We start from the raw sequence: 121896 nt of genomic DNA, 5'->3' as shown, positions 1-121896 counted from the left end.
GGGGGGGTGGGGGGGGGGGGGGGTGGGGGGGGGGGGGGGTGGGGGGGGGGGGGGGTGGGGGGGGGGGGGGGTGGGGGGGGGGGGGGGTGGGGGGGGGGGGGGGTGGGGGGGGGGGGGGGTGGGGGGGGGGGGGGGTGGGGGGGGGGGGGGGTGGGGGGGGGGGGGGGTGGGGGGGGGGGGGGGTGGGGGGGGGGGGGGGTGGGGGGGGGGGGGGGTGGGGGGGGGGGGGGGTGGGGGGGGGGGGGGGTGGGGGGGGGGGGGGGTGGGGGGGGGGGGGGGTGGGGGGGGGGGGGGGTGGGGGGGGGGGGGGGTGGGGGGGGGGGGGGGTGGGGGGGGGGGGGGGTGGGGGGGGGGGGGGGTGGGGGGGGGGGGGGGTGGGGGGGGGGGGGGGTGGGGGGGGGGGGGGGTGGGGGGGGGGGGGGGTGGGGGGGGGGGGGGGTGGGGGGGGGGGGGGGTGGGGGGGGGGGGGGGTGGGGGGGGGGGGGGGTGGGGGGGGGGGGGGGTGGGGGGGGGGGGGGGTGGGGGGGGGGGGGGGTGGGGGGGGGGGGGGGTGGGGGGGGGGGGGGGTGGGGGGGGGGGGGGGTGGGGGGGGGGGGGGGTGGGGGGGGGGGGGGGTGGGGGGGGGGGGGGGTGGGGGGGGGGGGGGGTGGGGGGGGGGGGGGGTGGGGGGGGGGGGGGGTGGGGGGGGGGGGGGGTGGGGGGGGGGGGGGGTGGGGGGGGGGGGGGGTGGGGGGGGGGGGGGGTGGGGGGGGGGGGGGGTGGGGGGGGGGGGGGGTGGGGGGGGGGGGGGGTGGGGGGGGGGGGGGGTGGGGGGGGGGGGGGGTGGGGGGGGGGGGGGGTGGGGGGGGGGGGGGGTGGGGGGGGGGGGGGGTGGGGGGGGGGGGGGGTGGGGGGGGGGGGGGGTGGGGGGGGGGGGGGGTGGGGGGGGGGGGGGGTGGGGGGGGGGGGGGGTGGGGGGGGGGGGGGGTGGGGGGGGGGGGGGGTGGGGGGGGGGGGGGGTGGGGGGGGGGGGGGGTGGGGGGGGGGGGGGGTGGGGGGGGGGGGGGGTGGGGGGGGGGGGGGGTGGGGGGGGGGGGGGGTGGGGGGGGGGGGGGGTGGGGGGGGGGGGGGGTGGGGGGGGGGGGGGGTGGGGGGGGGGGGGGGTGGGGGGGGGGGGGGGTGGGGGGGGGGGGGGGTGGGGGGGGGGGGGGGTGGGGGGGGGGGGGGGTGGGGGGGGGGGGGGGTGGGGGGGGGGGGGGGTGGGGGGGGGGGGGGGTGGGGGGGGGGGGGGGTGGGGGGGGGGGGGGGTGGGGGGGGGGGGGGGTGGGGGGGGGGGGGGGTGGGGGGGGGGGGGGGTGGGGGGGGGGGGGGGTGGGGGGGGGGGGGGGTGGGGGGGGGGGGGGGTGGGGGGGGGGGGGGGTGGGGGGGGGGGGGGGTGGGGGGGGGGGGGGGTGGGGGGGGGGGGGGGTGGGGGGGGGGGGGGGTGGGGGGGGGGGGGGGTGGGGGGGGGGGGGGGTGGGGGGGGGGGGGGGTGGGGGGGGGGGGGGGTGGGGGGGGGGGGGGGTGGGGGGGGGGGGGGGTGGGGGGGGGGGGGGGTGGGGGGGGGGGGGGGTGGGGGGGGGGGGGGGTGGGGGGGGGGGGGGGTGGGGGGGGGGGGGGGTGGGGGGGGGGGGGGGTGGGGGGGGGGGGGGGTGGGGGGGGGGGGGGGTGGGGGGGGGGGGGGGTGGGGGGGGGGGGGGGTGGGGGGGGGGGGGGGAGGGGGGGGGTGGGGGGAGGGAGGGGGGGGGGGGAGTGGGGGGGGGGGGGGGGGGGGGGAGGGGGGGGTGGGGGGGGGGGGGGGTGGGGGGGGGGGGGGGAGGGGGGGGGGGGGGGAGGTGAGGGGGGGGGGGGGGGGGGCGGGTGGGTGGGGGGGGGGGGGGGTGGGGGGGGGGGGGGGTGGGGGGGGGGCAAGGCCAGGCGGCTGCCCCGCTCATCAACACCGTTGAATCCTTTACATGCACATTTTTCAAGGTAGAGGCACCAAACTTTCAGGATGGCTCCAGGGTACACTCCTGGCAAGAGCACCCAGGTTTGGTGAACTTTGTTTTGGGGTTTTTTTTCCAATTTTTATGGACCCCCAAAAGGTAGGGCCCATCTCCCCATTGTCCCCTGAAACAAAGTTCCCCAAACCTGGGGACTCTTGCCAAGAGGGTCTCCTGAAGCCACCCCAAAAGTTTGGTGCCTCTACCTTGAAAAATGTGCACCCTACAGACACCGCCAGAAATTTCCCATTGGCTACAATGGAACCACGTCAGATCAGAGAATCAGCCAGGCTCTTCAGCAAGTTCTACGGTGGGAAAAAGTAATTGTTTTTTCCCATCATAGACTTCATTGGGGCTTGCTGTTATGCCCAGCTTGCTCTGTGCTGGAGATTTTATTGGGGGCTCTGGTGAGGGTTTTGTTTTGGGTAAGGGTACTAAATTTCATGCAGGGCTGCTAATGAGTCTCCTCAAAGGAACCAGCCAACTTTGCTGAAGTTTGGGTGGTTGGAGACTCATTCTGTGGGCACCAGGATCACCTTCAATTGGGTGCCCATAGCATTTGCCCTTCCCAAGCAAACTTCACTGAAGTTGGTGGGTTCCTTTCAGGAGACTCACCAGCAGCCCTGTGGGAAATATGGTGCCCCTACCCAGAGAAAGACCCAGAGCTCCTCCCATTAAAATCTATACCACAGAGTCAGCTGGGCATAACAGCAAGCCTCACCCCATCCCACACCTCCCACTGTTTCAAATGGAGGGGAACATTGACATTTTCCCCTCCAGAAGAACAGAAGAGGTATGCTCTCCCCTCCCTAACATCTCCACCTCTTAAAACAAAGCCACTGTACAACAAAATCTAATGAACATGATAGAACTAGGTACACCACAGCAACATTTAACAACCCAGACACTGTCCAGTGGCACAGCCATACCAGATCAATTCAGGGGACACATTTACCATCCCTGACTCATACCAAACCATCCACCGCACAACACCACAGCAACAGAATCACAACCCCCCACAAACCCCCTGTAAACTAAAGTGGGGAAACCCACAGACCCACTCAGCCTACAGCAAGTCCTACCAGGAAAACAAACAGAAACCAGCAACAGAAACCACTTCTAAGGAAAAGCAAAACCTGAACCTCCAAACAGTTTGAAACTAAAAGCTAAGACTAGTCAAACTGAAAAGGAGAAGCAACTTAGCAGCAAACACAGGGAGAAATTCAAATAACCCAAACCTTTACCAACACACACACACGAATTCAAATAAAAGCAAAGCAAAAACAGAAGCTGCAGCACACTGGGGGGGGGGGGGTGGAATCAAACTGGGAGACACGTATACAAAAATTTAACAAAAGCAAACCAATGGTAAAACAAGGGAAAACCAGAAGCTGCAGTCCTTCCTTAAGTGGACTTTAACCCAAGACAGGTCTGTGTGGGCTAGCCTAAGGCCTAACCCCCCTTCCCCCCGCACCTGAAAAATGAAAAACCTGAACTGAAACAAAGAAAATGCTGCTAGCAGCAACTTAACAACAGTAAAACAATTGAACACATCACAAATTAAACTCTGGAACAACCCTGGCCCTTTGGGCCTATGTCCGCAGCCTCCCTCCCAAATAACAAACAACAACAGGAAAGCAATAAACTTTTAAGTGTTAGTTAAACCAATTTTTTAAAAAAGTAAAACTTGGTTAGTTAAATTAAAATCAAATCCTTCAGTGTTTTCTCCTCTCCAGGCAGGTCTCCTCTGCAGGGATGGTGTGTCCCATGAAGGCAGGCTCTGAGCAGTCACCGGGTAGAGGGAGGACAAGTTAAAGGCCTTCATTCATTCATTCATTCATTCATTCATTCATTCATTCATTCATTCATTCATTCATTCATTCATTCATTGGATTTTTATACCGCCCTATCCCCAGGGCAGTCTCTGGCACAGAATGGGCTGGGCAGGAACCAGCACTGCAATTTATACTTTTGGGCCAGCCAGGCAGGCAAACAAAATTCAGGATTCAGAGTTTGAATATCCCAGGGAATAAAAACGTTCCCTGATTGGCCAGGGAGCAGTGTTGAGCAGTTACCCTCTCACTTCATTGGCCAGATTAAAAGTTTCCCCTCCTCCTGTGTCCTGTCCCTCAAGAACATAAGAACATAAGAACATAAGAAATAGCCTGCTGGATCAGACCGGAGTCCATCTGGTCCAGCATTCTGCTACTCGCAATGGCCCACTAGGTGCCTTTGGGAGCTCACATGCAGAATGTGAAAGCATTGGCCTTCTGCTGCTGCTGCTCCTGAGCACCTGGTCTGCTAAGGCATTTGCAATCTGAGATCAAGGTGGATCAAGATTGGTAGCCATAGATTGACTTCTCCTCCATAAATCTGTCCCAGCTCTTTTTAAAGCTATCCAGGTTAGTGGCCATCACCACCTCCTGTGGCAGCATATTCCAAACACCAATCACACGCTGTGTGAAGAAGTGTTACCTTTTATTAGTCCTAATTCTTCCCCCCAGCATTTTCAATGAATGCCCCCTGGTTCTAGTATTGTGAGAAAGAGAGAAAAATTTCTCTCTGTCAACATTTTCTACCCCATGCATAATTTTATAGACTTCAATCATATCCCCCCTCAGACATCTCCTCTCCAAACTAAAGAGTCCCAAACGCTGCAGCCTCTCCTCATAAGGAAGGTGGTCCAATCCTTCAATCATCCTCGTTGCCCTTCTCTGTACTTTTTCTACCTCTTCGATGTCCTTTTTGAGATGTGGCGACCAGAACTGAACACAGTACTCCAAGTGCGGTCGCACCACTGCTTTATATAAGGGTATGACAATCCTTGAAGTTTTATTATCAACTCCTTTCCTAATTATCCCCAGCATAGAGTTTGCCTTTTTGACAGCTGCCATGCATTGAGTTGACATTCCCATGAACTATCAACTAAGATGCCCAAATCCCTTTCCTGGTCTGTGACTGATAGCACTGACCCTTGTAGCGTGTATGTGAAGTTTGGATTTTTTGCCCCTATGTGCATCACTTTACATTTTGCTACATTGAACTGCATTTGCCATTTCTTAGCCCACTCACCTAATTTATCAAGGTCCGCTTGGAGCTCTTCGCAATCCTTTGTGGTTCTCACCACCCTACATAATTTGGTATCATCTGCAAACTTGGCCACCACACTACCCACCCCTACTTCCAGGTCATTTATGAATAGGTTAAAGAGCACTGGTCCCAAAACGGATCCTTGGGGAACACCACTCCCTACATCTCTCCATTGTGAGAACTTCCCATTTACACCCACTCTTTGCTTCCTGTTTCTTAACCAGTTTTTAATCCATAGGAGGACTTTCCCTCTTATTCCTTGATTGCTGAGTTTTCTCAATAGTCTCTGGTTTTGATTTTCTGTAAAGTTTTCGTTCCTGCTGTAAAATACATTACTCTGGCCCTTTCCGCACGAGCATATTAGAGCGCCCCGGGGGCAGCAAAAACGCCGTCCCCGGGGAAGCGTTTGCACAGGAGGCCATAGACGCTGAAGCTCGATTTTCAAATCACGGTATCTATTGACCTTCTCGTGTTCTTTTTCAATGACCCTGCTGTTAACGGGGACTGCTATGTCGATGATGGTCACTTTCTTGTCCTCGATCACGGTGATGTCTGGTGTTTCAACACTTTGTCCGTTTGGATTTGAAAGTCCAACAGGATCTTGACCTTCTCATTTTGCATTACTTTCTCTGGACAATGTTCCCACCAGTTCTTAGCTGTTCTTATGTTGTAACAACAACAACAACAATAATTTAATAGACCGCCCTACCCATGAAGGGCTCAGGGTAGTGTACAATAAAACCCAACAACAAACAGTAATATACATAATATAACTGTATAAATCAGATTAGTATCATGTAACTTAGGCCTAGTTTTCCTGAGTAGAGGATGGAAAACTGAAGATGGGGCGAAAATAAAGCTCGGTTGGCTGGTGCATGGGAGGAGACAAGCAAGGGGGGAGAGGCTATGGGGCTTTTAAGGAAGGGAAAGGAAGAGATAGTGGGGGAGAGGAATTCACCCTGGAGGTCTTGGGGGTTCCCTGCTGTAAATGAATAATTGTTTTCGATCTTGCATCAGATTTCATGACAGGTTTCCATCTTTCAGATTGTTTACTCTTACTGATGTATAAGGACAGGTCTGAACGACTGAGAGGGCTGAAGGAGCGAAGCAGCGTAACTTTGGAAGACATCTGTGGCCTCGACCCTGGGCTGTGTTACGAGGGCCTGAATCACGCTCTTGCCATCATCTGTTTGACTCAAGTAGTTATGCTGGGCTTTGAGAACAAGGAAGCTATGCACGCCTGGGACATCCGGATCCGCTATAGTTTAGGTGAAGGTAATGTTTCATTTCATTGTTGCTAAAGCAAGAACTTGATGCAAATTTTGAAAATAAAAGGTTGAAGAACTTGATGTTGTCCATGGGTTTTAGCTCCTGGCCATGAATGTCTGTGTGTCGGTTGAGATGGAACCATGTTGGATCTGGCTTCATTGTAGAGAGTATTATTAAAGCAGTGCCCATTTTTGTTCTCATGCCCTATGATTTGATCCCTTGTCAAGCCCACCCTGTATGGATTCTTGTCATCAGTCTAGGTCTGTGATGGTGAATCTTTGGCACTCCAGATGTTATGGACTACAATTCCCATCAGTCCCTGCCAGCATGGCCAAGTGGCCATGCTGGCAGGGGCTGATGGGAATTGTAGTCCATAAGATCTGGAGTGCCAAAGGTTCGCCACCTCTGGTCTAGGTTGAAGGTGTGGAGGTTGTGGCTGTCATGCAGTTCTGAGCCACATTCACACACAGATCTTTTTAAAATAATCTTTATTCATTTTATATAAATTGACAACATAAACAATCATTATCGCCTATCTAACCCTAACACCATTCCCACCACAATTTGTGAGACGGTTTCCTCCCCTTTTGTGTTGTATGCCACATTCACACACAGTTGTTATGGTGGGTGTTTGCCACTGAATATGTCTCTATAAGTTATCCTGCATTCCGGGTGAATCGTGCCTCCCTGTATCCTGTTTTAAATGTTGACAGTGATAATATCTTTCATTACGTTTCTCTCTAAGTGGCTCTCCTTTTTTTCTTGCTTGGTCTTTATAATGTCTCTTGACATGACCAGATCGGCCACTGTGAGCATGCATTGTGAGCTTTGGTGCCATGCTGGCATTGGCATTTGGCATGTTTCACACATATGAGTTATGTGGGCATTGGGTGCAGCCATGTTGTTGCCACCTCTGACTTTTCATTGCAAGGCGCAAGTGCATTTGGGAGGAGGTATTTGCAGAGGAGAATGGTCAGTCAGGAGGAGGGTGCTTAGTTCCCCCCCCCCTCGAGCCCACATGCCCATTGATTGTATTGTGCGCTGCCCCACACATTTTGGCAGACTGGATCTGAATCTCAGAGGGAGGGTGGTGGGGTGGGGCTGGGACTGCCTTCTCTCCTACAGATACCCACAAAGATGTCTTCAGGAGTAAGATAATGTCTAGTTCTGTCCTCAAGTATTACAGGACACGTTCTCATTGCAGGTTGGCACAGGCAACTTGCATGCGCTAGGCTCCAAAAAGGCTGCAGCCCCCCCTGCCCCCTTCCTGTCTTCTAAAAATTGTGGACTTTGCTCTTGCCTCAGTCAGCTGAACAGCAAAAAGGGGAGCTCCAGAGTTTTGATCTCATTCTCTGAGTTGTCAGAGCAAGATTTGCTTTTAAATTTTCAGCCCTGTGTTGCTTGATAGTCAAACTAGGCTTTTGAAGGAATGTGGACTAAAACTGTAGAAAAGACTAGCTTTTTCTCTTACTATAATTCAGTATTTTGAGACCCTGCATTTCGTGTTAAGATCATTATGCTGATTTTGCTTATTGTGTGACTGAGCAACAGAAGCCGCTGAAGTCTTTGGAAACTCTTCAGTCACGTGTTTGGCTTTGGGATCAGAAGCAGCTGACATACTTACTTTTCCAACCTGTATTCATGGGCCAGGGGCTTCCTTTAAAAACATACCGACAACCTCTGAGAAACTGGGGGAGCTGAAATCTGCACCCCAGAACACACTGAGAACAAAGGTGGCACTCGGTTGGGTGTAAGGAGAGATGGTTCTGCATATATATGGGTTCCAGGTCATGAAGGGCTTTAAGGGTAAGTGCTGTCTCCTGGAAAAATATTGGGGAACCAGCTGTTTAAATAATGGCACGATCTCAGCACAGTGGCTCGCCTCAGTCAGCTGATGGGCAACATGTTCTGTATCAATTGAATCTTCCAAATTGTCTTCAAAGGCACATATGCCATTCGAGTAGTTTAATCTACAGTATGCTAGCCTTTGACACCATAGAGTTTGGAAGATGCCCATTAATTCATTACAACAATGTTTATTTGATGTATTGTTGAAGGCTTTCACGGCCTGAATCACTGGGGTGTTGTGTGGTTTCCGGGCTGTATGGCCGTGTTCTAGTAGCATTTTCTCCTGACGTTTCGCCTGCATCTGAAGATGCCAGCCAGAGATGCAGGCGAAACGTCAGGAGAAAATGCTACTAGAACACAGCCATATAGCCCAGAAACCACACAACACCCCCCCCCCCAATGTTTATTTGTATGAAAACTTGCATGCTAGCTTTAGCAAAATTTTGTTTTGCACACATTTAGCTACTTAAATATTTTTGGTAAATAATTTAATTCTGTGAGTGTGTTTGTTTGTTTAAATTTTGAAGTACACAGGTTTCATGTTGTGGTAGCCCCAGGAACTAAACTGGAAAGTGGTCCAGCTACTCTCCACTTCTGCAATGATATTCTGGTGCTGGTAAAAGATATCCCACCAACGATTATGGGGCAGTGGAAACTCTCTGATCTGCGGCGCTATGGAGCTGTTCCTAATGGATTTGTCTTTGAAGGAGGAACTCGATGTGGCTTTTGTGAGTGATTGCATTTTGTTTCGTTGTTTGACTACAGGGAGGTAACACCTCTGTGGTACTGGGTTGCAGTTATGCAGAGATGTATATAGTTGTGTAGACTGGCATAGAGAATTGTAAGTAAATAAGTTAGAACATGAAAGAAATAAAGATTTCTGTTAAAACTTCTGATATTCTGGAACAGGGGTCTTCAAACTATGGCCCTCCAGATGTTCATAGACTACAATTCCCATGAGCCCTACCACTTGGCCATGCTGGCAGGGGCTGATGGGAACTGTAGTCCATGAACATCTGGAAGGCCATAGTTTGAAGACCTCTGTTCTGGAATATGATGTTATACTGCAAGATGACTCAGGACCAGTCATTGAGCTAATGTTACAGTGCATGCATTTTGTTTGTTTGTATTTTTTGTATTTGTAATTTATTTCAAATTACATTCTACTCAATTTTATATGCCCACTTAACCACTTCCTCTTCAACCACCTGGACAAAATTGGATCTTTAGAGCTGCTACTAATAACATTCACACTTTTCTTATTTTAACAATTCCTAAACTTCAAAACCACTAATGATCAATTTTTTTTCTGTTTTATCCAAATACCCTTGAATGGACCACAGGAGAACAGAGGGCTTCAGGCCACTCTGTTCCTGCCAGCCAGCCAAGTGCTGAGCTGATCTCAGCAGGCCTGTCACAGCTGTAGGTCACTGGTTTTGAAGTAGATGGATGTCTTTATATCTCTGAGCTTGTGGCGATTGTATGAGCAGACCCTTCCTTTTCTCTAGAAGCTGAAACCAAACAGCATCTCTTTCCCTGCTCCAGAAGAGCCCAAGAGCCCTCCTCACTTTAATGCCTGCAGGAAGCAGCTTCCTGCCACGCTTGGCTTGAGAGCGACTGGCGGCCTCCTTGTGGCAGCTATTCTGTGATAGACGTTGCCCTAAAGCTGCCTTGTTCAGGGATAGACGTCTACTTACATTTCCTGAAATTAAAAACAAACAAACAGCATCTGGCTTAGGAACAAACTGTACCTGGAACAGGGCTCTATTCCCCTCTTGCTAGTCAGCCAGCCTTCTTACTGACTTAGCTGTTATTTTGATTGCTGCTGGCTCATCTGAGAGCTTGCGTTTTCAGGACTTTCTTGTTGATGGCAGCATGGAACAGAGGAAAGTATGATGATGTTATGGCATATGATTTTTTTTCGCCAGCACAGTGTAGTGGTTAGAGTATTGGACTAAGATCTGAGGAATTAAGGTGAGAATCCTCATGCTGACATAAACGCTTGCTGAATGACTGTGGGCCTTCATTATCTCTCAGCCTAACCTATACCACCAGACTGGATGTTGTTGTGAGGATAAAATGAAGGAGGGGAAAACAAAGTTGCAAGCAACCAGAGAGAAACTGGTAAAATATTTAGTTCTCTCTCTCTCTCCCTCTCTGTGTATATTGCAACTATTGCAACTCACTCTATGCAGGCCTCCCTTGAGGTTGATCTGGAGGTTGAAATTGGTCCAGAATGCAGCGATGCGGCTCCTCACAGGTAGTTCCATGTGGGATCACATCTCTCCTGTGCTATGCCGACTGCACTTGTTCCCACTTGAGTACCAGATCATCCTCAAGGTGTTGGTGATGACCTTTAAGGCATTCCGTGGCCTGGGGCCCTCATAACTCAGGGACCATAAGAACATAAGAACAAGCCAGCTGGATCAGACCAGAGTCCATCTAGTCCAGCTCTCTGCTACTCGCAGTGGCCCACCAGGTGCCATTGGGAGCTCACATGCAGGAGGTGAAAGCAATGACCTGCTGCTGCTGCTGCTGCTCCTGAGCACCTCGTCTGTTAAGGCATTTGCAATCTCAGATCAAAGAGGATCAAGATTGGTAGCCATAAATCGACTTCTCCTCCATAAATCTGTCCAAGCCCCTTTTAAAGCTATCCGGGTTAGTGGCCATCACCACCTCCTGTGGCAGCATATTCCAAACACCAATCACACGTTGCATGAAGAAGTGTTTCCTTTTATTAGTCCTAATTCTTCCCCCCAGCATCTTTCCATCTTTCCCCCTATGTCCCCACCAATTTGCTGGTGGTCCCTGCCCCCTCCATGATTCAGTTAACCTCCACCCAGGCCTCAGTGACTTGACCCCAATGTGGTAGAACACTCTTCCACCAACCATTAGGGCCCTGGGGGCCTTGGCCAGTTTCATGGGGCTCTAAAGACTGAGCTGTTCCGCTGAGCATTTGGAGGAGAATAACCATTGATTGCTACCCATATTTTTCCATCATTGGACCACTCCCATGATAAGGAGCTGAATTCGATTGTTTCTGACTTTGACGGGATTTTTATCGCCATCTGTAATCTCGTTCTTTTTTTTAATGTTTAATTACAGTTTTATGGATGGTTATGGTTGTTGTGATTTAAATTTTTGATTATCTGTTCACAGCCCAGAGCTCTTCGTGGGTGGGCAGTATACTAAATGTAAAAATAAATAAATAAAATAATAAATAAATAAATAAATACTTGTTTATATTCTCCACTTTGAATATTTCAGTGCTTCTCTATTGTGATAGTGATGAAGTTTTATCTTTCTTTTGGAGATCAAAACTTCTGATATTTGTAATTGGTTTTACATTTTTATGGCCTTGTACAGCTCTCCAGAATTTCTTGAAACAATAAGCAGTTGTTTGGAAGGAGCATGTGGGTGGGTTTAGGCAGGATGGATAAATGAAAGTGCCTGTCATTACTGTGAATAATTACCTTCCTTCATTGGTCTTCACATTAACCGTCGATTCTGCACGGTCCAAATATCCCAGGTTGAGCAAGGGAAATATCCCGGTTTGGCCAAGAAGTTTGCTCGGTTCCCAGTCCTAAAGGGAGTTTGTCCTGCAATATGTCCCTCATCCCAGGTTTTTTAAAAAATACTAAAACTGTGATCTTTTTCCAAAATCCTGCATTGAACTTGCTTCCATGGGAACACCACGGAAGCAAAATCAATTTATTTTTCCTGCCCCACTGCCCGATCTTCCTGCCCCGCCCGACGTCATGTCAGTTTCATTTCTGCTGAGCCACTGACCGGCATGGCAGCCGCAGCCCAGAAAGCCCAGCCCCACAGCTCCGGGCTCATGTTCCCTTTGTGGCCCTGGGGGAGGGGAAAGCCGGGGAAGCGCCTGCCTGGCAGGATGCTCTCAAGCACTCTGTAACAGCCCCATAGATCAGTCAAATGTTACTTGGTATATCATTGGGCAGGGGGGATGAATGTCTCATGCTGTGGTTTCTTGCACACCTTTAAATGTGGCTGGAACATGGTGCTCTGCCCAGAATTGGTCAAACGTTTTTACTTTGTAAAGCACAACGTGCTTGCCGTATTGCTCACTGCACTGGCTCCTTTCCAAAGCGAAAAAAGGGGTGTGTGTCCTGCTCGGTTTTCCTGCAGTTGTGGATCTGCCAATCAGAAACATTGCTGGGGGTTGGGGGGGGGGGGGAAGAGCCATTCAGAATGCAGCATGGCTGCATCTCCATTGTAAAAACAAAAAAGCAGGGCTCATGCAGAAGAAACTGGAATATTCCTTCCTGGTCTTAACTTGATTCCTTCACAGAAGTGGGCACCCGTGCGAAGGAAGTTACCAGGATAAAATATGCCTGGATTTTAACCTACCGAACGTAACCGAGTCTTATTATGTTGAGCGGGATCAGCCAAAATGAAGGTGACGATGCCTTCAGGCATCTAACTGGCAGGAAATCAATATACAAAGATGAACCCAAAGCTCTTCTTTACATTGTCCCCCCCCCCCCCCCCCCGGCCTTGCAGTAAGTGTTGTAGAAGGACATAACTGAAAAGGTACATGTAGAAAGGACATTTTATTGTGAAGGAATTCAAGTGGTGCTATTCATCTATAATTGGTCTGTTTCAACCTTCATTTTTGTATGAATTATTTTTGTACGTAGCTTTATACATGTTGCTTTGAGTGCTTATCAGATGAGACAGGTACATTTAATAAATAAATAAACCCTAAATTGGAGAAAAGTGAATGACATGAAACATGGAGAACACTGAACAAGCATTTTGTCCTTACAGAACAGCAGATTTCTCCCTGCATCAAAGTGTCAGTGCCGCTGTTGCACCATTAAGTTATACTTGTGACTGATGTCTAACAGCTGACCAATAAATTAAAATCCTGACTATTATTATTATTTCTGCTACCGTAAAACTTAAGCTGTTTTACATACTTTCTGCAGCTCTGGCCCTGGCTATATAGGTGGTAAGGGCCCTGACCCCAGCCACATGAACCTAGGGACTTCCAAAATCTCTGCCTGGCTCTGCCTGGGATTTTACAAACCAGGGTCTGGGCATCCACATACCTCCTGCTAGATTCTAGGACTTGGATGAAAACTGAATGAAATAATTTAAAAAATCTCAAAACCTTTTGGGAGTTAAGTGTGTATATAAGAAGGAAAGATGACAAAAACCTCGAGAGAATTTGTCCACTATTTATTCTATACTAAAAAAAGTTTATTCACAGATTTTTTCATTTAGTCAGATTTTTTATGGTTAGTCAAAACAAAATGGTCTAGCCCAGTAGCTCTCAAGCTTGAAACAACTGAAAAAGCCACATTTGACATAAAAAGTTTCATAACTTGGGCAATGTGCTGTGCGGCCGTTTGGTTCTGAGCTCATAAGACTGGCACATAATGCCCCCTTTCCCTTATTCTGGTAGTGGGAGGGCTCCAGATCTCTCCTAAAGCAGCTGTTATAACTGTCCATGTTGTTACAGTACAAAATGGTCTAGCCCAGTAGCTCTCAAGCTTGAAACAACTGAAAAAGCCACATTTGACTTAAAAAGTTTCATAACTTGGGCAATGGTGGTGAGGATCCAAGAGCTGAAAAGCCAAATCCTTTTTGGCTTTTTCGGCACCAGATTTATTCAGTTCTGCTGAATAAGCCTGCATTCTTTTTGGTAAAGGGGAAATCTGAAAAAGCTGATCTGGTTTTTTAATATGAAGTGTATGGAGTACAGAGTCTCCACTGTTCGTAGAAAATGGACTTAATTTCTGTCCTTATAAAGGACTTGTGGGTCTGCAGGGATCTCTGATCTGGAAATCCCTGGTTCAAACCCCCACATATGCCATGAAAGCTTGAGCCAGTCACACACTAGTATTTGGATGGGAGACCTCCAAGGAATATTGGGGTGATGCGGAGGCAGGCAATGGCAAACCACTTCCAAACATCTTTTGCCTTGAAAAACCTACAGGGTTGCCATAAGTTAGCTCTGACTTGATGGCAAAAAAAGAGAAAAAAAATAAAAAGGTGGGGGGGGGCAGGGCTAGTGGATGCAATTTCAGTCCCCTCTCTGTGTCTTTGCCCCAGACTGAGGTTTTTTGTGGCATCTTCAATATTCTGTATAATGTGTCATCCAAATATGTTTAGATTTTCGTGTGCTTTGTGTGTTTTTCTCCTTGCAGGGGCTGGTGTGTTTTTCCTGTCTTGTGTGGATGGTGAGAAGATCAGCTTTCTGTTTGACTGTATTGTTCATGGCATCTCCCCAATGAGAGGTTCTTTTGGCTTGCGCCCAGTCCTACCAGGTTCGTATAGGAGGTATAGTGCAACCGTGCAAAGAGAGTAATTGCCTTGCTCTGACTGGAATGGACTGGAGAGTCCACATGCTAAGACACAAAAAGCATGATGCATTAATCAAACAGTAAATATACAGCAGTGTTTTGTAGATACGTCTGTTTTCATCTGTTGCTGTCGTTCATATTTTTGCTTGTAGTGATTTCAAGATGGCACCATGGAGAGAGCTCTGAATAGGAGCTCCTGTGTCTTCACAGTATTTACTGACTAGCTATTTAGTATTTACTGTCATTTTGCTGATTTGTGGATTTTTATGACTTCTGGAGGTTTTGTGGTTGGGTTGGTCCCTGCTCCAATTTCTAAGACCTGGCTTGGATCGCCAAATGTTAGAACAAGGACCTAAGGACAGTGAAGCAAACAGCCTGTGTTCCTGCTGACCCCCCCCCCCCCTGCTGTTTTCGAGCCCGCTGGCACTGAGGCATCGCAGAACTAAGATACGGACTGCGGTTGTTTCTGCTGACGTTGGTTTCTCTGCTGGGGAGGGGCTGGGAAGGCTTGAAGATCAACTTGCTTTATGCGACCCAGCAGCTGATTGTGAACTGCCCCTGCCCTTGTCTCGGAATGGCCCAGCTGGTTGTCGGCTCCGAAGCCACCCGCAGTTTCCAGTGTCTTCAAGGGGCCTTAGGCCTCCTCGAGTGTTGTTTGGTGTCCATCGTGCTCTCTGGGTCGGCAGGGGTCTTTTGGCTTGCCTTTGCCAGATTGGTCTTATTGCTGGGCTTGGGGTGCTGCCAGAGGTTGATGTGCCAGAGTTCGGTGGATGTCCAGTGGTGAGTGTGTCGTCTTCTCCCTGGAGACTGGCTGGGCATGTCTCAGAGGACTTTAGGGGGCCATTTTGGAGGGCTGTGAGAACCTGCTGTTCTAACTGATAAGCAGGGGCATACCTAGGCAAACTGGCACCCAGGGACAAAACCTGAGTTTGCCCCCCCCCCCCCGGCGAATGGGTGGCCACCCTCCCCCACCATGAACAAACAATGATTTTTTGCACCTGCTCAAAAAACACCTCCCACTCCCAGCAAAACATATATGGCTCTCTCCCCACCAACTCTTTTCCTAATTTCTTAATCACAACAACCCTATGAGGTAGGTTGTTAGCCTGAGAAACAACTCCAAGCCAGTGCAAGTGGGTATTAAGCATGTAAATCTCTCACAAATCACCACCAGCAAAACATTTACCAAACAAATGTCACCATCATCTCTCACAAAACACCTCCAGTGGAATCCACCCCCAAACAGCATCACTTTCAATGGTGTTTAAACTAGGGAGCTCAGATTCTTCTTTTAAATCCACCTTAAAGGGAGAATCTGGGGTCCCCAGTTAAAACAAAATTGAAAGTGATGCTGTTTGGGGGTGGATTCTCCCCCACCCTGAAACAGCATCACTTTTGAGGGTTGGGGATTCAGATGAAACAAATACCAGATTCAGCCGGAATCTAGGCAAATTTGGGCACATTTGGACAAAAAGTGTCCGATTATGTCCTGCCCAAATATGAACAAATGCGAATGCAAGGTATTTGGGCTTTGGTGGGGGGGGGGCATTTTTGGTGTTTTTCAGCCTGTAGGGAGGGCATTTTTAAAGCTAGTGGCACCATGATTTCAGGGCATCATCAAGAGACTGTCCTGATGATGCTACCCGAGTTTGGTGATGTTTGGTTCAGGGGAAGCAAAGTTATGGGCACCCAAATGGAATGCCCCATCCCCATTGTTTTCAATGGGAGCTAACAGGAGATGGGGGCTGCCCATTTGAGGGACCATAACTTTGGTCCTCCTGAACCTAACTTCACCAAACTTGGGTGGCATCATAAGAATAGTTACCAGATGATACCCTGTAATTTTGGTGTCACTAGCTTTAAAAATACACCCCTTACAGGCACCCCAAGAAATTTGCCCAAGATTCTTTGTTTTGCAGTGACTTTGCTCCATTGAAGCCAATGGGAAATTTCTGAGGCAGGCTGCACATTTTTGAAGATAGAGGCACCAGACTTTCAAGGTGGCTCCAGAAAGCCCTCCTGGTAATAGCATCTAGGCTTAGAGACCCTTGCTTCTGATGGTTTAATTTTATGGGCCCCCAAAAGACTTATTTTGTTTCCACGCTCCTGCCCATGAAGCCTGCTGGCTGAGTTCTCTCAGAACTTCTCAACTCGCGCCCCCACCCACCCCCCAAATCAAAGCTCACCAAGCTTGGATGCTATTACCCAAGGCCTCTTGGAGCCACCTTGAAAGTCTGGCACCTCTATCTTCAAAAATGTGTGGTCAGTGCTTACACACTTAGAAATTCCCCAGAATCTGCCAGGCTCTTCAGCAAGTTCTATGGTGGGAAACATTATTTTTCCCACCATACACTTCAATGGGGCTTTCTGTTATGCCCAGCTGGCTCTGTGGTAGAGGTTTCAACAGGAGGCAATGTGGTAGTGGTCTTGCTCAGGGGGACCAAAGTTATGGTCCCTTAAATGGGTAGCCCCCATCTCCTGTTAGCTCCCATTGAAAACAATGGGGATGGGGCACCCCCTTTGGGGGTCCATAACTTTGCTTCCCCTGAACCAAACATCACCAAACTTGGGTGGTATCATCAGGACAGTTTCTGGATGGTACCCTGAAATCATGGTGCTGCTAGCCTTAAAAAACGCGCCCCCTGCAGGCCAAAACATAAAAAACACTAACCAAATGGGGGCGCCCGGGGACATAGGGGGGCGCCCCTGTCCCTAGGCAGGTATGCCACTGCTGATAAGGCTGACTGAGGTCCAGGGAGTCCTCTGGGATACAAATGTAGCATTTTACTCTGATGTTTCATTAACATCAGAGTGAAATGCTACATTTGTATCCCAGAGCAAATCCCTCTGGGTGCCTTCAAAAGTTGACTTCACAGACTGGGACTTGCTCTTGCAGAGGTGATATTTCTTAGACGCATAGAAACATAGAGCTGGAAGAGACCCCAAGGGCCATCAAGCCCAACCCCTTGTAATGCAGGAATCAAAGCACTCCTGACGGATGGCCATCCAGCCTCTCCAAAAGGAGACTCCACCACGCTTTGAAGTGGTGCATTCCACTGTTGAACAGCCCTCACTGTCAGGAAGTTTTTCCTGATGTTTAGGTGGAATCTCTTTTCCTTTACCTTGAACCCATTACTCCTGGTTCTAGTCTCTGGAACAGCTGAAAAACAAGTTTGCTCCCTCTTCAACATGACATTTGTGAACAACGTTGTGCAACAGAACTTGCCTGCCATCCTTGATATTGGATGGTCTAACCCCCTTGCCATGTGGTCTGGACACATCTTTCCAGTTATGAGTTGGGAGTTTGGGAATAGAGAGGAGGATTGAGAGGAGATTGTGTGCCTGTAGGAGAGTTTTCCTTCATTTGTTTGGTTTGCTTGAGTTGCTGCAAGTGGGGTCAGATTGATCTAGAGGAGTGGAAGCATGATACAGTTTCTGTCATGGATTTTACAGGCTGTTTGGCTGTGGCCTGGTAGTTCTTGCTTCTAACATTTTGCTTGCATCTATGGCTGGCATCAGTAGAGGTGTGTCAGGATAGGTGTTTCTCAAATGCCAACCATAGATGTGGGTGAAATGTTAGGAGCAAAAGCTACCAGACCATGACCGCACAGCCTGGAAAACCCAATCATATAATTTTGTTTTCAATCCTGCACAACACCCAAAGCAGGCTGTCTCCACTTTTAGTTGAAGGAGATAAGTTTTGGAGACAGAGTTTAGTGAGAGAGGAAACTGAGATCTGCAACCTGTGTCTGCTAAGATTATCCAAATAGAGACTCTCCATTAAGAGAGAGTTGTAATAATAAAAATGTTTATTCATAAAGTAATAGAAATCAAATTACAATTAACCAATGTATACATACACACACTAATTGTATACAAGAACTAGCTAGAAGTAGAAGGGAAGGAACTGAATAGATTTCAGGGATGGGTGATATAAACCAGTCCAGTAGAAGAGCAGCAGCTGGAAGGGAAAAGGGGCACAGGTGGGTTTGGGATCCAAGGCTCACACCTTGGCAAAAGACAGCTTCCCACCTCTCCTCCCCCTCCCCCTGACACTCAAAGCACAGAGCCTAAATCTCTGGGAAAATTCCATTTTGTGTGATTTACTTGAAGACAAACGCTCTGTGGGGCTGGGAGACTTCCTGTTCCTTCCTCTCCTCCGACCGTCAACCTTGTGGTGAGTGGTCATCCCTAATCTGGCAAGGATGGGCCCAAATCAAGCTGTATTATTGTAAGGGTCTGTTAGCCCAGTCAACAACAAGTCTCAAGGAAGGTTCAAGAGCTTTATTGGAACTGTGTCAGCCCAACAGCCAGATAGCCGAAACTGGGGTTTGGCTCTCGGGCCCCTGGTTACAGTTGACTCGACCCATAATCCCCCCACCCCCGCATTCCCATAATATCAGCATATGAAAGGACAGTGTGAAAGATACATTGTTTTTGGGAGAGACAGTTTACTTCCTCAGAAAGGCCGATAAGGAGAAACAGTTAGGCACTATTGAGCTAGTTACCGGTACTTGCGAGCAGCAGAAAGAGGCCCCGTGGCCTTGGGCGGTGGAAATGGCTGGGCCATCTGCATCCGTGGACGTGTGAGTTGCCAGGCCAAGTATGGTGCAGGCCTGACAATTATTCTGTTTACTTTTGAAAATCATATGCTTTCATTTTTCATTAAGTAAATTAATATTCCATGTAGTATTGCTTGTAGTCAGAGTCAGCTGCTCCAGAGTTCTGTGTGTCTCCTCTGGAACCCCCCACCCCACCCCCGGAGCTAGGAGGGGAGGGGTGGGGCGGCTACTGTCAAGCTGTAGATGACTCCAGGCAGCTTCAGGTGCTTCTGGGTGAGGCTCATTCCAGTTGAATTTCAGGGATGATTTAATGTGGTGGTGTCATTGTTTCAAAGACCCCAGTTCAACTCACGCCAGCATGGAAGAAAGGGTGGCCCATGAAGCTTCGCAGTTAGAGAAACGCCTCAGCCTTCTGTCTCACACCAGTCATCATGGTGTTGGAGGTAAGAACAAAATACACCATCCATTTCAGTTTCCAATTCTGAGCCATTTGCCAAATTTTGGACTTTTAAATGGAATGTGAATTAAATCTATCAATTTCCCACTGCTTGTGATTTATGGCTGAATTCCACATATAACTCTGCCTTGCACAATCCTCTCCCTTTCCCCTGAATATCTTGGTCCTCTGCTGCTGGCAGGAGGCTGTGGGGGATCAAGGGCAGGCCAGCAAGTTGCCAGTCAAGGCTGTTCCCTGCGAGGTGACACCTGCTGCCTGTATGGGAGCTGCCCCAACCAGAGGGTTTGGCCGGGAGCTGTTCTTGCTCGCAGTGGCCTGGTGACAGGCCAGACAGTCAGAATGGGAGATGCTGTGCCCAGTTGGTGTTGATACCTGGGAGATGTGCCTGTTTTGAGCTAGGAGGAGGGAAAGGGACTCTTAATTGTTAGCTGGATAGGTGAGGGGTCAGAGGATCTTCTGCACAAGCTGAAGGGTGGGTTCAGCCAGCAAGGAGCCATCATGAGCCAACATGGGGAGTCGCCCAAACGTGCTCTACATCAACCTCATGAAAGCCTTTAGGAATGGATTGGCCTGAGGATGTACAGCAGTGTATCTCCTCCCTTCTGCCACAGTCTGAAATACTCTGAGGGATAGTCTGGCTGTGTTCTTTTTCTTGCTTTCCTCTGCAGTCAATTTGATTTGGTTCGTTAATTTCCATTTTTCATCCTAGGTGATGATCGAAGTTTATCCAGTTCGTCTTCAGACACCAGCCACTCTGACGCCAGTAGTGGAAGTAGGTTGACAATCTGGCCTGAACATTCTTCAGCCAGCACTTCCCAAGAGAGTCATGGGCTTCTTGCAGCAAAGGGCATTCACCTTGGGGAAGAGAAAGCCCACGTAGAAGGTCCTCACAGTATCACCAAACCCCCTCCTAAACACCCTCGCTCTAGGCAGTTACAAGAGATAGGCCGCCAAAGTTCTTCTGACAGTGGGATAGCTACTGGGAGTCACTCTTCTTACTCTGGAAGCTTCTCTTCCTATGCTGGGAGCCTGGACATGGGCCATGGTGATGAATTCGGATCACTCTTGAGCCTACCACTAAACCTTCCTGCAGACCAGAATGTATGCACTTGCCCACCGGGTGAGCATCCAAGGAACTCTGGCTTGGAATACCAGGTTCCTAGCTCTCTTAGATATGCCTATGACACTCCCAGAAGTTTGCTACAGGCAGCTGCTAAAGATGTGCAGACCACAAGCTCAGATTCCTTGCTCTCCAAGGACCAGGACCAGGCAGCTCAAGGAGTTAGCGACCTGAAATTGCTGACACCACCTCAAGATGCACAAACCACTTCCAAGACAAGCCAGGGATCCTTTTCTGTGGAAAACACCAAAGACTTGCGTGCTGAGGCAGGCATGGATTTTGTTTCAAGGTGGTCGCATCTACGACAGCTGGGACAGGTGCTGGACTCGAGAAATGCTGAGATGACATCAGCAAGTGGGCTCTCCAGTGGTGTGTGTGAAGTGTGTAGCTCTCCCCCTGGAACAGTGCAGCCTCTCTTGTCATCTTGCCCAGTCTGCGGTGGGCTGAAGGTAAATGCTTGGCTGGGCACATCCTATTTCCAGTCTTCATTTGATCTTGAATTATGTCTTGCTGTGCTTCTTTCCTCATGGCCAGGATAATGGGTTTTCTATAGTTCACACGTGTGGAATCCTAAAGGAATGATGCATTGGTTCCTTCAAGAATAATTGAAAAACAGTTTTACCATTTATTGAAGTAAGGCAATTTGTACTGGGCCTTTCTGAGTTGACTTTCCTTAGGATAAAATTCCTCCCGCCATCTCACTGTTAAACGTAATAATGCTGATACCACCTGGTGTGAATTAATATGGATACCACTATAGATATTTAGAGGTAGAAATAGTAAATTTATTGGTAAATTTATTTACGGTCAAAATCAGTATATGAACCCATCTTACAATAAATCATCAACATCAATACAATATTTATATTAATTAGTACATGAATTAAAAGTTAATCACCATTGAAAGAAGTACATGTAAAACCCTACTTAAAACTCTAACTTCCAACAAATTAATCTGGGCATTAAAACTGTATCATGTTTAAAAGGCAATCTCATCCCTCACCATCCAACTGCCAGATGTCTCTTTCTATATTTACAAATTGGCGGAGAGAAATGTACCATCATACATGTGATTCTGTGGTCACTGTCCGTTAGCATATAGTCCAATATATCGTTTTCATTCAAGCCAGTCAGGCCTGCCAGCATTCCCTTGCAAGACTTTTCATAAACGGGGCGTCTATTTCATCAAGAGGACAGGGGGAAAGTCTCTTTTCATGTGGAATTTTCTTATATTTGTTACACAAAGTTACACAAAGGTGTAGCCCCCATCTCCTATTAGCTCCCATTGGAAACAATGGGGGATGGGGGCCACCACTTTGGAAGTCCATAACTTTGGACTCCCTGAACCAACTCTCACCAAACCTGGGTGGTATCATCAGGAGAGTCTCCCAAAAAACCCTAGCTTAAAAACCGCACCCCCTGCAGGCCACAAACTGAAAAACACACTAAAAAATACAAAAAACACAAACGACCCTGAATTTTTTACACACACCCCATGTGACCAAATGCCTGAGGACATTTGACTCCCTATGCCCCCATGGCAGATATGCACCTGCTTGTGGGTTATGGTGACAATCTAACAATTTTTGATAGTAGACAAATTAGAGCTTCTACCTTTAACATCCCGGTTTTAAGCCTAATACATGAATTAGGAACTGTAACGGTCTGGTACTCTAGTCAGCAAGCAAAGACTCAGGAACGTTTCAAGAGCTTTATTGGAACTGTGTCAGCCCAAGGTCCAGGTAGCCGAAACTGAAGTTTGGCTCTCTGACCCCCAGTATATACCTGTAAGTTACAACATGGCTCATCCCATAGTCCCCTCACCCTCGCATTCCCATAATATCAGCATTAAAAAGAATGGTGTGAACAGAAGCATTGTTTTGGGACTGGTGGTTCCCTCCTTCAGAGGAAGACAGATAAGGGAGAATGGTTAAGCTCTATTGACTAGTTACATTGCAAGCGAGGGAGGCCTCCTTGGTCTTGAGCGATGATAATGGCCTGGCCAGCTGTGGCCTTGATGTGGACGTGCGAAATGCCAAGCCGAAAATGGTGCAGGAACATTGTTAGGGACCCATATAAGAGATCTAAGAAACTTAGATTGTACTCTTTCCAATGGGGCAAATGATGCAGAGGAAGATCCCAAAAAAGAACCATAGACTATTTGTGGGATTTAATGTATTGTCGAAGGCTTTCACGGCCAGAATCACTGGGGTGCTGTGTGGTTTCTGGGCTATATGGCAGTGTTCTAGCAGCATTCTCTCCTGACGTTTCGCCTGCATCTGTGGCTGGCATCTTCAGAGGATCTGATAGTAGGAAAGGAAAGCAAGTGGAGTATATATACCTGTGAGTAAAGGTCAAATAGGTGAGGGCATCTGAATAGGAGTGGCCTGGCAAATAACAATGAAGTGTAGCATATGAGTAACAATGGAGATAGCAAGGTCAATAGGTGAGGCATCTGAATAGAAGTAGTCTGGCCTTTGTTCCCTTTGATTGTTTATTGTCTAGAGTCATCCTGTGTTTGTGTGGAGCTGATTAGTCACTGTCTTGACTCTAGTGTTTTTCAAAACTGGCAACCAAATTCTGTTCATTTTCATGGTTTCTTCCTTTCTGTTGAAATTGTCCATGTGCTTGTGGATTTCAATGGGATTGTTTTTGCTTTGAACCATTTCAGCACTGCCGGGACATATGAACCTCCTCTAGTTTTATAGAACTTTAAAATACTATTGGCAGACCTATCGCCTACATTTGCCATTGAGGTACGGTGAGCAGACTTAATTCCCAAGGTTTGAAGTACCACAACTAAGTACTTAAAGCTACGAACCTGCTCGATCTTATTTCCAATAGCTGCCAGTTTCTAGATTTGGGATGATTTCCAAAGGCAAGAATCTTGGTTTTTCAAAAATTAATTGTTAGGTGTTCTTGCTGGCAATAATATGCAAGTTTCCTTAGAGCTCATCTTAAACCAATGGGTGTCCTTAAAAGAATTACATCGTCATCTGTGTACAATAGTATGAAGATGTGCTGGTTTGCCAGTTTGGGGGAATGGAACACTGGATCATTCAGATGGAAAACTAAGTCATTTAGATAAAAAATAAATAACTTTGGAGCAAGTAGGCCACCCTGTCTCACCCCCTTGTAGGTTTTTAAACGGCCAGTTAGAAAGCCATTTCAGTTATATCTATGATAAGTATTGTTGTGTATGAGTTGGATGAGAGCTAATAATTTCCTATCTATGGTAGTGGCCTGCAATTTATACCAAAGTCTTGGCCTACGAACTGAATCAAAAGCCGCTTTCAGATCTATAAATGCAGTGCATAATGAGATGTCTTTCCCAGATGCATATTTCTCTATCAGGTGCTGAATTACTAGATAGTGGTCTAGCGCAAATCACCCTGTTTGAAAACCCGCGGACTCCAGAACTAGGATTGCGTCCTTATCCACCCATTCTGAGAGTTTTTCTAGTACATGTTTAGCATTTAGCTTACTGATAACATTAAGTAAACTTATTGGCCTATACTGGTTCTGGTGGGTTTTCCGGACTGTGTCGCCGTGGTCTGGTGAATCTTGTTCCAAATATTTCGCCTGCATCTGTGGCTAGCATATTCAGAGTTGTATCACAGAGGGAAGTCTGTTACACAATGTGTCCAGAGAGAAGGAAGTATTTGGGGTATATATTGTCCATGTCCCAGGATGGGGAACCAATCAGTAAGTGTTTGGGTGGAACTTGTTATGCAAAGATGATAGTATTGTATTGCGGTGGGGCTTATCAGTCCAGGGAGTGATTCACATTTTCATGCCCTGCAACAGTAGTAGTATTGGTGAATGCAGATCCTGTGTTTGGGTGGAGTCCATTGTTCATGAATTTAGCATGCCCTTGGGGTTTGCTTTTGGTGTTTTTAAGTACTGGTAGCCAACTTTGCTAATTTTCAAAGTCTCTTCTTTCCTATTGAAATTGTCTGGGAAATGGACAATATATACCCCAAACATTTCCTTCTCTTTGGACACAGTGTGTAACAGACTTTCCTCTGTGATACACCTCTGAAGATGCCAACCATAGATGCAGGCGAAACGTTAGGAACAAGATTTACCAGACCACAGCCACACAGCCCGGAAAACCCACCAGAACCAGTTGTATCTGGCCGTGAAAGCCTTCACTACAAATTATTGGCCTATAATTTGAAGGATCCATCTTGTTCCCCTTTTTATGGTATGGAAGCAGTAAGGCAGCTTAGTTTACGGTTTTATATTTTTAGGAGCTTAAATGTATTTGTAAACACCTCAATGCTTCTTTAAACCGCATGGAGGTTTTTTAAATGTGGGTAATATATGAAATCATATGAATGAGAAGCTTTGAGGAAGGTAATGTTAGGTCTCGGAACTTTAAGCCAATAAACAGACTCCGAGGTATTGATCAGTAGCATTTATTGAGTAGGCATCGAAGCACCACACTTGTAAAGTGAGTTCTGATGAAGTTGGCATTCACAGTCCCCGTTATTCCCCGTAGAGAACCCCCATCCCATTTTTCCAAGAGTTTGTGAAAAACAGCTTTTGGAGCGAAGGTGCCCCAAGGTCAGCGGCCAATAGCAAGAGAAAGCCACCTGGCTTCCTGTCCTACGAGATAACAGCTGTAATACAGTTCCCATGGGACAGGAGTACTAGGGGAAGCCTAGTTGTCTACAAGCGTGTGAAGCCATGAAGTAAAGATCAAGGAAAAACTGCACAGATGGCAGTGGATACATATAGCAGGCTGGTTACATATATCTTTCTAGCAGCAGCAACTTGTTATTTTAAGCAGTTGCACGATTCTGGGAATGTATCTCAATCACCTAGATAGCATCCCCCTGACAGGTAATCATCATACTAAAGAGCTAGAGAACAAGAGCCGTGTTGCTTCTGCCTCTCGCTCCTGGCATTTCCTTTACAGGCTTGTTGTTTCCAGAGACCATTGAAAAAGAGGAAGCCTGAGATAGGGCTGTAATTTTAGCTGTTCTAATAATAGGGCAGTGATGCAAGGTTGTGAAGTGGAATGGCTTGGCTGCTTTCACAGAATTAGCCATGTCCTGAAACGTCCAAGCTCTGTGGAGGTCAGTACTTAATTTGTAAAATAACTTAATACTCATGTCTGGAGGCAATGTGTGCTTGTATACCAGATCCTGAGGGAAGGCAACAGGAGAGAGCTTGTGAGCTTCCAGGACTTACCTGGCTGGTGAAAGTCAAATGCTGAGCTAAATAGACCTTTGTTCTGATCTAACCTTCTCACAGGCAAGGTGAAGACTATCGAGTACTTCAGCCTGCCTCAACTGTATGCCTGACTGAACACCTCCACCTTACAGATCCTGTGGAGCTGCACAGGGCCTGGGTCTCACTATATAGAGTGTTTCACCAGGTTGGGGCCTCTGGCTGTGGTTGAGGTGAGCTGAACATCTTTCAGGCCGGGAGCAACCAGCAGATTATTGTTCGCTGAGCACAGTGATCTTCAAGGGGCATACTGGGAGAGACAGTCCTGTAGGTATGCTGGCCTTAGACCAGGGGTAGGGAACCTGCGGCTCTCCAGATGTTCAGGAACTACAATTCCCATCAGCCCCTACCAGCATGGCCAATTGGCCATGCTGGTAAACTGATAGAGCCAATAATTCCTAATATCTGGCTCCTGAGTTCCACCCCAACAGACTCCATTCAGGGCTTTGAAAGTAAGTACCATAACCTTGAACCTGATCTGGTCCAGAGCCAGTGTAGCTGGTGGAGCACCAGTTGAATATCTGCCACCACCAGATCTTTGTAAGAAGCCTTGCTGCTGCATTCTGCACCAGGTGCAGTTTCCAGTGGAGGCCCAAGGAGAGCCCTGTAAAGAGTGAGTTGCAGTAGTCCAATCTAGAGGTGACAGTTGCATTGATCACTGTGGGTAGGTGAGCCTAGGACAGGTAGGGTGCCAATTCTCTTGCCTGGTGAAGATGGTAAAATGCCAGGTGAGCCATGTGTGTAACCTGAGCCTCCATTGTCAACGAGGCATCAAGGAACACACCCAGACTTTTGACAGCTCGCACACCCATCAGTTGTATGTCAAGAATTGGCTGTCAGCACTCTCCACCTGCAGCCCCTTGGCCCAGCCACAGGACCTCTGTCTTAGCTGGATTTAGATTCAGCCAGTTCCCTTTCAGGCATTCCATTACAGGGTTCAAGCAGCTGGCCAATACAACTGGGATGGCATCCAGATGACTGCCCATTCACAGTAACAGCTGGATGTCATCAGCATATTGATGACAACCCAACCCAAACCTCCGTATCAAACTGGCAAGAGCGTGCATGTAGATGTTTAATAATATCAGAGGGAGAATTGCCCCTTGTAGGACTCCGCAGACCAGAGAATTGTGGGTAGAAGTTTTCTCACTGATTGCTACCCTGTATCCCCAACCCTGGAGAAATGAGCGCTGTCACTGTAAATCTGACCCACGATTCCCAGCGTTGGCAAGTGTTAGGATCAATTCCACTCCACCACGCTGCTTCGTTCTCAACAGCTTTATTGAGTTGGTGCATCCAAGGTACACGGTGCTGGAACGGAGAGCTCCTCCCCTCAGCTCTGGCCTTTATATGCTAACTGTCACGATCACCGCCAATCAGTGATCGGGCTCGTCTGCTTTAACAGTTATAGGCTCCAACGTGGTAGCCTAGCAACAGAACAACAGCAGTTCCGACCAATCCCCACTCAACTCTTCCCAACTCTTATACTGCAGTCCCTGTTCTAACATCACCTGCTCCCTTTAAGCCCCTCCCCCAGTTTGTTCGGGTAAGCTCGATGAAAGTTCCTGACCATTCGAGGAGCGAGAACGTGTTCATTGAACCCATCCGGAAGGTCAGCCCATGCTACCAGATACTGCAGCTTGCCGCGATGGATGCTGGAGTCCACAATGTCGTGGACCTCTTGGTGGGATTCACCCTTGACCCTAAATAGTTGAGCTGGAGGATGGGATAGTTGCCAGCAATCCGTTCTGTTTTTGTATTCTGTTTTTGTATTCTGTTTTCCTTTGTTGGGATTTTTTCATCTCTCCATTCATGCACATACAGTGTCCTAGCAGTCTATATTAATTTGGGATGTCATCTCCCATTAGTCTTAGTAGAAAAATTTCATTTTTTTCACCATTGTTATTTTTAATATCATTACTAACTTTACAACCTCAACTTCTGTATTCCATTTCAATAACATCTTATTCATTTTAGTAATCAATTTCTCATCATTTGTACATACCTTACTTTCAAATTCTGTGTATCAAATATTCTTTTAGTCAGTTCTAAATATTTCCAATAATTGACAGTAATGAAACCAGTTTTTAACAGTATATTTTATCTCTTAAGTTCCCATTTGTAATTTTTAAAAGTTCAGCAATTCTCTATACATGGACCATTTCTCTTACATATTCACTTCTTTCCTAGAACAGACTTCAACTGGGGACAACCATAATGGTATTGCATGTGCTATAAACTTTTTATATTTCAACAGTACCCAGAGAAGACTCTTTCTAACATAATTATTAGAGAACTCTCTATGTACCTTTCCTTTTTCATATCACAAATATTCATGCCATCCAAATCTGTCAATTCCCTCTAAATCCAGAATTCTGGAATTATTCAGCAACACCGAGTCCCTTATCCTTATCAATGCAACAGCTTCAAAATACAGTTGTAAGTTTAACAACGAGAAACCTCCTCTTTCATTTGCATCTTGCATATTTTTATGTTTAATTCTTGATTTCTTTCTCTGCCAAATGAAATTACTTATATCCTTTTGCCATTGTCTAAAGCAGGGGTAGGGAACCTGCGGCTCTCCAGATGTTCAGGAACTACAATTCCCATCAGCCTCTACCAGCATGGCCAATTGGCCATGCTGACAGAGGCTGATGGGAATTGTAGTTTCTGAACATCTGGAGAGCCGCAGGTTCCCTACCCCTGGTCTAAAGCATGTTACAGAGTTAATTTTTGATGTAGTTTGGAACAGAAATAACATCACAGAGACTCTACCCATCAAAGATAAATTCACTCTATTTCATCTCACCAAGTCTTTCTTTACATCATTCACTAACATAATTATTTTGGAATAACAAAGAATTCTTATTTGTTAACCACACTCCCATGTACTTAATTTTTTTCCCACTATGCCTCCAGATAGTTGTGATGTTTGATCCATATTTTAGTCAGTATTTTAGTTTTAGTTTGATTCAGGTTACATTTTGCCAGATTCCCAAATTCTTTCATTTTTCTTAACAGTCTTTCCACATTTTGTACTGGTTCTTCTAGTATTATCACTACATCATCTGCAAAGGCTTTCAATTTATAATGCTGCTTACTCAATTTCAAACCCCTTCTTTGATCATCACATGTTATATTTCCTATTAAGAAACTCTAAAGTTAGAAAATAGTGAAGACTTGAATGACTACTGATGAAGGTGGAGGCAGAAAATGTCAAAGCAGGATTACAGTTGAACATCAAGAAGACAACAATAATGACTACTGAGGAATTATATAACTTTGTGTTTTCCCAGTAAATCACCTGCATTTGGTTACATTGGTACATGCTACTGTATATGCACTTTGTGTCCATGTGTACCTGGGACTGTTTTGTTCCAGTTACTCCAAGTTTGGTCCAGACTCCGCATTCATCCTATTGACTTCGGTAACGTTTGCCAGTTAAGCATACAGCCGTTCAGACTAAGCTGTGTCTTCTGAGTTGGTCTGCTTTAGAAAATGAGAGTAGGCATGTAGCTTGCTGGAATATATTCATTTAAACCAGACTTATTGACCAAGTGACTGACTTTTAGGCTGAAACATTTAATATGTTGACTGTTAGGAATTTGATTTAGGATGGAAATAACCATTAAAAGAAATTCACTCCCAACACTGAGTTAGCTTATGTGGCATGTGTGGGAGGAGGCGGGAAGGAAGGACATGCATCTGTTTCCACTTCTTTTCTCCCAGCCATGGGGGATGAGCAAGTGCAAGGGAACAGCAATGCCCCAGTTCCCGCCCACCACTCCCTTCCTCTCCTTGTTCACTGTGTAGTCCCACCCTTAGGCAGCACTTGTGCTCACAATGATAGTGCGTATCCAGGCTTTGTATCCATTAAATAATTAAGGAATTTGAATTTGCTTTGGCAGCTGACTGTCACATTTATGAGAATGATGACTATCTAGTACTAGATGATATTAGGCAACACGTATTTATAGAATTATTCCATTAACAATGTTGTCATGCTCCTGGACTGTTCAATAATGAGACTCAGATGATTTCTTTATTATGAAACAGCATCAGGGAAAAACATTTAGACATCTGTTGCCAGAACTAAAGGTTAAGCGTCAAAACACCTTCCATTATTCCCACATCATGCCCCACCATGTCATACAACACCATCCAGTTCCGGGGGTGGGGGTGGGGGGTTGGGCCATCCCCAGTCCCTCGGTCCAATATGGCCTTCACTTAGGTCAAAGCAGACCTGACTCCCCAGCACTGTGGAAGGCAACAGCTAGCAGGCATCTAACAAGCAGAGTAGGCTTTGCCGGGGAAACAAAACGAAAGCAAGAGCAGGGAGAAGGGAAAGAGAATCCCATGCCCTGCAGGAGACATAGCAGCACTGAACCAAAACTGTTTAATATCAACTTCCCCTGGAGAGTCAGTTCCAGTGTAAAGTTTTCAATCATGAAATGCCATTTGGAATAACTCACTTGAATGGATGCATAGTATGGCAGAATCATCAACAACAAAATTAGTTCACAGAATAATCCTGCCTAGCTACAGTTGAAAGAAACTTGTTCATTCTAATACATTATATTTATGTGTGTTATTTTTGAAGGAAACTGCCATTTTGTCATCTGGAGTCTTACCGGCTATACCAGGTAGGAATAACTGAGAATTTTTGCTATAATTTCTTAATTTCAGTATACAAGAAAAAGGAATTGCAGAGGGGCCCAAATCTGAAGACTCTCATTTACATGTGTGAATGTTCTGCTTTGGCATGCTTCCACAAAAATGAACATCCTAAGGAATGAAAACACCTCCTGTTTTGGAACTAATTCTACACAAAGCCTATGGGACAAAAGTGATTAGGATTAGGGTGGGTCCAGACCCCGACTCTGCCTGATTGGAGTTGTCAACTTCCAGGTGGATCCTGGGTATCTCCCAGATTTACAACTCGTGTACAGACTACAGAGATAATTTTCAATGGAAGAAAGGACTTATTTGAGGGTGGACTATGTGGAATTATATCCCACTGAAGTCCCTCCCCTCCCCAACTTCCAAATCTCCAGGAATTTCACAACCCAGAGTTGGCAACCTTGAAGCCTAACCTTTTAGGATAGTTGTGAAAACAATGTGGGGGAAGGTGAGAATTGTGCATGGCATCCAGATCTTGGAGGGTTAAAATGTGATAGATCATTTGAAGTTACATAGCATCATATGTATTGAAAAGCCATTTATTTTTAAAGGAATCACTGCTTCTGGGTGATAAGGAAGAATGGTGCTCATTACAAGATTTTTCTCTTGCAACTTCCCCACCTTTTCTCCCAACTGAAGTTCCACTTATTGGAACGCAATAAAGAAGGACAAGCAGATGGAGCTGTGGAAGTTGCAGTTGAAATAGCCAGAAGGGAAAGCATCAAACACTCCTCTTCCTCAACTCTGGACAAAAATATTTCCCCACAAAGCTATTTTTTAGCTTTAGGAAAGACTGTGGAGCTTTACTGTTTTGCAAATAAGGTTTCATCTGGTGTTATGAATTTGTAAATACTAAGGTCATTTCCGCAGGGGTTATCTGCCCCAAGCTTTCCCCCCTGCTTCCCCAACAACATCACGGCACATTTGTACACCTCCAGGGCTTTTTTCTAATATTTCTCTATGCTCTGGAGTTTGGGGAAAGATGGCTGTAAAGCCTGGATGATTGCTGTGTGGGTGGGGAAATTCAGACTTTCTGGACCTTTTGGAAGCCAATTTTACTCACTTTGTCTGCACTAAACATTCCCTTCCCTGCTACCAAGAAGCTTTTCATTTTTTTAAAAAAAATCAGCACTAAAATATTGTATCAAAATTCATAGCAATCGATGCCACAAGTTGTGTGAATTCTTAAACATTCATTTTTTAAAAGTCAGCCTCCGGCTCCTTCCCTTTCAGAGAGAGAAGGAAAAGTTTTCTGTACGAGGGAATGACAAAAGATGTACTTCTTTGGAGAGGGTGAAAAGGAAGTTGGGAATTCAAAGGACCTGGAACACCTGTAGTTACTGTAGTATATTGATACTGATTCTAATTGATTCTGTGGCCAATTTTTTTCAAATTGCAAAAGCCCTGGTTGCCAGAGGGGGGGTGGGGGGGCACTTCCAGAGGATCGCATCAGGGAACTTGCGGGAAACCTGCCACACGGAAGACCTGTTGCTGCTGTGCTGCATCTGCAGCCTGGCTAGCAATGAGGAAACCATTTAACATCCCCCCTCCCCTCCTGTGAAAGACACCTAAGAAAAATTTTGGTTCACTCTTCTAAACCTAACCAGGCACTATACAGAAGCAAAGAGATGCAGTTCAGAAAAACCAGGCAGTCCCACTTCCAGTCACTGTGGAGGAACGGGGGGAATATGGATCTTGCAGCCAAATCCACAGGGCTGAGGCGGCTGGGGACAGTGCTGCTGCCACCCTGCCATGCCATCTCCAGAAGGCTTTCAGGTGGCACAGGGAGGCAGCAACAAAGAAAAATTCCCTGGCCATCTTGAAAGTCCTCTGTCACCTGAAATGGAGTTACACCACCCTTTTGAGTGGTGTAACCCTGGGCTCTGGGCCGTGGTGATTCCAACTCCAAGCCAGGTGGAAGCCTGGCCCGGCTCTCCCACATCGGTATCTGCTCAGACACCCCAGTGTAGCTCTGCGGTGGGTTTGACTTTTGGGTTTGACCACTGCAGGCGCCTGGACACTGGCATCTGTGCCCTCTCTGCCAGAGCGAGTGCCCCTTATGCTGGCATGGGGCAAAAATGCTGGCATGGCCCTCCACTGCTCCCAGAAGCTCTCCTCCCATTAAGAATATATTATTACCATATATACTCGCATATAAGTCAACTTTTTCAGCACATTTTTTGTGCTGAAAAAGCCCCCCTTGACTTGTATGCGAGTGAAATGAAACACAAGCAGGTAGAAGCAGTGGCGTACCGCCTATGGCGATATGGGCCACCCATGACGCCGGGCGCATGCCTGGGGGGCACCCAGCAGGCTCCTGCGTACCCCCACTCGCCCACCCACCCGCCCACCCGCCCGCCTGCCCGCCCGCCTGTTGCTGCCACTGCCAGCCGGCCGGCTGTTGTCCCCCTCACTCACTCACCCTTTCCCTGCAGGCTCCGAGGCTTGGCTTTAGTGAAACTGCCACTCAGGCAGCCTGTCTCTAGATTGCTTAAGGTAAAACCCGAAGATCTGTCAAGACTAGAATTTCAGAACATAAATCAAATATAAGGCATCAAAGAGAGGAGGCACCACTTGTGACACACTTTATTCAGAAAAAAAAATTCAGAAAATGGTATTAGGTTCGCTGTGTTACAAAAATATCATGAAGTCCAGACAATTGACATCAATAAACACGTTTTGCGGGAAGAAAACAGATTTATTTTTCGTTTTCAAAGCCATATCTATGGGCTTAATAAGGAACTTGATTTCAGCTGTCATCTAAATTAAGATACAATCCTGAGTCATCCAAGCACACCTGTAAACAATTAAGAACAGTATATCAATTAGGCGGGTTGTCTCCACCTGGAAAGAATACAGACTAGCCATGAATGTTACATGAAAAGCGAAGTTGCCTTCTTGTGAGTATGAATTATGTTGATATAAAATAAAACTTTATTGTTTATTTTATAGAATTGTTCTAATGATAAATATACATTACTATAGGAAAACTTCAATATGGCAGTTAAAATTTTTTTGGAATGAATTTCTTGAAGAAGATTTATATTGAAAACGCTGTTACGCAGCTGCGTTTGAACTTGGATTCCTTGACAGGAGATTGACGGAGGTTTCTCTTTTACAGTGGAGCGCTTTCTATGGGGACTCCATCCTGTGCCCGTTTATTACAAATTAATTTCTCCGTGGAGAGAGTCCATGTGTGAACTTTACTGTTGTGCTAATCAATTTATGAACTCTATAAAAAAATCTCAATAAGCTGTATTATGTTATGAAAAATTCTGATTTATGAATGATTGTATATGAGAATAATATGAATGTGACTTAATTTTTGTCATTACAAGCAAATATATTTTGATGTATATAGAAACTGTTTATACAACTATGATCCTTTGAGACATTATATATTGTATTTAATTTGGCCACCCTGTGTACCATACGTTTCCCTTCATATCATATTATCATATTATTACACCTTTCTATATTCTACATCAGTGATGGCGAACCTTTTCGAGACCGAGTGCCCAAATTGCAACCCAAACCTCACTTATTTATCGCAAAGTGCCAACCCGGCAATTTACCCTGAATGCTGAGGTTTTAGTTTAGAAAAAAATGGTTGGCTCCCTCTTCCTCTGCCCCAACCGCTCAAGCAGGGGCCAGCCTGCTCTAGCCTCCAGCAAGTCCCACGTGCACTTCTCTGTGCCTCTCTAGCACCTCTGCCTCCTCTGCGCCCCTCCCCTCAGGCAGCAGCCACCCAGAGCACAGGCACCAGGCCCGCCAGCCGAGTCCTCCCTACTCACATGGTGCGCGCACGTTGTGCTCAGTGATCCAGGTCAGTCTAGGGGTGTGTGTGTGTGTGTGTGTGTGGGTGGGTGGGTGATTTTACGCCCCCCACATGATGAACTCTGTGTGCGCGTCTCTGGCACCCGTGCCATAGGTTCACCATCACTGTTCTATGTGATAAACAATAACAAATGGGTATAGTGTGCACACAAGAACAACCAGAACGAAGGCACTATGCCCAGGATACAAAAATAAGCAAAATGTTGCTCACAAACATGCACATTTATTCTAACAATAAATAGAAACGAAATGCAAGGATAAAAGTTCTATGTGAGGATCTGCTGCCAAAATGGTGGAGATAGCAAAAAATGTCCAGAGAGTCCAATATAAGACAACTGTGTCACTATTCCAAACCTGTTCAATAGATAAATCAGTACTTTGAAATCAGGATTCTTATTTATTGATTACAAGCATAGAAAAGCTGTTGACTTGTACTTACCTTCCCTGTGGTGGGAAAATAATATCACACACTCATTCATACGCACACACATTCCTCAGACAGTGAGAACTGGGATGAAGACACTCAGTCCCAACCTCCCCCCACTGCAACTGCAGAACTAGGTAAGGGAAGACTGCTATAGGGAGAAATGGAAAGCAAAACAATTCTCAAGGTTGCGTCAGCATTAAGATCTCCATAGAAATATGGCAGGACCCTGACTAAAACATTAGAGGGTTATGACACTCCCACATGTACACCCATTTCATGGAGATCTTGTCCACTTTGTCAGTGATGTAATTCAGTCTTGCCCATTATATTTTGGGATCACTGTCATATGCCCCTTCCAATTGGGCTAAGATGACAGCAAGATGACAGCAATATCCTCAGATAGGATATTGATGGTTGCATTTTGTTTCTTTTCATGGTTAAAATGTATTTGCATATGAGCAACTTTTTGCTTATTTTTGTAGCCTGGGCATAGTGACTTTGTTCTGGTTGTTGCTTGTGAGGCATGTGATGCCATTTCTGTTTGTGTTGTATACTTTGGATGAGGACGCCCTTTTTCCCCATTTGCCTTGCTACATGGTGGGGAATTGGTAATCTTGGATTATCAGCAGTGTACTGATATGATTGCCAATCATTATGTCTTCTTTGTAAAAAATATCAAGTAAATATATGAAATGACTTCAGTGGAATACTCATACGGGACTCTTAATTGATTCTGATTTAATTTCAGTATTATTTTGGGATTATTTGTTCCAAAGGAAAGACAATAGAACAATTAATTTAAATCTCAGCAACTTCAAAATACATTTTAAGAAGGAAGAAGAAAAGGGGAGTTGGTACATCCAGTGACAGGGAAATTTGTGTGGGGGGTTATATAATGAAAGTCTTTTTAGAACACTGTGTATTAAGTGAATAGGCACAATAGAATTCTAATTATAATAGTGGTTTTTAGTATTAATTTATAGATGCTTTTAAAAACAGGTTCTTCTGCCGTGGCAGCTTCTTGGAGTATGAAAGCTCATAAAGGACAAACTTTACAAGCTGGTAGGTATGGCATTTTTGTTAGAGCTTGCAGTTATAAATTCCAAGTCATTGCTATGATGTGATACTTTTTTAAAGTTCTCATTTATTGCATATATTGTGCTGCATAATGCCTGACTACAAAAGAGAAGAGAAAAAGAAGTGTTTATAAGAAGTGATAATAAATAAAAGTACGTCTTATCACTTAATTTTGCAGTCCAATACATAACAAACATTGCTCAATTTATGTACACATCACAAATTATTTCTTTGCAGTCCATGGTAATACGTTAATTCAGTTATTGCAAGATTTGGTGCTTTATATTTTTGTTCAAATTGCAGTGTAATAATGACAAAAGGCATACATGTAGAGTAAGAAGTGAATCTCTTTTGACTGATTTGTTTTATGACCTCTACAGCAAATGGGCCTATTTGAAGGAAACAAAAGAACATGTCTGAAAATGTACCTTCATAAGAATGATAAAAATTGCCATAATAAAGAGAAGGCTTCAAAACTAGTCTTTCATTCTGGCTTGCCAGATTTTATGGTATTCATGTGCAAATTCAGACAAATGGCCCTTGTATAGCATTGGAAGTGACCGAGTGCTTTGGTGAGGGCTGTACAATCTCTGAAGAGCTGTGACTGTACTTAGGAAGGTTGCAGGCAGCCCAGCTTCACTGCTCCCCAGCTCACTTCACACTTTGACCACAATTAGTGAGTGTGTAGTCACACTTGCCAAGTAAATAGAAACATTGGTGGTGCATTCAGTCCCTGGCAAATGTCCTCATTAGATGGTGAATATGTCTTATAAAATCTCCACAAATTCTTGAGTGGAACAAAATTTAGATCGTCAGATTTGCTTTGCTTTTTGGATTATTAGTAATGAACCTGAAAGAATGGAGTCATGTGCTTTATTAAAACTATCTCAAATATTGATTGTAATATGGAATCACAGAGTTGGAAGAGACTGCAAGGACCATCAAGTCCAACTGCTTGTCATGCAGAATTAAACAATCAAAGCACTCCAGCCTCTGTTAAAAACCTACAAAGGAGGAGACTCCGCCCCCCTCTGAGGCAGTGTATTCCACTATTGAACAGCCCTTACTGTCAAAAAGTTCCTCCTAATGTTTAGGTGGAATCTCTTTTCCTTCACCTTGAATCCATTACTCCTTGTCCTAGTCTGTGGAGCAGCAGAAAACAAGCTTGCTCCCTCTTTTACATGACATCCCTTCAAATATTTAAACATGGCTATCATGTCACCACTTAACTTTCTCTTCTCCAGACTAAATATATTTAGTTCCCTAAGCCACTCCTCATAGGGCATAGAATCTACATCTTTTACCATTTTGGTCACCCTCCTCTGGACCCATTCCAGTTTGTCAGTATCCTTCTTAAATTTTGGTGCCCAGAACTGGGCACAGAATTCCAGGTGAGGTCTCACCAATGCAGAATAGAGTGGTGCTATAACATCCCTTTATCTAGACACTGAACTCCTATTGATGCATCCCAGAATTGCATTGGTTTTCTTGGCTGCCACATCACACTGTTGACTCATGTTCAATTTATGGTCTACTATGACTCCCTGATCCCTTTCACATGTATTGTTGTCAAAGCCAGGTGTTACCCATCTTATATCTGCATTTCATTTTTTTACTGCCTGAGTATCTTACATTTATCTCTGTTGAAATTCATTTTGTTAGTTTTGGCGCAGTTCTCTAATCTGTTAAGGCCATTTTGAATCCTGCCCCTGTCCTCCAGAGCATCAGCTACCCCTTCTAATTTAGCGTCATGTACAGATTTGATTAGCATGCCCTCTATTCCAAATATCTGTTTGTTCTAGGTCTTAAAGTATCTGTACATTCTAGGTCTTAAAGGAAGTTATGAATTGATGGTGCCATCCACAGAAGCTGGATCACTACCTGATACCGAGGACCTTGGTGAGTAGATGAATGTCCATACATTTACAATACAATACAATACAATAGACCTTTATTGGCATAAGAAACAAAAGCGTGAGTATAGACCATCACTAAATTTAAAAGAGTTGTACATGGCGTCTATGAGTAGTTTTACATTCTAAAATCACACTTCATTTATAAAAATAACGAAGATTAAAAAATTTTGTCCATTCCATTGTACATGGGATTGTGAACAAGTATAGTAAAACTACATTTAAAAGACAGGATTAAGATATTCGTTATTCATAGCCTATTTGCTAAAAAGGTATAGCCTTCCCCAAGATCTATAAATTGTATATACTAATTAATACTATAAATTAATTAAATTTTCCATAAAATGCAATAAATAACAGTGAGCTCCTTATAAACACCTTCTAAAATACCCCAGGAGTATCAGAGGTATGGAGTATTTCACATTTAAATAGTTTTGTACTTGCCTATTTTACATACCTCTGGGACATTGACTTGCAGCAAATAGATTGGCCTATTCTCCCAGGTATAGAAGGATTATTACTGTTTAACAAAATTTTGGGATTGATATTTTTGGGGGGCACATTTTCCCATTATCGGTAGTACTAAAAGCTTCCCTCTGGGGATTATATTTTTGGGCAATAACATAAAATGTGGTCCAAAATGTTTCCCACCATGAGGTTGGGACAGAAAGGGCATGAGTCCTATGTGATAGACGCTGCTCCTCAATCCAGCCTTGCAAAAGGGCAGGAAAAAAACATTGCATCTGGCTCGAGTCCGAGGGTACCCAAGCGTTGTTTAGAATCCAGGAGTTTGTAATAAGTATTTGGCCATCGTGCCAGGCTCAGAGTTTATACCAAAGGGTTGCACAATGGGGAGCATGTTGTTTGTTTGCACGATTGATTAGATGGTGACTGATACTCCTGATCATATAGTCTAAGTTTTAATTAGGCTATATATGTTGTTAGGGGTCCTTCAATACCAACTCTCCTCTAATGAGAAACCCCATGAATTGAGTTTACCATTGATTATATTCTACCACTCTAAGCTTTGGACCTCCAACTAAGGGCCCTATGCAGTGCAGGCATTTTCAGTAAAGGAGTTGTTTGCAGGACTTTGGCCCTGGAAGACCTTTAAAGCAGAGGGGAATGTAGCTTTTTGGCCCTTTGGAGTTAGAAAAAGTTATTCCTGCATTTTATACCCAGTGGCAGTACAATCCCTTCACCTGCATTTTCTACTTGATGTACCCATTTGGTGTTGAATTGAAGATGGATCCCTAGGTATTTAAAGGATTTAACCTGTTCCAATGTCCTTTCACGTGTATAGAGACCATTTATGGATTTTAAGTCCTATTAGAAAAAGCACCATGATTTTGCCAAGTTTTGCCGGTATTTTTATAATATCTTTAAGCTGTTAGTTGTGTGCAGTTACTCCGCGACATGTTTGACGTATAAGAAGGTTGGAGACCAGCTTTCCTCTAGTTCTTGAGAGTAGAATTGCATCACATCCCGCGATAGAAGCTTGGGATGGGAGTTGGGGGATGTTTACTCTAGGACTGGACAACATATGTGTTTATTGCTGTTAAAGTTGGAGCCAAATCATTTTAGAAACAGATTAAACAACGTGGGGGGCCAAAATACATCCTTGTTTTACACTTTGGTTGTTAAGTTAAAATTTTTGGAGTGAGTATTCCCTCTTGTTGCACACCTCACCTGGGAATAAGTTTTATGGTTGTAATAGTCTTATCAAGGAGAGTAGTCCTATTTTCTACCCCCCCAGAATTTCAAGTTTTCACCAGAGCTTTAGTTTCCTTTTCCAACTGAATCAAAGCAGCCCCCTGTAAAATCCAAGAAGGGCAATATACGAGTTTGGAATGGCCTTTCCTGAGTGTATTTATGGAAAATTAATGAATCAAGGAGTAGAAACAGTGATGCAACTTGTAGCATACCTCCTTTCCTAAAACCAATTTGTTTCCTCTCCTAACATTTTATTCTGCTCAATCCACTTTTTTGTAGACGCAATTGAGGCAGGAGCTTTGCATACAATTTTTCCCTGCTACTGATAACAACAGGCTAATTGGCCTATAATAATTAAGCTGGAATGCGTTAGGGATCACCTTTCTTATAGAATTGGAACAATAACTTAGCATTGGATTCCAAATCCCCGGCATTTTGCCCGTGTTATTGATCTCAGTGAAAAGTTTTGCCTTAATATAGGTGACCACCAGTCCCACAAATTCCTTAGAAATAAATCTGGGGGGGAGCTGGTCAGGCCCAGATGATTTATAAGGTTTTAGATGTCTAATAAGATTTTTTTTATTTTCCTAACTCTCCGTTGGACTGGTGGTGGCCAAAAGGGTTCACTGGTCAAATAGTCGAGAAAATGTCAGGAGGTGAAGTTTCCCACAGACAGTCCCTAGAAAATATTGACTAAAATAAATCAAACCATTGACTTGGACTTTATGGAGTGTTACAGAGGGAAGAGTGACTGCACCTTTCGTTGCTTTGGCTTACTATCTGCCAAAATTTCCCTGATATTCTTATCTCTAAGCTGCTCGGTATAAGAGCAGCCCATTCATCTTGTAATGCGTTCTTTAAAAAATTTGATTGTGTTGGAGACGACGTGCTAATGCAGATTTTAAAGCAGAAATAAGTCAGTCGGAAGATTGACTTCATTGGTTTGTAGGTATGTTCAGAGTAGATATTTCTTAGCTGGACTATTGCTTTATTCTTCGAGCATTCATCATCAAATGTTGCTTTCTTTATGTCTGTCCTGATATTGTATATTTAGCTTGTCTTTTGTCCTTCCATATAAATAATCAGCTATGTGTCTCACCAGAATTGTCATATTTCTCTATATGAGTACAGAAGGTGACTCAGAAGTTAACAATTTGCACTGTTTGAGTTCCTTCATTTTTGGCATGGCAAAAAAAAGTGTTAAACTTCAATCAGAAAGGATTTGTTTCCAACATTACTATTGGTAAAGTGCAGTTGGTTTCTGTATTCTCCAGTATGTCAGGAGCCTCAGAGGAGAAGTGTTAATTCGAAAGTGAGGTAAATGATCACTCCATGTTTGATGACTAATTTGGATAGTTGACAATATATTATGAAAAAATGGGCTTGGGAAACCAAGAATATGAGTCTAGGAGAACTACAACCCACGAGATGAAAGATACGTGTGTATTCTCCCTGCGTTTTGAAATTTGGTTACATCCTTGTAGAGATTGATTAAATCAAAATATAAGCTTAATAAAGTAAGTTGAGGTCACCTGCTGCATTTCGAATTTGGTCTTTTGCATCTTCTTTCCTCAATGCAAAGTGCCATGGGAGTAGGAATTCTATATCTAAATCCATGTATTGGCTGTTAAATATGCTTCACATTATCTACCAAGTCTGGCATTTCCAGTCTCCTGCTAATATTAAAAGAGATGCCTGAGGATGTTGCAGGAGATAATATATCCTGTAAATATTCTGTGAATTTGTCCCAATGACACTTTAATTTCATCTTTTAAGTTGATCCAGGTGGGGATATATATATTGAGATTATATATCCATGGGGGGGACTTATCCCTCTCAGGTATAAGCGCAGTGGAAGCAATTTGGTCACAGATGTGGGACCAGTATTATTGTAGGATAGATGTCGTCTCTCACAGCTTTGAGTAATATGTGCCAAACCTTGCCTGGTATCTTCCTTCTTTCCACTTATTCTGTATGCTGGCAGTTGGGATTGTGGAGTGTAATTTCCTGAGGTGGGGAGTACCCGGGTCCCAGGGTTTCTTGGAGACAGAATAATGTCATATCTTGATAAAAAAACTAATTACATCTTTGGGTTGTAGCCCAGGATTTACATGCGCCATCCTGCAACATTCCAGAGGAAAGTATTTTTTTAAAGTTGATGGAGAACTTTAGATCCAAATCTTCATGATGTAATTTTCATCCAAAGGTCCTGGTGGGATCCCGAAGAACACACATCCATTTTGGGCCTATTTCTCTCATGGAGTCTGTAATCCCGCTTTTGGGGTTTTATTATCAAATTCAGCTACTTCCGATCAAAGGGTGCTGCATTTTTCTGTGCATTATTCTGTGTATTCGGTATATTATCTCTGATCTCGGTGTAGGAAGATCCACCATAATTCCCATCTATAGGTGTGGAGTCAATTCCAGGAGCTCTTTCTTTGATGATTGACACTCCATAGGGACTGCTTGTGTAGATGAAGGGAATATATGTTGAATTTCAGCAAAGTCTCTTGTGCCCACGATTTCCCTGTTTTTTTTTTTTGTCCTCTCGAGGCATAATTCTAACACCTTTCGGCTTGTGGCTTTTCATCTATCAATTTCCAACTCAAGGGAATGGGTATTGTCGCGGGATCTCTTGCCCAACTCCAACTTTTGGGCTAGAGGGTTTCTGTTGTTGTTTGTCTGGCTGGCGACATAACATAACTAATAAAAGGGAGGGTTCTAAGCTATTTTGCTACAGAACTCTTTGTGGCTTGCACATCTTGGAAGTGTCCATAGATTGCTCCTTTCTGGACTCAAGCATGTTGCATCATGCCTATTAAGAATGCTTGATTTTGCTCCCTTTCGCTTCATCCAATTCCATCCCATGAAGAGTCTTGCATACCGATCACCCTACTTTCCTGCATTTTGTTTCTTTGCGCTGGGACTAGGATGCTTCATTACTTCCCTTAGCAGGCTGCATTCCTGTCTTGTAAAATGTCTGTTTCCTTATCGAGGTTCCAAGGTAGTTTTATTCTCATGCCTTTTTTTGTGTGGATGATTTTCTTTGTAGATTAATGGTTGTATATGATGGTATTTTTTAAAACCCGGGATGGAATCAAGCCTTTAGGATACTAACCGAGCTCTTTCTGTGCAATAGCTTTGCAGGAATTCTAAATGAGATTAAAAGTTAGCAAGACTCTCAATTGATGATTTCCATTGTCCATCATTTTCTATTTGAGCCGATGGAGATTAAGCATAATGCATATCTTCTTTTTAGTTAATATGCTAAAGATGGTTGCTTAGCCAAATAAATAAATTTTACTCCAGTCAGGGACTATGCCTCTGGTATGTTTACCAATGGTTAAACCAAGATTTGTTTTATTGGAGTAAGAATAGCAGAGTTGCAGGCATTGCTCTGTCTGGTCTGCTTTTCTGATGGGGTTTGAAGGCTTGTGCTGGCTCCTTTAATAGGAGTGGTCTTGATGGGGACTAGTCCTGAGGCTTGTGCTTTGAGCTGTTAAATGGTCTTCAGTCGCACGTTTCTTGCTTTTTGGCATCCATTATTGCATTCATTTTGCCTACTTTAACAGTTTTAAGCTCATTATATATGTCAGCTTCAACTGTCCCCACTAAAAGAGAGAGACACAAAGACTAACTAATTCTTGCCTGTCGTCTGAGTAGCATAATATTATTACCTGGCTGCACTCCCAGTTGCAGTAATTGGTGCATTCTGCTCATTTGTAGGTTTTACTAGTAGACATTCCTGTTTCAATTTCTTCTGATAAGCTTTCAAGGGAGTTTTCATCTCCCACCACTGATTCATTATCAGCTAACGCCTCATAACGATTTGCTATTGGGATTTGGAAAAAGTCCCGTATTTTAGGTTGTTTAGAAATGGGAGGAGAGGTCTCATCTTTCTCTCTGGTCCGTTTTTTCCTCCCCATTTTAAGTGAGCTGTTCTTCACAAGAGGCGTAGAAATTTAGGAAGTTATAAATAGCTGATAAGAAAAGAAAATAACAAGCCTTATCGGAGCTAGTTTTCGCGCTGCCGCTCCCAGGACGCCGGAACCGGAACCATACATTTAAATGTGTAGGTGATTATTCAGGGCAAAAGAAAGAAATGCTTGGATATCAAGTTTGACTAAATGGGGGCATGATCGGAGTTCAAATTATTTTAATCTGGAGGAACCAGGTTTGATTCCCCGCTCTGCCGGCTGAGCTGTGGATACTTATCTGGGGAATTCAGATTAGCCTGTGCACTCCCACACACGCCAGCTGGGTGACCTTGGGCTAGTCACAGCTTTTTGGAGCTCTCTAAGCCCAACCTACCCCACAGGGTGTTTGTTGTGAGGGGGGAAGGGCAAGGAGATTGTAAGCCCCTTGAGTCTCCTACAGGAGAGAAAGGGGGGATATAAATCCAAACTCTTCTTCTTCTTCTATTACTGCCCAATTGTAAATGTTGAGATGTTTTCTAAATGAAGAGTTGTGAAAATTTTAAGAAGATTCTCTGCCCTCACCTCCACATTCAAGTCATACAAAAAGGCAATTGATAGATATGTAGCTCTTATATCTTTCTTAACCCCCCCCCCCCACATTATAAGCAGCTGCTTGCCCATTAAAAAAAGAAAAAGACATAAAGGCAACTAAAGAAAAGCATGCAATGTTCTTTTGCAGGTTGACCTCAAGTCATTCTTTCAGGGTCTCATCCCTCTTAGGTTCACTTGTGGCACCAGACACCTGGTGTTCAAGGACGTCTGCCCTGCACCCCTCCCACAAAGAGTAGAGGATTTGGCCAAATGGGCCCCAGTTTCTGCAGGGGAGGTTAAATCACCTATTGGCCAACTCAGGGACTGGAAAACCCCTGGTGCAGATGGCATTCCCTCCAATTTCTGAAAAACAATGTTGATTAGTGAGCTTCACTTCTGATGGCACTTTTTACCCACATAAGTATGTGTTAGGTCTTGGAAACTTAACCCAATAAGCAAATTCCAAAATGATAGTCAGCAGCATTTGTTGATGAGGTAGTCAAGCATAACACTTGGCAAAACCAGTTCTAACGAAGCTGGTATCTCAGGTCCCATATAGTGTTGTTAAGCCACCTTGAGTAAGCCACCTTGAGTCTCCTTACAGGAGTGAAAGGTGCGTTTTAAATCCAAACTCCTCCTCTTCTGGTTGTGGTGGGTTTTCCGGGTGTGATGCACCTCTGAAGATGCAGGTGAAACGTTAGGAACAAGATCTACCAGACCACGGCCACACAGCCCAGAAAACCCAACACAACCAGCTGAATCCAGCCGTGAAAGCCTTCGACAATACATTGAACTCCTCTTCTTCTCCCAAATTCCCAGAGACAGTATCTGGGGCTGAGACTGAAAGTATGCCCAGCTCCAAGGTCGGCAACAGATACAGAGAAGCCACCTGATCTTCTGCCCACAAAAAGATAACAGTCGTAATTCTTTTCCCACAGGACAGGTGAGGCAGGGGAGGCTTACTTTACTACAAATCATGCAAAGCCATAAAGCGTAGGTCAAGGAAAGAATGTATAGATGGCAATGGTTACATATAGCAGAGCTGGATACATATATCAAAAGAGGCATTGGGTTACTACGTACAGATGGTAATGTTACCATCAATAAGAATTATCCATTTTACTCAAATAAATATCCCCTTGACAATACTACTGGCTGTATTCCCAAGGATTGGGGTCTGGCGATTATAGTCCCCTTTTTTTAGAAGTTGAAGAAGGATGGTCCAGCAAGCTACAGGCCAATGAGCATGCTTAACATCATCAGCAAATTGTATTCAAAACATCTTGATAAATGTAAGTGCTGGCTTGAGCAGAAGAACAAACTAGGGCCCCTTCCGCACACGCAAAATAATGTGTTTTCAAACCACTTTCACAACTGTTTGCAAGTGGATTCTGCCATTCCGCACAGCTTCAAAGAGCATTGAAAGCAGTTTGAAAGTGCATTATTCTGCATGTGCGGAATGAGCCTAGCTTTGGAACAGGTAGAGCCACCATAGATCATTACTTGATCCTTCAGCATCTTACTGAAAAGTATTCACCTTATAGTGTTTCCCTTTGCACTTGATTTGATTTGCACTTGATTTGCACTTGATTTGAAGGCAGCCTTTGACTCCATCTTCAGGACCAAACTGGGAAAAGGTGAAAGTAACATCAATAGACTACAGGTTCCTCTGAGGTCCCCAGTTTAAACATTGAAAGTGATGCTGTTTCAGGGTGAAGGATAATCCACCCCAAAACAGCATCAGTTTCAATGTTGCTTTAACTGGGGCCCCCAGATTCTTCCTTTAAGGTGGATTTAAAAGGAGAATTTGGGTTCTCTAGTTTAAACACCATTGAAAGTGATGCTGTTTGGGGGTGGATTCCAGCATCACAGTGGCCGCCCATGGGGGGGCGGGGCGCAAAACTCAGACTTTGCACCAGGCTCCATTTTCCCCAACTACACCTCTGCCCAGAGGGGAGGGCAGAAGGGGCTGCCGACTGGGAGCCCAGTTGGTGGGGGGTGGGGGAGGGCAGGGCAGGGGAGTCCACCGTCCCCAGCCTCGGAGAGCTGCTTTTATAAGCACTGAGGCTGGGGGTGGGGCTTGGGGAGGCGTGGCCATGCCCCAGGGGCGGGTGGGGGCATGCCCCACCCTGAACCCTCCATAAAAATCTATACCTATGTCCCTGGCATCCACCCAAACATCCAATTTACCATAGAAACTGAAAAAGAAGGAAAACTGCCTTTTTTAGATGTCTTGGTCTTTTGCAGACCCAACCACCAATTGGGCCACACTGTAAGGAATCAGAAAGGACTAGAAACAAAGTAACTCAAAAAGTTCTTTATTCTTAAACTTCCATGATGCTCAATACACGGAATGCAGACTCTGAGCTTTCCCCGGCAGTTCGCTGCTTTTATGAGCGATTCTACCCCCGCCCACAGCCTCCAAACAGGTTCCCACGAAAAAGAAAGTCAAGCTTCAAACACTTATGATAAGCGCAGACAGCAAGGTTAACTAAAGCAGCCATCCCGGGCACGCTGCCCAGTTCGTGGAATGTTACCAAGGCCAGGCTGGCTGAACAGAAAACAGAAATCAAACCACAACCTTACACTCCGCCTCCCCAAAGAAAGCTCCCTCCCCACCTGGCTTGTGGGGAAAAGACTTATGAAAAGCAGAAATTAAAGAGGGGGCATCAATATTTTCAACATAAATCCATTGGTTATGGCCCGAAGGGTAACCCACCCACGAAACTAAGTATTGCAAGCGCTTGCGAGAATAGCGGGAGTCCAAAACGGCGTCAATCTCATAGTGCTTGTGGCCGTCAATAATCATTGGTGGGGGTGCCTCCGATGGGTCGCGCCAGGCATTGGAATCTGGAGCCCGCTTGAGTAAGCTAGAATGAAACACAGGATGAATGTTACTCAACGAGTTGGGTAATTCTAAATGAGCAGTCACATCATTGATCACTTGTGTAGTCCGAAAGGGCCCTATAAATTTCTTGCCCAGCTTGGAATATTTGTGCACATCTCTGAGATTCTTTGTGGACAAATAGACCCATGCCCCGATCTGCAAAGGAAACTCAGACCGATGTTTGTCTGCTTGAGTTTTTTGCGCTTCCTGCGCTTGTGCCAGTGAGGAGGACACTGTCTTCCATCCCTCCGCTAGAGTTCGGATCCAATCACCAAACTCTGGAGGCTGCAACACCTGATCTGGGAGATGGGGCAAAGGAGGGAAGGAGCGTCCCGACACCACTTCAAACGGAGTTTTGTTGGTACTACTGTGAACTGCATTATTGTAGGCGTATTCAGCAAAGGGCAATAATTCAAACCAGTTATCTTGATGATAATTGGTGTAGCAACGTAGATATTGTTCTAGTGTTCTGTTGGTCCGTTCTGACTGACCGTTGCTTTGCACATGGTATGGGGCAGCGACTGCTGAGGTGGTTCCCAGAAGCTCCAGGAATGCCTTCCAAAATTTTGATATGAACTGGGGGCCGCGGTCGGAAATTACCTTTTCCGGGAAGGAGTGCAAACGGTAGATATGTTGAATGAACAACTTGGCCAATTTAGGGGCCGAGGGAATGGTGGGACATGGAATAAAATGTGCCTGTTTTGAAAAGAGATCCACCACCACCCACAAAACAGTGTTCCCATGGCTTTCAGGGAGATCTGTAATGAAATCCATGGAGATTATTTGCCAGGGTTTGGAAGCTGCTGGGATGGGGTGTAACAATCCATGAGGCTTGCCCAGGATGGATTTGGCCTCAGCACAGGTCGGACAGCCTTTGATATATGTTTCAATGTCTTTGCGCATGGTGCGCCACCAAAACTGACGTCGGAGTAAGTGCAGCGTTTTTAAGAAACCGAAATGTCCCGCTTGCCTGGCATCATGGCCAGCGAAAAGAACCTGCTTTCATAGCGTCGGCGGGACGTACCAACATTCGCCCCTTCTCCAGACTCTCCCTTTCAATTGTAGGAGGGGATCTGAATCCTCTGTTGGGACGTCTCGCCGCCCCGCCTCCTCTAACTGATGTAAAAAGGGAGAAACGACATCTGGAATGATCGGTGAAGGCGGAGGGATGGGGACGGACGTTTGGGATCGGGTGACTGCCAATCCCAGTTGCGATGGCAAGAGGATGGTACGGGGAATAGCTCGTAACGAAGTGTCTGCCCCCTTGGGCAGGCGGGACAGGGCATCTGCTAGTTTGTTGCTCTTGCCTGGGAAAAAGTGAACCGAGAAAGAGAACCTGGAGAAAAAGTCAGCCCACCTTAACTGTTTTGCAGACATTTTGAGTGGGGTAGATAGGGCTGCTAAATTTTTATGATCCGACCAGACTTGGAAGGGATGGGTATCTCCCTCCAACCAATGCCGCCAAGTACTAAGCGCCTCTTTGATAGCAGCCATTTCTTTGTCACCTACAGTCCAGTTAAGTTCAGGGCCGGAAAATTTTTTGGACAAGTAAGCACACGGAACAAGTTTATTATCTTTATTTGTCTGCAGGAGGGCTGCTCCTAGCACTTTGTCTGACGCGTCCACATGCACCACGAACGGCAAGGAAGGGTCTGGGTGCTTCAACACTGGTTCCGTGGTGAAGGCTGATTTGAGTAATTGAAAAGAATTCTGACAAGCAGGAGACCAAAGTAGGGCCGCCCCGGGTTTGGACGCTAGCGGGCCCTTACCCTTTGTGCGAAGCAAGTCAGTAAGGGGTAGGGCGATTTCAGCAAATTGAGGAATAAAGTCCCGGTAGAAGTTGGCGAAACTCAGAAAGGACTGAAGTTCCTTGCGGGTAGTTGGGATGGGCCAATTGACTACAGCAGCCACTTTGGCTGGATCCATTTCCAGCCCCTCCGGTGAGATCCGATAACCCAGATAATCCATGGAGGTCTGGTGGAAGGCACATTTAGACAACTTTACGAATAGGGAGTGGTTGAGGAGACGTTGCAACACGGCTCGGACTAGGCGAACGTGCTCCTCTTCCGATTGTGAATATATAAGGACATCGTCTAAATACACAACCACTCATTTAAATAAGAAATCTTGCAGTACATCATTTATGAGTGACATGAAAGCCCCGGGGGCCCCAGATAATCCGAAAGGTATTACGAGGTATTCATATTGACCGAATTTAGTATTAAAGGCTGTTAAATGTTCAAAACCTTCAGCAATTCGGACTCTATAATAGGCTTCACGTAAATCAAGTTTTGTAAAAATACGGCCCTTTCCCAAAGTGTCCAGGAGATCTTTGATCAGGGGTAAGGGGTACTTATTCGAGATAGAGACAGCATTTAAACCCCGATAGTCAGTTCATAACCGGAGGGTACCATCCTTCTTTTTGACAAAAAGTACAGGAGCAGCGTGCATACTTTTGGTAGCCCGACGAATAAATCCCCGAGCCAGGTTTTTATCCAGGAAGGCACGAAGCTCCCTCTCTTCGGTAGGGCTCATTCGATATATCCTACCCTTAGGAAGTTGAGCTCCTGGGACCAGCAGAATTTTACAATCTGTGTCTCGATGGGGGGGGGGGGCAGTAGATCACACTCCTGTTCTTCAAACACTTTGGATAAGTCCCAATAGACTCTGGGAATGCCGTCTAAGTCAGAGCTGGGAGCGACGTCGAGAGCCATGGGCTGAGGGCCACTGGGGGGTTCATTAGAGTCCTCTGGTGGTTCCCCTTCATGCATATGATCCCCGCAAGGGGGATCAGTGAAGCGGACGATGCGTTGGCTCCAAAGTATAGTAGGTTCATGGGACAGTAACCAGGGCATGCCCAAGACTATGGGATGTTTGGCGACTGGTGCCAAGATGAAGCTACATCTCTCCCAGTGTTCCACGCAACGTAGGAGCACTGGCTGGGTTCTAAAACGTGCGGGGCCTTCGTTACCTAGCAGACTGCCATCCATCTGAGTGAACAGAATGGGTTTAGCTAAGGCAATGTGCTCGAGGTTCAGTTGCTCGGCAACCTGGGGTCTCATTAGGCAGTGAGAACAACCAGAGTCCACTAGGGCGCGCGCAAGGATGCGCGTGTGTTTGGTAGTGTTGGCCAAAGAAGTCATAATAGTTATGGGGGCACCGCCGTCACTCACCGCATCTGGAGCAGGATTCTCCTCTGCAGGGGCCGACGAAAGACTCACAGCGCCTTCTGGCTCATTGCTGTCTTCAACTTCCTCTAGGTCATCTTCGAAAACTGCCCTTGACGCTCCCTGAGGGCCTTTTGGTCCTGGCTTGCGGGGAGTTTTTGCTGTTAGTTTGCGTGGCGTTGGGGTGGGGGCCTTTTGCTTCTTCGGGCAATTGGCTGCCATATGGCCCGGCCCCCCGCAATAGAGGCATAATCCCAGACGACGGCGGCGATCCGACGTAGACTCGGTGGCAAGTGGTCCCCCACCTGTTTTCTTTGGTGGCACAGTGGCGGCTGTCTTGGTCGCGGTTTTGGTCGCTGGTTGTTTTCCCGCTTTGGAACGAGTGAGGCGAGTGGCGATGGCAGTGCCCACCTCAATCCATTCCGCTATAGTACGTGGTTCACGGTGCATGACTGCCCAGGTGCAGATCCCGAGATCCACCGTTTCATAGAAGTATTCGCATTTCATGCGCTCCGGCCAATCAGGAAGTTTGCTAGCCGCTGCTCGGAATTCACAGGTGAAGTCAGCAAAGGATCGGTTGCCTTGCTTAATGGTTTTAAGAGTCTTAATGGCCTTGTTTACCACGTCTTTATCTTCAAAACGAAGCCGAAGCCCCTGGAGGAATTCAGCTACGGTTTGGAGTTCATCAGCCCTCAATTCATATAATTCCACGAACCACTCAGCCGCCTCTCCATCCAACACCGATCCGATGTCCCAAATTTTTCCCTCTTCTGAACGATAAAGATCATCAAACTCCTGCATATGGGCATCCAATTGTAGGATAAAATAAGGTAACTTAGAAGCGGTCCCGTCGAAACGTGCTGGAATGCGGGGTCGAGGATAGCCTCTGCCCGCCGCCGGCGCCATCCGTGGCGCGGGAGTGGGTACTTGAGTCAGTGGTGGTGGTGCTGGGGCTGGGGGGTGAATAACCCTGGGTTGTGGCTGGGGGCCCGCTGTGCGAGGTGGACCCACTACAGCGGCTCGGGGGGCTGCGGTGACAGGGGAACGATCCCTCGTTGCAGCTTCTGCCCGGGTCGGGGCGACGGGGGGTCGAGTCCTCGTCGTGGCGTCTGCTCGGGTTGGGGCGGCCTGGGTTGCCCCCCTGGCCATCTGGAGCACTCTTTCCATTTCAGCCAGTTCCCTCTCTTTACTTGCGAGGGCATTTTGTCTGTAATTCAGGGCGTCTCTTTCCCGCTGCAGTCTGACACGTTCGGCCTGCTGCATCGCAGACTCGACCTCACCCTGGGCTTGAAGAGCTTTCAGGCTGTCCTGCTGACGTTGAAGGTCAAGCCTGGATTGCTCCATCACCTTATCCTGGACGGTAAGATCACGGAGGAATTGTTGTCGGAGGACCTCCTTTTCCCGTGCCAATTCATCCTCAAACTCTTGGCGTTGCTGCTCGCGTACCTTCTCAAGAGCTTCATGTTCCTTCTCGAGGGCTTCGTGTTCTTGTTGCCAATCACGTTTAGCCACTTCGAGAGCTTCAAGTTGTTCGACCCAACAGTCCAGGTCCGGTTCAGGGGGCTGGTCCAGCTTTACTCTGGGTAGGGCGGTAGCCCCTTGAAGTTCCTCTGAGTCAGGGGGATCCTGAACGCGGGTATCCTCCGCAAAGGAAAGTCAAACTCGGGACCCTCGTGTTAAATCCACAACGCCTTTTGGTGCATCTTCAGTCGCAGGCAAGGTAATTCCCATAGAATCCCGAGGTGCTGATGAGCGAGACCCCTTCGGGCATGCTCCGGTGCTCTGCCATTGATGCTCAGGAGGAGGCTCTTCAAGATAACGATCCAAGAATTTCTCCAGAGATTCCTGAGTGTCCCCATGGATGGTTGATAATCCAATTTCCTCGGTGACCGTCCTCATCACCGGTTTGTAATCCACATGCTGGCGGGTGGTGACGTGCCGCTCTCTAGGGGCACGATCCATCGACACTCCGCCGCCTGGATCGTAATACTCCTGACGAACCTCTAGATGTTCGGTGGACACCGTGCGTCTGGCCATCAGGGCAGCCTCGTCCACTTGCTCTTGCTGTTGGAGGAAGGCCATGCTTCTACATAGGAACCACAAAAGCAGAATTTGAACTTGTATTAAGGAGCATGAAAGACACTGTCGACGTAACTATCCTGAAAAATCTGCAGTTGCAGAACATGTCTTAAATAAAACTGGACATAACATTTTATTTGAAAACACTGAAATCCTGGACAATTCAGAAGGTTACTTTGTCAGACTGCACAGGGAGGCCATTGAAATTCACAAACACCAAGACAATTTCAACAAGAAGAGACTTTGAAAATTAGCAAAGCTTGGCTCCCAGTACTTAAAAACACCAAAAGCAAAACCCAAGGGCATGCTAAGTTCATGAACAATGGACTCCACTCAAACACAGGATTTGCATTCACCATACTGCTGCTGCTGCAGGGCATGAAAATGTGAATCTCTCCCTGTACTGATAAGCCCCACCCACAATACAATACTATCAATCACATCTTTGCATGACAAGTTCCACCCAAACACTTACTGATTGGTTCCCCACCCTAGGACATGGACAATATATACCCCAAACATTTCCTTCTCTCTGGACACAGTGTGTAACATACTTCCCTCTGTGATACACCTCTGAAGATGCCAGCCACAGATGTATGCGAAACGTTAGGAACAAAATCCACCAGACCACGGCCACACAGTCCGGAAAACACACCAGAACCAGTTGAATCCGGCCGTGAAAGCCTTTGACAATGTGGTGGTATCGTTTGTGGGGCACAGGGAACAACGGTAGTCCGTAGTGGCCAAGTTAGGCACCTACCCCTTAGTGCTAGGAATGCCCTGGCTCATGCACCATGACCTGGACATCATGTGGTCAGAGCATGTCATTCGCCTTCCCAACCTCCCCGGCGGACCGCCATCCGCAACTGCCCCCCCCCTTGAACCACTCAGGAAACAACAGTCGGCTCTTGGCAGGTTCCCTTATGGCTCTGAAGTCTCAAATCCCTGCCCTCCCAGCCCCCTACTGTGACCTTGCACAGGCATTTGATGAGGGGGAGCGCGATTGCCTTCCGCCCCACCATAGTAACAACTGCTCGATCAAATTAATTCCAGGGGCCTGACTCCCCAAAGGCAAACTTTATCAGATGAGCCCTCTCGAGCTGATGAAGCTGTGGGACTTTATCAATAAGAACTTAGCCAGGGGCTTCATCAGTGCCACCAAGTTTCACAGGGGTGCCCCCGTCCTTTTCCGCAAAAAGGAGGATGGTTCCTTCCGCTTGTGTGCAGTCTGCAGGGGCCTGAACACGGTATCCCTAACCAATAAATACCCCCTGCCTCTGACCAAAGATTTGTTGGGGTACCTCTCAAAAGGCAAGGTGTTCACAAAGCTGGATCTGTGGGAAGCGTACTTCAGGGTCCGCATTGCTGAGGGGCAGGAACAACTTACTGCCTTTAACACCCCCTGGGCCAGTTTGAGTACCTCGTAATGCCCTTTGGCATCAGCGGGCAGCCTTCCACCAAATCTGACTCCCCGCCCACCTTGCTACATCTGGAGGCAGAACTGTGCAACCTCGCGGCTTCCATACCTGAGGAGGATCGGAGAGTGGGCAACCTCTCAGAGCGGGAGAGGGGCCTTTGGTGGAGGGGTGACAAAGTTTACATTCGGGCCGGCTTACGGGCCAAGGTTCTAGCGGGCTGTCACGACGCCAAGTCAGTGGGCCACTGTGGCTTTGTAAAAACTTTGCACTTGGTCAGACAGCAGTTCTGGTGGCCCTCCCTCCACAGGAACGTGGCCAAGTATGTAGCTGGTTGCCCCATTTGTGCCTCAGCCAAACACGTCCCTGGTCGCCAGCCTGGGCTTTTGCAGCCTCTGCCAACCCCTGAAGCTCCTTGGAAGTCCATCTCCATGGACTTTATAACGGACTTAACTACAAGTAAAGGGAAGACTGTAGTATGGGTGGTGGTGGACCTGTTCTCCAAACAGGCCCACTTCGTTCCGGGGCGGGGGGATCCCCACAGCTCAGAAATTGGCCCAGCTCCTCATTTCACACGTATACAGGCTTCATGGGGCGCCCAGAAAGGTCATCTCTGATCACGGTCCCCAATTCATCTCCAAGTTCTGGAGGGAATTTATGAAGCTCCTGGGGATTGAATTGCAGTTGTCCTCCACATACCATGCCGCCATGGATGGGGAAACTGAGAGGGTGAATGGGATTTTAGAACAATACCTGCAGTGTTTTGTCAACCTGCATGACGACAATTGGGCTGACCTGATTCCCTTTGCTGAGTTCGTGTATAACAGTGGTGGCGAACCTGATGGGAATTGTAGTCCATGAACATCTGGAGTGCCATAGGTTCGCCACCACGGGTGTATATTAATGCTGTACATGCTAGCACTGGGCAGAGCCCTTTCCAAGTGGTGTATGGGCAGGACAGTAATCCATTCCCCCTGGAGGGTACTATCTTGGATGGTCCAGCAGACCTACAGGAGTGAGTCACGTCTCTGTGCGCCACTTGGTGTATTGTACAGGACTCCCTGGCCAAAGCTAAAGCAGATTACAAAAGGTTTGCGGACCGCAAACAGCGGCAGGTTGTTTATACAGTGGGGGATCGGGCGTACCTTCCTACCAAAAACTTAAGGGGACTTCCGGGGACTAGGAAATCGGGTGCCAAATTTATTGGACCCGTTCGTTTCTCCCGTGTGATCAATCCGCTGGCTGTTGAACTTGAACTTCCAAAAAACTTTAAACATGTCCAGCCGGTTTTCTATTCTAGCTTATTGGAAAAAGCTGCCCCTTCGGATGCTTGGCACCCAGCTCTCCCTTCGGTTGCTCTGTACGAAGTTAATGGTGAGCCACACTAGGAGATAAGCACCATCATTGACTCCCGCCTACACAGAGGGCGGCAACAGTACCTGTTCGCATGGAAGGACTTCCCCTCCAGATTTAATGAGTGGGTGCCCAGTCAACATGTATCGGCCCCACGGCTGGTCCAGGCATTTCACTGTGCCTGCCCGGACAGGCCGGGTTGGGGGGGGGGGTCTTAGAGGGAGCGGGATGTCAGGACTGCAATTCCCAGCAATCACCAGCTCCCGCCTTTTTGCATTAGAGCGGGAAACCGAGCTGGAGAGCTACGTCAGACCAAAACTATGTAGCTCCATCAGAGCCAATGGGAGACCAAGGACCTGGGCAGAGGGGAAGAGCTGATTGGTTACTGTCTGTTTTGAAAATAGAATAAATACTGGAACTGAGGACAAGAATTCTCAGTTCCAGCACCTTGTAGTTAGGGTGACCCAGGTCAATAAAGTTCTTCTTTTAACGTTGACTTTGAGTGGTATTCAGCCTTACAGCCATGAGACATTGGGGGGGGAGGAAACCTGGCAGAGAGGACACCTCATTGCCAACGCACCACAGGGCATTTGACACATTCACTAATAGCAGGACTTTGCAGAAATCAGCAAAACATATACCCTCCCTCCTGAATGTCTCCTTCTTGCTGGGTGGTGTTGCACAGATGATTTACAAGCTGCTCCATTCCCTCACTGCTTTTGGGAGGGTTTCAGCTGAATCAGTGGAAATCAGGCGGACCTTGGAAAAATGGTACGGTCCATTTTAAGAGTGATGTGCATTTTGATGTGTACCCAGAGTTCTTTTTGTGTTCAGAGTGTTCCAGTCATTGCTGTGGAAGCCGATCCATGGGCCAAAGATAAATCTGCCTCTTGTCCTGAAACTAATGGGGAACACAAGAGTTCCCCGTATGCATGGAATCCAGTTTTCCCATCTGACTTGAACATCAGGGAAGTGACAGCTTAATTTTGAGTTATCTTCTTTGTAAAGACTTACTCCTTTCCTTGGCAGGTACAGGAGGTGGTTCATCTGATCTGCTGGTGGCTGATCGACTGTGCAGTGAAACAGCCACCTATGTGAATATTCCTACCAGCCCTACATCAAAGAAACAGCTTCATTACATGGAGGTAGAACTTCAGGAATCTAGTACAAATATAAGAGGTAGGAAACTTTTCAAACACCTCCAACTTCTCCTTCTGAATCACTTGTGTGGTGTTATGTTCTTGGATCTTCTAATTATCAAGAGAAGCTGCTGGGAGAGCAGGAAAGTGCATTGAGGCATAGTTCTTTTTACATCAGTGGATATTAGGTTTTGGGTGTCCTGTGATACATTAATCTAGGTACAGCAAAATTCTAACATATATTTTATTTTTTCCCCATGGCCTTCAAGAGAATAAAGTAATACCTAATTGCTAATCTTTTAAGTGAAAAAAGACCGTTGATGTTCTGCAGACTGGTAATAAGGATTAGGCAATATGACTACGAAGGTGTGCATACAGTTGAATAGAAAGTTACACCTACGGCGTAGTAATTAATGTTGACAGAGTGTTGTTTAGGCTGCTTTCTGCATACAGGATCCTTGCCCATCCTGGCTAATTTAGTCCTTACAGGAGAAGGTGCTAAAACCTCTAGGGAAGATCAGTAATGTGTCCTTCTTTCAAGAGGTGTTTCCTTTGCAGCCTAAGGAAGCTAGTCATAGGTCCCTTCTTAAGAAGACATTTTCATATAAATGGAATGGGGCAATAATTTACCTGTGTCCTGCCTCAATTTTCTGGACAAGGTCATTGAGCAGGTTGTGGTAAAAACTACTGCAGGCATTTCAGGGTGGAACTTCTGCCCTTGACCAGTTGCAGAGTGGCTTACGGCCGTGATTCAGGACTGAAGCTGCACTTGTTGTCTTAGTTTGATGACCTTCCCTCGAGTGTGTTGTGTTAGGTGCTGTCAAGTTACTTCTGACCCGATAAATTAATGACCTCCAAAATATCCTACTGTTGACAGCCTTGCTCAGGACTTGCAAACTAAACGCCGCGGCATCCTCTGCAGAGTCCATCCATCTCATGTTATTATTATTTTTTATTTTTCTTTAGCCTTTATTTGGCATAAAACAAGTAGAATAAAATCCTTTCAAAAATACAGAATTTATAATAAAATCAGTATTCAAATGCAAAATATATAGCATAAGTGTAGGCTACTGGTTATACATCACTTCTTATTTTAGATTTTCCCCTTTTCCTACTGCCTTCAACTTTTCCTATTGTCTTTTTCAGTCTTCTTCACTTACAGTTGGATAAGGGCAATGCACCATTGCTGAGGTAGTTGAATTAGTCAGCAACACATGGTAACAATTAGCCATAATACTTTTGGTGAATCAGCAGCAGTCAGCATTTGGATAGAAGGGCCCCTCTTCATTGGTTTCTGTTATTCATCTTAATGCCTTCTGCACAATCCCACATGCACAAGCCAGCCACAGAGATGAAACTTCTTTCTACAGCTATGAGAATATTTCCACTCCTCTCAGCTTGTGGCAGTTCTTCCTTCCTAAACTGATACGTGTCTGATGCTCCTTTCCTCAGACCTTCCTTGACCACCATGGAGGTGGGATGTGTTACAGTTTCCTTTGTGTCTTTTCCTGTGGAGAATTCTTTCTTCTGAGGAGTTTTTTCTTTGAGTTTGTTCATCCTCTTCTTGTGGGATGAGCTGACTCAGTGGTGCACTTCAAAAATTGCACCAAATGCAGTATCAAAACTGTGCAAATCAGCAATTACTTCTTGTGCCTGTTACGCGTAGGTGAGTCTCACAATATTGATGTTTGCATGGACTGCAAGCAGTTCAGGCCCAAAGCCTCCCATTTGAAAGCTGTCGGCTAGGAGAAAGCTCTTGTGGCTCTGAGACCTAGCCACAATCCCCCAGAGAAAGTGAAAAACAAGCCCACACCATTGGCTTGTACTTCTGTCTATCTGGTTGACACAGAGGTTGGTCTGAGTTCTAAGAAGTGCTTCCAAGACACCTCCGAGGAAGGCAAAGTCTAAGTGAAGCATTTGTCAGACTTGTGTGACCTTTGGCACGGAAGTGGGTGTTAGGTTGGGACCTAGAGGTCACTGCCTCTCCTTCCTGCACTCTGTCGCCTCCTTTGCAACTGGTTGATGGCCCATTGCAGTTGGATGATGACACAGGAAGTCAGGCCATCGATTCCTAATGGACCATGTAAAAAATTCAAGAAGAAATTGAAGTTGGTTCTGGACATACCTCCTCCTTCTATGAAGCTCTTGCAGCCCCCTTGGTAACCTTGGCCACGCATCCTTATATTCCCCCCATATCCCCCAGCGGGGTGCTCCAGACCAACAGCAGATGTAGTTCCATCTCATGGTTCCACATCCAGCAGCTTCCATTCCAAGCCCATCATGGAACTGAATAAGTCAGTGGTGTTCCATCTGTGCTTCTTCCATCTACAGGGGACTTTGATTCTGATGATAACTTTCCACCCTCATCTGATATTGAATCCAAAACTGCCTTGGATCCATCTCTGGATAAGAGGGTTGGGGATTCAGCTCCAGGATTGCCCACAGAGGATCTCCAGCTCTACACAACACAGTTGGTCAAGATGGCAAACAATTTGGAACTGGACATTATCTTTTTGGATCTGAGACCTTTGGGTCTGATTCTCTGGGTAGCACATTCCAGGTTGGTGGGTCTGATTGTCTTCCTGGCTCTCCAAGGCCTGTTAGCTACTTCAATTGGCCATGCTGACAGAGGCTGATGGGAATTGTAGTTCCTGAACATCTGGAGAGCCGCAGGTTCCCTACCCCTGCTCTATAACCTTCAGCCTATTCCCTCTAGTACTAGATGAGCTCCTTCCCACTTGAATATTGCCTTCCTCCCCCACTTCACTCAGTTAAAAGCTGTCCTGATAAGTTTTGTCAATCTCCTAGCAAAAATGTTCTGCCCTACAGCCCTGAGGTGTGACCATCCCTTACCAGTAGTCCCTCTTCATGAACTGCAGACCATGGTCCAAGTAGCTAAAACATTCCTGGCGGCACCACCTGCGAATCCAGTTATTCACCTCCACTATTCTTCTTTCCCGCCTGGGCCCTTGTCCTTCAACTGGAAGTAGAGATGAAAGGACAACTTGTGCATTCAGTTCCTTCAGCTTCCTTCCGAGAGCCTCAAAATCCTTTCTGTCCCGAAAGCTATGTCTAGCAGCGTCATTTGTTCCAATGTGTATGAAAAGGAAGGGATAACGGTCAGTGGATTTGACCAGTCTTCTTAGCCTCTCTGTGACATCATGGATTTTTGCCCCAGGGAGACAGCAGACCTGTCAGGCCTGCAAATTGCTGCTTCTGTCCCACTTAGCAGGGAGTCACCACCACACGTCTCCTCTGGAGTTTTGCAGGTGACATTTCATGGGTTGAACCTTCTGTCACTCGTGTGTTTTCTGAGAGCTGAGTCTGTTCCTCCTGCCCCTGGTCCTTACCCTCATCAAGAAGGAAGAGAACCTCAAAACAATTCTGTAGTTTCAAATTCACAGAATGCACCCTGATCCTTCTGCTTCTATGGGCTACATTTCTCCAATTGGCCACCTCCTCTGTTTGAGAGCTGCCATCCTCCTCAGAGATGTTCCCGGTGTGTTCTCCACCCAATACCGTCTGCTCCATTCTGTCCAGGAAAGTCTCGTTTTTCTTAATGAGGCGAAGTGTAGCTACTTGTCTTTCAAGCTGCTTCACTTTCTTCTCTGACAAAGTATGCAACTTGCACTTGCTGCGGGTGTAGCCACCCATATCCTCTGGCAGAAAACCAAACATTCCACAGCTGTTGCAGGTGAAAGCAGCAACTCCTTGATTTAGGTGCCTTAAATTCTGCAGAACAGATTTCTGGGCCTCCCTTTCAAAAGTCCCCTTCTACATTTGACCACCCAAAATCCAAGTTAGCTTTGCTTCTTTATAGCCTCAGCCCCTAGATAGTTGACCTTTTTATAAATAAAATCCAGCAGAGAGTAAACTGATGAGATTAGCAGATGACATGAAAATTAAAGAAACTGCATTGTACATTCAAAATTCAAGATGATTCTAAAACTCAACTTGATTCTAAACAACTGGAGCTAGAGGATGCGCTGTGTTTTAGTGGGGGATTTTCTGATCATTCACACAGTATCATCCCAAATCTTTTCATGTTCATGGTCAAAAATGGTAGCACAAACTGTCTTTTGGACTGCTAAGTGACAAAGGGAGCGTTGACTCTTGAAAGCTCAGAGCCCAAAAATCTTTTTGCCTCTGAACTTGAATCTAGCTCTTCAAATGAGACCAAGCATTTCAGATTTGGGGAGCTAAGTAGGGTTGGCCATGGCTAGAAATTAGATGGAAAACCACCAAGGAAGACCTGAGTTGCTGTGCATGGGAAGGCAGTGGCAAACCATCTCTGCTTCTCCAGTTCTCTATCGGTTGTGACTTGACGTTACTTAAATTATTAAATGTAGGTATTCTTCAGCTCAGTCATGCTGCTTGCAACATTAACCAGGGGACTGAGGAAGTTATGCTGCAGAAATAATTCTATTTTACCTGATGGCTCTTGTTAGTTATATCTGACGTCACTTGGGGAGTTTTTGTTTCTACGGAACTCTCCTGCCCCTTAGCTCAGTTCATCTCATTTGAACTATGAGCTTTCTAATCTGTGAAATTTCCATAATGGTTCACACCGCCAGAGGTTGAGCATCTAACTTAAACCGATGCTATTAGGGCTGGGGGTGGGATTCCTGAACTGCTATGGAACTATCTCACAAAAAGAGTGTATGGCTTATGGCAATGATAATACTTTTCTGCCACAGGGAGCGGGTCAACCAAATATGCACAAATTGACATTGCAGCGACAGAGACGGCCCACAAAGTGGGGACGCAGCACGCACAGTTTCGAGAAGAACGGCTGCAAGAACTTGAGCAGAAGAAGAAGGGAGGCCCCTGATCCTCTTCGCAAGGGTGGGGGGGCTTCTGGCGCTTCCCCTGACACAGCACTGTTTGATGTTTCTTAGATTTATTAATTCAACTGAACGCTGCCATTGTTTTCAGAATTATACCAGATTCATTCCAATCTATTAATTTCCAATTGGAAAACTGGTAGCATGGGGTGTGTGTGTTTCTGTGTCCAAACGCATTAGTTGTATTCATGTCTGGTAAATCACTTCTGTTGTAATTTTTACTGTCTTGCCCATCAGGTATACTCTGTAAGTGATTTTTAAACAGAGGCATTCAGTTTAAAGAAATTTTAATGTGTGATAAAGATGTATATGTATCTAAATATATATAAAATATTGGTTTATACTTTGTGTGTTTGTGTGTTCACTCAGGTATTTTATAGAACTTGGATTTTTTTAAAAAAAGATCACACAACTAGGTTACATCTACGCACCTCTACAACTAGCATGCTGATGACATGTCAGCAGTGCTACAGTGTGAGAGTAAAGGTACAAGCATAATTTTACATTGCTCAAGCTCGTGCTGTGTTTTCTTGACAAGCAACTTCAGTTTTTTTCGTTTGTTGTTACAATGAAACAGCCTGGAACTCTTCTTTTCAATCACATTTTTATTGAACCTTTCTCCAAGGAGTTTTTTCTTCCTTATAATCTTTGCAGCTGCCTTGTGAAGGAGGTTAGTTCACGAGAGAGTGACTTGGCTGTTGAATTTCTTGGATGAACAGGGGTTGGAAGAGTCTTGGCCCGACACTCTAATTGATTCACCACACTGGTTCTTGCACACTGCAGCTGCCACCAGTGCCTTGGGCTGGCAAGGGAGGCCGTGCTGAATGGGCTGACTCCCCCGCCCACCCTTTGCACCTAGTTTTGGCGAAAGGGAACTGCTTCATGAAGCAGCTGGTTGAGAGAGTAATAACCTCATGTCAGAATTTTGGCATGGATTGTTTCTGGTGACCCCTCAGGGCTGTAGTTCACCTGATCAGGATAGAAACAAAACTGTTACCACGTGAGAATCAGCACTGGACCAAGAATATGCCTAGTTGCAAAGTACTATCAACTAAAGCTTTCAATCCCGAAAATTGTTCTCCCATATTAGCAAAACGTTTGTAATTAATGCAATTGCTGTTATTTCAAATTATGTGTTGTAACTCCAAATAAATGGGATTAAAAACAGTGAAATAAGATGAACAAACAATGCATATATATTTACACTCAAAACTCAAATGATAAAGTACAAGTTAATACTTAATTAACATAAAAATGACATTGCATATACATAGTTTCTAACATTTAATTTATTAACTCTTGAAGTCTTTATTACGTATTGATATTTATAAAACATTCAATAAATATTCAATGGCAATAGATAAAGGCAATGGTGTGGACATAGCATTTGACAAGCTTTTGACAAGGTGCCCCATAATATTCTCGCAAGTAATCTAGTGAAATGTAGACTAGACAATGCTACTATGAGATGGATTTCTAATTGGTTGTCTGATCGAACTCAAAGGGTGCTAATTAATGGCTCATCTTCATCTTGGAAAGAAGTGACAGGTGCCACAGGGTTCTGTCCTGGGCACAGTGCTACTCAATATTTTTTATCAACGACTTGGACGATGGAATAGAGGGCATGCTAATCAGATTTGCAGATGGCACCAAATGAGGAGGGGTAGCTAATGCCCCAGAGGACCAGAGTCAGAATTCAAAATTGACCTGGACCCACTCTACCTAAACCGGAAATTCTACGAGTAAAAGTTTGGAAGCAGTGCTGTTTCAGCTTTTTATGGATCAAAAGTAGTGTCCCACTTCAGAAGAAGAAGAGTTTGGATTTATACCCCCACCTCTCTCTCCTGTAAGGAGACTCAAGGTGGCCTACAAGCTCCTTTCCTTTCCTCTCCCCACAACAGACACCTTGTGAGGCAGGTGGGTTGAGAGAGAGCCCTGAGGATAACTGTGACTAGGCCAAGGTCACCCAGCAGGAATGTAGGAGTGCAGAAACACATCTGTTTCACCAGATAGGCCTCTGCCACTCAGGTGGAGGAGAGGTGGGGAATCAAACCCGGTTATCTAGATTAGAGTCCATCTGCTCTTAACCACTACACCACGCTGGCCCCAAGGGGCAAAAATTCCACCACACACTTCAGCAGGAAAACACCAAATTTCCAACAACCCATAACAGATGCTTCCTATGAATTAACAAATACAACTCCATCTGCTATAAAGCAAATTTTGTCTCATGTTGGGCGAAAGGGGAAAAGGCACAAATGTACTTTAGTTAACCTGATTTCTAATAGTGCATTCAAACCCTGATTCTATTATTCTATTCACAAAGCTGTATCCATCTATCTGGGAGGTAGATGGTGAATATCAATTGATCCCAAAGCACATGTGAAAGAACAGAAGCAAACAAACAGAAATACAGGATAACATAGTACAAAAGAAAATCTATGTTGCCCAAAAAGAGATCGCCAGAGTAACTTTTGTCTTACTATGTTTAATGCTTTTAAAACTTTCTAAATAACAAAAAGAAAGAAAGAATGTGCACATCAAAAGGGCTGGCTGTTTTGGAAGGTTGGCTGTTTCTCCAAATGGGAGTCTCAGATGATGCCACTGATTAGGCACAGGTCTACAATATAAATCACACGCATTCTGCTGGATGAGACTAGTGGTCTTTCGAGTTGACCATTCTGTTTCATACCATAGCCCAGCATTTGTCCCAGAGGGCCAACAAACAGGGCATAGAGACCAAGGCCTTCCCATCATTTTGCTTCCTAACATTGCCTCAACATGTGGGGAGGTTCCTCTATGCCTAGTAGCCATTGGTGGATCTCCTCCATGAATCATTCTGATCTCCTTATAAAGCCATCTACAGAGGCGTACCGACTATAGGGACATCGGGTCACCCATTTCCCCAGGCGCACACCTTTTGGTCACGGGGGGGGGGGGGCTGGCGCCTGGCGGCTCCCCCTCCCCCTGTGGCTCTCCCCCCTCATGAGGCCATCCCAGAGCTAGGCGGCGGAAGTGGCAGGAGCAGAAGTTGTGTGGCTGTTTGTCAGCAGTGCAGACCCTTCTCTAGTCCAGGAGGACTCGGGAAAGGAGGAGCAGCACGGAGCCTCCTCGAGAGCATCCCTGGCACTCATACGCTGCGCGCTGTGCCGGGATTAAATGAGTTGCTCTTGGCCAATGGGAACGTGCTGGCGGGGTGCTGTGGGGTGACGTCTAAAGGTGAAGGGGACAGGCCATGCTGGAGCGGGGTGGGGGCGGGGGCTGTGTTTTACGGAGGGGCCAGGAAAGGGGTCATCCCCATCAGTAGACGAGAATCTCCAACCAGGCACCTGCATCCCTCTCCCACATATGACCCGGCTGCTTCAGATCCCCCCAGAACAGCCCCCTTTCCACGCCACGAGCCCCGGTGCCCAAAGCGCCCTTTCTGACTCTTCTGGAAGCTCGGACTGCTGCATTTGCAGACCACCCAGGGGACCACACAGCGTCATTTGTTTCCCGAAAGATAGTTAGCCAAACTTTGGCGCTGCCTCCCCTGCAGGGGAACTTTCACGTCGCTTTTGTGGTGCCGAAGGATAGAGCAGCAGTGGGTGTGCGTGAGCAAGCACAGCTCACATTTGGAGGAGGATGCTGGGGGAGGGGAAGCACTGAATTTTGATGTTCCTTCAGATGTGCCCTCCCCAGGCCCTAGGGGTGGCAGCAGCCGGACTGCAGGGAGGCCAGGCTCGGTGCCCCCAAGCCACGCCTCCAAGTCTGGGGGGCAGGGGGGGGGGCACCCAGAGAAGGTGTTGTCCCCACACGCCATTTCCCCCGACACGCCTCTGGCCATCTCTGCTAGTGCTCTTCACTATGCCTACCAGCAGCGAATCCCATAGTTTAATTACTTGTTAAGTAATGACATATTTCCCTTTTATCTTTCCTGAACTTACTGTCCAACAACTTCATCAGATGCCTCAAGATCTAGTATTATGGGAGAGGGAGGGAAAGCTTTCTCTGTTTTCTCCACTTCGTGCATTTCTCTGGTGCTCACCCTAGGCGTGACCCTTTGTTCTGGACTGGGGTCAGCTTGACTCCCTTGCTGCTCGGATGTGTAGATGGGCTCCTGCACCACAGAGGGCCTGGTTTATTCCAACTATGTTGTCACGATGCCACATTTCATATTACTTCTGCCACTGAAGTGCAGCTTCCATCCAAACTTGAGAAAAATGTTGAAGTGGCTTCTTGCAATTGGGGTCCAGGACACAATATTTAGCAGTGAAAACAGCAGTTCGTGGTGCTGAGCCTTTGACAAGTGATGAAGACTGAAAACTGACAGGTGGTGGCAGCACATGGAGCACCCATGTTTGCTCAGCTGTGCTTTTCCTCATGCAGCTCATGCAGAGAATAATTGTTTTTGGCTCCTCATGCCCATGAGGGAAACATTAGCAATGGAACTGAAACAATATTAGTTACATGTTTAAATTACAAAGGAGCCTGCAAATATTTCTGGAAATGTCATGATGGACAGGCTGGTCGGTTGTGCAGCAGTGTCTGCAGCAGGCTGCACCTTCCGCTGGCTGAATGCTGCAGCCTTCAGATGCGCCTTCCCAGCTGCTGAAATATATGCAGAGTAGCTGGAATCTTGCAAGCAAAAGATAGGCCATGTATCTTTATCCAAATGATGGAAAGGATTCCCCCACAGAAAAGGGGCTGGGGGCAGTGCAGAACACACCACTAAGGGATTTGCTCAAAAAAAGATCTCAAGTTCTGTGCTCCAAGCTGCCACTGGATTGTCAGCAGCTCCCTGAAATTTAAGATCCAAAATAGTGTGAAGGAAAGTTTAGACTTTGGGTACACAAAGCATTCGCTTATTAAGATTTGTATCCTGCCATGTTCAAGACACTTCACAGCACATGTCAGATACAAACCAATAAAAACCAACCATAAAATAAAAAATGCTCCTAAACATAATAACCTTGAGCAATTTTGGTTATGATCCTTGGTCAAGATCCTTATGAAGAGAGAACCTCGTGTGGGAAACCCTTTTTACCCACCCTGGGTCAGAAGGTACAGTAGCACGCTCTACCATTAGAGAAAGCCCTACAGGGGGGTGTTTTCCTGGTGTAATAGTGGAAGAGATGGTCTCTAGTCCTCCTCAGGTAGATATGAGTATTGAACTTGCCTCTTCCTGGCCCTTGGTACACTCCATCCACTCCCCCCTCCCCCATCTTCCTTTAATACTATAAAAGATGATGTGCGAACTCAGCATTTCTGGGTTTAGGTGAGCTGGGATTAGCTTTGTACAAACAGCCATTCCTGCCACTAACAACCATGTTGCTGGTCAAGACCGAGGGTTTGTCTTTCTTTAGTAGGTGAGCATGAAGAGGAGATAGGAATTTGGTCCTCACTAAAGTTTGCAGTGACATCCTTCAGTAAAAAGGAATTCTGGGGTGTGGGTGGAATAAAGCTGGGTCCTGGGCCAGCTGAGTGAAGAGAAAGAACAGGAGAAGAGTTTGGATTTATATCCCACCTTCGTCTCTTGACACCTTGGGAGGTAGGTGAGCTGAGAGAGTTCTGAATGAACTGTTTCAATTTTGTGCAAGAGCGTATGAAAGAGGTCTCATCTCTTGACAAGCACCATCACAACGTATGCATAAAATCAGCTGCTGGAACTATACAAACCCAGCAGGCATCTGAACATGAGTTGCAAACTTTCTCATCTTAAGAAAGTTTTCCTTAAAAGCAAGCCATAAGAGGACACACTCACCCCTAAAAAAAAGTCAAAACAACCCAATCAAAGGGTTGGATCAAAGCTTTCTGCAAATGAAGCAAGTTGTCAGGAGGGATTATTGCCATTTACCCCATCACTCCACAGGTGTAAATCTGCCATTGCAGGACTGTCCAGAACAAAATGCTTCTTCTACCTCTGAAATTAGCTAGTTTTTAAGCATCAATCAGATCTTTTTGTTTGCCCATGGAAGTTCTGTATGTAGGCCAATCAGTTCTGACCCTGGTGAGCTATTCCAATGAATTATTTCACCTGTATAGATCCAGAGATGATTCTATGTCCAGGACTGGACATGTGTATCTAGATCGAAAAACTGTCTTAACTCACTGAGTTTAGCAGGACTGCTTGAGAAGATCTTGTACAGACTGCTGGAATTAATCTCATAGCGAGTATATGTTTTTTCCCTCCAAAGACACCAATGACCTAGCTCAGGGGTAGGGAACCTGTGGCTCTCCAGATGTTCAGGAACTACAATTCCCATCAGCCTCTGTCAGCATGGCCAATTGGCCATGCTGGTAGGGGCTGATGGGAATTGTAGTTCCTGAACATCTGGAGAGCGGCAGGTTCCCTACCCCTGACCTAGCTCATCTCCACACTGGGAGGATGAACGGTCTACTGTGGGGGTCTCGATGTGACTTTGCATGACTGCCGCCCAGCCTTTGCAAATTGATCTTCAAGCATGGGGATACATTGAATTTTCCAAACCATCTTCTGGTCTTACCTTTTCTATGCATTTTTGCATTTGAAGATTTTTAATTCATCTATGTCCTACTGGTTTAAGGCAGGTTTTGCATTTGTGAAGCCAGATACTTTCAGGGAGTATGGATGTGTTCATTCTGTTCTGTTTGTTTTTGTGCCTTGTAGACCAGAATTCCAGTGAGTGGGATTTGTAATCCCAGGGGCAGGAGAGTCATGATGCAGGAAATCCCTGATCAGATCTCAGGATGCCTTTTCAACTTTCGCCATTTTCACCGGGGTGTCAGCATCGGAGGGATAGCTTCGTCCTCTTCCATGCCTTTTCCCTATGGAAACATTAGTCAGCTCCCTATGGAAACATTAGTCAGCTCTAGCGAAACAAACAGATGTGGTAGGATATGAGGGGAGACAGGAGAAAAGGCGCAGAGGAGAGTTAAACTTTCCTTCCCTGGGTGCTGATGCACCAGTGGTTCCTTTGAAGTGGAAAAGGCTTCATCAGATCTGATCATAGGCTGATTACGCACGAGGCAGCTGTTATGCACTGGGGCAAAAAATCTTGTCCTGATGCGCTTCCTCCCCGCAGCACACTGAGAGAGGAAGTGTGCTGGGGTGCTTCCTTTTGCCCACCTGTGCTTCTCGCTTCCCCCACAGAAAGTGAGAGCACTTCTGGTGCGACTTTTGTGCCAGAACAGGCAAGGGTGGGGCAGAGCCGGCCGTGGGTTGGAACCTGCAGAGTTTTCCTGCTTTGGTGGAGATTTCCTTGAACACAAGGCGCCTCATGATGAAGAACCTTTTGAACCAGCTGAAAGTGCTTCCTGTTAAAGAAGAGTACTGTAGGAAGCAGCCCGGGGATCTGCCATGTGGTGCCTCTTCCATTCTTTGAGTCACAGATCTCCCAAGCCATGTCTACTTGAATGCTGGGAGATGGGGCTTCCAGTATTTCCCTAAGTCATGACCTTGCAATGTGGCCTGGGGCAAATGAAAATCTCCCGACTTCTGTTTCCCATCTGCAAAACAGAACTTCTATTGACCACTTTCACCTAGAAAAATCTGGCTTCGAATGCCTTCCTTTACACTGAATGGAGCTGCAAACCATAAGGGACTGGGATTAATAAGACATGACTAGAACCCGCCACAACCAATATTCATGATATTCACTATTCCTTAAAATGTGGGGATTCTAAGCTAAGGAGGCAGGACTTTGCTGGTGAGTCCTGCCATTTGTGCAAAGAATGGAGTCCACATCTCTGTAGGCTGTCCTTTCAGCTCCATGCATCACAGTGAAGCATCTGCTGATCTCCACAGAGCCGTGGCCCCACTTGTGGCAGTCCACTCGCTGATCCAGGCAAATAAAAATATCTATACAAAATGTCAGCAAACAATTGTTCATTTTCTACAGTGACAGTATAAAGCTCCAGAAAGAGATTTTTAAAAAGAGGTGAAAGCAGAGCCAGGAGGTGCAGGATCTGAAGAGCAACACAGGAAATATCACCCCAAAGAATATCTACATCTATATGTTGAATTCCCATGTGTGCCCCCCAGTTTGTGCATACTTAAAACTGCAGTTAAGGGGCCCACTCACCCAACACAGATGCCTCTACAAATGTGGAGTACTTCCCAAGTTTTCAGAAAAATCTGAAAACTAAAAAAATGAAGGAGGGGAGGGTTAAATCCCTTTAATTTTTTTTTAAAAAAAACCCTGCTAGGTAGGTTAGGCTGAGATGGTGTGACTAGCCCAGAGTCACCCAGTGAGCTTCTATGACAGAGTAGCCCAGAGTAGCCCAGAATCAATTTTCTCTCAAAGTGGATGGCTGAGGGATTGGAACTAACTCCTGCTGTGGATTCCTCCAGCAACCTATTTTCCCCCTGAAAGGTGACTGGATGCTTGAGCAGCTCTCCCACAGACTCAGGCATGAAGCAGCAGAGCTGGCTGACTTTCCCACTGCCTGGCCAAAGCCATCCCCACCTCCAAAGGCACCGTGACCCTGAATAGAACGGTGCTAGAGACCAGAAGCTGGCTACGGTCAGACATCATCCTCTGAGATGACAAAGGGAAGAAGATCACCATAGTGAACATCACCACCCCAATCGAGAACTGGAGAGCTGCCATGCAGGAAGCTGGAGAGAGGAAGCACCATAAGTACCCCCCACTGGCAGAGGCACTCAAGGACAAGGTTACAACACCTCAATCTATGCCCTACTAGTGGGAGCCCTCAGCAGATGGGACCCCAAGAACAAGAAGAAGAAGAAGAAGAAGAAGAAGAAGAAGAAGAAGAAGAAGAAGAAGAAGAGGAGGAGGAGGAGGAGGAGGAGGAGGAGGAGGAGGAGGAGGAGGAGGAGGAGGAGAAGTTTGGATTTATATCCCCCTTTTCTCTCCTGCAGGAGACTCAAAAGGGCTCACAATCTCCTTGCCCTTCCCCCCTCACAACAAACACCCTGTGAGGTGGGTGGGGCTGAGAGAGCTCCGAAAAGCTGTGACTAGCCCAAGGTCACCCAGCTGGCATGTGTGGGAGTGTACAGGCTAATCTGAATTCCCCAGACAAGCCTCCACAGCTCAGGCGGCAGAGCTGGGAATCAAACCCGGTTCCTCCAGATTAGATACACAGGCTCTTAACCTCCTACGCCACATACCAGTACTGAGAGCCTGTGGAATTGGGAAGAAATATGCCAAGCTGATGTGCCAATTGATGGTGTATGACACCATTCGATGGTCGAGAGACATCTATGTGTAACATATCTCTGGCCACTGCCAGTATGAGACCCCAGCTCGCCCTCCAAACCACAGGGGAGGGGAGCCGCTACCAGCCTGCCCCCCTATCCCAGAAGGGGAGACCACCCAACTGACCTGCCCTCCTACCCCAGTGGAGGGAGGCCCTTGATTATCCCTGCTTCACCGGTGGGGGTGAACCTGAGACTTGCCCTCTCCCCAACCAATGGGGATGGCCACCACCAGCACCCACTATGAGACATCAGGGTCGAGTCCATCTTTGAACAGGTGGATGAAGGTCCGCTCAGGCCAATTGCATAGCCAGCTGTCAAAATTCACTTGCATGGTCTGCCACGGAGCGAGATCCCTGTCGCAAACATTGGAGTTCGTCTCGGGCCTTATCTTTCAGGAAGGGGTCCTCAAACCGCAGTGATTGCATGAAGTGGTCAAAATCTTGCAACTCCAGGGCATTCTCTTCAAATAGCCCCACCAGTCAGGTTACGGCCTCCCCTTCTAGCAGTGCCCCTCCCTTGTACACTCATTCAACATCCATCTCAAACTCATCCCTCATTATCCACATGTAGGAGTCCCCCTGTTCGAGGAAGAAGGAGAATTTCTCAGGGTCCCCATTAAAGGTGGCCTTCAGCGCCTTCCCCCGTCCTCTGGCGTGTCCAAAACGGGGGGAGGGGGACACACACGGTACAGAGAACGGTCCACTCCTGGTAAAGATGTAACAAAGTCAGTTCTTGAATAATAGAAGAATAATTTCGAGAGCTTTTCTGGCACAGCACCCCACAGACAACAAGGAACACAAACTAAAGAACAGCAGACCGCAGGTCCTCTGGCCCTGTCGCTACCACATACACCCTGCCTACTAGTTGCTGCCCAGCAAGGTAGGTCCTCAACTTAAGTAGGTATCGCTTATGAGAAAGCTCCCATCACTGGGGCCTGCGGGGAAATGGCCACTGCCTTCTCCCCCAGGCAGAGCCTTCCTCTTCCCAGGGCCCAGCAAGACAAGAAGAAGAACCCACCCAGAGGGTTCTGGCTGGTTTTATCTCTCCTTTTTTCCCTCCCTTTTTTGGTTCCCCCTGATGTTGTTACCAGGCTCACTGCAACTTCTGCCCACCCGCTCTATGGTGCCTGGTTGGGGACAAAAGGAAGGGCGGGGGGAAAAGGGAAAAAAACCATTTCTCCACAGCTGCCATTCGGCGTTTCGGCATAGACCCAAGCCATGAGACCTGATGAACCAGGGTTCATCCAGTTCGCTCCCACAAGCTCAGTGGATTTCTTCCACCCAGATGGTCTTCTTGCCACCTGCAGTATCGTCGGGGGCCCCTTCTCCCAGGCCTTTGTGGACATCCATGGCAGGGGCCCTGTGTGCAGCCACGAAATTCCCAAGAAATGTAAGACAGTGTTAGTTTGGAGCTAAGGCTCCCCAAGGTCAGCGACAGATAGAAATAGAGAGCCATCTGGCATCCGCCCCCATGAGATAACGGAAACAATCCCAGTTCTCATGAGACCAAAGTATTTGGTATTTCTGTTTGTTTGCTTCTGTTCTCTCACATGTGCTTTGGGATCAATTGATATTCACCATCTACCTCCCAGATAGATGGATACAGCTTGTGAATAGAATAATAGAATCAGGGTTTGAATGCACTGTGGGGCCAGGACCACATCTCTGGTCCTACACAGCTGAATTAGTTTAAGTTAGAAAACACCCAAGAAGCAGTTTTGAAACAGAAGATAAGTTTACTGGGCAGCATAAGTATCTGACCAGGGTGTCCCCTTAAGTAAGAGGCACCCCCACTTCATACAAAAGGACCAATTTTATAGACACAAAAATACAGACGTCACACAATCATCATCATACCCACGTACATAATCCATACCTCTTTCACGTGCTATGAGCATGAACCTTAAAATCCCATTGGATAGTTCTGTCTTGTTGTCACATTAAGACAGCCTGTATTCTACGTGTCAGTTTCCTTCTGTTATTCAAATGCTGCACGCTGTTAGCTCATGGCCCTCTCTGCCCATATGCAAAGGGCTGCAATAAAACTAACTTCTGCCTTCAAGAATAACTTGTTTTTCTTAGTTTGCTCCTGAAGAGAGATATCCCTCTTCAGGCAATGCAGGCCTGACATTCCTTAGGATCATAAAACTTCCCTTCAATTCCCCAGTTTGAAATGTTAAAACATGATTTTAACTAATAAAAGATTATACAATTATTGATTCCAACACAATAGAATTATAGTGAAATACTAATACATGTGAATCTCTCATTATCATTTCTGTGTTCATTTAACTATATAGAAAAACACTTTTTAATTTAACTAATCACATTCTATAGCTAGTTCTAACCCAAAAACGAAAGTTATAAATATGTCTGCTGTCACGTTGGCCTTTAGTGACAAGATCTTAAAGATGTTAATCTTTGCTTGTCTGCATAGTCACTGACAAGCTTCTAACATTCCTTTTGACCTGCTGTTAAACATGCAGTCTTGCTAGTCACTATACAGAAGCACCCATTTTGATTCTTAGGATCTTTGGTTCATATGAATTTCCATATTCCTTAATCAAATACAATTTATAGACATTCTGGTCCATCTCCACAGCACTATTAGAAATCAGGTTAACTAAAGTACATTTGTGCCTTTTCCCCTTTCGCCCAACATGAGACAAAATTTGCTTTATAGCAGATGGAGTTGTATTTGTTAATTCATAGGAAGCATCTGTTATGGGTTGTTGGAAATTTGGTGTTTTCCTGCTGAAGTGTGTAGGAATTTTGCCCTTTGAAGCCAGCGTGGTGTAGTGGTTAAGAGCAGGTTGATTCTAATCTAGAGAACCGGGTTTGATTCCCCACTCCTCCACCTGAGTGGCAGAGGCCTATCTGGTGAAACAGATGTGTTTCTGCACTCCTACATTCCTGCTGGGTGGCCTTGGCCTAGTCACAGTTATCTCAGGGCTCTCTCAGTCCCACCTGCCTCACAAGGTGTCTGTTGTGGGGAGAGGAAGGGAAAGGAGCTTGTAAGCCACCTTGAGTCTCCTTACAGGAGAGAAAGGTGGGGTATAAATCCAAACTCTTCTTCTTCTGAAGTGGGACACTACTTTTGATCCATAAAAAGCTGAAACAGCACTGCTTCAAACTTTACTGTAGAATTTCGGTTTAGGTAGAGTGGTCCAGGTCATTTTGAATTCTGACTCTGTCCTCTGGGGCATTAGCTACCCCTCCTCATTTGGTGCCATCTGCAAATCTGATTAGCATGCCCTCTATTCCATCGTCCAAGTCGTTGATAAAAAATATTGAGTAGCACTGTGCCCAGGACCGAACCCTGTGGCACCCCACTCGTCACTTCTTTCCAAGATGAAGATGAGCCATTAATTAGCACCCTTTGAGTTCGATCAGACAACCAATTAGAAATCCATCTCATAGTAGCATTGTCTAGTCCACATTTCACTAGATTACTTGTGAGAATATTATGGGGCACCCTGTCAAAAGCTTTACTAAAATCAAGGTATGCTATGGCCACAGCATTCCCTTGGTCTACCAAGCTCATCACTTTATCAAAAAAAGAAATAAGATTGGTCTAGCATGACTTATTTTTCAGAAACCCACGCTGACTTTTTGTGATTACAGTATTCCCTTCTACGTGCTGGCAGACCGTCTGTGTAATGATCTGCTCCAGAATAGTCACTAGTATTGACTGGACGGTAATTATTAGGATCTTCCTTTTTGAAGATGGGGATAACATTAGCCCTCCTCCAGTCCACTGGGACTTCTCCTGCTTTCGAGGAGTTCTCAAAGATTATAGCAAGTGGTTCTGAGTTTACTTCTGCCAGTTCTTTTAATACCCTGGGATGCAGTTCATCAGGCCCTGGAGATTTGAATTTGTTTAAAATAGCTAGATATTCCTGCACTACCTCTTTATTTATTTTGTGCTGCATTTCTCCTACTGTATCTTCTGTTTCTTTTTCTCCTGGGCCGTTTCCGCACGGGCGGAATATGGCGGCCTGGGGATGGCAAAAACGCCATCCCCAGGCTGCCGTTCGCACAGGGGACCCGAAGCCGGCGTTTCCAGAGTGCGCTGGGAAGCGCACTTTTCCGGAAACGCCGGCTTGAAGCCGCTGCCATGCGAACGGCACCTCCCCCCACTCCCTCCCTGCACTTACCTTGTCCCCAGGGCTCCGGCGCGTCGCCGAGGCCTGGGGACACGCCTCCCTGCCCTGCGACGCTGGAGCAGGCGCGCAGGGCCAGGGGGGCGTGTCCTCAGGCCTCGGCAACGTGCCAGAGGCCCGGGGACATGCCGGGTCGGTCGGGCAACGGTGCTCTGTGGCGCCGTCGTCCCGGCTCTTTCTGGCACCGTTCATGCGAACGGTCCCAGAGTCATCGGGTCGGCGTACTCGACGCCGACCCGGCCGCTTCCGCCTCCGTGCGGAAACGGCCCTGGATGTGCAGTGTTTCTTTTTTTGGGAAAAGACTGAGGCAAATAAGGTGATGAGTAGTTCTGCCTTTTCTCCATACCCTGTTAGTATTCTGCCATCTCCTCCATGCAGTGACTCTATCCTATAATTTTTCTTCCTTTTGCTATGGACATAACCAAAAAGGCCCCTTTTTTGTTATTAACCTCTCTGGGAAGCCTCAGCTCATTGTGAGTTTTAGCTTTTCTGACTTTCTCTCTACACATCCTGCTTATTTGTTTGAATTCCTCCTTGGTGATTTTCCCCCCTTTCCATTTCTTGTATGTGTCCTTTTTAAATCCTAGCTCAGTTGAAAGTTCTTTAGACAGCCATCCTGGTTTCCTGAGACACCTCCCATTTTTCCTCCTCATTGAAACTGTTTGATATTGTGCCCTCAAGATCTCACTTTTAAAAAACTCCCAGCCATCATGCCCTCCTCTGTCTTTTGGTATTTTTGACCGTGCGATCGCCCCCAGTAGATTCCCAAGCTTACTGAAATCTGCTTTCTTAAAAGCTAGAATGCGTGTATGACTATGCTCGGCATCCCCTTTCCACTGTATAACGAAGTCCAGGAGAACATGATCACTCCCGCCTAAGGATCCCTTAGGATCCTTAAAAAGACTTTTTGGGAAAAGACCTGGCTCTTTGGTGCAGTTCTGAAGTTCTGGCTTTCTCTTGCTGAGGATCCTTGAAGTTACCATGCAAAGCCAACATAAAATGATGCAGTCATTGGAGTTCGACAGCATCCACTTCAACCAACCCAACATACCAGGCAGCTGCCTCCCCTTCTAGCAAGCCTCCCACATACCGTACCCAGCTGGCATCCGAAGAAAAAGTCTGGCCCCACCCCTCCATGAATCCACTCTCTTGCTTGTTGGGATTCCCATCAAATGATGCTCTCAGCTCACTATTCAGTTGGTGTGGTGGGGGTGATTGCGAGGCCCTGGGGGAGGTGGCACTTCCGCAACGGCTCCCCCTGTGATGGTGCTGGTGGGCCCAAAGGGCTCTCTGCATGTGCAGGTCGGCCATCTGCCTCACTAGATTTCTCATGGCTGAAAATGCCCACTTTGTGCCTTAGAGCCTTTTTTCTGCCTCCAGCCAACGGATTTCACGCTCCCAGCTCTCTACTTGGAAGTGATCTCTAACCTCCAGAAATTCAACAGATGTTCCAACCCATTGTCAGAGGAAGGCGGGGTAGCCAGGGGTACCTTCATACATGTTAAGAACTGGTTGTTCTTAACCTGCATGTTCCTTTGGAGAGAGGGATAGCTTTATTACCTGACCCTCACAAGCAACAGATTATGTGTTCTCAGATTATGTGTTCTCCATGTCAGTCCTTCCTCCCCCTGACACACACACACTGTTCCCAGAGAGGAGGGGAGGAGGAGGAGGAGGGAGGACAAACAGGAAGATAACAGAGAGGGGGCTCATCCAGACATACACACTCCAAAAGCAGATAACATTCTTGATAACTCTCTTTCTCTGGCAGAAAGCACAAGAAGGCCCCAGTAACAAGAAAGATGGCAGGAGCTAACATAGGGAAGATCCCGAATCCAGGATGGGCATCGGTCCAAAACATAAGTGGTGGTCCTCACACTTCCAAGAATGCTACCAGCATCCATGGGGATCATCAGTCTGAAGCTGTCCACAACCACTGAACAAGTAGGCACCTCTGACACCTCAGTTACCAGAATGACTCCCAACTTGGACTCCAAGTCAGATCCTATTAGATTTTGTTAGCAAAAAACCTTGCAAAAACCTCACAGAAGACAGGACCCAAATTTTCATCCCTGACAGGTTTTATGTAGTTGCAAGCCACTTTAAACAACCGAGCAGGAAGAGATTCTGCAGATGCCTGATGGCAGAGAAGAAAGTCTCTCCCCCGCCCCCCGACCCAGGCCTGCCGATGAGCTCTATGTCATACTCTGATTCATCCTGAGTCTTTGTCTAGTAATCTTCCAACCCATATCATGTTGCTCAGCTCCCTGGTAAATCAAGAAGCTGGGAGTTGTCAAGCCCTGGATCTGAGACCAAACAAGACTCTGAAACCATGGGTTCAAAGGACTTTATTTGGAAAGTATCAATGGCCTGCAAATGAAAAACCAACTCTAAATTGACTTTTCCCAAACACCAATATATCAAACCCAAAGTACTCATCTCCCCTCCCATCTTTTCCCGCACTACCCAGCTACAAAGGAAAGCTGAGAAATGGTGAGACAGATTTCCAAGGCCTAGGATGAGATCAGCAGCCATCTGGCCTGGGTGCCCCTACTTGTTTCAGCTATGCGAAAAAGAAAGTGATTTCCCATCCAGACTCCTCGCTTTTCCTCCCAGTTGCAGACATTCTCCCCAGATGCCAGGCTCCTGCCTGACAGAGTCTCCCAGGGTGCGAAAGAGGATGCCAAGGGTCACCTCCACCTCTGGTCCCAGTCACCTCGTCATGCTGTAATCTGTAATCAGTTGTACTTCTGGGAGATCTCTGGACTCCACCGGGAGATCGGTAGCCCTTTTGCTAACCCAGTTCCTCAGTGGTGCTGTGCCTCTGTGTGCCTCATTACAGTTGTACAGGATTTGATAAAGCACCACAAGGACAATGAGAAATCAAGGCACTGGGTGGGCTTCTGTGATGGATTAGAGAGGAGGCATGTTGTGTTTTTGTTAAAAGGCAAAGACAGAAGGAGTGAATAGATGATCTTTCAGAGTAATTGTTGGTTCTGTTTTTGAACCAACAATTACTCTGTGCATTGGGCAGGGAAAGAACATGAGAATGCAGTCTGCAGATGGCACCAAGTCATTCCTCTGCTTGCTTCTCCCACCTCTGCCTCCGTGGCCCATTATACATTGAACACTTACCTCAGGGCTCTTCCCTGTGCAGTGCGGTTGTAGTGGGGTCTCCTTGTGTTTCTTTGGCTCATTCCGCACATGCAGAATAATGTACTTTCAAATTGCTTTCAGTGCTCTTTGAAGCTGTGCGGAATAGCAAAATCCACTTGCAAACAGTTATGAAAGTGGGTGCTGTGTGGTTTCCGGGCTGTATGGCCGTGTTCTAGCAGCATTCTCTCCTAAGACAGAAGGAGTGAATAGATGATCTTTCAGAGTAATTGTTGGTTCTGTTTTTGTGAAAGTGGTTTGAAAGTGGTTTGAAAACGCATTATTTTGCATGTGCTGAAGGGGCCTTTGTTTATATGTGATGAGGCACCCCAGTACCTTCTGTGCAACTTGTCTGCTGAACTCTCCCAGGTATGCTTTTCCTGGTTCTCTTAACTTCACCCAGCAACTCCCACTTAAAGGCACACAGTTGCAAAATTGCTGGCTTTGTTAAAGCCCTTTAAATTACTGTTATATTATCAATACTGCTATAATTGCAGTTATATCAATATTGTAGCTCCTTTCCAAAAATATTCCCCCTCAAATGAAAGAGGCAAAGCAATTACCTGGACCACACTCTGCTAAAGAAGGGGACCATGTCCTAGAACTGTTATTCTCTCTTCCCACCACACATACACATGCTGCTACTGCTGCTGTGGGAGGACAGAGAGGCTTGGTTTTTCAATGTTCCTGTGTAAGATAATCAATATTTCGATAGATCTAATATGGCACAAATGCTTGAAGTTGTAATAAAGTTTTTAACAGCCTTCCCAATCATTGGGGAGGGCAGCAGTATAGGGGAGATAGCATGGAGCAAAAAAGCCCAAAGCAAAGAACAATGCAGAGCCATTTGTTCCATCTTCCGTGAAGCAAGGGGAAAGGTTGCTCTTTACCCGTTCTCACAAACAGTAGAGATTATGAGATCTTCCGTGTGTGAGGAGGTGAGGGGAGTGGTATCCATAACAGAAACTCTGCCCTGAAGAGAATCTCCCTTCAGTGTGGGGCAGAGCACCAGTATGTAATCAGCCCATGTTGTGTACTCAGCTGCTCTTCCTGCTGGAGCAGACTCCTCCTTGGTTTGCCAGGCTTTCTTTTTTTTAATTTTTTTATTATATCATTTGAACATTACAATTTATATTAGTACTCTTCATTCATTTTCAAACAATACATTTTCCCCCCTTTCCCCTCCCCCTCTGTGTTTTCTTCATGATTTTATCAAACAGCAGTAAGTTCATCCTTTGTATTCTCTTCTCCCATATTTCCTCATTGACTCCAGCTTCTTTCATCCAGTCCACATATATTGTCCATATCTTCAAGATTTTGCTCTGTTTATCTTGCCACAGTTTATTTTTTGTTATTATATCAAAAATGTCCAGTGTCACTTGTTCCCAAATGTATTCCAACCATTTCTGGATTGTCCATTTTTTCTTTTCTTTCCAGCCTAAAGCTATTGTTGCATGCGCTGCTCTTAGCACTATTTTATACATATAACTATATTTTATCCACCCTTCTGTCCTCCATTCCACCCATGAACATTAAATCATTATTTAAACCAATATTAATCTTCACCAGTTTTTCTGTATGTATCATTACAGTTGCCCAATTTTTTTTCACTTCTGTACATTCCATCCACATATGGCTATAATATGCCTCCTGGTCTCCACAGTGCCAGCATTTGGAACTAAGTCCTTTAATCATATATGCTAATTGTTTTGGTGTTCCATACCATTTCAATATCACTTTTCTTTCCAATTCCATATATTTCTCAATCTTTATATTTTTCCAACTGTCAATTAGTTTTTCAGTTTTTTCGGTGTCTAGAAAACCTTCCTTCTCCCATTTTTGATTCAATGTTCTTATCATAAAATCTTTATCATCAACCACACATTAATATATATGCCCCAACATTTCCCCTTTACATTTTTCATATAGTTCCAAACATTTAGCCATTCGACATTCTCCTCTTATTTGTGCAACCTTTATCCTTTCCCAAATGCCCCTCAAAACCAACCAGTTCTCATTACCTCCTAACTCTATAAAGTTTTGTAATTTCATAATTTCTCCTCCTTCTCTTATCAAATTTGCAACAGTTTGAATTCCTTGTCTTTTAAAATATTTTTAATCACTTTTTCCCATCTTTTCCGGCCACACTTGCCAAAGGTGCCCACGTCCATAGTGCCGGGCATCCATTTACCTCTCCATTTTCCCCATATATTTAGTAACAACATTTTTCTTGGCCCTATTGCAGTTTGGTTCCCTCTCTTCAACTCATTATTAAATATTCCATGAACACCAATGCCTTAATTTATTTCATTTTCAAACTTAACCCATCCTTCAACATTTTCCTCATATATATTAATCAGACTCTTAATCTGGAATGCTTCATAATATTCTTGCATTTTCGGTATCCCCCAGCCTGAATAATTTTTTGTCATATATATAATCTTATTCATAATGGTTTGCCAGGCTTAACTGTTTTCTGCCTCACTGCATTTCCTCACCCAATATAGCTGCCCAGGACCTACTTCTGCTGGCTTAACTTCCCCTGTGTTACCTACACCATAAAGTACCAGATAGTACAATCTCTCCGCTAGAACCAGGAGAGTCGCGCCCAAGTGGTCAAAACCAGGGGTTTATAAAGGGTACAAGTCAGAGTACATCAAAAGAGTAAAAAGACCAATTGGTGCAGCTAGAATTACAGCATAAGTGTCACAATTAAGTCATCAATATGCCAGGAGATGTTCTTAATGTTCCCAAAACATGCAGAGATTTAGATCCGTAGTTTGACCTGATTTAGCATATTTCATACTATTGACATCCTGTTCCTCGGATGTTCTTATTCTCTTATCTAAATGTGCTTTTATGGCCCTGACTTAAACTAAACAAAAGAGGCTAACTATTGACACTTCTCTGGAGTATCTCAGAACCTTGGTGCCAAGGAGGGATTGTCTCTAGGCAGAAGAGGGGAGTTTCCCGTTCATCATTGGGATTCTTGCAGTCTTGGGCATCATTTAGAACAAAAGGGGTCTTTTGATGACACTATGAATTCCATTGGCCAAATGCTAATGGACCAGGGCAGAGAGCCTACGTGGTCTCCCGCTTAGTAGATTATGGCTGCTGCCATCCGGGACCTGGCTAGGGAGAGAAAAATATATTTTCCGTTTCTGCGCTTACATTGCTGCCACATGGCACTTTGTAAATGTCAGTGTAGTAGAAGCAAAACTCATTATCAGCACACTGTAATAGGTGAGGAAATGTGTGTTCCCTTCAGAGCGCAGGGTATTTATTCATGCTTGTGTTTTATATTCCTCAAAAGATGCATTTTGAACTTTCCAGCATATTCACCTTCATGGTTCCTTCAAATAAGATTGATTTTGTGACCCATTTGTATGTTAGTGCTACATGTTGGAATTGAGAAGTTTTAAACAGCATTTCCCCTGCTTGGAGATCTGAGAACATCACAGGCTGAGCTCAGACTTCCTTTGAAGCTCCCCCCTCCCCCCGTTAGCCCTCCCTTTCCTTTCCTTTCCTTTCCTTTCCTTTCCTTTCCTTTCCTTTCCTTTCCTTTCCTTTCCTTTCCTCCCCAATCCAATTTTATCAGGTGGCTGCATCAGGGATGTGTCCTTAGGCCTCCAGCACTGTCTCAGCACCATCCCAGGCATAATGGTCCACTGGAAAATGAAGTTTCTGTGACTTCAGATGTCCCAGGAGGGTGGTCTAGAGACATCAGCATTGCATTTCCCAAACATCCTTGAACCTTTTTGGCATGATTAGAGCCCTTAGGGGATGGGGCGGTTTACAAATATAATAATAAATAATAAAATAAATGATGAGGCTCTCATGGCTTAGTGATATAAATCCCAATCTCAGCAATATAAATAGAAATGTACTGAGGCCACTGTTCAGACTAGGGACCAGTGTTGTTACAACGGAGTAACGAATTAAAATAAATAAGCTCAAAGAAGCTCAAGCCGGTACAGAATAAAATCAGAGATCCTCTGAAGATGCCAGCCACAGATGCAGGCGAAATGTCAGGAGAGAATGCTGCTAGAACACGGCCACACAGCCCGGAAACCACACAGCACCCAAAATCAGAGATCTTTATTCGGCCAACTGCGGGCAAAGACAATAATCAGGGGAGCCACACTTAAAATGGCGGTGTGTTCTCACTTTTATAGTATTAATGACAAGCTACATTAAAATGGCAGCAAAGAATACATCCCCAAATGCCAACATCATCAATCAATCACACGAAAGGTGGAGATTTTCCCTGTTCCCACATCCCCTTGGGGTTGTCCAAAATCCCCATTGAAAGATGTCAGCTTTTCATCCTTTGATGTTATGCGAATCAAATACCCTTGTTTCTCTTATCATGTATGTTTCAAGTTGCCTTATTTTTTAGACACAGAGCCTGAACTTTCCCATAGGCCTTTCTATTGTTTCAGGAAAACAAAGGGCAACTTTAAAGTATCTTTTGGGTACAACGGGATCTGGAAAACAGTTTAGCTTGCACTTTCTGTATAACTGTGAACAAAGGGGCATTTGGGAGCTTTTGGCTAAGCTAGCAATAGTAAAAGAATAGTTTTAAGGCCTGCATGATTTCTTTGGTCAAGTCAGCTGCATTATGGTTGCCATCTTGTTACCCACAGCCAGGGGTAACTAGAAAGTGATTTCAGAGTGATTTCAGCTTTGTCAGCAATGAGCAATAGTGATTTCAGAGTGATTTCAGCTTTGGCAGCAGTGAGTGGATGCAGAGGCAGGCTGCCTTCAGAGCAGAGGTTCTTTATTGTGATTTCAAGCTCTTTCCAGGCCAGACTGCCCAGTACAGAACGAAACACAGCCCTTTTTATACAGTTTTTCACCTTGATCAGAGGAGGAAGGGGGCAGTCCCCTGCCACATAATACAGACAATTTAAAACAAAGAGGAGGAAGACAGTCTTTTGTTTTTGCTGATGGGATTAAGTCCCAAAAGAAAAGGCTGCCAATGAATCTTGAGATCCTAGAAGTGGAAACTTCAATAGTCCAATGAGCTTCTGGATCCTGAGAGTAAAACTTCAAACAGTCCAATAGCAAAACAGGGTGACATCCTTTGTTAGTCAAAAGGTCCTTTTGTTGGTGAAGATGGGATTACCTGGGTGTTGGTCCAAACTGAATTCCAGGACTAGTTTCCTTGTCCCTTAATATCAACCTTTCTGGCCACTGCTTTGGCCATCAGACACAAATTTCAAAAATAACATTTCTAAACTTAAACGTTAGGGAAACCTTAAAGGATAAACACATGTACTTATACTTATGGGCAAGACTTTACAAATACTTATTGGCATGGCTTTCTTAAATCTAATAATAACAAAACCTTAAACTAACTGAAGAACCTAACTAAACTAACATCCTAAACTGCAGGCACATCACAAATTCTACTTAAAAGGGGCTTTTAATACATCCTAGAAAGGCATAAACAAGAGGGAAACCATATAGCATTGGCACAAACATACATATGCATTCTATGTGAACCTTATGGAGGCTTCTGAACCACACAAGTCTCCGTGTCCAGGCATGGAGCCAGTGTAGCTAGGCAACCTGACTTCAGGAAAATATTTTGTTTATTTTCCTGTCGGTAACAATCTCTCCATTATAGGAAAAATAATGGAGGGAAAGAAGAAATAACCTTTCTTGTTAAATTCAAAACCCTTTTCTCTGTCTCTCTCTCTGACTTTCTTCCACTTGCTCTGACTTTCTACTACTTGCTCTGACTTTCTCTTTCTTCTGCACCTACAGTGTAAGCAAGTCTAATTCAGGCTTAGGTTAATTTGTTTGAGGAAAGTCTTTCCAAACTGAGATCAAAGGTGCTTATGCATGATTAACATCCACAGTGACTGAAATTATTAACAAAGTGAGGAAATGAAGGAAAAGCAGAGAAAATGTTCAAATGTGTTATTGTTGTCTTTGACTTAATGTGCCCATCTGCCGTATCATCCCTGCCACAGATTTAAAGAGCGCCTCTCAGATGTCTGAAATTCTGAGTGAAAGCACAGCAATATTGGAAAAAACTTTTGCAGCAGAATGGCCCTGTTGGCACGGGGTAAGAGTAAGCTAATAAGCTTGAGCCGAAAAGGAATAATTAAATAAATAATTTTATTCAAAACCCTCAGAGGGTCTGTTTTAGAATCAGAGGAGTCGCCCTGAGTATACAAAAGTCACAGTTCTTATAGGATAAAGACAGCTGATGCATCATAAATGTTGCAAAACCAAACCCTGTCAATTCATGACGTTTCAGTATTCCCATCATTGTTAATCATGGCGATACATTGTTAAATAGCATTCTTAAGAATATAGTTTCTCACATGGCTTGACTCTCTTTCTTTGCTTTAATTCTGCTTGGTCAGTTATTTTCCTCTACACACACACTTTCTCAGCTCGTTGCTAAGTGAAAGTATGTTTTCTTTGGAATGTGGGAAGAGACAATAGGGGCTGTTTTGGAAAGCAAAGTGTCTTTTGCTATTTCTGAGCAATAATTCTTAATACTAAAATGTCTTCAAGAAAACTTGCTTAAGTTATATCTATATATATGTATACTTCAGTTGAAATAATCATTTAAATGCTTTATTTCTATTTTCTATTTTCTGGGTCTGTGCTTTTAGATATGCTTTAGTTGAAGATATTATTTTCATGAGTCTTTAACTTGCACACAAGCATTAAAAAGTATCTTTTTCTGGAATGCAGGAACATTGAATGCTTTTCTCTTAACAAAGACACTTTTTCATGATTCTGGGCAATGACGTTAAGCTGTATTCTTGCCTGAACCTTTTTCTCTCCATTATTTTCCTAAATAATGGGGAGAAGGAAGAAATAACCTTCTGGTAAATCTAAAATCTATATCTTTTTCTCTTTCACAGTCTATTTGGTACATTGAACAACTACCAGCATTTAAAACAGTAATGATTTATTAAAAGTAGAATGTCTGCTCGCATACTCTTAGAACAGCAGTAGACTGAGAACTAATAGAAAGGAATAAAATTTTCTCTGCCCCTCACATTCTGCATGCCCCAGCTGGTTGTATTCTGAACATACAACTTTAAGCTTAGAAGTTACAGTGTACTAAAAGCTTCCTTTCAGAACCTTGGTGTCTTTGTTAGGAAATCTGCCCTTTGTCTGTTTCACAAGACAACTGTGGCCTTCAGCTGAAGCTCCTTCCACCAGATGGAATCTGAAAAAAGGGCCCCCCTCCAGGAGATTATTTTTATTGCAGTTTGTCCAACCTGTGGGGCAAATAATTCTTTCCTGAAATTCTAGCCTCTCTTCAGTGCCCCACTCCTAGTCTTTATGTCCCTTCTATGTGTCAGCTTCCAAGTGAAGGTATTTCGGGTAAGAGAGGCCTTTGGCTTTTCTAAAGCATTGATTGTGAGGCTTGAGAGCAACTGCCCCCCCCCCCCCGGCTGCCTCTCCTCTGCTAGGAGAGAGAAAAACATTTAAAATCTGAGAAGGTTTTGTACAGCCCAAACTCCAAGTTAAAACATTTCTTCATGAAGGTCTGCTGTAACATCTGGGAGTTATAAATCACTAGTTAAACAGTAGCATGCTTCTTTGACCTCAAGACAGAGGCAATAAACATAGGTTATAAAATTTTCCTGGTCACTGTTTTTATTATCAACTGAGGTACATTACTTGAAATACTATAGGAAATTTACACCCACACCCACACAGAGAGAGAGAATGAATGTACAAGGTGTCTGGTGGTATCAACCTATGCACCAATTTTGACATGACTTAATCACACTGCTTCAGAGGAACTCAGTGCCAGCATCATGGCCCGAGTTCTTCATCTGCTGCCAGTTCTCAACTGGGCTCTGCAATCTAAAGAGGGAGACTCAGCTGAGTCTTGGGTGATGATGGCAGGGGTTTCCTTCAACTGAGGAACAGAGCAGAGGACTGACCTGCTTCCATTGAATAAGTCCCTTGTTCTTTTTCCAACCTCAAACAGCCCTGCAGAAGCAAAACCCTATTTGGACAACATACAGGTGCCAGTTAAGGACCATTTTAAAAGCCACATGCTTTCCCCGTGCAGCAAAAAGTGGCCCTGCAGAGCTATTTCAGGTGAGAAGCAACATGGCAGGCACAGGGCCGGAGCGAGGGGGAACAGCACCCGAGGCATGCGTCTGCCCCAGAACGCCCCTGCCCCACCACGCCCCCATACTGGCACATGCCCAGTGCGTCATTGCGCACCCCTGCTCCCTTGGCATGACGACACTGGGCAGGCATCACCCCACAAAGGCCCCTGTTTGAATTGGGGCCCAAGGCACCCTTCCTTTTGAAAGGAAACCTGCTGGTGAGCTCACTTCTGGAATTCCGAGCGTCGCACCTGCGAGCCTCCTCTCCTTAGGAACTGTGATAGAGGCGAGAGCCAGGTCAGCCATAGCAAGGGCACCAGCGGCAGAAACTGAGATGGGAGAAGTGGCTCAGTTTCCTACTCCACGTATCACTGCTTGCCTCGAAGGCTTCCCTCAGAATGATTTCAGCCATCACCTTAAGGGCCTTCATTTCCAGTGGTAGGTCATGAACTAGCTACACCCCAAGCTGAGACCTTCTTCCTTCTGGGGTGGGGAAATGCAACTGCTGCCAGGACAGGTTGGCTCTGCAGTCCCCGAGCAGCTTCTCTGTTGACCTCAAGCACCTTGGTCTTGTCTGGATTGAGCTTCAGTTTATTTCCAGTCATCCATTCCATCACCTTTTGCGAGCACCTCAGACACACTTGCCTTAACTGTTAAGGAGTGGTAGAGCTGGGTGCCCTCCACATATGGGTGGAATCCAGTGGTGGGATTCTAATGATTTAACTATTGGTTCACCCCCCATTGCCACTTACCCAGTTGCTACGCCCCCCTTTTTGATATTGGGCCGGGGAGGGGGCAAAAGAAGGCAGCTGGCTGCCTGGCCACCGAAGGGACCGAGCTTCTTTCACTTGCCAGCCATGGGAGGCGGTAGCTGTTCTTTGTACCACACGAGACCTCAATGGCATGCTATTTTTAAAAGGAGTGCCAGTAAAAGAGGGGATTGGTAAGTGGTTACTTAACTCCGTTGCTCCAAAGCAGTAACCTGTCCTGATGGTAACCAGAACCTGGATAGAAAGAGACACAGAGGTGAGGCCTCAGGACAGGGAGAAGCAGATGGGAGCCCCCTCCTCTTAGTGGGCAGTACCTACAATGGCCAGGTGGTGGCCTCGGAACAAGTGGGACAGGAAGAGAAAAGCCCTTGAAGGTGTTGGGAAGCCAGGAGAATGGCACTTGCCAGGTGGAAACACCTCTGGGCCCCAGGCAACTTGGAGAGGCCAGCAGGATAGGGCTTGCAGGTCAGATCAGGCCTGTTCCACTGGAAATGCTATGGTGCCAAAATCCTAGGAATTGCAATTTTACAGGGTGTCTTTAATATGGATTTCAGGCACCTTAAAAAGTACACATCATGAGGCTGTAATGCCACAGGTGCAGGGAGTCCTGGGGTATGTTGTTTCCAGGATACCTGAAAATCATATTAAGTACCTTGGAAAGTTACATTTTATATTACAAAAGTAGCGGTACCCGGCCACACATTGCTGTGGCTCAGTCTGGTGAAATGGGTGTAAGGTTGTGGTTTGATGGCTGTTCTCTGCTCACCAGCCACGGCCTTGGTAACATTCCAAGGACTGGGCAATGTGCCCGGGAGGACTGTTATCAGTAACCTTGCTGTCTATGCTTATCGTGTGCGTGTGAAGTCTTTCTTTCTATTTGTGTGAGAACCGGGTTTGGAGTTTGGATAAAGTTACTTTAGGGGCTGTGGGCGGGGGCAGAAATGCTCGTAAAAGCAGCGGTTTGGCGGGAAAGGGTCAGAGTCCGCATTCCGTGTATTGTGCATCATGGAAGTTTAAGAATAAAGAACTGTGCAAGTTACTTTGATTCTAGTCCTTTCAGGTTCCTTACAATGGGAAACATTGACAAAATGGGAAAATCGCCTCCCTCCCCTCCCTTGCATGGCACCCCCTCACTCCCTCCCCTCCCCCTCCCCCATTAGGGTGGGTGAGCCATGTTCAGATGCTGGGGCTCCTCCCCCTCCCTCCCCTTCCTTGCATGCCACCCCTCCCTTCCCTTCCACCCAGTCTGGTGAAATAGGAAACAGTGGGCCAGTCTAGTGAAATCGGAGTATAGCATGTGTTGCTGTAATGTCCACCAGATGGCACTGTTTGTAAAAACATGGTTTTACCTGTCACAGGTGTGACACCTGTATCATAGTATAATAGGAGGTATATAAAAACACGCACGTATTGGAATGCAATGTTGTGTCAAAATTTCAAACCAATCAGTGAAGAGCTTTCAGAGATTTAAGATTTTGAACAAACGAACATTTACATTTTTATTCATATAGATTACATTTTCCTGAGTCCCAGACATATGGTACAGTAGTGTTGCAGCACTTAAGTTACTATATTCTGTCAGGAGGATGCTATCTAGCTGATTTGAGATGCATTCCAGCAATCAGGCAACTGCTTGAAGTAAATTGCTGCTAGAAAGATAAATGTAACCAGCCTGCTATATGTTACCACTGCCATTTTGGGGCATTCTTTCTTTGATCTTTATGGCTTCACATGCTTGTAGACAATTAGGTTTCCCCTGACACTTCTGTCCCATGGAAACTGTGTTACCTCTGTTATTTCGTAAGCCAAGAAGCCAATTGGCTTTCTCTCTTTCTATCTGCCGCCAACCTTGGGTTGCCTTAGCTCCAAAGACTGTTTTTCACAAACTTGGGAAAATGGAAGGGCAGTTCTCTATGGGGGACAAAAGAGACTGTGAATGCCAGCTTTGTCAGAACTGGCTTTACCAGTGGAGTGCTTTGATGCCTATTCTATAAACGCTACTGAATAAATGCTTCAAATATTGCTTCAGAGTCCATTTATTTGCTTAAGATTCCAAGACCTAACACTGTCACACCAAAAGATCTCATCTGAATTCATCTGCCACTTCTTTCTAGACCTTCTTTGCAGTTGAAAGCTCTGCTGTGGTAGAGTTCTCCCATCTAGTTCTCCCATCCGATTCTCTAATTGCTTTAAAAATAGTTTTTAAGTGAAACCTTTGTCAAAAACATTTCTCTATGCAGTACTAAACATGGACCTTTGATAAAATAGCATTTATAGTGCATTGGATAACTATCAGTAAGGCTTGCCTGTTTCTATAGTAGCACCCACTATTTTGAGTCAGCTTCAATAAGCTCTGTGCTGCTGCGGTCATTTTAAGACTGTTCCCAGGAGTTTCCTGTGCTTGCAGCTCATCTGAGGGTTATTTCTATGTATAAAGTAGATAAAGTTTGTTTATTCTAGCAATCCTGTGCATGTGTAGTTTTTTCTTTTTTTGTTTTAAATTAACAATATTGGAAGCTTTACAGATTATATCTTAGAATAGCATCCTGGTCTACAGGCTGCTATAGGAGGACCAAAATAGGAGGACTGATCTACATTAAGAAGCACTGGGTAGACCTGGCCTCTGCAGACTGAATATAATAGGTGGACCTGCTTTCTGCGGAGGCCAGGTCTAGCTAATACTTCTTAATGGGAAGTAGACCAGTTCTTTGAGTGGCTGCTATTCTAATATACAAACTACGAAGCTTCGAATATTGCTAATTTAAAATAAACAAAAATGAATGAATAAACCACATGTTTATTCACCAGATCACCAGAATAAACAAACTTCATCCATGGAAATAGCCCTTCGATGAGCTACAAACACAAGAGATTCCTGGGGACAGTCTTAAAAGGGCCATGGCGGTAAGAAGCTTACTGAAGCTGACTCAAAATGCAACTGTATAAAGAAGCAAGTCTTACTGATAGTTGCCAGATGTTATTTTATCAAAGGTCACACATTTTATCAAAGGTCATACATATTATTTTATCAAAGGTCTATGTTTAATAGTGCCAGAAATATGTTTTTAGTTAAGGCTGTGCTTAAAAACTATTTTTATAGCTATTCGAGAATTGGAAGTGGAGAACTTGGTAGGCACTAGGACCAGAGCGGAACATTCCACTACACGGAAGGTCCAGGAGGGAGCGTTGGATTAATACAGAAATCTTCTGAGATCTTTTGCTGAGCAGAGTGTAGTTTTCCTTTGCTAATTTGGTTCCATTGGTGTTTCCATACCACTTATGTAACAATTGAGACAATGAGCTTACTGCACATAAATAACTTGTTTTGTTTTGTCTAGCCTCCTGGGTGCTTTGAGATTTAAGAGATTTAGAGTGATTATTCTCCTAACTATGGCTTCTCTGCAGAAGGTTCAGTATTTTCCTGTTTTCTTCCAGTTATTTTTCAGTTAATTTAAAAACTCTTCTTCTTAAATGATACGAAACCAGAATAAAAATTCCAAGCACTGGAAACAGGCAAAGTAAGCTCCAGGTTAAGGGACAGGGAAAATATCTTCTGCAAACAACTCCCCACCATTGTAAAGGATCTATCCTTGCTTTCAGGGGGAGGGGGCAAACAGGGACGTGAAAATCAAAGACCACTTAGGGCGTTGAAGGTAAAAACCAGCACATAGAGTGTTTGGGGGCATGTTGAGCATTATTACCCTCTGCCCTGTTTGCAGTTGGGAAGGCCGGCTTTTTTTGCGTCGCGGGGGGGACGTTTTGTGGATTCTGTACTGCACACGCTTGCCTTAATTTTTAATATAATTTTAAATATTTTAATTTTCTTATTAAGATATCACTATAAAAAAGGCAAGCTATTAAAGAAAAGCCTTGAATACGGCATTTGTACACTTTGCCCAAACATTGAATGTATTTTATGGTGGGGAGTAGGGGGGAGTCATGACAGCATGCAGACAGCAAAAGGACAGCATGAACTGCCGTTTACTAAGCTCTCCAGGCTCAAGATTGTCTGTCTCCTGATGTGCTGTAAATTCAAGCATCCAGGCTGACCGGCTTTTCCTGGTATTGTCTGGAATCACTGACTTCTTGTCTATAAAACTACAAGGCTGCAGATGTCCCACTTAGCAGATCAAATGCACAGGCAAATTGGGTGTTTGGACTGGTTGACTAGTATTATTTTTACATTATTTGTGTTACTAGTAATTTATCGATCTATTGATATGGTTATTTAATTTTTTAATCTAAAGATATGCAGGAATGAGCAGGCCACAAGCAATAGAAATTATACGACAGGACAAGAAGTGGGAAGGAGTTGGCAACAGGGAGGAGGGTGAAGCGGAAGCATGCAAAGCAGCAAGAGGGGGGGTGAGACTAAGCAGGTGTCAGGATTTGTTTTCTCCTTCCATCAAAGGAATGCCCTCAGGTGGGGGCATTCACACCTACTCCAGAGAGGGGGCCTCTCTCCCCTTTCTCTTCCTTTCATTCCCTTTGATGCTGGCAACTGTAGATAAGTAGGACAGTGGCAGGTGGCTAGCATATCACCTCTCTGCTCTTGGGGATGCTCACCTCCCCAATGGCTCTTTCTTTCTGCTGTGTCTTTCTCACATTCCATCAGAAAATGGAGGGAGGATTTATGGTTACTGCGTATGGATAAACAGGAGTAATTATGAGTATTGTCAGAACTGGCTTTCGCAAAGACAGGTCCGTGCTGTTATTTCCAATAAAGGCTTCTGATAAAAATGCAGAGTCCCTTATTCATCATAGAACCTGACAGTGGGCTGGCAACGAGCTGTTACCTAGCTTAACAGTATGAAAACTTTTTCAAGTAGCAATGGGGAAATAACTCAGCTTGGCAATGCGAGAGGTAGGCTAGGTGGGATATTTTAGACAGCTATACCAGAATTGGCTTTTGAAACGTTCCACAGAGAATGCAAAAGAGACCAAATTGTAGTTTAAATGTTTTTATATAAATTTTGGTTGCAAACAATCACACAGTAAGACATGGAGAAGCATTCACACAGTTCCTAAGTGATATAAGCAGGGAGGAAAAAAGGTAGGTTTGGATGATAGGTTGGGAGGGGGAGCAGGGGACTTATACATTACCTAAATTCAGCTGAAGAAGTCTGGAAGAAGGCAGGGATTCCTATGCCAGCATGGAGAGTGGGGGCCAGCAGCAGCTGGAGTCAGCAGCAGCGGAAGCCAGCCTGGAGGGCTTAAGCCATCATTGAGAGCCAGCATTGAGAACTTGAGCCAGCAGCAGTTTTTTATACTCCTGTGAGCAGTTTGGGGCGGGAGCTAGTAAGTTTCTATTCCTGGATTTTAAAGCAAGTTTCTATTGCTAGATTTTCTGGGTTTCCATGCTGGGATTGCAGGCTTGAGCTAATTAGTAGCTCTATCTATTGTTTCTAAGTGTTGGGATAATAGAGTCAATTGTTCCTTGATTACATTGGGTGCTCTGAAAGGCTTTATGCAGAGTAACTCCTTGGAGTTTCTGCTCAGGTATTCAATTTGGCTGAGGCTTTGATTGGATCAGGAAGGGATTGATTGTTAGGGAGATCGTATCTAGAGGTAGAGGAAATGCAGGGAAGGAGCAATTGTTGAGGAAACGGTTTCTCAAAGGTAGATTAAATATAACGTCCAGTATCAGGGAGTTTTCCAGGATTCATTGCATCAGAACAGCTTAGCCGGGTGTGGTATGTCCATGGTCCATGAGGCTTCCAGATTCTATTGACTGGAGTAACTCATTCACTAATTTAATCTTGCAAGCAGACCTTCTGCCTTAGGCCTGCTTTTAGGGTGGACCCTCTGCTACCTACACACAAATATGAGAATTGGCTTTTGCCAATACAGTTGTACAGAAAAACGATATGAGATCCATATTTCAGCAATATGGGGTGGGCTAACAAAGCAGAGGGAAGAGGGCTGGGGCAAAGCTGTGCCGACTGGCAAATCTGCCCTACTCTGACAGCAAAGCAAATTAAATTTGTGCTACAAGCGGTTTCACTTGCTATGGAGAGAGTGAAAAGTGAAAGCAGGGCTAGAGGAAATAAGTCTGTACAATAAATCTTGCCATGACAGACATTCACCGCACCCCATGACTAATACCTTGTGCATAATGAACCCATACTGTCACAGATACACACAGGAGCGTTAAAAGCAGTGAATGGAAAAATTCTGCATTGGATTTTTTAAAATGAAAATTGCTGAAAATTTGCTTTTAGGACACAAAAATGGTTAAAATTAGAGGAAACTGCAGCTCAGAAGAAAATATTTCCAACACCACTACTCAGCTGTTCCGCACTGAATTTTTTCATAGCATTTTGTCAGATTGTAAGACTTTAGCCACATTATCCATGCCCAGTTTCATATTAATAGAACTTGTTTTTATTTTGTGATAATTAGAATTTTCAGAGTATAAAATTATAGCAACCCCCCCCCCACACCAATATCTTATCCCTTCTAGGATTTAAACAAGGGTGCCCAACTCCTTTGTCATGAGGGCTGGATATAACATAAATGTGACTTGGTTGGGCTGGGGCCTGGGAGGGGAATAGCTGTTTTGGCTGACATGGGTAGGAGTGGCTACCTCAGCTGGAGAGGGTTTATGAAGCTCAAAAGCCAGCTGAGGCAACTCCCTCTCTTGCTCCCCCCATGGGCCAGCCAGCTGAGGCAACTCTCCCCCCCTCACTCCTTTTTTGGGGGGTTGCCTCAGCTGGCTCATGGGCCTGATAAGCCCTCTCAAGGGACTAGATCAGCACCCCCCCCATCTAAAAGGGGGGATTTAAGAGAAGATTTGCTTACAAATTTATTCATGCACACACAAAAAAACAAGGGAATGATAAGGTACCTACCAGGCCACAGGAGCAAAACATATGTTCTGCATTTGCTCACATTGTACTTCTAGTTTTCTTGGTTATTTAAAAAATGGAAGTGTGTGAATAATCCTGGGAGGGTGAGGTCACGGGCTGTAAATGGGTTAACATTTACCCTATCCATTTGGTCTCCTGTTATAAATGGAAAATCTTCTGGCAGAGGCTTCCCCCCTTGCACCCCAGTGGTGCACCATGGGGATAACAGAGGGGGCTGATACCCCAGGGGTCACTTGTGGGCATCAGATGGGGGGCACCTACTGCTGCCCCTTTCCTCATTACTCAACACCGCTGCTTGCTCACACACCTGACACCACTCGCCCACTCGCTCCTGCCCATTCACTACTTCTTCCACCAGCCACCATTCGCTGCTACTTTTGCCCCCCCTCCTCACCACTGTCCCTTCTCACTCACTCACTCACCTGCTGCCATTCATTCATTCATTTGTTCGTTCGTTCGTTCGCTCGCTCGCTCGCTCCCCCTATTTGCCACTTCTTCTGCTGCTTCCACCCAGTGTTTTCCTCTGCTTCCACCCACAGTTTGCCACTGCTTCTGCCTGCTTGCTCGCCAGTGGGGCAGTGTGCAGGATGGGCCAGCAGGTGGCAGCAGTGGCAAATGGCGGGTGAAAGCAGAGGAAAACAGCAGGCAGAAGCAGCAACAAGTGACAGGCAGCAGAAGAAGCAGAAATGAGGCAGCAGTGAGTTGCCGCAGGCAGGTGAGTGAGCGGAGGTGGCTGTGCTCTGTGTGCCCTGGCTGTGGGGAGGCAGCTATGGGGGTGCTGTGCCCATTGCTTGCCAGGGGTGCCATTTTATAATGGCACCCCCCTACCACTCCCGCCCGAGGTCCCCATCATTGCTCTGTAGGCGGAAGGAGGGGGAAGAATACAAAGATGCTAGAATGTTGACATTTCTTCCGCCCTCTTTAACTGTCTTGAAATTCTTCATGTGAGGAGCGTCACACTTTCTGCCCACTGTATGTTTCTGTGGATCTGTATATATATAAAAAATTACTGCAGAGTTACTGCTAAAGCAACTTTGGCTTAATTAGTCATAAAAACTAGTTTTACCCCCAGGCATTTTCATCCCTAAATTGTTCCTCTGGAGAAGGCCAGAGCATTCGAGCAGTCAGAACTGCCAGTGCAAAGTGCTAATAAACTATGTTATGCTTTGGTGGAATGCATGAAGTCTACACAAATACATATTTAACTATAATGACCAATATCACTCTAAATATTTAATGTTTTCAATGCAGATCAATGAAATGTAAACAGAGAAAGGAGTGATGAAGAAAGGCTGTCTTTTGTAATTAATGTTACTATCAGTTTCACTACAAAAACGTATTGTGTGCATTTACAGAAGCCCCACTCATGGGTAAGTGCACTAAACTTCTGAGTAAAACTGGTACTTGACTTCATGACTCATTCGATACATCTGTATTTGTATAGATCTCTTCCTGATATGGGCTGACAGTTTAATAGCTCTATTTCTGATGATTCAGAAGAATATAAAAGTGGTTGTGTTTAGCTGACAAATGCCTTTGTACTTAATTTTATATTGTTCCCCTTTTGAAAGGAAGACATGTCCAAATAAATTCAACAGCCTAAATTTGAAACAAAGAACCTTCTTGTGCCATCAGAAGAGAGGGGGGGGGGGGGAGAGAAAGAGAAAATAGAGCAAAGCCTCAAGGGTGGAAATGTTTTTTTAATTTTCTTATCTATTTGCAATAATTTTTAATTTTAGATCAAATTTCAAACTTATCCAATGAATCAAACTATTGTTATCAGAAAATGCTATAAACCTGTTTGTCAGCCTCAGTTGCAAAAATGATCTGTGCATATCAGTCCCAACATGTCATGCCCAGTGGAACAGGGTTGCCTCTGAAGATGAAGTGAATGGACTGACAATAGAACTGAAAGTCAGATATTCTGCTCACAATTGTGATAGTGAAAGTCAGATATTCTGCCCCCGCTCACACTTCGAGACGACATCAAAGACATTTACCAGAGCATGGCTGGGGCCTCCTTTGACTCTGAATGCATGAAGTGACGCCAGAATATTTTTGGTGAGGCAACCACTCCCCACCTTTTCCTTCCCCATCCTTTCCCCAGTTTTTCCCATGCAAGGGAACATACTCCACGCTGGACTGGCACTACCCCATACATGACCCTAAGATTAACTCCCCCCCATCCTCTTTCAGTTGGGCCAGATTTCTCTCAACTGGGACCAGTCAAATCACAGGGAGGAGCCAAGTTTCCAGCTTGCTTTTCCTTCTTGTCCCTCAACAAAGTTTGTCTTGCTTCTCGGCACCAGGCTTCTCAATGGTTGATTCAAGTTGGTAAAATCCTGAAAATTGTTCCCCTTCTGGGGGTCTATATTTTCACAACTTTTTAGATCCCATAGGGGTTTAGGGCCAGACCACACATTTCTTGTCAACATCTGAACTTAAACCCCAGCAGCACAGCTCCCACAATTTAAAAAAATAAGTGATTTATAAGGGGAGTGGAAAACAAGCAACTTTCCCCTTATCTTTGCTTTTCAACTTTGACACCCTCCTTTCCACTCAGTTTTCTCCACACTGGGTTCCAAATGAAAGGAATGCCCATTGGGAATAATGGAACACGCCTGAATTCCATTGGTTATAGTGGGAGTCAGAAATGCCAACTGACTTGCATAGGCTCTAGTGAAATACACCACAGTACAGAAACATTGCACTGAAAATGTGGAACAGATTAAGCCCTAGTTCTAGAACTGTGGTGGCGAACCTATGGCACTCCAGATGTTCATGGACTTGTAGTTCATGAACATCTGGAATGCCATAGGTTTGCCACCACGGTTCTAGAATGACAGCCTCCAGAGTAGAATCACAGACCCTGGGAGTAGAATGACACTGTATCAAAGTCCAGGCCAAAGTAACTGTTCTCAGTTCTTTATTGTGCTGGCAGTCATAGTCAGATACAGGTAATGCGAGGTCTGAGACCCTCAGACCTCTGATAGTAGATTTTACACAGTGGCCTTTCACATTCCCGCCAATACAGAATAAACAAAGCCAATACTCAAAGCAATACAGAATAAACAAGGCAAAGTTTCACACAGGCAAGTAGAGATAACCTTCAAGCAAAAATCCCCATCCCAGGCAGAAAGCCAGAAGCAGCCGGCAGCCACCTCCCAAGGACAGATCACACACTAACCACATCCTGACAGACTCCTCCTGGATCCAGATAAAATGCTCTGGGACTGGAATGACACCCCCCCCCCCCCGAGTGGAATTACAGTCCCTGGGATCATGAAACAAGGAATTTGAGGGGGTGGGGGTGGAGGTCTGCTAAAGAAGGCTTTTTGTGATAGGAAATGAATGACTACAAGGAAGTATACTTCAGTAGAAAACATTAGAAATTTCCATTTTTAGTCAGTCAGTGTAAGAGTAGCAAAATGCAGACAGTTTTTAAAATGCTGTTGCTGGCTGGAACTCTTCTGCTAGCCTGACGCTTGACTTGCACCAAAAGGCATCTGCTTTGGGGATCTGTTAAATCAACTTTCTTGATCCTTTGAAACAGTTGACCACTCTCTGTTTGTATGCCCTAAATACTGTCAGGCCACACCCGTCCTGAGCAGTTGGGTTTTATAACAGCTGTAAAGGAAAGAAACCCAAGAATCAAAGTTTTAGCAAAAAGATTTTACTGTCCAGAATTAGGTGTCTGACACAGGGTGCTCTCGATGGGAGACACACCTTAACCAGACAAAGGCTTCATTTTTATAGATACAAAGAGTACATACGTCATATAATCAAACCAGCACATTAACTCATACGATCATTTGCCATACACGTGCTTTCTGCATGAGCATTAAAATCCCGCTTGTCTGCCTATTTCTTTCTTGTCACACGGAAGCTTCGTGTCCCCTGCTCGTGTCTCCCTGCCCATGTGCAAAGGGGCTGCAATAAACTGAATTCTGTCTTTCTGGTTTGCAAAAATAACCAGTTTTTCCACACATTCCTAAGTTTGTTCCCAGAGAGAGAAGCCTCTCCAAGCTAAAAAGATTTTACACACATTCCTGAGGGTGGATTTGAATCGTAATGTTCCTTTCCATTTTAAAAGGTAAAACTGATTTTAACAAATATACTATGTGATTCTAGTAGAATAGAATTATAGTAAAATACAAGTAGATATAAATCTCTCATTATCATTTCAGTGTTCATTAAAATATAGAAAAACAAATTTTCAATTCTCTAATCAAATTCCTTTCTCTATTCTAACCTCTATTCTAATCTATTCTAACCTCTGATCTCTTTATTGCTATGTTATTTCACATAAGCATCCCATATAGCTAGTTTTGAAAAACAAGTATAGAAACTGGGCTTTCTATATCTCAATTCTCATGTGTGTGTATGTGTGTGTGTGTGTGTGTGTGTGTGTGGTTCCATATTATCACCAGTTCTGGCACCAAAATATCAGAACTGCCTTTCTATTGCTTCTCTCCTGATCTTGAATAAAGTCCTTGAAACTGTTCAAGTGAGTTGTTCCATGCATTGAGAGTTTGACACACTGCCAGCATTGCAGGGGTGCTACAGTGGCCTGGCCAGCAGCATGGCCCTAGGGTGGGCTTTCTGGCAGCAGGAGGGCGGCTGGCCTTCTCGGCTCCTCACTCTCCTGGAAAGCCCTCCTGGGAATGATGGGACACCACAGCTGTAGTGCTGCAGCTGGATGTCCCGCTATTTGGATGGGACAGCAGGGTCATATTTAGATGCCAATAGATGTTGTAGTTTTAAATATTGCTATTCGTCAAAGACCTCCACTAGACCTCCACTGAGAAAATACCATTAATTGGTCCAAAGTCAAAATTGCCCTATCTGTCTAAGCTTTCCAATAAAAAAACATATTTCCCATTTTTACATCCCTTTAGATTTTGGAACTGGCCTATACTGTTAATTCAGCATGTAAAAATGGGTCAAACTGACATTATTGTTGTAAATATTGTCCCCATCTTCAAGAGGGGAGAAACAAGTATCCAGGTAACTACCAATCCATCAGCTTGACATGTAGAAAGGTTTTAGAACAAATCATGTCAGTCCTTGAACATTTAGAAAGGATAACTTTGATTGCTAAGAACCAGCGCAGGTTCTTCAAGAACAAGTCTTGTCAGCTGATTCTATCTATGAATGACCCCGTTAATAACTTAACACCTGAAAAAAATTTGATTGAAGAATTCGGGGAACAAGCAGGTTTTAAATTAAATAAGAAAATAAGGAATCTTTTGACATTTAATATGAACCAAAAAGAAATCTTGAATCTAATTAAAATGTACAGCCTGCAGATGGAAAAAAAAGGTAATATATCTAGGCATCATGATGGAAAACAACAATAAACAGTTATTCAAAAATAATGATGACAAAATATGGATGGAAATAAAGATCTCATGAGGTGGAAAAACACAATGTTTTCACTCTTGGGCAAGATTGAATTGATTAAAACAATGGTACTCCCAAGGTTATTATTCCTATTTCAAAAATTACTGATTGTCACTAATAGTAAAACTATTGTGGAGTGGAGAAAAGAATTAATAAGATTTATCTGGGACAATAAAAACATAGTATTAAATATACGTAATTAAGAGAAATTTTTTAAAAAGAAGTTTGATTTATATCCCCCCTTTCTCTCCTGTAGGAGACTCAAAGGGGCTTGCAGACTCCTTACCCTTCTTCCCTCACAACAAGCACCCTGGGAGGTAGGTGGGGCTGAGAAAGGTGGGTTTGCCTTCCCAGATTTGCATGCATACCATGATGCCACACCCCTGGTATGGGCAAAAGACTGGATCACACTAGAAAATGAAGATCTCCCCAATTTAGAAGGATTCAATGACATCTCGGGACGGCACAAATACCTCTGCTCAAAAAAGAAAGGTAATTTCCTTAAATTTAAAACCCATCCAATCAGAAGGGCATTAGTAACAATATGGAGCAAATACAAATTTAAATTTATACTAAAATTCCATTCTGGGTATCTAGAGCAGCAGCTTGCCAAAATTTACAAAATGCAAACAACAAACCCTGACCCACATGCAAAGACCTCCTGCTTTGGGGGAATGATAAGATTGCATTTAAGGAGAGGCAAAATATCAAGATCAATGAAAGTGAGTGTCAGTGGTTCACCTATCAACAACTTAGACAACAATTTATGTATGATGGTAAAGAATGGGTGACTTCTATATGATCAAAAAAATCTAATGTAAGCAAATTATATAAACTTCTAAACTTGTTGAAAAAAAGAATGTAAAAGAAGTCAAGTTAAAATAGGTGAAAGGTTTTTAAAAAGAGATTCGACTTCAGGAGTGGGCTGAATCAGCAACCAGCCATTTCTCTGCCAGTTTAGAGTGAAGAGACCGTTGGGCAAGGAGGAAGGGACCCAGGAGAGCCAGGGGGCCAGAACTGGCTTTCTCAAGCTAGGCACTACGCCTTTCCATGAATGCTACTGATTCAGAGTCTGGTTGTTGTGGACAATGATTGATCATGCACAACAAATTTATGAACCTCACCTCCTCCCTGATGAAATCAATCATCTAGACTGGGCTCTGCAGGTTAATGGCTACTCCACAACACAAATCAGAAGAGCTTTAAGACCAAGAGAAACCCAGAGGGGAAACAGCCCCCCACAGGAAAAATATTTCTGCCATACAACAAGGGAGTCACAGATGAAATAGGGAAACTGATGAAAAAGCATAGCTTACAAAGTCTTCAAACCTACCAGAAAAATATATCAGATTCTATACTCAGCAAAGGAAAAAAGAGATCCCTTCACTTCTGCAGGAGTCTCCCCTGCAGCTGTTGAAAGGACTACGTAGGTATCACAAAATGCAGCATTCAGACTTGTATTAAAGAGCTCAAAAGACACTGTCAGCTTAACCATCCTGAAAAATCTGCAGTAGCAGAACATGCTCTAAACAAAACTGGGCATAACATTGTATTTGGGGGGCTTGGTCGAGGGCCTTTAAATTTTGGCTGCACTTACATTATACACATAATAAGCACTCTCTGGTTCACCTAATACTATCAGATACCCAGAGTAATTCATGGTTCTCACTGATAGAGAGGAAGATCGAATCAATTGGCATACCCCTTAACTCCCTTCTACCTTTAACTTGTTCAGTATCGTATATATTATTAAAACAAAAATTGTTGATGAGAGAATGGAACTATTTAACTCTGGCAGCGAGGAAAACTTGTTCACCTTTACATCTATCAATCCCCTTACAACATAACAGAATGGCGTCCTATCTGTATCATCTGACCAAGAGTTTTTTCACTCACTTGCTTCAATGTTTTCCCTTTTGCTATACTACGAGGTAGTATGATATAACAATCTAGAAATGTGCAAAAGGGTGTGTTCATGTGATGCAAATCAATTAGAAACATTAACTCACCAATTATTCTTTTGTCCTAAATCGGCAAGTATTAGAGTCAAATACTCTAGGTTGCTTTCTATGATACCTAGCGAGCTGGATGAACTAAGCAGACTATTGTTCTTATTAAATAATTCTGATGCTACATTCTGTAAAATGGCTGCGAACTTTCTGCTGGAAATATCCCATAAGCAACAGTATGTATGAATCAACTTCATTTGTTATATGTTGCAAGCTTGTATTTTGATGCGATTTAGATGTGGTTTTATATTGTTTATGCCAAATAAAGTCTAAATGAATGAAAAAAAATTATTTGAAAACACTGAAATTCTGCACCTCGGATGGTTGCTATGTCAGTACACAGGAAGGCCATTGAAATCCACAAACACCCAGAAAACTTCAACAAGAAGGAAGAGACTGAGAATTAACAAAACTTGGCTACCAGTACTTAAAAACATCAGAAACAAAGGCCAAGGGCATACTAGGTTCATGGACAATGAACTCCACCCAGACACAGGATTTGCATTCACTAATGCTGCTGCAGGGAATGTAAATGGACTGAAAACCCCACCCACAATACAGTGCAGTTAACCACACCTTTGCATAGCAAGTTCCACCCAAACACTTACTGGTTGGTTCCCCACCCTGGGACATGGACAATATGTACCCCACTAAACATCCCCCTCACTGGACACAGTATGTAACAGACTTCTCTCTGTGAAGATGCTGGCCACAAATTCAGGTGAAACTTTAGGAACAAGATCTACCAGACCATGACCACACAGCCCAGAAAGCTCACAACAACCAGTTAAATCCAGCCATGAAAGCCTTTGACAAATTCAGAGTCTGTTTATTGGCTAAAGGTCCAAGACCTAACAAAATTACTTGAAGGAAGGCATAGAAGAGATGTTAATTAAATGTGCAGACGATACTAAATTGGGAGGGGGTGCGAATGTGTTAGAAGATAGAGAATATGAATAGAGGACCTTGACAGTCTGAAAACTGGACTAAAATGAATTTCAACAGATAAATGCAAAGTTCTGCATTTAGATAGGAAAAAATCAAATGCATAATTATAAGTTGGGGGAGACTTCTCTTGGCAGTAGTACAAGAGAAAAGGATTTAGGAGTCTTAGTAAGACCATACACTGAACATGAGTCAATCGTGGGCTGAGGTAGCTAAGAAGGCAAATGTGATTTTGGGCTGTATCAAAATAAGGATAGTGTCCAGATCACATGAAGTAATTGTATCACTCTACTTTGCCTGGGTTGGCGTCACTCAACAACTGTGTTGTTTTGGGCACCACAATTTAAAAAGAATTTTGGCAAGCTGGACCATGTCTAGAGGAGGGCAAAGAAGATGGAGACCTATGAGAAGGTTGAAAGGAAACTGTATGTTTAGCTTGGATGGGAAACAACTAAGAGGTGATACAATAACCATATTCAAATATTTGAAAAACTGTCATATAGAGAACGGAGCTTTCTGTTGCCCCAGGAACCAATTGGACCAGAATCAGTTATTTGAAATTAAATCAAAAGCTTTTTCTACTAAACATTAGGGAGCACTTAGTCAATGGGACAGGCTTTGTTGGGCTCTCCTCATGGGGAGGTTTGTAAACAGAAGCTAGATGGCAAACTGACAGCAATGCTGATTCTATGACTTGCTATGAATTTAGGCAAAGAAAGAAAGAGAGGGCAGGGAGGTATCAGCCAGTGCTTGGCTCTTGTGACCCTTTCTGATATGCCATGGGTAATGCTGATCACCACTTGGGGTCAATAAGAAATTTTCCTCCAGGCCAGATTGGCCAAGGAATCGTGGAAGTTTTTGGCCTTCCTCTGAGCATGCAACAGGGAACCCTGAGGGAATAGGAGGGGGTAACTGTAAACGTCCTATATTGTGGGGGGGGTCAGACTAGATGACCCTTGGAATATCTTCCAGCTCTATGGTTCTATGGCCGATTACCCAGGAGGTCCCTGCGATGTGCTGGCAACTGAACCTCAGCATGGCAACCTTCCTTGTGCCAACAAGGAAGCTGCCATGCTCCTCCTGCTCTTTGCTGTCAGCTTTCCCCACAGAAAGCAAGAGTACTTCAGGCCCGTGTCTGCTGCTGCGGCACGGCAGAGAGGAGGTCATCTCCCCCACCCGTAATCGGTCTATGTCTCCCAAGAAGCCTACAGTAGCCCTTATTACCCTTATCATCCTTAACATTGTGAATTTATATACAGATTAAATTTTTTAAAAGTGTGAATCGTGACCCTGGGGGAGTTAGTTCTTCTGTGAGCAGTAACATTTAAATAGGTTTTCTGTGCTGTGATATGAGTGGGATGTCTCTGGGGTGGGATGATGTCAGAGCATTCAAATGGTGCATTTTCAAGTGCATTTTATATTTATTTAGAGAAGCAACTAACAAGATAAGGAGCTCTTTGGTCATCTGGATCACTCCAAACACTGTAGTAGTTTATTTCCTAACAGTTCCCCAGATAAAAAAAAAATCCAGGGACATTTGAAAATATCATCAAACAAGGAGAATCCTTGGAGAGAAATTTGTACAAATGCACTTATGATCAAAAATGACCAGAGAAGTACATGTGCAATACATATATTGCCCCATTAGTGAAAGTTGTTCTACATCAGTAACTTCAGGTGGAACTTTGCTACCTTTAAATCAGTGTTTTTACACAAACTCTATTTGTGAAAGGAATATTACACACCTCTTTGTAGCAAGCTGGCAAGCACGTCCCCTTAAAATAGCTTTTGCTTAATTGCTTTCACAGTCACACACATAAGCTTTGTGTTCTATATTCTGCAAGATATTAAATGATGTATAAAAGCAATTAGAATCCCCACAGAGATGTGAGTAACATACCAGGAATGAACAAGTAGCAATTTAGAACTGCTTGCTATAATCTTTGAGAACTTCTTGAGGAGACATCCCAGCAGACTGGAAGAGAGCTAATGTTGTCCCCATATTAAAAAAAAAAAAGGGGCGGGGGAGAGTGCCCAAACAACCACCACTCAGTCAGCCTGACATCAATACCAGGAAAGATTCTAGAGTAGATCATTAAATAGACAGTCTGTAAGCACTTGGAAAGGAATAATGTGATCACTGAAAATCAACATGAGTTTGTCAAAAACAAGTCATGCCTAATCTTATCTCTCTTTTTTGATAGAGTGATAAACTTGATGGAGGGAATGCTGTGGATGTAGCATACGGTGATTTTTGTAAGGTGCCTTATGATATTCTTGCAAGTAAGTGTTTACTTCTAGGCACCGCAATTTAAGAAGGATATTGACAAGCTAGAAAGTGTCCAGAGGAAAGCAACCAAAATGGTAAAAGATCTGTGTCAAGCCCTGGATCTGAGACCAAACAAGACTCTGAAACCATTGGTTCAAAGGACTTTATTGGAAAGTATCAGTGGCTAGCAAAAGAAAAGCCAATTCTAAATTGTCTTTTCCCAGACCCCCAAAATATCAGCCCCAGTATTCAACCCCCCTCCCATCTTTTCCCGCGCTACCGAACTACAAAGGAAAGCTGACAAACAGTGAGACAGAACTCCAAGGCCAAAGGAAGAGACAAGCAGCCACCTGGCCTGGGCACCCCTGCTTGTTTCAGTTAGTCAGAAAAGAAAGTAACTTTCCATCCAGAATCCTAAATCCCCCTTCCCAGTTGCAAACAGGCTCCCCTGATGCCAGGCTCACACCTGACATGCCTCCCTCCCCGGTCCCCCGGTCTTAATGTATTAACTCATCATATTTCAGTCGACTTAGACTTCAACCAATCGTTATAACAAGTCACAGAACTTAAGTCATAAATCAACTACTAGTGGGGCCCAGCCACACGTTGCTGTGGCAATTGTCCTTCTCATCATCACAGTCCGCAACCCACACAGATGTCCATGCAGGTCCAATGATCCGCAGCATAGCCTTTTGGGGTGGTCAAATGGAATCCCTCTTTCCCTTTTCAATTCACATTGTTATATGGTGCTGTCTTGGTTTTTAGTACAAGGTAACCCTTTCCATTCCACAACAGAACTGTCCAGAGTGCGAATCCCGCTGTCCATGAGGCTGGTTGACATGCACAGTCCTGGCTTGGGTAAGGCAGAATGGGGGCAAGCAGGCTATCCCAGTCAGGCAGCAGAGGCAGGGTGGTAAGGCGCTCAGATCATGGCCAGCTTTCTTGGTTCTTAAAGGGTGCAAAAGAAGTGGAGCCGGTAGTGTTGGTTCGCCTCCACCCCATGGATTTTCTAAGAAGAAAAAGGCAAACTCCAACTGGCTTTTACTAAAAGAGAGCTGTGGTGAATATTGGTGAGGAAGTGGGTAAAGTGGTGGTTGGATGTGAGGGAGGACAGAGTGAGGTGTGTGAGGATGAGCTGGATGTGGATAAGAGTATGTGTGTTGTGTGGTAGCAGTGGGTGAGGCACAGAGAGTGAAAGTTACCTGCATGTGAGGGGGGGACCCCACCTGACGTCTCACATGGCAAAGTGTGTATGTGTTTCACTTCCACTCGTATTACCTAACAGTATTACCTATTTACTGTTTTCACTGCTCATCTCTGCCCATCTGCGGGAACATCCCAAGCCCTCAGGCCACAGACAGACAGGCTGCACGAACATTCTAAGGGTGACAGTTAAACACAGCCAGCTTCATGGCCTGGTGTGCCAGGAAAAAGACGTTTTACCTGGCTCAGGCATGGACTTTTGGTGATTTGAAGGTCCGATTACCTGCCCAGAACAGGGAGGAACGTCCTGTGAAAATTTGGGGGCGATCCGTCCAGCCGTTTCGGCGTTATGGTGTGACTAACAAAGTCACTCAGCTTTTTATATATATAGACTAGCCTATTGTATTTGGTTGATTTTAACATACTATATACAAATTTATTCTACAAGTAATATAAGAAAGGCACGTGAGTTTTACAATATTACACTTATAAACAGGTAGTTTAGGATACTTGAAATATTGTCCCCAAAAAATCTTTCAGTGGTGACCAATCCTCTTGTGTGTCCTTAAGTTGCAGTTTCCCAGTCAATAGATCTAAGTCCATATAAGTCCATAGTTTGATGTAGGTAGTTCAGAGTAGGTAGCTGGGATGTCTTCCAATATTTCGCTAACTTTATACGGTTAATAGTTTTGAATAACAGGTAAGTTTTTTATCATTATATAACCCCAATAAGTAGATTTCTGGTAACATTTTGAATTTTATTTTCAAAATTTGCTGAGTTTTTTAATGATTTTCCCCCCAAAACTTTTGTACTTTTTTACATGATCACCATGCATGGAAGAAGGAACCAATTGCTTTGCCACATTTCCAGCATAAAGGTAGGTATTTACTATTTATTTTGGATATTTTCAGTGGAGTGATATACCATCTACGTATAAGTTTTCCTCTGTTCTCTCTTATATCCACACACAGAATTTTTGTGTGCATTTTTCCATATTTGTTCCCACTCTTCTAAAACTTAATTTTTATTCAGGTTTTTACTCCATTCTACCATGCTGGTTTTAATTAATTCCTCCTCGGTGTCCAATATTAGAAGTAATTTGTATATTTTACTTATTTGTTTTCTTTCACCCTTTTCTAATATTTCATCAAACATAGTTTGCTTCATAGTAACTCCCCAAATTTGTTCATCTTTTTTGAAGTTCTGATACAATTGCACATAGGTAAACTATTGGCTTTCTTGATGGGGGACCATACTTCACGAATGGACGCCATCCACTCCAGCAGCTCCCTGGGCCCCAATACATCCCAGCCCTTGACTATGGTTTGGATCCAGTCATTTAGTTCAGGAGGTTGCAAGGGATTGGAGCCAAAAAGAGGAAACGGTGGGGCAGAACGTCCAGAAACAACTTCAAAGGGAGTTTTCTTGGTGCTACTGTGCACCACATTATTGTACGCATATTCCGCAAAAGGCAGTAAGTCAGCCCAATTATCCTGATGGCAATTGGTGTAGAATGCAGGTATTGTTCCAATGTCTGATTGGTCCGTTCTGACTAGAGGCAAATCTGAGGAACTAGCGAAGATAGTGGTAGACAAGGAAGAAGTTCTTGCAGCCATTGATAAACTAGATGCTACCAAACCCCCTGGCCCAGATTGCATTCACCCAAGAGTTCTTAAAAAGCTCAAGCATGGAATTGGTGATCTTCTCACTTTAATGTGCAACTTATCCCTGAAATCAGCCTCCATCCAGGAAGATGGCTGTCAGGGTCCCCCTCCAGAGTACCGCAGGGGAGCCCTGATGCCTTCCCTCCAAACCCTACCCGGGGTTCTTGTTCCCGGCCTCACCCCTGTTCTAGGGAGGGGTGGTCAAACAGTGGGGCCTAAACCCCCTCAGGGCCCGCCTGGCCTCTCCACACAGTTCCCCTGGGAGAGCCTGTTCCTCCCACAGGACTCCCCTTTGTTTCCCCGAGGGAGCTTGTTTGCTCCACAAGTCTCCCTGTCCCAGAACTGGGGGGCCTGTTCTCTCCACAGGCCTCCTCCCCACTCCCCTCCTGTCCCTGCCTCAGCTGGCCCCTTTTCCTAACCTTCTCCTCCTCTTCTCCTTCCTCGGGCCTTCCAGCTCCCTCTCTGCACACCTCCTTCCTTCTGCCTCCCTGTCCCACAAACTCTCCCAGTAGCTGCTGCTGTTCTTCCCCTTATCTCCCTCGCCGCTTCCTCCCACACTCCTTGCAAGGGCCCTCTCCTTGCCGGGCTCTGCTTTCTCTTTCCAGGACTCCTCCGGGCCTTCGCCCTTGTCATGCCGGGACGATTTGTGCCCGGGAGGGCCGCATCGCCTGGGGCGCGCTTCGCCGGGTGGGCCGAGTCACAAAGTCCCGCTGGAGGCTCCCTCCTGGGAGCGTAAGGCTGCCAGCAAGTCTCTCTCGGGCGGTAGCGCCCAAGCGCTGCAAGGCTGCCGCTCCCTCGTCGCCGGGCAGCCTGCAGCCCGTCCTGCCGGCCCCCGGTCGCTGCCTCTCCGAAGCTGGTGGGACTGGCCGCATGGAGGCTTAGGTACGCTGGCATGGGCCGAGCGCCCGGGCCGAGCTGCTCCCAGCGCCAAGGCCGAGGGTTTCCTCCCGCCTCTGGACGGTCTGCCGCTCCCGAAGCCCTCCGGGCCGCCTAATCCAGCCGCTGGGATGGCGCTGGGCGCTGTGGCGGCGTACAGGCCAGGCCATCGAAGTCCGTCAGGGCCAGGGCGAAGCGGGCGTGTAAGTCCGGGAGGGGGGGGGGGGCCAGCCCCGTGGACAAATGGCCAATGTCACACCAATATTTAAGAAAGGATCTAGGGGGGATTCAGGAAATTACAGGCCAGTCAGTTTGACATCTGTTCCTGGTAAATTAGTAGAATCTATCATTAAAGATAAAATTATTAAACATGTAGAAAAGAAAGACCTACTGAGGAAGAGTCAGCATGGCTTTTGCAGAGGCAAGTCTTGCCTTACAAACTTACTAGAGTTCTTTGAGGGTGTAAACAGGCATGTGGATAAGGGGGAAACCAGTGGACATTGTCTACTTGGATTTCCAAAAGGCTTTTGACAAAGTTCCTCACCAGAGACTATTGAGAAAACTCAGCAATCTAGGAATAAGAAGGGAAGTTCTCCCATAGATTAAAAACTGGTTGAGAAACAGAAAGCAAAGGCTGGGTGTAAATGGGAAGTTCTCACAATGGAGAGATATAGGGAGTGGTGTCCCCCAAGGATCTGTTTTGGGACCAGTGCTCTTTAACCAATTCATAAATGACCTGGAAGTAGGGGTGGGTAGAGTGGTGGCCAAGTTTGCGGATGTTACCAAATTATGTAGGGTGATGAGAACCACAAAGGATTGCAAAGAGCTCCAAGCAGACCTTGATAAATTAGGTGAGTGGGTGAAGAAATGGCAAATGCAGTTGAATGTAGCAAAATGTAAAGTGATGCACATAGGGACAAAAAAATCTAAACTTTACATACACGCTTCCTGTATAAGAAACATGTGACCTTTGACTGTACTAGCCATAGGCTAATTAATGTATCAAAGTGTATATAAGTAAGCAAACACACTTGAACATGTTCCTTGCTGGGGACAGGACTTAAGCCGAAGGCTCTGTTTGTTTAAACTGTATATGCCAATACAATGCCAATACATCCTTTCTTTGAGTGAACTCCCTGGCTCCAGTGGATATTGACGCACTCTGTGTTTGCTCAAACGCGCCTACGTTGTCAACTCGTTTCAAACTCAGCGCATGGCAGCTTTGAAAAAGGCAAACTCTATGCTGGGGATAATTAGGAAAAAAATTGCAAATTTTTAAATAATAAAACTGCAAAGATTGTCATGCCCTTATATAAAGCAGTGGTGCAACCGCACTTGGAGTACTGTGCTCAGTTCTGGTTGCCACATCTTAAAAAGGATATTGAAGAGATAGAAAAGGTTCAGAGAAGGGCAATGAGGATGATTAAGGGATTGGAGCACCTTCCCTATGAGGAGAGGCTGCAGCGTTTGGGACTCTTTAGTTTGGAGAGGAGACGGCTGAGGGGGGATATGATTGAAGTCTATAAAATTATGCACGGGGTAGAAAATGTTAACAGAGAGACATTTTTCTCTCTTTCTCACAATACTAAAACCAGGGGGCATATACTAAAAATGCTTTTTTAAATTTATTTTTTACTCTGTATGCCTAATAAAGGTTATTGATGATAATGAAATTGAAAATGCTGGGGGAAAGAATTAGGACTAATAAAAGGAAACATTTCTTCATGCAATGTGTGATTGGTGTTTGGAATATGCTGCCACAGGAGGTGGTGATGGCCACTAACCTGGATGGCTTTAAAAGGGGCTTGGACAGATTTATGGAGGAGAAGTCGATCTATGGCTACCAATCTTGATCCTCCTTGATCTGAGATTGCAAATGCCTTAGCAGACCAGGTGCTCAGGAGCAGCAGCAGCAGCAGCAGCAGCAGCAGCAGCAGCAGCAGCAGAAGGCCATTGCTTTCACATCCTGCTTGTGAGCTCCCAAAGGCACCTGGAAGGGGAACTGCAAGTAGCAGAGTGTTGGACGAGATGGACTCCAGTCTGTTCCAGCATGCTCTTTCTTATGTTCTTGTGTTCTTATATAGTTGTAAAGAGATGTGAACTCTAATCTGAAGAACCAGCTTTGATTCCCCACTCCTTCACATGAGCAGTGGACTCTAATCTCTTGAAATGGATTTGTTTCCTGGCTCCTCCACATGAAGCCTGCTGGGTGACCTTGGCTAGTCATAGTTCTTCAGAACTCTCTTGGCCCCACTTACATCAGAAGGAGTCTGTTGTGGGGAGATGGAGGGAAAGGCATTTGTCAGCCACTTTGAGACATCTTAAAGGAGAGAAAGGTGTATAAATCCATACTCCTCTTCTTCAAATTAGGAACTCAGCCCTACTTTTGGATCAGTGAGCCTTTTAACTTTGTTATTTATGTACAGATTAAACAGTGGGGGGCCCCCCCATACAAAACCTTGCTTAACCCCCTTACAAACTGGGATGTAATTCCTATTAATGGAATTGAATGCTGCTACCAGGTAAACAAATGCTACATAAAATGTTTTCACTGCACCCTGAGAAGGCCAATTGATGGAGAGACTGACAGTGACAAGCAGCAGAGGCGTAGTTGGGCCAGAGTGCACCCGGTGCGCACTCTGCCTCCCCCCCCCAGGTGGCACTCCATTACCTACTTTAGGGAAATCAGGGCAGGCTGGAGAGCCTGAGCCCCATTGGTGGGGAACTACATTTCCCAGGGTATTCTGGGAAATGTAGTTCCCACACAGGCAGGCCTGTTCTGCAGCCTGCTAGGTTTCCTAAAGTAAGTGTGGGGGGCTGTGGGGGGGGGAATCACGCCCGCTCACCCATCGGTGACCCTCTCCGCTGCATCTCCCCTTCATCACCTGCTTTTAGGAAACTGAGATATCTGCAGAACAGGTTCTTTCTCCGGGAACTACATTTCCCAGGAGACCCTGGGAAATGTAGTTCCCACCAGAAAAGGAAGCCCTGTTCTGCAGCCTGCTTGGTTTCCTAAAGTAAGTGGGGGTCGCCGCGGGGGGCGCAGGGGGAGGGGCCGGGGGAATTTTGCACCCCCCACATGACTGAAATTCATGCGCCCCGTGCATGGCGCCCCCCCGCTCCCTGGGAGCTTCGCCACTGACAAGCAGTATTGGAGCACTTTCTAAATTCTGCTTGGTCATTGTCAACCTTAATCGGTAGATATTTATATACATTTTGGCCAGTGTATCTAGCAGGCTTATTGACCTATACTTCTGTGGGTCCATTTTGCCCCCTTCATTGTGAATACAATACAACTTCCAGCCTGGAGGGATTAAAGCTGTTCCCTTAATTTGTGTAAACATCATAGCCAGCACAGCCATCATAGCCAGCACAGCCACTGTTCTAGAAAAGCTTTGAATAAATTTGAGGAAATCAAATCTTCCCTAGGGGATTTTCCAGCTGTTAATGAGTTCATTAAGCCTGTAATCTCAGCCTCCGAGACTGGAGTTCAGGTCTGGAGTTTTACAGCATCCATAACCTACCTGATGAAGTGGAGTTTGACTGAGATCCAAATGTCTTACTCAGATATATGACCTGGTCTTTAATTAGAATTTGCGCTTTGAAGTGTGCAGTCCGGGGTTGGGGGGTGGGGTGCAGCATTCCTGTGGTGCAAGAGACTGTGCTGGCATTCTGGGAGGTGTTCCTGAGGCAGAGCTTTTTAAATCTTTCAATCCCTTGGTGTGGGTCTAGGGGCCTCTGTCTCCTTGGAGCTAGGTGTGGGGGCAGGAGCTCTGCCACTTTCTCTTCTGCTTCCATTTATCAATTAACCATTTATCTATAGGATGGAGGAGTCCTGGACTTCCCAAACGATCCTCAACAAGCAACCAAAATATGATTCTAAGTTTGTTCTTCTGAAAATTGACATTCTAGGAATTGTATTCATGTTCGATAGGACATGATGATGAGTTGAATAGACAGCTCAGGAGTGTTTTAAATCTATCTATATATATAAAGCTAACAGTGACTTTGTTGTATTGTCGAAGGCTTCCACGGCCGGAATCACTTGGGTGCTGTGTGGTTTTCGGGCTGTATGGCCGTGTTCTAGCAGCATTCTCTCCTGACGTACGTGCAATTGTATCAGAACTTCAAAAAAGATGAACAAAGTCACTTGGGTGCTGTGTGGTTCATCTTCAGAGGATTCCAGCCACAGATGCAGGCGAAACGTCAGGAGAGTGACTTTGTTAGTCACGCCCTAACGCCGAAACTCCCTGTTCTGGGCAGGTAATCGGACCTTCAAATCGCCAAAAGTCCATGCCTGAGCCAGGTAAAACGTCTTTTTCCTGGCGCACCAGGCCATGAAGCTGGCTGTGTTTAACTGTCACCCTTAGAATGTTCGTGCAGCCTGTCTGTCTGTGGCCTGAGGGCTTAGGATGTTCACGCAGGTGGGCAGAGATGAGCAGTGAAAACAGTAAATAGGTAATACTGTTAGGTAATACGAGTGGAAGTGAAACACATACACACTTTGCCATGTGAGACGTCAGGTGGGGTCCCCCCCTCACATGGCAGTGCAACTTTCACTCTCTGTGCTCTCACCCACTGCTGCCTCTCACACACACACACATCCAGCTCATCCCTCACACACTGCCCTCCCTCACATCCACCAACACCTCACTCTTACTCCACTTCCTCACCCATATTCACCATTAGCCTTCTTTTAGTAAAAGCCAGTTGAGTTTTTTTGCCTTTTTCTTCTAAGAAAATCCAAGGGGTGTAAAGGAACCGGGACACTCCTGGCTCCTCGCCTCTTTTACATACGCGGCCCTTTAAGAACTCCAGGGAGCTGGACCTCGACGATCTGAGCAGACTCTCACCACCCTGCCTCCGCTGCCTGGCTGGGATAGCCTCCTTGCCCCAGTTCTGCCTTCCCTAAGCCAGGACTGTGCGTGTCAACCAGCCTCATGGACAGCGGGATTCGCACTCTGGACAGTTCCGTTGTGGAATGGAAAGGGTTACATTATATACTAAAAAAACAAGATACCACCGTATAACAATGTGAATTGAAAAGGGAAAGAGAGATTCCATTTGACCCCCCCAAAAGGCTATGCTGCGGATCATTCGACCTGCATGGACATCTGTGTGGGTTGCGGACTGTGATGAGAAGGACAATTGCCACAGCAACGCGTGGCTGGGCCCTGCTAGTACTAAATAAAAGGCTTCACTAAAGTGTACTGGTTTTGGCATTAACCTTTCTAAGCAATCAAAACAGCTGCATGTCCCATGCCAGCAGTCACTTCAGAGATCAATTTCAGTTATAATCAGAATATTTCCCAGATTTGTTTAAAATACAAAGACCTTGATGTTCTGTAGATCTAAGTACAAATCACATGAATTTTAAGCTTCCCCCCATGTGCTTTTGTGGCCTCACCAAAGGGATCTCATCTCATAATTAGACATATTATCAAGGGATGTTTCCTTGTGCAATTTTCTGTTAATTCTGAAGAACTATCAAGAACCTCTTGGTCTCTTCAGAGAAGCAAACGAAATTATTCAATACTCCTCTTTAGCATGAGAGAGCCTCATCTCTTCCTTTCTAGATAGAACTATTTGTCTTTGCAATCAAACTAGCAGCTGTATCAAAGTGAATGAATGGACTGACTTTTAACTAACAGACTTGCCATGGACATTTTTTTCCTACTACAGAAGATCCTAAAATGAAACAGGCCAGCATCAGCCAAGGTTGGGATTGCGGTTCCTGTTGCTATCCAGATCTTTGACGTGACGGTGAAATGGCCATAGCCTAGTGGTCTGTTGTAAGAGTGGAAAGGCTTGATTTGGAGACCAGATTTTTTGAGGCACGCAATTTAAAACCGGAGTGAGTTTATTTAGGAAGAGCCATTATTCAATGCAGCCCAGAAACAAATGTCCAATAAGGGCATCATCACCGCTCCTTTCTCTGGTGACAGAAGGGCGAAGTGCCATAAGCTGATCCCTCAAAGGGTAATTGCGGTTGTCGTCTCACTGCCCTGTAATGGGGCAGAGCTAACGAAGGTTTCCCTCTCCACCCAGTTGCCAGCAGATTGGGTAAATGTGAACTGTGAAGGGGGGATGCTACCCAAAATTCTGGGGTCTTCCCCTTTTAGAGTGGAGAATGAATGAGAACAGACTTTGCTTAACAAGTGTCAGGATTACAACTCCCAGCATGCACTCCACCCACAAGTTGGAGGCGGTAGTCGTATCATTTGCGAGGCACAGCGAGCAATGGCAGTTCATAGTGGCCAAGTTGGGCAGCTACCCCCTAGTGCTAGGCATGCCTTGTTTAGCTCACCACGACCCGGACATCAGGTGGTCGGAACATGTAGTTTGCCTCCCCGCCCCTCCCAGTGGGGCCCTGCCAAAGCCTGCGGCTCCTCCCGTGCCCATGCCAGTGATGGCAGTCAGCTTTTGGCGGGTTCCTTGACGGTGCCACAGTCTCGTGTCTCCACCCTCCCAGGGCCCTACTGTGATCTCGCTAAGGCCTTTGACGAGGGAGAGTGCGACCGCCTGCCACCCCACCACAGCACCGACTGCTCAATTGAAGTGGTCCTGGGGGCCCAAATTCCCAAGGGGAAACTGTATCAGATGAGCCCTTGTGAACTGGCGGTGCTGCGGGAGTTTGTTGACAAGAACTTGGCGAGAGGCTTCATTAGAGCGTCCAAGTCTCACATGCCCCCCGTCCTTTTCTGCAAAAAGGACAGCTCCCTCCACCTCTCTACAGACTACAGAGGCCTGAATGCAGTGTCCCTGAACAATAAATACCCCCTTCCCTTGATCAAAGACTTGTTGGGACACCTCTGGATTTGCAGGAGGCGTTTTTTCGGGTTCACATTGCTGAGGGACAGGAACACCTCACAGGAATACCCTCCAAGGCCAGTTCGAGTACCTCGTGATGCCATTTGGCCTCAGTCATCAGTCATCAATGAGGTCCTCCATGACCTGCTGTTTAAGGGAGTTGTTGTTTATTTAGATGATCTGTTGATCTCTTCTGAGAACGTCCAGGCGCACATCAAGCTGGTTCGGGAGGTGCTGCGCCGCCTCATATGACACAAACTCTATGCCAAGCTTTCTGAATGTGAATTCCACCAGGAAAGGGTGGATTTTTTGGGCTACTGCATCTTGGGACGCGGGGGGGGGGGGGGGTTGAGATGGACCCGAGCAAGGTTCAGGCTGTTGTGGACTGTAGGCTGTTGCACACGCAGGCAACTACAGTCCTTTTTGGGGTTTGCAAACTTCTACAGTGATTTCATCCCTGACTTCGCCAGGGTAGCCCTTCCCCTCACTGACCTTCTCCACACCAAAGGTACCGGGCCTGGGGGGACCAGGCTGGGGTCGTCCCTTGCCTGGACAGCAGAGTGCCAGGGGGCGTTCCAGGCACTCAAGGGGATCTTTACCTCGGAACCCGTGTTGGTGCACACGGACCCAAGCAAACTGTTTATTCTACATGTTGACACTTCGGACATTGCTTTGGGGTCTGCTTCAACAGGGGGAAGACGGGAAGCTACATGCTTGTGTGTACTTGTTCCATACGTTTTCTGGCCTGGAACTGAGTTGGACAGTGGGTGACAAGGAAATCTGTGCCATCCGCAGTGCATTGGTGACCTGGAGACATTGGTTGGAGGGGGCCCAGCACCCCTTCGAGGTGTGGACTGACCATAAGAACCTGGCCTACCTCAAAATGCCTAGCAAGCTCACCGCCAAACAACTCTGGTGGGCTGACTTTTTTGCTAGGTTTAATTTCACCCTCAACTTCGCCTTTTTGGAACAAGAGCGGGAAAACAAACTGAGAAGCTACATCCCACTGGGGCTTCAGAACCAATGGGAGACCAGGAGCTGGGAGCAGGGAAAAAGCTGATTGGTTGTTTCTTGTAAATAGTTTAAATACTGGAACGGAGGACAAAAATCCTCAGTTCCAGCACCCTGTACCTAGGGCGACATAAGTCAATAAAGTTCTTTTTTAAGCTGCTTTGTTTGAGAGTGTTCAGCCTTACAACAAGAGGTTTGAGAGTGTTCAGCCTTACAACAATGATGCCCTAATATGAGATATTTTCCACCAGAGTTTCTGGAGGTGGGTTTCCACAAGACATTTGCAAGAATCAGGAATAAAAGCTTAACAATTTTATTAGAAAAAGTAAAATAATAAAAATCTAAGCTTACAAATGAAAGCGCACAGAGAATTCACACAGTCCTAGGTTATAGAGTTGAGGGTGTAGGTCTGGAACAGATCAGGATCTTTGGTGAATAAAGCATTAATTACCTGGTCTAGGAATGGAATGGTCCAATGAGCAGAGTTTGACCTGTATTGAGCTCTGATGGAGAGATGGGGTAGAAAGCAGTGCTGGGAACAGTATTAACCAGACAGGAATATACTGAACACCTTGTGCAGGGCAGCCAGTCTCGTTATTAGGAAAATTATGCCCTCAGGTTATGCTAAGACAAAGGTGGCTCTGGTTTTCTGGGGGAGAACAAGAGGTGGACATTTAGGTTCAATGTTCATGAAGAGCCTGAAAATTAGATTTTACGGTGGAACTGATGCAATTACAGCTCAGAGATAATGCCAGTGCAAATGGAGGTGGTCTTTTTTAGAGGTTAGGCAGGAAACAAGATGGGATTAGTGCATTGGAGAATAGCTGAAAGGAGTCATTGATGAAATTAGTGACCAAATGTGTGTCAAAGTGAAGGGATTTGTGCCAAGTGGACTCCATTCTAAATCTGTCTAAGGGACTGAGGGCAGGGACGTAGGTATAGATTTTTATGGAGGGGGTTTGGGGGGCTCACACCCCCACCCGCCCCTAGGGCATGGTCATGCCTCCCCAAGCCCCGCCCCTCGCCTAGCACTTATAAAAGCAGCTCTCCGAGGTCGGGGATGGCAGACTCCCCTGCCCTGCCCTGCCCTGCCCCTCCGCTCTGGGCAGAGGCATAGAGGGAAAATGGAGCCTGGTGCAAAATCTGAGTTTTGCCCCCCTCGGCAGCCGCCAGGATGGGTTGGAATCCACCCCCAAACAGCATCACTTTCAATGGTGTTTAAACTAGAGAGCCCAAATTCTCCTTTTAAATCCACCTTAAAGGGAGAATCTGGGTCCCTTTGTTAAACATTGGAAAGTGATGCTGTTTGGGGGTGGATTATCCCCCCCCCCTGAAACAGCATCACTTTCAATGTGGTGTAGTGGTTAAGAGCAGGTGCATTCTAATCTGGAGGAACCTGGTTTGATTCCCTGCTCTGCCACTTGAGCTGTGGAGGTTTATCTGGGGGAATCTCAGGATTAGCCTGTACACTCCCACACACGCCAGCTGGGTGACCTTGGGCTAGTCCAAGCAGTTTTTCTCGGAGCTCTCTCAGCTCCACCCACCTCACAGGGTGTTTGTTGTGAGGGAGCAAGTGGGGCAAGGAGATTGTAAACCCCTTTGAGTCTCCCTGTACAGGAGAGAAAGGGGATATAAACTCCAAACTCTTCTTCTTCTTCTAAACTTCTGAGGATTCCTCAGATTCTCCCTTTAAATTCATGCAAGGCAAGTGGATTTAAAAGGAGAATCTGGGGAAATTTGGGGGGTACCTGCTGTCAGGGGTGCAATTGTTAAGCTAGAAGCACCAAACTTTCAGGGTATCTTTAGGAGTCTCTCCTAATGATACCACCCAAATTTGGTGAAGTTTGGTTCAGGGGGCACAAAGTTATGGACTCTCAAAGGTGTAGCCCCCTATTAGCTCCCATTGGAAACAATGGGGGATGGGGGCACTCCCTTTGGGTGTCCATAGCTTTGGACTCCCTGGACCAAACTTCACAAAACCTGGGTGGAATCAATAAGAGACTCTCCTGATAGTAGAGCCCTAGGTTTGAAGAGTTTGTCTTGGTGTCCAAAGTTATGGACCCTCAAAGCTGTAGCCACCATCTTCTATTAGCTCCCATTGGAAATAATGGAGGATGGGGGCACCCCCTTTGGGAGTCCATAACATTGGACCCCCTGAACCAAACCTCACCAAACCTGGGTAGTAACATCAGGAGAGTCTCCCAAACAATTCCTGAAAGTTTGGTGCTGCTCGCCCAAACAATGCTCCCTCTGCAGGCCAAAAACCAAAAAAGCACTAAAATGTTTTAAAAACCCACAAACGGAGGGGCAGAGCTTCGGACATGAATGGGGGGGGGGGGTTTCAAACCCGAGAAACCCCCCTTACCTACGTCCATGACTGAGGGTCTGATTAAAAGGAGAATCTGTCCTACATCCCTAGTGATAACAAAAACAGGGCCCAAAATAAACATGAAGATTTCTTGGTTGTTTTTTTCTCTGAGGAAAACCATACTCAGAAATTGAACAGGATAGCTTATGAGAGTGATGGTAGAGATAAAGGGAATAAATGGTTTCTTGAGGATTAGCTGGAATTCCTGCATTGTTAAGCAATGTATTTGGGAGCTAGACTTATCCAGTGGAAAAGATTGTCTAGAATGTAGTGTTTTAATGGGTTATTTTTGTGTTCCCTCAGAGTGGTTTCCCTACTGGATTGAGAGATGCCCAGCTGAGCAGCTAAAGAAGATTTTTACTGTTTATTATAAATATAAAGGTGGAAGAATACAAAATGAACTGAAATAAAATAAAATCACCACATTCACGCTACTGCATCACCCTAATAACAGACCAAAGGGCTGCTCAGGCAAAGAATGTGTGACAGTTGGAATTTGAGGTGGGGGAGGGAATATCCTCAGTGCACTGATGGGCAGAGGGAAGGCACCTGGATTGGGGGGGGGGGCTGCGCAACAGTCTTTTGAGCTTCTCTTTGAGAAACCCTCATGCCAAAGAGGTTTTTATGTAGAGCAGTTTATAATGCAGATGTTGCATGGGCCCCTCCAGAAAGGGAAGCTGTCAGATAAATACCAGAACGAACTGAAAATCTGGCCATCATAACGTATCTCCACCCCCCCCCCCCCCCCCCCAATCCATCATTTTTCACTTTGGATATATTCTTCTGAAAGAACCATGCACAGGATCCCAAGCAGGGAAATATTATTTGGGTCGTTTTTGCTTTGTTTGTTTTCCATTCATTGTCTTATTGTAACTACTACATTTGCTTGGATTCTTTATTTCCCTTGACTTGTGTCCCCTGGTTTCCCAGAGGATCCCAAGCCCATTGGGATGATTGTCTCAGGGGTTGCTCACTCACCCACTGGACCCTCCATTCCTCAACTTGCCATTACTGGGACAATAAAAATAATCCCATTATACAGAAGGCACAAGTAGGGTTTCAAACACTGGCATGGGAAGTGAGTTTCTTTAAGCTTCTCCAGCAAAAAAGAGTGTGTGTGTGTGTGTGTGTTCAAGCAAAAGGAGAAAAGGGGATGGCTGATTTCAGTACTGTTGTCCCATCCCAGCTGAGTTGTGCTATTGGATCCCAGTCTGGAGAAGAAGGCGCTTCTATTATTATTATTATTATTATTATTATTATTATTATTATTATTATTATTATTATTATTATTATTTAAATTTAGTATACCACTCTATCCCCGAAGGGCTCAGTGCAAGAGGAGGCCAGGACTGCACTCCAATAATCTGGGTTTGTTAAGGAACAGGCCTGGAGCCTCCCATTTGGTAGCAAGCCCACTCTCCTCCTCCCCAATCTGGATAATTGCAGCAGGAAGCAGATGTTTGTATTGTGGGAAGATTTCAGCTGCTTTCTTTTCCATCGTAGGCTAGGAAATTCAGTTGGGAGATCTTTTCCTGACTGAGCAATTTATATAAAAATGATTGGATCCTCCCTTACTACTGATTTCATTCACATCCCATCTAGTTGGGATGTGCATGTGCAGATGGGCTTACTATTGGGGAAAGGGATGCCAGATGACTTTAATTCATTAATCTTATCAAAGAAATCTGAATTCTTCATTTTCAGAGCAGATTAGTTCAGATCAATGCATTGCCACAAGTTATTTAGACTTCTCTAAAAACTTTCTTTAGTGTTATGAGATCCTTGAGAGAACTGGATTTTTCTCTTCTTTTTCATTATACCCACGATCCCAAAGTACACAACTCTTGGAAACCTGTGTGTAGATGGACCTGCTCTTTAACACCCCAATTGCAATGGTCACACCCCCTTCTTGAAAACAGATTTTCCATTCAACACTAATAAGAAGCACAGATTTTTAGAATCATGTGTTTCCATGGCAACTAGAAGTGTCATTATAAAATTTTGTGTATTTTCAAGTATATTGGGTTTTTGTTGTTGCTATGGTAGCCAAAGAAGATTTCAGCTTTTTTTCCACACAGCTGTTTTGAGTTTTCTTTAGGAAAAAAAAGCAAGTTTTGTCTGAGCTTAGAAAATATTCCTTAAAGTCTATTGCAACAAGAGATTCTGGAAAGATGTAGAAACAGTAAATTCATCTGAAAACAGCATTATTTACAGAGCAGCACTGAATTTTCTCATCATTTTTTTTTAATTTTTTGATGAGGAAGTTGCTCCTTGAGGCAGGGAAGAGAAAGGATTGGGACCCTCCTGGTTTAAGTTCGTTGCTCTTTGCTTTGCACTTGCTCCTGGCCACGGATCCCTCCCAGTCTTCAGCTGCTGCCCCTCAACGGCAACTAACTTGGCACATCTTCTTTGTCCCATGGCCCCAGCTGTGCCCTTTCCTGCCAAAAGGCCTAAGTGCAGCCAGTAGTGCTTGAGCAGAAGACCGATTGTACCATGCTTCCGCAGCAGTAAATAGTTCCTCTGTGTTTGGGATGAGGGGAAGGCTGGAGGGGGGGGAGTGGCAGTGGATGAATACACAATTCTACTTGTATCTTTTGGTGGGAACAGAGTATAGTTAGGGGCACAGGTGACAGGATGACCTCACAGTGCCACACAGCCAATCAATCAAATGTGGCCACCCAGAGATGGCACATTGTTGGTGAAGAAAAGTCCAGAAGGTCCTGCGAGGAGGGTGTCAAATCTCCAGTGAAAGAAGCAACACCTTGTAGAGAACAGAGGTTTATTCATACATCCAGAGAGCAGCTTGGAAAAGCCAGAATTGACTTTTTCACGCACAAACATCAGTAATAAGAAGTGAGGAAACACCCCCCCCCCCGCCCCATGTGAACCGACAGTGAAATATGTAGACAGTTTGATAAGAGCAAAAGTCTGTTGGAGCTGACCTTGGCCAGCACCTGGTGGTAAATGCTGCAAGAAATGAAACACAGAATAATATTCCCAATCCCCCATAAGTGCTAAGCACCCCCAGCACCCCTAAAGCTGTCAGGACCATGCCTGTCAGTATCTTGATGTCTTGCTGTGTGTGATTTGCAATTGTTTTCCTGTTTCCTTCTTCCCTTCCTAGCAATCTCCTGGCGCCAGCCCATCTTCAAAGAGGTGTGAAAGGTTCCCAGGTCCTTTGTAGCTTTGCAGTAGAAACTGTAGTGGACATTTGGTGTGGGGTGAAACGGGGGGGATTAAAGGATATTGGTTTGCATTGTTACTCTTTGTATCACCTGGAATAAACTGCTTTTGGACTTTCCTACGGGACTCTGCTATTTCCACGTTCGAGAGTCTGACAAAAGCATCCTGACAGAGGGACAGAAGCAGTGTCTGGGGAACAAGCAGACCCCTTCTTCTGAAACACCAAAGGAGTCCGAGGCTTTTCAAATAGGGATGGAGGTTGGAAAAAAAAACCCTCACACTTCTAACAAGGAAAACCCACCTCACAGGGTTGTAGGCCTGATGTGAGATGAAGAGTCAGCAGAGCTGTAGGAAAAAACACTCCATAAAAAGTACAGAGCCTCCATTGGTAAAAAGGAAAAAAAACTACCTCACAGAACTTGAGACCCAGTATGATGAAAAAATTGAAGCAAAAACTGCTGAAAAATGGCAGATAATATTCAACCTACGTCCAAAGTCCAGGATGGAGATGGAGATAACTCTGAAAGCATAGAGCGCGTTAACAACAATCCAATTTAGAGGTGACCATTGCATGGATCACAGTGGCCAGGTCAGAATGGAATAGATAGGGGGCCAGTTGCTGTGCCTGTCACAAATGATGGAAAGCTACCCAGGCAATCTGAGCGACTTGGGCCTCTAACGATAATCTTGGGTCCAAAGTCAAGCCCAGGCTCTTGACAGACAAGGCTAGATGTAAGGCCTCGCCATCTAGCGAAGGCAGGCAAAAGTCCCCCAGTCTCTCCCCTTGTCCCAGCTACAGGACCTCCATCTTCGTAGGATTTAACTTCAGCCGACTCGCTCTCAACCAACCAGCCACGGCTTCTAAACAACGCTGGAGAGCTCCAGGGGCCGCCGACGGGCTGCCCTCCATTGTGAACACGAGCTGGGTGTCATCAGCATATTTATGGCACCGCAGCCCAAAC

At 45.5% G+C, this 121896-nt stretch overlaps 1 protein-coding gene across 2 annotated transcripts; it reads left to right on the top strand.

The window, feature by feature from the left end:
• The first annotated feature begins 6105 nt into the window (after nt 1-6105).
• On the top strand, nt 6106-61298 carry DOK7 (docking protein 7). 2 transcript variants are annotated; one of them, XM_048509331.1, is made up of 10 exons: nt 6106-6365; nt 8735-8935; nt 14384-14503; nt 19437-19544; nt 20268-21127; nt 30517-30559; nt 35860-35922; nt 37765-37836; nt 56002-56151; nt 60809-61298. In XM_048509331.1, exons 1-10 carry the CDS (start codon nt 6113-6115, stop codon nt 60940-60942), a joined length of 2004 nt encoding a protein of 667 aa, XP_048365288.1. In that variant the 5' UTR covers nt 6106-6112; the 3' UTR covers nt 60943-61298. The 2 variants fall into 2 exon arrangements, with proteins under 2 accessions (XP_048365288.1, XP_048365289.1); XM_048509332.1 differs by having other exon boundaries at nt 6113-6359.
• Nucleotides 61299-121896: the final 60598 nt, after the last annotated feature.

This window comes from Sphaerodactylus townsendi, linkage group LG10 (assembly GCF_021028975.2).
Source record: "Sphaerodactylus townsendi isolate TG3544 linkage group LG10, MPM_Stown_v2.3, whole genome shotgun sequence".
Taxonomy (NCBI): Eukaryota; Metazoa; Chordata; class Lepidosauria; order Squamata; family Sphaerodactylidae; genus Sphaerodactylus; species Sphaerodactylus townsendi.
This window is presented reverse-complemented; position numbering and strand designations above follow the sequence as displayed.

What these genes read in the sequence shown, in the direction of transcription:
- DOK7 (XM_048509331.1), top strand. Translation starts at nt 6,113, where the DNA reads ATGACAGGTTTCCATCTTTCAGATTGTTTACTCTTACTGATGTATAAG. An exon ending in AGTCTTACCGGCTATACCAG is followed by an intron (nt 30,560 to 35,859) that starts GTAGGAATAACT and finishes TTTTAAAAACAG; the next exon opens with GTTCTTCTGCCGTGGCAGCT. An exon ending in AGGACAAACTTTACAAGCTG is followed by an intron (nt 35,923 to 37,764) that starts GTAGGTATGGCA and finishes TGTACATTCTAG; the next exon opens with GTCTTAAAGGAAGTTATGAA.